Source organism: Anabrus simplex, chromosome 5 (assembly GCF_040414725.1).
Source record: "Anabrus simplex isolate iqAnaSimp1 chromosome 5, ASM4041472v1, whole genome shotgun sequence".
In the NCBI taxonomy this organism is placed as follows: domain Eukaryota; kingdom Metazoa; phylum Arthropoda; class Insecta; order Orthoptera; family Tettigoniidae; genus Anabrus; species Anabrus simplex.
The window spans coordinates 141374152-141518330 of NC_090269.1; the positions used below are offsets into that span (position 1 = coordinate 141374152).

At 38.5% G+C, this 144179-nt stretch overlaps 2 protein-coding genes and 1 long non-coding RNA gene across 3 annotated transcripts; 2 read left to right on the forward strand and 1 right to left on the reverse strand.

Moving 5' to 3' along the window:
• Nucleotides 1–5590: 5590 nt before the first annotated feature.
• On the reverse strand, nucleotides 5591–19050 carry LOC136874701 (uncharacterized). Its single transcript, XR_010860275.2, has 3 exons — nucleotides 18809–19050; nucleotides 7356–7417; nucleotides 5591–5908 (listed from the first exon to the last, which is right to left on the reverse strand). It is a non-coding gene; the product is annotated as an uncharacterized lncRNA (long non-coding RNA).
• A 288-nt stretch (nucleotides 19051–19338) lies between these two features.
• LOC136874411 (uncharacterized) lies at nucleotides 19339–118799 on the forward strand. Its single transcript, XM_068227787.1, has 7 exons — nucleotides 19339–19374; nucleotides 24385–24514; nucleotides 26492–26587; nucleotides 36689–36784; nucleotides 80802–80884; nucleotides 98537–98642; nucleotides 118647–118799. Exons 2-7 carry the CDS (start codon nucleotides 24449–24451, stop codon nucleotides 118797–118799), a joined length of 600 nt encoding a protein of 199 aa, XP_068083888.1. The 5' UTR covers nucleotides 19339–19374; nucleotides 24385–24448.
• On the forward strand, nucleotides 30786–32989 carry LOC136874700 (piggyBac transposable element-derived protein 4-like). The gene is made up of 2 exons (XM_067148350.2): nucleotides 30786–31006; nucleotides 31188–32989. The coding sequence occupies exon 2, from the start codon at nucleotides 31544–31546 to the stop codon at nucleotides 32987–32989; it is 1446 nt and encodes a 481-aa protein (XP_067004451.2). The 5' UTR covers nucleotides 30786–31006; nucleotides 31188–31543.
• Nucleotides 118800–144179: the final 25380 nt, after the last annotated feature.

The window sequence follows — 144179 nt, forward strand, 5'->3', positions numbered from 1 at the left end:
AATTGTTGATAAAACTGAGGTAATTGAAGGAATAGGTGACCATAAGGCTGTAATAATGGATGTAGGACTCGTACCAAAAATGCTAAATAAGAGGGTCACACAAGACAAGAAATTATACAGAAAAACTAAAATTGATGAATTTGGAACTTACCTTAAATCACAATTCAGTTGTTGGATAAGTGAAGGGAGTAACGTGGATACACTTTGGGCTAAATTTAAAGGAATCATTTGGGAAGGAGAGAAGAGATTTGTACCTGTTAAGAACCTCAGACACTGTTTATTATACAAGGGAAATAAGGAAATTAGAAAGAAAATGTAGAATAGTAAACAGGAAAATCAAAGAGGGTAGGGAGAATAGAGAAACTAGAAAACAGCTAATGAGGGAACTGAATAGAGTGAAAAAGGAAGCAAAAGAGAAATATATGAATGGCATACTTCAAGAGGGTAATGACCACAAAAGGAAATGGAAAAAGATGTATGCATATATTAGGAATCAAAAAAGAAAATGAATCCAAATTCCTACAATGGTGGGAGAAGTGGGTGAACACTATTCAACAGATACTGAGAAAGCAAATCTATTTAGTAGGGAATTCAGAGATTCAGTAGAAGATTGTCAGGAGTTGGAAACAGTAACAGAAGATAGAGAGGGAGAGACACATAGGGAAACAAGAAGCTTCTCATTCACAAATGAAGATATTTTCAGCGAAATCCAACTGCTTCAGCAAGGAAAAGCAGCAGGAAGTGATCAAATTACTGGGGAGGTATTAAAGACAATGGGGTGATACATAGTGCCTTATTTAAAATTTCTCTTTGACTATGTCATAAATAATAGTGTAATACCAAAAGAATGGAAGGAATCTATAATAATACCAATTTATAAAGGGAAGGGTGATAAAAGGAAACCAGAGAACTACAGAACAATCAGCCTGACCAGTATAGTTTGTAAAATACTGGATAGTTTAATAGCAAAGTATATCAGAGGGATATGTGATGATAAAAATTGGTTTACGAGGAGCCAGTATGGATTTAGAAAGAAATTTTCTTGTGAGGCACAACTAGTGGGATTTCAGCAGGACATATCAGATCAGTTGGATTCAGGAGGCCAGTTAGATTGCATAGCCATAGATCTTTCCAAAGCCTTTGATAGAGTGGAACATGGAATATTATTAAAGAAATTGGAGGGAATAGGATTGGACGTAAGGGTTACACGTTGGATAAGAACATTTCTAAATTCAAGGCTTCAGAAAGTCAAAGTAGGAAGTAATATACACAGGAAGAGAAAGTTTGGAAGGGAATTGCACAGGGTAGTATAATCGGACTGTTACCTTTCTTAATATACACAAATGATTTAGGGAACAATATAACATCAAAAATAAGATTGTATGCAGATGATATAATTGTTTATAAGGAAATAATAACATTGAGGATTGTTCAGAATTACAAAGGGACCTTGAAAGTATCCAACAGTGGGTTGAAGAAAATAGTATGAAGGTTAATGGAGGCAAATCAACTGTTACAACATTTACAAACAGGAGCTTCAAAACTGAATTTGAATATACTTTGGATGAGGTAGTTATCCCAAAAGATGGCAAGTACAAATACTTAGGTGTGAGATTTGAAAGTAATTTGCACTGGAAGGGTAATATTGATGACATTGTTGGGAAAGCAGACAGATCGATACATGTCATAATGAGGCTACTTTAAGGATGCAACAAAGAATTAAAAGAAAAAAGTTACTTAAGTATGGTTCGTCCATTATTGGAATATGCAAACAGTGTTTGGGATCCTCACCAAGAATACCTAATAAAAGAAATAGATAGTGTGCAGAGGAAAGCAGCAAGATTTGTAACAGGGGATTTCAGGAGAAAGAGTAGTGTATCAGAAATGTTAGAGGAACTAGGGTGAGAAACTTTAAGGAAGAGAAAGGAGAAAACTAGACTTATAGGATTATATAGAGCCTATACAGGAGAAGAAGCATGGGGAGAAATCCGTGAGAGGCTTCAGTTGGAAAATAATTATATTGGCAGAACTGACCACAAGTTTAAAATTAGAAGGAATTTTAGCAGAAGCGACTGGGGTAAATTTTCATTCATTGAGAAGTGTGTGAAGGAGTGGAACTGTTTACCAGGGGTAGTGTTTGATCCTTTTCCAAAATCTGTACATATATTCAAGAAGAGAATAAACAGCAACAGGGAAAATAAATGAAATATTAGAGGGAATTCGACCAGTGCAGGCTATTGTAAATAAAATGTGTGTCTAAAGAAAAAAATTAATTCCATCCCCTGGTCCACGGAGTTTGGACAGCCAAAGTAGGGGACTGCCTGTAGGGGTGAAGTACAGTGGGGACTTCGAGGGCCCTGGGACCACTACGGTAGCTGTGAAGGCCTTTCAGAAACTCTGAAAAGTGGTGGCAAAAGGAGGCTCTGGTTAAGACGCAGCAGGTCGTTATGCTACTTAGGTTCCAAAATGGGTAAAAAAAAGTAAATAAATTCAATGTAAATTTTAATCTTATACCAATTGCATAGTATTATTTGAAGTAATTCCACATACTGTATATGAGTTGACTATGTTTGTAAGTATAGGAGATATTATAAGTAGAATTTTGTAAACAATATAAATTTATTAAGGATGATCTGTTGTTTAATGGAAAAAAATTGAAGCATAAATTGTATGTTATTGTATTCTAGAAAAAAAAAAAATTCTTCTCTTGTTAATTTAAAATTTAGTGCTTGACAATAATGTATTTTAGTGTACCATCTGCCACCGAGGTAGACACCTCATTTGCAAGTAAAGAGATTTTGATGTGTCTTTACATAGTAACTTAATGTATAAAATGGTTCCATACCTTAGGCCTACTGTTGTTAAAGTCCAATTCTACCGTGACCCTGGAGGAGGTACGTTTGAAACTGCTCTGCGTCTTGTATAATATTGATGTGTGTGTTCTGCTGTTTGCTTCTCCTTCCGGAGAGGCAAGGCTGTGGAGAGGGGAGGAGGCATGTCGCTTATTGTTACGGCTTCGTCTTTAGAAGGGGTGAAGGGATTGGATGTACAAAATGGCGGAGGCTCGTTCTTATTCGTCCTTTTATTGTCTATGTTGTTTCTTTTGCCTAAAGTTTCAAGATTTGATAATATCCCTTCAAATATAGGGTTCCTATTGTCAATTGTATCATTCAGGTTATTGTCCCGATTACTTTTTTGTTCTAAATAAATATATAGATTTTCTAATGTATTTAGCAGAGCTCCTTTGTTTATTTTATGTAATATAGTTAAATACTGCTCTATAGTTGTGAACTGATGTCCGGTTGTACTCATGTGTTGGCCCATCGCGGAAAATATTTTATGCCTCTCAGCATTGACATGTTCTAAGTTTCTTACAGTAAACATAAGTTTTTCACATTGATGACATTTTAGTTTGTATACTCCTGATTCTGAATGTTTTTTCCTAGGGAATTAACACTATTGTAACTAAAGAATTTTTCTTTGTATTGTTACTGGTTGAATACGCCATCTTATAGTTATATTTTCTGAACAAATTCGTTACTGTATATAAGTTAGGGTTGTTGAACGTGAGCTTGGCGTATTTATCTTTCTTTTTTATTTTGGGTGTTAGATTAGTTTGTAACTTCTGTTTGAATTTTCTGATTAGTTTTTAACCATATTTAGTTCAAATCCATTGTATTGGGCTTGTTTACGGATAAAGAGCTGTTCGTTTTCACGTTCCGTGTTTGTAAGGGGTATATTAAATGCTCTATATATGTAACTGTAGTAACCTGACCTTTTTTGTGATTCTGGATGCAATGAGTAGTTCTTTATTGTAATGGGAGTCAAAGTGGGTTTTCTGTGTATCTTGAAGGCAAACTCTTGCCTTTTTCCGTGTTATATTTATGTCTAAAAATTTTATGGAACCTTCTTTTTCTTTTTCTACTGTAAACTTTATTCTAGAATCCAATGAAATGAAATGGCGCATGCCTTTTAGTGCCGGGAGTGTCCAAGGACAAGTTCGGCTCGCCAGTTGCTGGTCTTTTGAGTTGACACCCGTAGGCGACCTGCGCGTCGTGATGAGATGAAATGATGATGAAGACGACACATAAACTCAGCCCCCGTGCCAGCGGAATTAACCAATTTTGGTTAAAATTCCCGACCCTGCCGGGAATCGAATCCGGGACCCCTGTGACCAAAGGCCAGCACGCTAACCATTTAGGCATGGAGCCGGACTCTAGAATCCAATGTATTTAATTTATTAAGGATATGTTCACTGTTGTTCACTCTACGATCTATTACTGCAAAAGTGTCGTCTACAAAGCGTAACCATAAAATGAGACCCTCTATTTGTCCTATTATTTTGGTATTTTTTAGATAATCAAGATAAATATTGGCTAAAATGCCCGAAGCGGGAGCTTCCATAGGGAGGCCTTCGTATCTGTATATCTTCTTATTGTAAATGAAATAATTGTGTTTCATAATGAATTTGAGAATATTAATAAAATCCTCTATTTCTGGTAGGCTGAGTTGCTTGTGTTCTATTAGATTCTTCCTGATAATTTTTATTGTTTCATCCACTGGAATATTTGTATACATGTCCTCGATGTCAAAGGAGCATGTTACTTGATGAGGTGTTAATTTAAAGTTCTTGAGTACTTTGCAAAAATCTACAGAAATTTTTATTGGTGTTTTGTTGTAAAAAACGTAATGATTGGTTAGGAATGTATGTACGTATTGCGATGTTTTATAAGTAGGACTGCTGTGGAAGATTATTACTGGTCTTATGGGTATTCCTTCTTTATGAACTTGGGTAAGGTCATTGCAGTTGGAAGTCCGGGATTCATATTAATCAGTTTCTGGATACCTTGTTCATTTAAAACGGTTGCGTTTCTTAGTAATGTTTTTTACTTTTTCTGAGTATTAATTGCAGGGTCTCGATCTATTTCTGAGAAAGTGCTATTGCTGAAAAAGTTTCTGTTTTCCTGATATATTCCTCCTTATCTAAAACTACTATTTTCCCCCTTAACAGCTTTGGTAATTACTATTTCTTCTGGTTTTATTTTTTGTGATAAACTTAAAGTGGGTTTAATTCTGTTTTGGGAAACTTTTAAGCCTTTTACAAGGCATAGAATTTTCTTTTCTACCTCGTGTCTGACGTCATTTTGAACTTTGTTAGGGAGTTTTTGTATAGCCGCTTCAACTTCTGCAATGGTGGTTATTAGCTCTTCTTCTTTGTTATTTCCTATCCAATTGAAATTAGGGCCTTGACTTAGGGTTTTCTTTTCCTCCTCCGTGAGATTAACTTTAGAAATGTTCCTAACAGGAGAGGGGTATTCTTTGAATTCTGTTTCTGAATTTGAAGAGTAAGTCTTGCCTTTTTCTTTGTTTGTTTGTCTTGGCATTTTTTAACGATATTAATTTATTATTAAGGGTTTCTTGTTTTTTGTTTAAAATGATATCCATTTTTTCAACGGTGTATCTTTGAAACGAATCCCACTCCAAGGGCAAAAGTAGTATTGGACTTTGGAGATATGTCAAATACATTTTACCACTGAAAAATGCTTCCTTCCTATAGAGGTATTTTATTACGTTTCTTAGCCATATTCGATTAACTCTTTTTTGAATTTCATAGTGGTACCTAAAGGGTACATTTCTTTTAGGTTTTACTTTAAAATTTAAGAACTAGGTTATCTTTGAGACAATTTTTTAAGAAATCTATGTCCTTAGTTCACTTAGCTACTTTCACCTTTAGATTAAAATAGATGTTGGCTTGTTTATTTGCCTGGTTGTCCTAAGGATTGCAGCAACTTAATTTCTTTCTTCAGAGCTACCTCCTTTGGTGAATCGGGAGGTTTAGGTAACTTAGGAAGAGAATCACATGCAACATGATATTCTTCAATGCAGAGGTTGGAAGCTGCTTTTCATCCTGTAAAGTAAAATATGTTTGCATCAAACACAATTTTTTCTACTTTTATTAATCATTCTCCGTCAATAGTGTAGGCCTAAATCTCCATCTGTCTGAAAATTTAATGAGTGAAGAATATGTACAATTTAACATGAGCAATTCAGCACCTTGCGGAATGGAACTTTAAACATCAAACGTGAACATACTTTTGACCATGTGTTGGGGTTTAAGCGGATACTTACAGTCTATAATACTGTCAAATGATATGTCCCCTCAGAAAAGGTAACACAGAAAAATTACTCTTTGTAACTAGGTGCTGAAATTCTATTTACAGTGCAGTGGAATGTTCACTGTATGCCTACTGCATATTCCAGATCTGAAATTACTATAGCCTAACCCTTTCCGGGTCACGGCGCAATATATTGCGCCTCGCGGGAAGTGCCCCAGCAGTTACGGCGCAATATATTGCGTGTCGAACTTCCAAGCATCATATCTTCGCTTCTCTTTGACTTTCAGCAATGATTGAAGAATTTGTCGTATCTGCCATCTATCGGCTATATTACGGAAGCTTGCACTAATTTGTATTCTCTTTGGGAACGCTGTTAACTTAAATTTTTTATGTGAATGTCTACCGCACTTGCGAGTCAATGCGATCTGATAAACATGGCTGCTCGCAGGCAAGCGGAAGTTTTTGAAAAGTGATGAAAAAATGTTTGAAATATTAATGAATGATGAAAGTGAGGGTTCAGATTTGTGTGAAATTGACTTAGAAAGTGTTGAAGATATTGTGCCCGAAGTTTCAACTTGTGACGATGAAGATGTAAGTGACAATGATGAAGAATTATAACCAGCTACCGCGAAGAGGCAGAAACGAAATATATCAACTGATCATCGGGTCTGGGAAAAAGAAACGGGTATTAATAAATTTTTACCTACTGATTTCGGCTATAAGCCTGATCTTGCCGGAATCCAGGATCAATATTTGAATGAAAACTCTCCAGAACTAGACATTTTCAAAATAATTTTTCCGCATACCTTAGTGGAAAAAATAGTCATAGGAACGAACTTGTATCACTCGCAATATGTAGAGAATAATTAGGTCATTTCTCCCACATCCCGAGCGTCAAAATGGACCGATGTTACTGTCGAAGAAATGTATTTGTTTTAGCAATAAGTATTAATGGGTCATGTAAACAAACATACCTTGGAAGAATATTGGTTTGTGCTCAGCCCCGTGCTTTGAGGAATATCATACAAAAAAACTTTTAAGCAGGTAAATTGTGTGATATTGTTGTTTTTCATTTCATTCATCTGTATTTTATCCATTTTTGTGAATATAATGTCCAATGAGTGTGTTTTGCTATTTATAGAGAGATTTATTTGTGCCTGTAAAAACCTAAATTGTGGGGTATGTGAGCGTTTAGAAAACCCGACCTTGAAAGGGCTAAAAATAGCAAATAATACAAACCTCAACTGGTACTTGCCGTTGAATAACTCTACGTTCTTTCTTGGGTGGCTGAAGCAGATGATCTGGAAAATTGAAAATTTCAGGTACTGCATCATCATTTTTTAATTTATTTACTGGTGACAAAAGGTCCCATGAGCCTCTGGCTCATGATAGGGACAATACAGTACATACTATTTTAAGGCGAAACAATAATTACATTTCATATACAATAGCTTTTTCTGTAAAGTGACAAGTACATTTCAGGATAACTAAGACATTGCCTTTTATTTTTTACATGGTAGGATCATAGTTTTTCAGAAGTATATTCAGATATTGCGTGGATGTAATATATTAAATATGGGCAATATATATATTATTGTATTAAATAAAGCAAGTTATACAGAGATTATATTGAGATATCTGTAAAAGAGTAATATTCCATCAGTTTTTTCTTAAAACCTATAACCGATTTAGAGTTCTTTATAACAGGAGGCAACACATTGTATTCCCTAAACATTGATGATTCTATGCCTTTCACTCCATACTCTACTGAATTAGAGTGAGAGGGATATATCCTTAATGATCCTCTAGTTTCATATCCATGAATTTCACTAAAATGGGAGAAGTTAACAGTAGAATGGGTTAATTTCCTGTCTAGCTTATACATAAAGACTGCTGATGAAAATGCAATTTGTTTATGGAATGGCAGAATATTTGACTCTGTGAAAAAACTTCATGTGACGGTTTGAGGAAGGGGAATCCATACATGATTTTGATGGCTCTTTTTTGTAGCATTTCCAAATTATTAATGTAATCTTTCCTACACCTTCCCCAAATAAAGCTTGTGTATGTTAGATGTGGGTGGATCATTGCATAATATATACCCTTCAATTGTTGATGAGAAAAATTACTGTATCTTAATCTGTGCATTATTCCTATCAAAGGGGTAATTTTGCTGATTACATAATCAATATGACTTTTCCAGGAAAGTGTTGAGTCTAATATTATACCAAGATACTGTACCCGTAAAAATGTGTTCATATTTTTAAGGCGCTTGATATTAAATAAACGAGCATGATTCTTGATCTCGGTTGTGGCTTTATCATTGGAGCTGGTACAGAGAGAGGTATAGTTATCAAATTGAGAGATTATTTTGATAAATTGAGTTTATTGATCATCAAAAGCAAGTTCATATCACCTTCATACAGCAGCGTGGAAATGTCGTGGCTGGTTGGTACCTCCAAGCCCTGGGATGGTGCTGGACATCGACCACACCTGCTCGGATGAGGAGTTCTGGAACGTCTGGAGGTTCTGGAAGTGTCTCGACGTTCTGGAAGTCTCGACGTTCTGGAATATCTCGAAGATTGGCATGCGTTCCTGGGTTCGATTCGAGACGTAATTCACACCTGAATTTCCTGTACGGCACTCCGAACATTCAGGGCACTGTCTGAACAGATATGACCTTTTAATTATGATTACCGCAAAAACGTTCTAGAATAATCACTCGAAGAACAAGTACTGGTAGAAATGCAAGTTCATAAGGCAAGCTCACTGTAAGTCAGAATGTTCTAGAGGATTACTGTTACTGCAGTCCTAAATGCATAGTTCTGAAGGTTTAAAACATATTGGCAATGAACTGGATAAGTAGCACTCGGAAACTGTCCTGTTGCATTAATAAGCGAAGTGAATAGCCCTTAAAGAAAATAATATTTGAAAGAAAAAGTCTGACTTCATAAATTATGGATCACTCAAAATACTGGAAAGTTCTAGGCTTTCTGGAAATGCGATATGCGTATTCTGAATTGTCACAGTCTTTAAGAATCAAAACATAAGTCCCTGTGCAGCACTTGGAAAGCATTGCATATTTCACAATTAAACGTAATGTTGAATGTCCCCTAAGTTCAATGTTCCAGAAATCGATTCAAAAATATAAGTTCGAAAAAGTTCGAAACGTAAGTTCAATGCGATACACAACACGCGTGAAATTCAATCGTCGTCGAATAAGTAAGTCCTTATGTGGCACTTCAAAAAAAAAGTTCCAATGTACAGAAATAACAAAGTTCCAATGTGCCAAAATGTTGAAGTCCCAACACGACACTCGAAGAAAATAAAGTTCCAACGTGTCGAAATGTTAAAGTCCCAACACGACACTCGAAGAAAATAAAGTTCCGATGACAATGTTCCAGTACGTCACCTTAAGAAAATAATAAAGTCTTATCGCGACACTTGGCGAAAATAACTAAGTTCCAATGAGACGCTTCAGAAAAAAAACAAAGTTCTTATATGGCACTTTAAGAAAACATCAAAGTCCAATCACGACACACGAAAAAAACAAAGTCCCAATGTGGCAATATGACAAAGTTCCAATACGATGCTCTCAAAAGTAAAGTCCCATTCAGGCACTTCAAGAATATGATAAAGTCTTGATACAACACTTAGAGAAAATACCGAATTTGGATTTCGCAGACTGTCGACTAGAAGTTCGACACGCACAACACTTCTCTTGTCACCCGTGTCACAGAGACGGCGGAGTGACAGACACTGAATTAGTAGGTCGGGTGGGCCTCCTTTTATACACGTTCGCATGGAAGTGTCTAGAACTCGGGTACTATCTACCCTTATAACTTCTATAATACTCGGTGGATTTTCTTGAAATCTGAAGAGATGATGTCCATTGTAGAGGCTTTTAAGTTGGCAATGTCAAAATAGCGATAAATTAGCTCAAAATGTACTTTTGAGGACGAGCTGGATCATTACCATATATGGTAGCGGATAGCTGGCTTACGGCGGCCACGTCACTCGCTGGGTACGTCACTGCGTTCGGCGGGCTGCCTACCTTCCATCTCGCGCGAAGTTCAATAAACATACTTCGGACTTCTGTCGTAGCGGTGTTCCCGGTACATGTCTCCCCTCTTAGGGCAAAGAAAATTCGACGAGGATTTTCTTTAGGCTTCTCTCTCGAAGTATGTTTTTAAGCTAGAAGCATTGTATATTCCCTCGGCGGTTCCATCTAATTTATCCACTTTGTACGCGCCATTGGCGAGGTTTTCTCCAATTTTATAAGGTCCTATGAACAATGGGCAAAACTTTGCATCGACTCTTCTTTCCGGATGTGACACGGCTGGTTTGCGAATGAGTACAAGATCGCCGACCTGCATTGGTTGTCTAAAGGTACGATGTTGTTGTCTTCTCTCCCTAAGCTGAGCTGCATGTCTTAGCTTGCCTAAGGCATTTCCTATCCTTGTTTGTTGGTTAATGTCCACCTCAGGGGGAGCGTGTAACCATTGGTCCCATGGTCGGTCAGGTGTTATACCTCTGTGAAGTCTTAGTGGAATGTCCCGAGTCGATTCATGGGTCGTAGAGTTTATGATCTCCTGCATGATTGGAAGCACCTCTATCCATTTCCAATGTTGGGATCCGCAGTAGATTCGGCAAAACTTTGCAATTTCTCGCATCACCCTCTCGGCAGGATTGGCCTCTGGATGCCGTATTGAATTCATGATATGTCGTAATTTCATGTCTTCTATTGCTACCCGGAACTCGTCGGATGTGAATTGACTCCCGTGGTCAGTCAAGAGGAACTTAGGTTTCTCGATCTCTGGTATAATGTTTCTCTTGAGCCGCCTTAGGATATTAGCAGTGGTGGATCTTTGTATAGGCAAAAGCATCGTGTATTTTGAGAAAACATCAACTACCACAACGATGTGCCGATTGCCTCGAGTAGCCTTTGGTAAAGGGCCGTAGATATCTAAGGCTAACACCTCTCGCGGTTGCTCTGGGATGATTGGTCTAGGAATCTCTCGTAATAGCCGGTTGTTAGGCTTAATCCTCTGACATAAGTCGCAAGTTCTGATGACCTTGCGGACATCCCTTCTCATACATTCCCAAGTGAATTTCTCTTGAATAACGCTGGTGACTTTATCCGTGCCAGCATGTCCTGTAATAGAATGGCAGTGCCAAATTATTGCAGAGCGTAATTTAGGTGGGGCATATATCCTACTTTTAGTTTTTGCCCGATCTACATATTTGCATATGAGTCCCCCGTAGTAGCAAAATGACTTAGCTAGTTGACGAATGCGAGGGTATTCGTCATCGTCGGCAGGAATGGATCCCTTAAAGTATCTTATGAGCTCATGGGTTTTCCTATCCCTTCCTTGCATCTGGGGAAGGTAGCCAAGCTTCCTTAGAAATTCCTCATCATCATTATTCAGTACTTCAATAGGCTGGACCGCTATTTCTTCCACGGGATTGCGTCTTAAGGAGTCCGCGAGTGTGTTCTTTTTTCCAGGTCGGTGTACAACAGTAATATTAAACTGCTGAATGAACAGCGCCCACCTGGTCACTCTCTCACTTGTAAGGTCTGCTGACATTATGAATGTGAGGGCCTTATGGTCGGTGTAAGCTGTAACTGGGTATCCGAAAACAATCTTTCGCCAGTACTGTAACGAATAAACAATTGCTAATGCCTCCAATTCCGTCACGGTGTATGCCTTCTCATGAGGCTTGAGTTTCCTACTCATGAAGGAAATGAAGAATCTGGAGTTGGGATCAGCTGGGTCAACTTGATATAGTACTGCCCCAATTCCAATCGTACTAGCATCACACTCGATATTGAAAGACCATTCAAAGTTCGGATACGACAATTTGACACAATTGCTAAGCATTTCCTTGGTGGCTAGGAATGATAGTTCACAATCCTCTGTCCACTTCCATCGATTGTTCTTTCGCAACAACTGTTGCAACGCAGCTACCGTTTCCGTATACTTCGGGCAATGCTGGGAAAAGAACTGACATAGGCCCAAAAATTGTCGGACCTGCTTAATCCGAATTGGCTTTAGAAAGTTCAAGATACATTCAATTTTCGCTGGGTTGGGCTTGATGCCATCTCCACTAATCACGTGGCCAAGGAACAGAACTTCAGTTTTAAAAAACTGACTTTTCTTCACATTTATTTTGAAATTCTATGGCTTCTAGTTCCTGTAATACTTTCTGGACATCTTCTCGATGCTGCTCTAATGTTTCAGAGGCAATCAGGATGTCATCAACATAAATGGTGGTTATGGACTTCACCTCATCAGACAGTTGGCTTTCTAACGCCCTTATTAATACGGCTCCTGAATTTCGAATTCTAAATGGAAGCCGATTAAAGACGTACGTGATATTGTCAAAAATGAAGCCTGTAAATACTTTACTCTCATCGTCCAGCACGATGTGAAAGTAAGAGGAAGTCATATCCAAGAGAGTGAAGTATTTCTTCCCATAAAATTTCCGGATAATGTCTCTAGGTAAAGGTGGGTGATCGTACTCCATGACTAATCTCTCGTTTAAGGCCCTAGCATCCAAACATACCCGCAGACAATCGTTGGGTTTTCGAACTATAGCCAAAGGTTTAACGTAGGGTGTGACGCACTTTGATATTATCCCATCTTGCTCCATCTGTTGAATGAGTGCTCTCGCTTCGGCTCTATACTTTTCCGGTATAGGATAGGGACGTTTTTTATAAGTGGAAGTATCCTTGACATCTAAATGATATTTAAAATCTCGGATCTCTCCGGGTTTATCATTGAACACGTCTGGATAAGTTTCGAAGATTTCCTTGACTGAATCCGCAACGTCTTTGTTGGCCACTGGGTCTTCAATCACACTGATTACGGAGCTGACATAGTCTGGACCGTCGTCGTACATCTCATCTATCAGGGGTACATCTTTGACGGGTCCCACTTCTTCGGGATCACCCTCTTCATCTTCGACTGGTGCAGCATCGCTATTTCCACCATCGAATTCTTCTTGCGGGGTATCTATCCCTTGTATCCGACCGTCGTCTCCTTCGATCAGCTGTAATTCTACAGGGTCAACGTTATAAAATGTAATGACATTTGCTGTGTAATCGATCACTCCTCCATATTTGATGAGAAAATCCGATCCAAGGATAACATTGAATTTCATCTGAGAGATTACTAGAAAAACATGCTCAAATTGAACATGTCCCACGACGAATTCCATAAACGCTTGTAGTTTACATTTAATGCACTTATCTGGAACAATCTCTTTGATCCTAAGTTGGGAAACAGGCATCACAAGTACATCACGTCTCTCCTTTATGGCTTCTAATAGTCTGGCTGAAATAAGTGAGGCTTGAGCTCCTGAATCTACCAATGACATAACTTTAATATTGCCAACCCTAATGGTGATTACTGGCAAGCTACGTTGGATTCTTGGCCTAGACGGTGTCATGTCTTCATGGAGTAGTTCCGAGTCCTCTACGTGCCAATAATGTACCTGAGTTATGCAGAGCAGCTCTTCCCTCCTTCCATTTTCAGGCAATCTTCTTAAGAAAACATTGGAGTTTTTTTTGCACCCGTTGCGTTAGGGTTCGGGGCAGGCGTTTCGTTTTTCTTACCAGCGGCTTGCTGATACTCTAGCGAGGCGGCTCCTTCTTGATCCTCGCCCTTTCGCTGTTCTTTCAAGTACTCTTGAGTATCTCGCCATCGTCTATTCAGTTCATCTCGATAAGAAACCCTATCCTCTACTTGTTGGGCCTCTGTTGGCTTTTTCCATGTTAATCTATTTTGGTATGGCGCTTTCCCTCGGTCCGGCCGTCCTTTATACCCTCGATATCGGGTAGGTGTGTTTCGTGATATAGGCCGTTCCTCTGGTACTTCCGGATCTGGACGTCCTTGTGTCACAATGGCGACAGGACTGGTAGTCATTTCTTTAGTCTTACTCCCTTTCGGTAAACATTGAGCGTGGGCTGTATCCAATCTACGAAGTATCCCATCCATTTGTTCTAAAGATTGTATGTCAGCAGCTACCAAAATCTCCTGAACTTGGGCTGGGAATTGCAACGTGATTGCCTGGATAAGCTCTTGCTCAGGCAACGGTGGATCCAAAAATTGCATCTTCTTAAGTTGCCCGATGAAATAATCTGAATAACGGGATGTGTTTATAGAAGTATTGTACTTCTTAGCATACAACTGCAACTTAATTAAATGTTGCGCCTCTGAATTCCAAAAACGCTTCAATAGAGCTTCCTTGAATTCAGAATAAGTGTTAAAGCAATATTTAAAAGCGGAATACCATGATAGAGCGCGTCCCTCTAGTAACTTGGAAACGACACGAAGCTGTCGATCAGGACTGATTTTATTTTCTTGAAAATATTCTTCAATGTTGAGTAAAAATTCCCTAGCGGTGTATTCCTCCTTCCCAGAGAATTTAGCAGGTTTTTCATCGGTCATTCGGATGATAGTGGTAATGTTTGCGTTTTCATTAGTTTTTAATAGACTGGAAGAAAATAAGGGAGTATCCTTCAGTTCTAAATTAGAGACTTTACTACCAAGGGTTTCTATCTGTTCTTGTAGTTCTGTTTTAACATCCTTCACCTGTTGTTTAATAGTATCTTCTACTACCTTAACTTCATCTTGGAGATCCTTTTTTAATTCGGATACGTCTCGACATATACGCGTAACCTGAGTGTGTGTAGTATCTAATTGAGATGTAAATTTTTTATCAAACTCTCCCTGTTTACCCTTTATAAGACTGACTTCATTGTTTACTCTTTGAATGTCATTTTTAAGCGTATCTCTAAGGTTCTCCTGAATAGAGGCTATTTTAACCTGGGCTAAAGATAATTGTGAGTGTGATTCCTGTAACTGAGTTTTTAAGCCTTCCATCTCTTTAGCAATTGCCTGAGAAGTGGGGAGAATGGCTTTGAAGTTCATCTTTAAGAAGAGCTACAACTTGGGATTTAATTTCTTCTTTCATGACCTCCATGTTACTTTTCAATTGGTCATTGATTTCGGAAAATTTTTCATCTACCCTAGCGTTGGACTCTTTAAATTTTTGTTCAATGCGAGCACCAGTCTGAGTAAACCTTTGTTCTAGGTTGGCATTCGCTTCTACAAACTTCTTATCTATTTCAGCATTAATTTGAACTACGGATTCCCTAAATTGACGTTCAAGGTTGGAACTGGATTCATTAAGTTGACGTTCAAGATTAGAATTAGACTAATTTAACTGTTCTCTCAATGACTGTTCAAGATTGGAACTAGATTCATTAAGTTGTTCTTTGGTCTCAACAATCCTACGTTCAAGATTAGAGCTGGACTCACTAAGTCGGTGTTCTAAGTTTTCAGTTGCTACTTTCATACTGAGCCTAAGGGCTTCAATCGCTGCCATAATCTCCTCCATTTTATTAAAATATATAACTCTAGTACCAAGTACAGAAATAATGATTGACACACTTCAAAAAATATTTCTTTAAAGATGTTCAAAACTTGCATTCAGTCTAAAGTTCAAAGTCTTAAGTCCTAGTGCCAATGTTTCAACACAAATTAATTAAACCAAGTCTTTGCAAATCACCTCTACCAAATCACTTAAATTATGCACTTATATTTCAATCAAGTTAGTGTCCACTGAAATTTAAAACTCTCCTATTCTGATTGAATTTAATCACCATAGTTTGAGCTGTATGTAAGTCTTTCATGTTCAGCTCCAATGAAATCTGGCCCCACGTTGGGCGCCACGTATACTACCTCCTCTCTGTACCCGTAAAAATGTGTTCATATTTTTAAGGCGCTTGATATTAAATGAACGAGCATGATTCTTGATCTCGGTTGTGGCTTTATCATTGGAGCTGGTACAGAGAGAGGTATAGTTATCAAATTGAGAGATTATTTTGATAAATTGAGTTTATTGATCATCAAAAGCAAGTTCATATCACCTTCATACAGCAGCGTGGAAATGTCGTGGCTGGTTGGTACCTCCAAGCCCTGGGATGGTGCTGGACATCGACCACACCTGCTCGGATGAGGAGTTCTGGAACGTCTGGAGGTTCTGGAAGTGTCTCGACGTTCTGGAAGTCTCGACGTTCTGGAATATCTCGAAGATTGGCATGCGTTCCTGGGTTCGATTCGAGACGTAATTCACACCTGAATTTCCTGTACGGCACTCCGAACATTCAGGGCACTGTCTGAACAGATATGACCTTTTAATTATGATTACCGCAAAAACGTTCTAGAATAATCACTCGAAGAACAAGTACTGGTAGAAATGCAAGTTCATAAGGCAAGCTCACTGTAAGTCAGAATGTTCTAGAGGATTACTGTTACTGCAGTCCTAAATGCATAGTTCTGAAGGTTTAAAACATATTGGCAATGAACTGGATAAGTAGCACTCGGAAACTGTCCTGTTGCATTAATAAGCGAAGTGAATAGCCCTTAAAGAAAATAATATTTGAAAGAAAAAGTCTGACTTCATAAATTATGGATCACTCAAAATACTGGAAAGTTCTAGGCTTTCTGGAAATGCGATAAGCGTATTCTGAATTGTCACAGTCTTTAAGAATCAAAACATAAGTCCCTGTGCAGCACTTGGAAAGCATTGCATATTTCACAATTAAACGTAATGTTGAATGTCCCCTAAGTTCAATGTTCCAGAAATCGATTCAAAAATATAAGTTCGAATAAGTTCGAAACGTAAGTTCAATGCGATACACAACACGCGTGAAATTCAATCGTCGTCGAATAAGTAAGTCCTTATGTGGCACTTCAAAAAAAAAGTTCCAATGTATAGAAATAACAAAGTTCCAATGTGCCAAAATGTTGAAGTCCCAACACGACACTCGAAGAAAATAAAGTTCCAACGTGTCGAAATGTTAAAGTCCCAACACGACACTCGAAGAAAATAAAGTTCCGATGACAATGTTCCAGTACGTCACCTTAAGAAAATAATAAAGTCTTATCGCGACACTTGGCGAAAATAAATAAGTTCCAATGAGACGCTTCAGAAAAAAAACAAAGTTCTTATATGGCACTTTAAGAAAACATCAAAAGTCCAATCACGACACACGAAAAAAACAAAGTCCCAATGTGGCAATATGACAAAGTTCCAATACGATGCTCTCAAAAGTAAAGTCCCATTCAGGCACTTCAAGAATATGATAAAGTCTTGATACAACACTTAGAGAAAATACCGAACTTGGATTTCGCAGACTGTCGACTAGAAGTTCGACACGCACAACACTTCTCTTGTCACCCGTGTCACAGAGACGGCGGAGTGACAGACACTGAATTCGTAGGTCGGGTGGGCCTCCTTTTACACACGTTCGCATGGAAGTGTCTAGAACTCGGGTACTATCTACCCTTATAACTTCTATAATACTCGGTGGATTTTCTTGAAATCTGAAGAGATGATGTCCATTGTAGAGGCTTTTAAGTTGGCAATGTCAAAATAGCGATAAATTAGCTCAAAATGTACTTTTGAGGACGAGCTGGATCATTACCATATATGGTAGCGGATAGCTGGCTTATGGCGGCCACGTCACTCGCGTGGTACGTCACTGCGTTCGGCGGGCTGCCTACCTTCCATCTCGCGCGAAGTTCAATAAACATACTTCGGACTTCTGTCGTAGCGGTGTTCCCGGTACAATACTTAGCTGAGTTGATTCGCTCTATTACTTGGTCCTTTACGGTAACAGTGTTTTATGAAAGATTAAGTATTTTGTTTTAGTCACATTTATGATCATTTTTTGAGATAAAGCCCAGTACGATAACTTGTCCAAGTCACAATTTATATCTTCCATAATTTGCGTTTCACATAGTCCTTTGTAAGTTATTAAGATATGATTGGCAAATACTTTACATTTTCCCTTTAGTGTATGTCATTAATATAAATGAAGAATAGAATTGGACCTAGTACTGAGCCCTGCGGAACTCCTGTTTTTGTTTGATGCTTAGAACTTTCAGTATCGTTAATCATCACATATTGTGTTCAGTTTGATAAATAATTTTGGAACCATTTGTGTGCTAAACCCCTAATTCCTGCTAATTTTAACTTGTTCAGAAGTATTTTGTGGTCAACCAGGTCAAATGCATTTTTAAGATCTATGAGTAGCTCTGCTTCTAATTTATTTTCAGCTAAGGTCTTTTGAACATCTATTACTGTATCAAATACAGCATTATCAGTTACTCTATTTGGGAGAAACCCATATTGATTATTGGAAAAGTAATTAGTTTTACACAGAAATTTACCAATCTAATTTTTACTACCATTTCCATGAGTTTCCCAATTGCAGATAATATACTAATTGGTCTGTAATTGGATGGATCTGTGTTATCTGATTTAAAAATAGGTTTGTTTCTATCTGCACCATACATGTAGCTGGTCTCAGAAAAGTGGTCACTACGGATAAAACTGTATTTTGATGGGGTCCAGTCTTTCCTTCTCACAGCTAACCCACTTCTTTAATATTTCTGCACGTTTCCATGGAAATCTGCAATTGAAGTTATGATTTCTGTAACTAGGTCATTTCGACTATAACCTATAAAATGTAACGTACGATGCCAAAATATCATGTAAGATATTTCCATAAACATAGAATACTCAATGACAAGAGCCAAACCGGAAGAAAATAGTAATTATCGTTGAAAAATATCATATTTATAGCTTTGCAGTGAGGTAGTTATTAGACTGCTTACATGTGGAAAACAAGCTTTTGTGAGTTCACATCTGTTTTCTTCTGCTGCCTGTTAGTGCAACCGATAGTAATTATCGTTGAAAAATACCATATTTATAGCTTTGCAGTGAGGTGGTGCTTAGACGGCTGCCTGTTAGTGCAACCGTATGCTACACAAGAAATAGGCATCTTGATTGTATCACAAATTCGATGTACGGTCGGATATTACAAAAAAAAAAAAAAAAAAAAAAAAAAAAAAAAAAAAAAAAAAAACCATCAAACACAACACATCAGCTGACTTCCAGACTGTATCTTGTCAACTTTGCCGTACACGAGGGGGCATGACTAGCCATGGAACATGAATCAGTTTTCTGCGAGCACTACCACGACAGCCAGTTAAGTGCTGATTTAAGTTACCTGATGACAAATCTGTGCATGAATACCTTTCAGTTTTAAAAATGAAGGAAATCAATCGGATAGAATGGCCGGACTGACTGGCTTAAGTTTTCATATTTAAAAAAAAATATATATATATAGATGATTTACGATTACTGGACGTCTCAAAATATCAGATTTTCTTTCGAAGTGGTAGGCATGTTGTTTTCTTTTGTGTGATGCCTATTATGGATATCGCGATACGTCGTACAGTTTTATTCTGTTAATTTTATTACTTCTCCATGATTTTTCATTATGGAATTGTGGAATCTGTATTAATCTACACTGTGTCCCAAACCTCTACCATGTGTCGGTAAAGCTCAAGGCTCAATAATTTACTTTACCGATCCTCTAGATCTCAATAGTTAACTTCATTTTATACATCGTGTTCTTTCTTAATCTAGAATCAGGCCAAACTGTTTCAGAATTTACACAATTTGTGTTAGCTCTGCTTTTGCTTTGGTTAAGGACATAACTTGATTTCTTTTTGCAAATTGTTAGATTTTGCGTCGACCTATAGATATCTTTTGCCCCTAGCTTTTGCGTTACAAGTGCTGGTAAGTTGTAACAATGTAGGGCCTATATCTGATTTGCATATTTGCTTGTTATTTATCTCCTAATAGTGCGACTTTAGAGGGATACACTGAATAGTGATGTGTTTATTTATTATGCAGGTTACAAAGCATATTACAGTAGTAGTAATGTTTCAGATTTAATATTTTGAGATGTGTTCTGCTTAGGTTATCTATAAGATTATATCTGCACATCTGTAGAATTTGTTCTTATATCTGTGTTGTTTTGGAGATTCTTTTGTATCGTGTTAATACCCCACAACAACAATATTCAGTTTATGGCCAATACTTCATCCCAACATTTTCCGTAAGTGTGATATCAAAACAGCAGGCTACCTCTCCTTTATAAGATATTTTCTGAAAAATTGAGTGCATAAAAGAACTTTTTCAGGATTTGATTCTGGTTGTGGAACCATAAAATCATTAATATATTAACCTACACTGCATGGTGAGATGATTCTGTTATGTGATAAAATATCTCTGTAACTAACATTATATAATATAAAATTAACCTTCATGCATGATGAGACGCAGGAAGAACATCTGTGTAAGTAAGCAGGTAGGATTTATTGTTCTTAAGATTGGCAACACTTTGGCAGGAGGTAATATTTGAATGTCCTCTGCAGTTCGATTTTTGTACTAAAATCACATGTAATAATAGTGCAAAATTGAATTGTTGTGCTGCTAAGGAATGTCATACTGTTGCTGGTAAGTTTTCGGCTCATATTCAAATACACTAAAAAAGAGTGGTTTGGTATTTGGTGTAGATTTTCTAAACATTAATATGTGACCATTTCATCTCATTAGGCAGTCTGGTCATGTAGTCATGTGATAAAGGAGGGTTAGGCCTCCTGGACCCATTCATGGCATGTTATAAATGCATGGCGCTTCATATTATTAAACCATTTCTTATATGTCACAATTCAGAATGCATGGGTTTTCTGTCATTCAGATAATGCCCAACCAGGTATTCAAAATATCATGACATGGGCAACATTCTGCGAAGACTTAGCAGTTCCACTCTATCAAGTGGTGTTATATCAATCATGCCAAAACATGGACGGCAGAGTTTTGAAGTTGAAGGAGAGCTCATAAAGAAGAGAAAGAATGCCCCAGCAACAACCAGTCCATTGAGGTCATTTGGAACTGCTTAATTCACAAAGTCACTTGATAGCAATGCAAATTTCCCTCATGCAAGGGAAAAACACTGATTTTTGTGAAAAGTTTGATTTAGCATGGAGAACTCTTTCAAGGACTTTCACCTCAAGTAAGCAAAGTGAAGTGGGATTGAATCTTCAAAGCAAATGTTAATGTATTGCCGAGTGTTTGCCAATAGTGCACGATGGCACATATTAGTAACATTTGTGTTTTTGTGCTATAAGTCTGCCAAAACAATTTTAGAAAGTTTTAGAGTATTTTTCCCTTACTCTGGATTAGGTTATGGATGTCCAGAATTAACATAAGGAGAAGTTAAAAAAGAATCATGCAGCGTATGGTTTATGGGATAACCACTGATAGCCAGTGCAATTAAACTTGGTATCTGTAGTATCATCCTGCATATTGAAATAAAAAATCAACAAGTCAAATCTTACATCATATTATATGTGGGAGTAATTAAAGTATTCATTGTCAGTGTTTGGGACTAACCTGTCTGCCCTATTAATTTTACAGTAAAATATCACAACATGATTGACATTTTCCAATGTTGCCAGCTGAACGAATACTGCTACTGTCTGGAATCACTCCCAAAATTCAACACAGACAGGTTTCATTACCATTTGGGGAATAATAAATACTCCTAATCATGTAGACCGATTGTCTGACATAAAACACCCTTCAAGAGGCTCTGCTCAGCACCCATAGGTTGTGTAATTAGAACATGCAGAGACCAATAAAGGAAAGACTCTTGAATAATGTTCGGTAGCATTGTCAGAGTAAACCATTGGACTGTGATCAAGAAAAGGTGTCTAGTCTCTGGAATATTGTAATGATATTTAGGGATCAGATATGATTACTAATTAATCATTGATTGAAATTGGTGTCTGTAATTTAATGGATTTAAGTTGTTGTAAGTTGTAACCTAAGAGTTATTTGATTTTTTGGTGTTATGTTATGAAGTTCAATTAGTTTCAAATATGTATTTCATCTTGACATATTTTTCATGGTTTATATTTGCCCCACTATGCAGTCTGCCATTACTTATTTGCGGTCTGCATGCTGCTGCTATGTGGCGACTGAAAGCACAACTATCAAGAATCACGAGATTGGCAAATGTTTAACGCATCTGCCATTGAATATGACATGTGATAACTCCTAGTCAGGACGTGTAAATTTCTTTTAAAACAAATCATGTGGTAGTTCTAATTTTTACTTCGACCTAGTGCATGAGTACATGTGTCTCAGGAAGTATGATATTGAATACCTGAAGTCCTGACTTATGTAAGTGTTGAAATGACTTTAAACTAAATTGTGATTCTTTGGAATAGTGAATTTTCCTGGATGTGCTATAACTTTATTAGGTTTTCGAAATGGTTATCGTTCAAAATCTAAGTGTAAGATATTGCCATTATGACAAACAAAGTTTTGAGCAACAGCATAACCTTCTAACTTCTTGTAATTGTTACTAAATTATAAATCAAAATTGGGCTTCATTTAAGAATTCACTTAAACCTTGTAATTCTGTTATGCACATTGTAACTATTCAATCGCGGTTTCTCCGGTTAATTCAATTGTATATCTCATGTTGCATGACAGCTTTGTGTTTGTTTACTGTAATATCTCCATCTGAGTATTACCATTTTGGCAAAACTTCATTTAAAATTTAAAACTTTAGTCAGATGAAAATCTTATTTGGTATTATTAGGTACATGACTTATTTCTGTATTGTGATGGAAATCTAAAATGCTAATTGGGCCATCAGCTTGGCCATATTAAGGCCAAATACATGTAAATGATCACCTATTTTGGTGAACAATTCTTTGTTGTTTCTGAAGATTACCTCCTCCTTATTATTTCATTAATGTAACCACTCAGGAATAAGAATTACTCTGTGGTTTTGAACTTAGGTAATTTGAAGATTATTATTAATTGAATACCCCTTTGCTTTCTATGATCGTCCATGTAGTAATGTTTGCTAGTGTGTTCATGTCTTTGATGGCCTCTGCTTTTCCTTGTCAGAAGGGGGCATGGCCTTGATTTCTATTGCCGATCATTATTGTGAGATGTAGATTTTTGGAAATAATGACGATGGTATAGTATAAGGACTGAATGATGACTGACGGTGGTGTTCATCGCTGTTTTCTGATTTTCTTGTGATGTAACTTAATTTTCTATTTCATCTGCAACAATCTGTTCTTGAGATAAATACCAATTACTTAATTTTTAATTTATTATTTACACCGAGCTTGAGAGCTGCAGTTGCTTAAGTGCGGCCAGTATTCAGTATTCGGGAGATAGTAGATTCGAACCCCACTGTCGGCAGCCCCGAAAATGGTTTTCCGTGGTTTCCCATTTTCACACCAGGCAAATGCTGGGGCTGTACCTTACTTAAGGCCATGGCCGCTTCCTTCCCACTCCTAGCCCTTCTCTGGCCATCATCACCATAAGACCTATCTGTGTCGGTGTGACATAAAGCAACTAGCAAAAATAATTTTATTATTTACTTCCTTGGTGTGAAGTAGAGAGGAAAGTGAACCTTCAAAAAATTTAATACCCTCAGATTACCTCAGTTCATATGAAGCGCACTTTCTTAAGTTAATTAGATTTCAATTCTGCTATTCCCATGGGATGAATTTTCTTTTCCATCGATTTGGAAAGATATTCATTTTATCTTGAAGAAATTTTATTAAGTTTAATTCTTGAAGTTTCATATCAAGTAGTTAATTTACTGAAGGTCCTTCATACCTTCTAGTTATAATCTTTCACTTTATATCATTCTTTTAGTCACCTCATGATTGTAATCTCTATTTAGTTTAATTAAATAATTATTTTCCTTTAAACGAAGAGCTTTTATTTCATTCAGACTTGGTATTAGTTCCATTTATTTCTGGTAGCTACAGATCCACCGCCTCTTAGCATGCATTTGTGATTTTTTATACTTAAGCTCGACTGGTCCTAATTTTAAGGTAAGTTTTCTGTTTGTTGTGCTTGTATGTGCAAGTGTATTATTTTTTTTGTTTTAGTGTCACGTTAGATCTGTGTTTCGTATATTTTGTAATATCGGCCATAAATTTCATTATGTTTGCTGCTATTTAGTACTGATGAATGAACAGGCAACTTTTTAAATGAAAAATCTTGTCCCTATGATTTTATATCTATGTAAATCTGGATGTCCTATGGCTATAATCATGTCGTGAACACCATACAATACTGTAAGTTCTATGACCATCATCGCAATATTGGCAGTATTGTAAAACTAGATGTCATATGATTATGGTCACGATATTGGCAGTTTTGTGCATCTGTATGTTGTATAACTATAACCACGATATGAGTGGTCATGGAAAATTACAACCTAGTATGTTATTCAGTGGACTGTGACCTATACAGTGACAACAATAATAATGATATATATTTCTGGGTCATGTTTCAGTGCAGGGATATTGGAAGCAATTTACAACTTCAGCACCTTTGAAGTATTTCATTTGCAGTGCAAAATGGACCAGAAATTAGAGATCAAAGAGGAACCAGTGTGGCTTGAAGGGACAGCAAATACTTCACTTGTAGGTCTTATTCCAGATAACTTTATAGTGAGTAGAAGTAGTCAAACTTGTCAGTTCACTGTCAGTGCAGTACATCTCAAAGCAAACACCCTGATAAAGGCGAAGAATCAGCAAAAGGTTTTGGGGAAAAAGTGAGTTTATTAATTTTTATTTTACAATTTTGCTTTACATCGCACCGACACAGGTAGATCTTATGGCTGTGATTGGATAGGAAGAGCCTAGGAGTGGGAAGGAAGTGGCCATGACCATAATTATGATTTTGCCTGGTGAGAAAATAGGAAACCACAGAAAACCATCTTCAGGGCTGCTGACAATGGGGTCCGAACCCACTACCTCCCAGATGCAAGCTCACCACACTGCCAACTTGCCCAGTGAGGAATTTTAATTACCTGTCATTACTCCATCTTTTGAAACTTCTGGGTGTGTAACTTAGAGTTCACTGCTGGTAGAGCTATGGGTCTCCTCAATGACCACTGATATCCGGCTCCATGGCTATATGGTTAGCATTCTGGCCTTTGGTCAGAGGGGTCCCGGGTTCGATTCCCGGTAGGGTCGGGAATTTTAACCATCATTGGTTAATTTCGCCGGCTCGAGGGCTGGGTGTATGTGTCGTCTTCATCATCATTTCATACTCATCATGACGCGCAGGTCGCCTACGGGTGTCAAATCAAAAGACCTGCACCTGGCGAGCCGAACATGTCCTCGGACACTCCCGGCACTAAAAGCCATACGCCATTTCATTTCAATTACCACTGATTGTTACCTTTAGAGGGAGCATGTAGTTTAGGGTTTGGTTGTACCGTCAGTATCAAAATTACACAGCCAGTTTTTTGGTTTAGGTGTAGAGAGCTTTCCTGTTATCTAAAGGATCTGGGTTTGATTACTGGCCTGTTAGGCAGTTTTTTAACCCATATCAGAGATCTTGTTTGTCATCTAATCAGCCTATGTGAGAACAATTCAGGAGTTATCAGATGAGAAGATAGGGGGTCTGGTCTCAAAAACAAACTATATTAGCCTGAATTGCATCATCATACAATCTGCTAGCCTCAGGCTGATCAGCAGTTCACTTGGTTATTTGCAGCACCAGGTTATTTTCTTCATTTGATTAAAATCTCTGTTACTGACATTTAAGTCACTGTTTTTGACTATTAAGATTTGTTGGTGTATAGATTCATACAGACCAAGCAAGTTTCTACATGGATCGCATACCTGTTAGCTTGCTTTTGAGAGGCAGTGGGTTTGAACCCCTCTGTCAGCAGCCTTGGAGCTGGTTTTCTTTTGTTTCCCAATTCTGAACCTAATTTAAAGCTTCAGTCCCTTCGTGCCAGTCCCACTCCTCTCCTATATCATCATCACTATAATGAATGCCTGTGTTGATGTGATGTAAATCAAATAGTATACAAAAGCTTCTGTTGTCATGGCAGACTAATATGCAATAGCACTGGCTGGCTAGAAAAGGAAAGCAATGGGACAGTAACTCACTTCTCATTTCTCGAGTATGTCTCCTTGCTGACACCTGGACACTTTATGACAGTTGATTGTAGATGGTGAGCATCCAATCAATCTTATAGCTGAGGACATAACATACAACAGGTGAGATGGAAGAGACATGTTTCATGCTGAACTGTAATTTTTGGTGTAACATAAACTTGGTGGTCCAAATTTTTATGAATAATTTTGTTTAGGATAAATAGAATAATTATCAGTATACATTTCTACTGATGTCACTGTGACATTTTAAGGAGTTTTATGTGTGATATAATTACTCCACAATTAAAAGTATCTGTGAGCACTCAAGAAGAATGTTTGTCTTCTCCCGAACTGCACCCTGTATCTGTAGAATGTTTCCCTAAATATGTGTAAAATTATGAAATTAAATACTGACAGGTAAAGAATTATCACGCTCATTTGTTGGTGACTACATTAGTAGATATATTTAAAGAACATGCCTAATATATACTTCTTTTTTTACCACAGGAAAATTTTGAATTTGTATCAGAAATGATCTCTCTGAAACAAGAAACCAAATCAGAATTAACAGAGCCACAGCCAACACAGGGAAACACATTCAAGGTAAGGTACATAATTTGATAAGACAGTGTCTGATAATGGAAATAGTAAGAAAATGGTTGAAGAGATTGTGGCATGATTTACCCACAGCCAGCATTAATTGTGGCATACCTTTCATTTCTCATTGCATGTGGGAGTGATACATTTGAAACAACTCACCTGTTCTCATAGAGAATGTAATGTATACAGTAGAACCTCGATAATCCAAAATCGGTTAATTCAAAATCTCACTTAATTCGAAGCAGCTTTTGTTCCCCGAAACATGTTGTGTGGTTTTGCATGTTATTGAAATCGTTTAATTCAAAATATGGATAATTCGTAATTCAATGAAGAATGTTCGCCTGTTAGTGAAATTCAGACTTTTAATTCGAAAATGCCTTTACATTTTGAATAAACATAGTATTTTAAGAGTAATTTAAATTCAAAATTTCTCCTCGTCATGAAAGAACGCGTCTTCCAGAATGTGCAGGGGTAACTTTGCACACTTTCACCTACTTCGGTGTATCTACAGTGTACTTCGTATCTACTATGTTCGAGCGGAATCGTAATTATTTTTTATTTTCCGTTTTAAGGAACATTACAATATTACATAGCAGGCAGTGTGCGGAGAGGTAGAATTCGCGAACACTGGCGATGCCAATAGTTGGTGAAAAAGCATGCCTTATAGCCTATAATCAATTCGTATACACCAGTGCCGATGAAACTGCATTGTTTGTTTTATTTTTTTAAATGCTGAGGCCAAACAGACTTATGGTTTTAAAGGCGAGAATTGCCAGCCGGGAAATGTACTGTGTTGTTATGCAATACACACGGAAGTGAGAGACTTCCTTCTTCCATCATAGGAAAGTTCGAAAAGCCACGATGTTTTAAGGGTGTCGGGCACTTTCCTTGCCAGTACAAGGGACTAAAAATGCAAACAGTACAGTAATCCAAGAGATAAAGCATTTGCACAGGGAAGCCAGCATAATTTTCCCTCGTCTTTGAATCGTATTTTTCTTCCTTTCGTTGCGTGAGGTTATGTTTGCCAATGTTTTTGAATAATGTACATGCACCTTGTTGGATACATTTCTGAAATAGTGTTTTTCATGGCCTTTGAAAAGTTTAAACTGAGAATCAAGGTGATTGCATGCATTAATGAGTCTTAGAAGTGCAACGGCGAAAAATCGTACAAACATAGTCACTATACTGGTGTTGTAATGTGGACAGAGGCGAGAGACTTTCTCCCCTTATCGTAGGAAATTTCCATAAGCTGCGATGTTTTAAGGGCATCGGGTACTTTCCGCGCAAGCATAAGACATCTAAAATGCATCCAGTAAAGTAATCCAGTGAATAAAGCACTTGCACTGGGGAGCCAGTATAGATTTCTCCTTGTCTTTGAATCTTGTTTTCTTTCTTTTGATTTCATTGCGTGAGGTTTTGTTTGCCGGTGAGTTATCCAAGTGGATTATTTGAATACTGTAAATGCGCCTTATTGAATACATTTTGGAAATAGATTTTTCCATGGCATTTGAGAGCTTTAAACTGTGAAGCAAGGTTGGTTGCATGCAGTAATGGGTCTTGGAATATATTGTGATGCCGCAAGGATTGGCATTTCCGAAGTACATGTTGGCGGTTAATTCGAAATCACGTAATTTGAAGTCTGATTTTTGCATCCCAACAACTTTGAATTAACGAGATGTTACTGTATTCCTTATATCGACTTGTTATTATGATTCGATCACATGCTGATCTTGACTGCCATCTCTTGGCAGAAACTCAAACTGTGCCTCGTCAGCAGCAACCCTGTACCTGTGTGTTCTGAGAGCGAGTCATCGTCATTGTGCAGTCGTTGGTCCATATAACTGAGGTTATCGTAATTGCTGCCAAACAGCATTACGACTAAGTCTTGGCCACGTTAATAGACACTGGCTAAGGGCATATTTTAATGATTACTTTCACATAGCTAAGAAGTTGTAAGAGTGTGTAAAATGTTTGTTGTTAATGTGACTTCGCTGATGGATATTCAGCACAACTGTAAGAAATTCTTGTTTGCATACTAATATGCTTAATACTATGTGAGTATGTTAATCAAAATTATTAGCAATATGTTTTACATCGCATCGACATAGATAGGTCTTATGGCGATGGTGGGATAGGAAGGGAAGTGGGAAGGAAGCAGCTGTAGTCTTAATTAAGGTACAGCTCCGGTGTTTGCCTGGTGTGAAAATTGGAAACCATGGAAAAACATTTCAGGGCTGCCGACAGTGAGATTAGAACCCACTATCACTGAGCTCGAAACCTGCAGTCACTTAAGTGCGGCCAGTATCCAGTGCCTTAATTAAGGCCATGGCTGCTTCCTTCCCATTCCTAGGCCTTTCTTATCCCATCATCACCATAAGACCTATCTGTGTCGATGCGATGTAAAACAAATAGAAAAAAGAAGAGAACCCACTATCTCCTGAATGCAAGTTCACAGCTACACGAATCCTGCGCATGGCCAACTTGCTCAGTCCATTTTAAATTATTCAACTAGGAAGAAATTCTGGATGACATTCAGAAATACTTTGTATATTTTAACACTCAATACAAATAATTGTGTGATCTACGTTTTACCAGTTTTGAAATTTGAAATATTTATTTTACTAGTGATTCATTTAATAATTGTTTTTGGCAAAATTATTCATCATTGGAATTCAAAATTAATTTACGTTGGGTGCTTGAGTTGGAAATTACCGTTAACATGCTCCGTGGATGTCACATACATTTTATTAGTGCTTTGCTATTTAGTTTAAATTATTATTATGATTCCTAGGCCTGCATTGTGTTTACTTGCTGTGTTATTTTAATTTATGATGAATGGTATACTCTGATTTATGATGAATTAATACTTCTTCTCATAGTTATGATTTGATGTAAGATTTTATTATATATTTGGGGTAATTGCCATGCTTAGTTCAAGGTGAAATATTGTGTAGCATGAATTTCTGTTGCTTTCATTGTAATTGTTGCATAATGTTGGCTGGGATTCTTATCTCGTCTGTCTCTTATCTTATATTCTGCCCATTGTGAATTTTTGTCAAGTTGCATCAGTTCTTTTGTGTTGTTTATGTGTGTGACCAAGACTCCTGCATTGTACTGTCCATTATAATGTCAGTATTACTATTTGAATTATGATTAATTTTTTATATGAAGTGTGCTTTGGTGAATATCTTTTTCTTTGTGTATCAGCTTGCTAATTTTGTGATTTTCTGGGATGATTATTTGGGGAAAAGATACACACTCAAGCTTCATAATGATTGGTCAGTCCTGAAACCATATTCAGCCTAAGAAAGACCCAGTTAATGCTAAATACACTGTAGGGGAAAAATCTATTAAATAATATGCAATTGATCTTGTAAAATTAGTGGAAGATTGTCACATTTAACGTAATGAATTGGAACATGGTTTTAAAATGAGGCCTCCATTGAGGTAAAATGCATTATAATTCCCCGTGATTATTATAATTTTAAAATAATTTAATTTAATATTTTTAAATCTGTCTAATTATTTTATTTATCTTCAGCTTATTTATTATTTCACACATGCTATGGTATGAATTACTACTGCTGGTTTATCATGTAAAATAATTATATTTATTTTAAATTTTCATTCAAATAATTTATTTATTCTGGTCTTTCAATTTAAATCCCTTTGATCATTAAATTAGTATTACAAAGTTATTTCTGCGTGTCATTTGGTGAAAATAATTATGAAATTAAACCTCAGGGGTAGCAAACCGTTATTTATCCCACTTCTCTATTATTTCTTTGGGTGTGTGCTCCATTTTGTGTTCCATATGAAGAAGAAATTTTTGGTGTTCTTTAAAGGTAAGTATTCTCTCTGATCTTGTTCATGTTGGTGGCATGTTATTTATTTGTATGTGTCTCCCTTTCCTGTCCACACTAGATTGGTACTACTGCCCAGCCAGCAATTAAAGGGATGGCATAGCCCTCATGTTAGTGACACTGTATCGTGTTCATGGCAGTATATTTCAAGATTCAGAGTGTGATTGTTCATTTCATTGCACATGATTTAGAGGTCCTAGGGAAAATATACATTTTAAAAGATTGGCAGATTCCTTACCCAATTTTCATATTTTCTTCAGCAGTTCCAAGGTGACAACTCGTGCAGTTTCAAGGACTTCTACTACATATCATGTGGCAGCTTATATCATTTCTATTAACCCTCCGTCGGGCGCAGCTGGCCTGAGAGGCCAGGAAAACATGTTCTGGCATGCCCTCCCTCCACCTCACTCCCCAGCAGGCCACCCCTACGAATAGTTTCCTGACTCGTGGCAGTGCATAAGACACCATACCTCAGTTGACTGCCAGTCTCCATGCGGCACGCCTGTAACTTTCGCGGCTTGTGAGGCCGACTGCACCCGATTACGTCATAATTTTGAAGGTGAGTTTTTCAATATATTTTTATTGCAAGGGTTAACTTTACTCAAAATAAGCTTGTTCTGTGTGAAAATTCATCAATATCTTTAGAAATAAGTGCTATTCTGAACCTGGTCTCTCAGGCTGAGTGCGTCTGAAAACGTTATATCGATAACTAATTTAAGTATTTGTATCTTTATTTTCAGATTTCCTGCTGAAATGGCCCAAAAAATTTATGATGTCTCCAACCCCAAGGATGTTGCGGAAATACGAAGCATCCTCCTTGAGGATAATGGTGATGATCCTGCTTTAGTTGAGGATTTGGGTGAAGAAAGCGACATTGCTTCTGAGGACGAGGTTGAAGAACGTGAAGTGGACTCAGAAACTGAACAGGAAGAAGGAGGGACTAGTGGTGAGGAAGACGAAGGAGAAGAGGACATATCGGATGCCTTTTTTCTTGGAAGAGATAAACAGACAAAGTGGACCAAAAAGCCATCTCTGGCTGCTGTTCGTCGTGCACAACGTCACAACATCATTACACACCTTCCAGGTGTAAAAGGATATGCAAGAAATTGTAAAACCATATTACAATGTTGGGAATGTTTGTTCAATATCGATATTTTGGAATCGATTTGTCAAATATACCAACCAATATATTGACTCAGTCAAAGCCAAATTTGCCAGAGATAGAGATGCCAAGGAAACAGACCTCATAGAAATTCAGGCATTCATTGATCTATTGTACCTGGCTGGAGCTTACAGAGCGAACCGTCGGCGTCTGGAGGAACTATGGGGAACAGAAGGAGATGGGATTGAAAAATTTGGCCTCGTGATGAGTATAAAACGGTTCGAGTTCCTCATACGTTGTATTCATTTTGACGATCGTACCAGCCATTCACAATGGAAAGAATATGATCGATTTTGCCCAATCCGTGAACTGTTTGATTGTTTTGTTCACAACTGTCAAAAGAACTACATTCCGGGAGAAAATGTCACAATCGATGAGATGTTGCCAGGATTTTGTGGAAAGTGCGGTTTCAGACAATACATACAATCTAAACCCACCAAGTATGGGATAAAGATATTTCCCCTTGTTGATGCCAGAATGTTCTACACCTACAATATGGAAATTTATGCAGGAAGACAGCCTGAAGGGCCATATAAAGTAAGCAATAAGCCAAGTGACGTGGTCAAACGATTGGCTGAGCCTATTTTTGACACAGTGTGTAACATAACCTGTGACAATTGGTTTTCAGACATTGATCTGGTAAATTATTTGAAAGAGAAGAAGCTATCATATGTTGGGACAGTAAGAAAAAATAAAAAGCAGTTGCCACCCAGTTTTGTCAATGTCAGAGGGAGGGATCAATATAGCAGCTTGTTTGGATTTAACAATGGTAACACTTCGATTTCATACATACCAAAGAAAGGGAAAAATGTAATTCTCATTTCATCACTTTGTGAAACTGATGCCATTGATCAATCTACTGGAGTGCAGAAGAAACCGGAAGGGATTACATTCTACAATATAACCAAAGGTGGAGTTGACACAACTGACCAAATGTCTGCAACTTTCAATGTGAGCCGGAACACAAGACGCTGGCCGATGGTCATTTTCTTTGCCTGTCTGAACATAGCCTGCATAAATTCCCAAGTGATTTCGATTGGAAATGGACTAGAAGCACTAAGAAGGAGAATCTTCCTCAAAACTTTGTCTCATCAACTAGTCATTGTACATCTATCCCGGCGAAGTCTGAACACAAGTGGAATGCCTACTCAGCTGCAATTGCGCTTGAAAAGTTTTTTGCCCCAAAAAGAACGTGAAACATCTTCCTCCATACCTCCCAAAAGACGCAAGTGTGGTAAATGCATGGCTGAAACAGGATTCAGAAGGATGACAAATTACGAGTGTCATAATTGTCATGAACCGATTTGTCTAAGCCACGTAAAACCGCTGTGCCAGACCTGTTATTCAGCTGCTGATTCTGAAGGTTCATTCTTCTCCTGAACTGCACCCTTCGATTTTTAAAATCCTTTACATGTAGAAACTTTCCCTAAACATTACAGTAAAACCTCGTTAATTCGAAGTCGTTGGGACTCAAAAATCGGACTTCGAATTAAGTGATTTCGAATTAACCGCTAATTCGCAATTCAGAAGTACCAACCCTTGCCGCGTTACAAAATGTTCCAAGGCCCGTTTCAGTTAACCTTGCTTCACAGTTTATACCTTTCAAATGCCATGAAAAAAGAACTATTTCCAAAATGTATCCAAGAAGGTGCATTTACAGTATTCAAATAATGCACTCGGATATCTCACTAGTAAACATAACCTCACGCAACGAAAGAAAGAAAAAAAGCACGATTCAAAGACGAGGAGAAATCTATGCTGGCTCCCATGTGCAAGTTTTTTATTAATTGGATTACTATGCTGTATGCATTTTAGATGCCTTGTATTTACACAGAAAGTACCCGATGCCCTTAAAATCAAACTTACCTATGACTCTATCACTGCCTGCTCGATCTGCATCCGATGGCTGCTTAAACTGCCTGCTCATTCCATACTCAAACATGTAACACGCCTTACAAACAATCTGCCGCTAGATGGCAGCACCAAACGTACCCATTTACCGCGTGAATACAACTAGATAAGCATACCAGCAAAATTTAAAATCTGAAAGTAAGAGAAATGTTAAAGAATTTTACGTATAAAGTGGTGCTCTAGAGAGTTATAAATTCAGCACTTTTCGAGAAAGATGTTTCGACGAACAAGAAAACCTGGAAACTTTGTCTGTATGGTACTTCCCTACATTACTAAGTAGAGGTTTCACGACTTTGGCCACCACAGTTTCTGACACAAGTTCCTGGTGCTTATTGTTACTAAAACACTTTAAAAACTTACATTGGCACAAAGAAGGTAGAACATAGTTTTTCATAGTCTGGAGCAGACTTGCAGATTTCTTGCAGTACGGTAGAGCCGCCTCATAATTAGGTCAATAAATCGTTGCTAGGGCTAGTGCAGCTATCAATGGGGATGAATTAAATGAGGTAGAAACGTTATTCAAACACGTGCTGCATTATGTTTTTTCTTCGATTACACGCACTAAATAACCACACACTAATCCCTGGTAAGCAGTTTCCGAAGTGACACACACTGACTCAGGGGGCTCACGAAAATCTTCCAGTAAATCAAGTACATACTCAGGGAATAATAATAATAGACGGCCCATTAGGCGACTTGCATATCTTGAAGATGAAAGCCCTACCTAGGATGATTTATAATGCTGAAGATGCCACACACACCCCAGCCCCCGAGCCACTGGAATTAACCAATTAACTAAATAGGCGCTACTTCCGTAAATAATAATAGTAATAAAAAGAGCAGTATATTGACACGATTTTATACTGCTAGCAAAAGACTCGTAATGGAATCTTAATCTGCTTACCCTCCAGGGTTGGCTTTTACCTCGGACTCAGCGAAGGATCCCACCTCTACCGCCTCAAGGGCAGTGTCCTGGAGCTTCAGACTCTGGGTCGGGGGGATGGAACCGGGAAGGATGACCAGTACCTCGCCCAGGCGGCCTCACCTGCTATGCTGAACAGGGGCCTTGGAAGGGATAGACAAGGAAGGGTGAAGGAAGCTCCCGGCATTTGCCTGGAGAAGTGGGAAACCACGGAAAACCACTTCCAGGATGGCTGAGGTGGGAATTGAACCCACCTCTACTCAGTTGACCTCCCGAGGCTGAGTGGACCCCGTTCCAGCCCTCGTACCACTTTTCAAATTTCGTAGCAGAGTCGGGAATCGAACCCGGGCCTCGGGCGTTAGCAGCTAATCACACTAACCACTACACCACAGAGGTTGACAATGGAATCTATGACAGCATATTATTCTGTTTTGTACCTTCACATTAACAGTTTAGTGTCCCCAGATATTCTATTACTTAGTATGTAATACTTCAAACCTTACGCTTACCATTTTCTGCAATGGTGTTTGAAGAGCTCTTGTTAGACGTCTCTGTGCTTGAATCCCTTCTCTTAATCATCGCTGAAATTAGCGGTTGTTTATAAGCTGGATAATCAGGGAAAGGGCTGGGTACAGATCCTGTTTTTAATTTTCGCGTTTTGCTGGTCACTTTGAAATCGTCATTTACGAAATGTAGACTGCAAACCACGGAATAATCAGAAGGAATCCATTTACTTACCTTGCTGTTTCCTTCCCTGGATATAATACTTAACCACTTTCGACGCAATTGTGTACTTGAAGGTATATCATGGAATGAAATATCATGGCATTCTGGTTTCCCTTTCTTTGATTTGCAGAAAGGGATGCAGCAGTACACCATTTTCACTGAAAACAAGTACAGTCTATCCTATTTCCCCCTATTTCATTCTGACAGGTCTGGAGCCGGTTGGTGCTGCCGCCTGCTGTGGGTATTTGTAAACGGAGTGTTTCATTTAGTGCCATGTTAAAATGTTGTAATGAACAGGCAGTATAAGCAGCCATCGGATGCAGATCGAGCAGGCAGTGGACTCTATCCTTGTACGATTTCCCGCCATAACACTTCACTCGTACTTCAGAAACGTAAACACTTGCCGCGTCACAAAGTATTCTAAGACCCATTAATACATGCAATCACCTCGATTCACAGTTTAAACCTTTCAAATGCCATGGAAAAAACTATTTCCGAAATGTATCCAACAAGGTGCATTTACAATGTTCAAATAATGCAACTGGATAAATCACTGACAAACATAACCTCACGCAACGAAAGAAAAAATCGCACAATTCAAGGACGAGGATAAATTATGCCGGTTCCTCTGTGGAAATACATTATTTTTTTGGATTTCTGTACTGTTTACATTTTTAGATGCTTTGTACTGGCATGGAAAGTGCCCGACGCCCTTAAAACATTGTAGCTTATCGAACTTTCCTATGACGAGGGGATAAAGTATCTCACTTCCATGTGCATTGCAACGCACTATTATGACCCCCATCCCTCACACTGTACGATTTCCCGGCTGGCAATTTCTCCTTTAAAACCACAAGACCGTTTGGGGTCGCATGAAAATAAAGCAATGCAGTTTCACAGGTAATGACAATATTGTTCGGTGCCTACGAATTTATTATACAAGCCACGTTTTTCGTCAACTGTCGGCATCGCCAGTGTTCGCGGATTCTGTTTTCCCGCACACTGCATGTTGCGTGATATTACGGCGTTCCTTAAAAGGTTGAATACAAAAGAATTCGGATTTCATTCAACTTAGCAATCATGAAGCGCACTGTAGACCCACCGAAGTGAGTGTAAGTGCGGAAAGCTACCCCTCCACGTTCCGGAACGCGCGTTCTATTATGACGCGGATAAATTTCGAGTTGAAATTACTCTGTAACATCCTATTGTTTTTAAATGTAAAGGCAGTTTCGAATTAAAAGTCTGAATTTCGGTAATGGGGCCGACATTGTACTTTGAATTACGAACTATCCGTATTTCGAATTAAACAATTGAAATAACATGCAAAACTGTATATCATGTTTCCGGGAACGAGAGCTGCTTCGAATTAGGCGGGATTTTGAATTAACCGATTTCGAATTATTGAGGTTCTACTGTATTTAAATTTTGAAGTGAACTCAAATATTGTCATGGTCATTTGTTTGTGACTAGATTGAGACATTTGTATAAAGAGCATGCCTAATATGTGTTATTTTCCATAGGAAGATTTTGAACATGTATCAGAAATAACACCCCTGAAGCAAGAAACCAAATCAGAATTAACAGAGCCAGTGCCAACACAGGAAAATGCATTTGAGGTAATGTTTATAATTTGATAAGTCATTAACTAGTAATGGAAATGGTGAGGAATTGGCTGAACCGGTTTCAGTGGGTGTATATTCATTTCAGTGCATGCAATTTGAATGTCCTAAGGAAAAATATACTTTTTTTTTTTTTTGTAAGATTGCCAGTTGTCTTACATAATTTTCATATTTGGTCCCAAGATCTTGCATTAGGTATCATGTGGCAGATAGCATGTTTCCAAAGACTGCCACTACACATATCCTTCAGTAGCATGGATCATTGCTACTAATACTTTTGACTGTGTTAATATCCTTAAACGCAGAGTTTCTATGTGTTAATATTATTTTGTTATGTTACTGTTACTAATGGTATGTAGGATAATGTGAGAAAACTATTGAACATATTTCAACGAGAGACTCTTTATTCTAAAGCATTAAGTCTGATTATCTTCTGAAACATAATAATTTCTCTGGGATTGCTAGATTTTGCATACAATATTATAATTTACTTCCAAGATTTTCTACTGGGTACTACAAAGCACAGATAGGTGCTGGGATCTTTCTGGTCAGGAGTTCGATACCACCTCATCCTGAAGAACAGAGAAATCCGAGTTGATGGATAAAAAATTACCCTTTTTATCGTGGAGGGTCAAATACACCTCCCTCTGCTCTGTGATCTTCTTGGGGCAATAGATTTTCCACAGATAAATACATTAAGCCTAACTTATAGGTGTACAAGAGCGGAGGAATACTAGGAATGCTAATACTACGGCAAATGAAATTTGTTATAAAGCTAAAAAAAATTATCATGTAATGTCCAAATGAGAAACAATTCCTCAATGTTAAATGCAAATGTTTCGGGAGTTAGTAGGTTCGAATCCCACTATCGGCAGCCCTGAAGGTGGTTTTCCGTGGTTTCCCATTTTCACACCAGGCAAATGCTGGTGCTGTACCTTAATTAAGGCCACAGCCGCTTCCTTCCAACTCCTAGGTCCTTCCTATCCCATCGTCGCCATAAGACCTATCTTTGTCGGTGCGATGTAAAGCCCCTAGCAAAAAAGTAAATATGCAAATGTTACATACATAATGTAAGACAGACCCAAATACAGCATGAATTTTTGCAAAAATAATTAAAATTTATGTCGTATTGTTCCACATTTTCAATACTATGTTATGCAATGTTTAAATTACATTTCTAATATAGGAACTAGTTTTGGCCTTGGCTGTCCTTCATTAGCCTTAATACAAAACTGTACCAGCACATCCAATAACTAAAACAAATGTACAAATGCATACAAATGACATTAACCCATTCACTGCCAAACCCGTACATATACGTTATTGAATGGTGTGCCTCGTCTGCCAAACCCGTATATACATTTTGGTGCAACCAATCGCACAAATTAACAGCATATAGTGTCATGCTTTGAGATTCCTCATAAATAGTGATTTTGGAGAGCTATATTTTGATAGTGAAGATGGAGAATATATAGGGGGTGATAATGAACTACAAGAAAGTGTGCGACAAACTAGTAATGATGAATCTCATGCGGAAGTGTCATCTCCTCCTCAGATAAATTATATTTTTTCCACAAATGTTAGTGATTTTTATAATACCAATTCTTGGATCAACAATTTTATATTATATTTCAGTAATAATATCACCATGTGGAGTAGCCATGCTACCATTATGGAGCCAAGCTCTGCATTCGGCAGGCGAGTGGGTTCGAACTCCACCGCCGACTGTCATGAGTTTTTTTTTTTTTTTTTTTTTTTTTGTTTGTTTCCCTTTTGCACTCCTAAGCAAATGTTGGGACATCTTATTCATAAGCCACAGCTGATTCCTTCCAATTTCTTACACAATTTAATTCACCATCATTCATTTCATATTTATTCAGCAATCAATCACTACTGATCTGCATTTGGGGCAGTAGCCCAGGTTGGTTTCCCTTTTGCACTCCTAAGCAAATGTTGGGACATCCTATTCATAAGCCACAGCTGATTCCTTCCAATTTCTTACACAATTTAATTCAACATCATTCATTTCATATTTATTCAGCAATCAATCACTACTGATCTGCATTTAGGGCAGTAGCCCAGGTGGCAGATTCGCTATCTGTTGTTTTCCTAGCCTTTTCTTAAATGATTGCAGAGAAATTGGAAATTTATTGAACATCTCCCTTGGTAAGTTATTCCAATCCCTAACTCCCCTTCCTATAAAAGAATATTTACCCCAATTTTTCCTCTTGAATTCCAAATTTATCTTTATATTGTGATCTTTCCTACTTTTAAAGACGCCATTCAAACTTATTCGTCTACTGATGTCATTCCACGCCATCTCTCCACTGACAGCTTGGAATATACCACTTCAAGAAAGAATTAAATTCTTCCTTGATATAGGTTTTCTTACAACATTTGAGCACAACTTAGCTACTAATTGCCAAGTTCACATGCAGATAATACCTTAAAATTCTATAGGTATCTGTCAATACGGTAGGGTACAATAAATTAAACATCTCCCTTTCGATACAAAGGAGACGATTTTTACTTGAACAAAATCTAGAAAGCGCATTTTGAGTGGTTACCTATCTTTGTTCTAACACAAATACACACAAATAAGAACAGTGATCAAAATAATCAAGAAGCACAAAGTGGACAAACAAAACATCAAAACATTGTTTCGGAATTCAAATCCACATTAAGTAATGTTACATCAATTACAAGCGTAGGGAAGAACTTTAAAACAATCAAATGTAATCAAATCCCCTGTAAAATACAAATATATATACAGTGGACACCACTTATTATGACCACTGTGGGACGCAGATAATTTGATAACATTAACCGGCTGATAACAGTAGCCGAAAAATAAAAATTGATAGGTATTTATTCATAACCTACATGCACTACAATGAAACACTTACCGGTTCACAACACTGCAATATCGTTAACTGTTTTCAGGTATGTAAAATAGTCTCTAATCGCTGTTTGCTTCTGGTTGTCTCTCAAAAGTCCATTAATGTCTAGCGCCAGTTGTAGTTCAGCATTTGTTGGTTTTGGGGAGGTTTTGTCATCCTTTTCATCATCAGCATCGCTGTCTTCCACTCCGTGTTCTTCATCTCTCATATGTAATTCTGCGGAAGTAACTGCCTGACATATGTCGTCTTTTGTCTTTTTCGCATCAGTAATGATGCGCTCATCAATGTTCATTCATTCATGAAATTCATCTTCCATTAAGCCTGTTGGACAAATTTCAACATCCTCGTTTACTTCCGGTAATTCTCTAAAAAAATCCCCCATACTGGAAACAGTTCCTTATTGTATGTGCTGAGACATTATCCCATGACAAGGCTAGAAGATGCAGGGCATCAAGAAGGCTGGTTGTTTTTGGCAAGGGCATTGGCACTAGTTTTATGTGAGTCCTCTATGTTTTCTAAGATTCTTGTGCACATTCCATCGCCATAATACGCATTCATGGTGTGAATGATTCCTTGATCGCATGGTTGAGTTAATGAAGTCGTATTCACTGGTAAGAAAATCACATTGATGTTCTTGAGCTCACAATTCACAATGTGTGCTGCACAGTTGTGAACCAGCAAAACTATTTTACGGTCCAGCCTATTATCCCACTTCAGTAACCATTCCTTGAAAATCAGTGCAGTCATCCATGCATTACAGTTAGAACAATAATCCACTGGAAACTTACTCATGCCTTTAGAGCAACGTGGGTTCTTACTTTTACCAGTCACTAACATTCTTTTCTTTTCACCAGACATACTCGCATAACATAAAACTCTTACTCGTTCCTGGAGGTTTTACAGCCTTAGGACTTTCATATTTGAAGAAATAAGTGCATTCAGGCACAGCGCGATAAACCGAATTCATGATCAAAATAAACGGAAGATTTTCAATGCTTTAGTATTTGTCCATATGGGTCTTAATAAAAGTGATTATATAATACGATTGATAACATTATCTTGATTACTATAAACGGCGTCCGCTGTATACACTTTCCTTGGTATAGCACAAACAAATATAATGTGGCATGGCAGAGTCATCAGGAAAATCAGTTTGTGATAAAGTCACTGGTATGCCTGATAATCGAAGTGACAGCCCCTTGGCTGTCATGTAGAGATACATAAAAAAATCCTATCTAGGCCATTTCACCAGGAGAGAGAGTAAAATCATAATTAACCCTTCTGTGACTGGGTATATTCACGGAGGTCGCGCCTTGGAGGATCAGCTGTTTAGCATGTGGTATGGCTAAAAAGACGAAGGCGTTCGAGACATATTTTTAAATCTCCATTCAGAAACCTATAACTTAGTCTGTAATAAAGGTCTTCAGGATTCTTTTCTCAAAATCTTCAGAAAACAACCCTTTTTCTTATGGGATGTAACTGGAGGCAGTTCAAAGAAAATTAATATTTTAAAATAAAGAACAATTTATATATATATATACTAAAAATGTTTTTTAAAATGTTGAAATGAAATATCTGTAGCTTCTAAACTAAGCAGAATTTATGTATGGCAGATGTATTATTTAAGTTCCATACTTTATTTTCCATATTATCACAATCTTTTTTGGAGTTCGGATTGAAATTAATTCACAAAATATTGTTATTGTCAACTTGATCAGAAGTCTAAAAAACCAGCACGGCACTAAGCACACATTGTTTGCCTACATTTTGTAAATACAAAGCCAGAACCTCTGAATACTACCAATATGCAACTACAATATAACACACTGAAACTGACCCAATAATGTTTCAATATATTTCCAGTTGTTTTCCACACTTACAAAAATGTACTTACAAGTATGTTTCATAATGCACATACCATGGCATCCTTCTTGGCATTTGGTACATGCAGTTCTTCCACTATTCCTATAAAGTTCAAAGATTATTAATAATAATAATAATAATAATAATAATAATAATAATAATAATAATAATAATAATCTAATGACCTGAGGCAGCCAGTAACCTAGTGCACTGTTCTCAGTTATATTGTTTGTTTGTTTGCTTATTTATGGTATCCTTTCCAAGTTGATAATTATTTTGAGCATTCCTTTCCGTTTCGAGTGATACAGCCATCGCCTTTGTAAGTAATAAATGTTTCTCGTAAACATATGACAAGTTTCAGTTTGTAGGCAGAACTCAACAAAAACTCTGACAATGACTTGTTAGATGATGTATCAGATTTCGGGAAAGGAAATACCGTATGTTACGGGGTTACCTGTGGACCCAGAGGTGAAGGAATGTGCCCGGGTGAGCGGGTCTAACTACAAAGTCAAGAATGGAATTTAAAACTTTAACAAAGGTTATATTTTCTTTTCTTTTCTAGAATTTCAAAAACTCAATGAATAACAATATAACAGGTCCCATAGGCAAGTTAGAAATAAGTCAAGTAAAATACAAGGCAGTGAATTCTACAAGTCCTGGGCTTCAAGCCCCTCGTTTGCATTTCCTGAACTACACGCTCAATTTTACAAAGATCACCACTTTACTTAAGCGCAGAAATCCCCTAATATTTGGAACCCTTGCTCCAGCAATTACAATATTAGGGCTCCCAGAGGCACTTTTACAACACTTGAAAAGAGCTGACATGCTCTTAGTTTTTCAAGCCTATTCAAGGCAATATCAGACTTTACAATTACTTGCCATCAAGGCACAACTGACACAAATGAAATGGGGGTATCTCATACCCAGCCTACTGGGCCTTAGCAGTAAAAGAACAGGTTAAGTAAATGGCCCGAAACACTAAGTTGAATGGAGGCGTGTACTTGTACTCCTAAACATGCATTCTTAAAACCTAAAAGGCACTAGGCTGATGAAACAGGGGCTATTCCCAAATTATGGAGGTGACCCGTATAAGAAAGAAATTTAATACACTAAGGGAGAGAAAAAATCAATTACCAAAACATAGTCACCTCATACCAAAATGAAGGGGAGCTCGAGAGGGTGCATCACTCTCTATCCCCGAATTATGGTTACAGATTTTATGAAGTTTTTACGTAAGCTGGCAGAAAATTACATTTTTAGAAAAGTAGGTTACATGCTAAAAGTTTTGGTCCTTTCCCACAGGTTAAACTGCTGAGCTAGCGAGAAATAAAGATGTTAAACGGCCATTACCTTGCTGAAGAACTGCTGCCTGATGAAAGAGGCACCACCCGCCTCCTGCTTCACACACACACTCAGATGTTGATCAAATGGCCAAGAAACGTGAAAATCTGCTGTTTGTTAACCCTCTGGGAAAGTTTGAGACCTTTCATGAATAATCAAGCCACACCCTCTCACTTTTATCGGCTAGCTTAAAGTTACACACCAAAACGAAGGAGGAGCCTGTGATAGGCTGAAAATTAATTACAGAAATTAGGGATTGGCTGAATTCAAACCTGGTGGAAAGAAAAGTTGAATATTGCCAACCCACAAATGAATGAACATAATTTAGTAAAGAACAAACTTAAGAATACAAAATTTCTTCAAAAAGGGTTCCTTCACTTTGCACCAGGGTGCATGATCATAGTTTTTGTAGTGGCACCTGTTTTAGAAAGTCCAAACTTCTTGATAAATGGTAAACAAAACACACAGAATTTATACAGTACTAGAAACTTCACAATCACAAAATTAAGGAGGTGACATCTGAGGAAAAGTTTAAGTAGATCTAGTTCCAAGTTCTGTGTTTCTCCTGTAGAGGAGTTCTAATTGGCGCAAGATTTAAATGTGTGGCGTAGAGGTGTACCGCCCAGTACACCGTAAATCAGGAAAGTAACAAATGATAAAACTGAGAAGAGTGCTGAAAATCTGTTACTTACAGCCACATGTGGTTTATGTTGAAACAGCAACAGCAGACTGCACAGCTTGGCGATAAGGTTATACCATAATGTTTTTTCACGTACAAAGCACAGTTCTACTGCTGTTTTTCACAAATGAAGCATGGTTCTACCACAGCATTTTCAACATATGAAGCATGGTTCCACACAGTGTTTTCCACGTATGAAACAAGGTTTTACCACAGTGTTTTCAACATATGAAGCATGGTTCCACCACAATGTTTTCCACATGTGAAACATGGTTCCACCACAGTTGTTCCACATATGAAGCATGGTTCCACCACAGATTTTTCCACATATGAAGCATCGATCCACCATAGTGTTTTCCACATATGAAGCATGGTTCCACTAAAGTTTTTCTGCAGATAAAGCCTGGTTTCATCACAGTGTTTTTCACATATGAAGCATGGTTTCACCACTGAGCTTCTCACAAATGATGTATGGTTTCACTGCAGTGGTTTTTGCAGATGAAGCATAGTTCCACTGTGGCTGCATTAACTCCAAAAACAACCAAACCTGGGTTACTGAAAATCTGCATGTCTTGTATGAAATGCCACTTCTGTAAGAAAAATTCAATGTCTGGTGTGTCTTATCATATCAAAGGATCATTGGACCCCTCTTTTTTCTTTTTTTCTTTTTTACACGCAAATATGATTGTGTCATATGGAGAGGTTTTCTGCAGCAGTTTATGGCTTTAGTGCTACAGGATATGTGCTACTGCTGGTTCCTGGATGATGGTTCCACTTTCCATACTGTTAACAAGACTATGAAAATATTCCACAATATTTTAAGCGATTCAATAACACTACCCAGCATGATTTTTGCGGCAAAGCATCTGAAACGTGATTTTAACTAAATAAGGTCTCCTGATTTCAGAAATGTCATTAGTTCTATTTTATCACATCTAGTTTTCGTGTTATTTGCCATTTACTATCTGAAATTGTGTCATTGCGGCACAGTGCTGCTTTGTGATAACAGTGAATCGGCTGTCGTTAGAGTGGCCGTGGTTTGCTTAAAGGCTGTACTACTTCATAACAGAATCATTCTAGCTTCGATTTCTGTGGCACATTCCGTTTCACTAAAAGAAAATTATATCACAGTGCAAACTGTTTTAGATAAAATCAAATATCATGAGCACTGTTGGGATGAGTGTAGTGACTTGAGGGTTTGTGGTATTCTATTAGGACAACAAACAGGCTACACTAAATTCCCTTGTTATTTATGTGAATGGGACAGCAGAGCTAGGGACAAACACTGGTCTTCACCTTCCTGGCCCAAGAGACAAGTTTTGACACCAGGTGTGAAAAATGTTACAAATGCTGCCTTATTTGGCGCACAAAAAATTATTTTGCCACTGCTTCACATCAAACTGATAATCATGAAGCAGTTCGTTAAGGCCTTGGACAAAAGTAGCGCCTGTTTCAAGTATATTGCAAGCAAATTTCCACATTTATCTGATACAAAACTCAAGGAAGGCATTTTTAATGGACCACAGATTAGAAAACTTGTGAAAGACAGAAACTTTGAACAGACGATGAATGCTGTGGAACTTGCTGCATGGAATTCAATAAGAGACGTCATAACAAAGTTCCTAGGAAATGTAAAGAATGAACAATATGAAACAACAGTGAAAATGGTGTTGGATGATATGAAAGAGTTGGGGTGTAGAATGAGTCTGAAACTGCACTTCTTTCATTCTCATCTCTATCACTTTCCGGAAAATCTAGGGGCTCTTAGTGAAGAGATGGGAGAGGAACCAGGACATCAAGGAGGCAGAAAGAAGATACCAGGGCAGGTGGGACGAACCAATGATGGCTGACTACTGTTAGTGTTTGAAAAGAGAAGACAAAGTTGATGCAGTCAGACGCTGGGCAGCCAAGCGTTCATTCCCAGGTTACATCTAGAAATGTGTACCATACCCCTCCCTGGCTAATGATACAAGATGGAATACAAATAACACGATGGGAGATTTGAGGGCGTAGACTTCGATCAGGAGAGGCAGACAACAGCCTCGAACTGGATGGCGTTGATCAATAATAATTCATGACAAGGAAACGACTAACTACCAACAAATGAAAAATCGAATAAAATGAGGGTTTATTAAAATAAAAAATGTAAATGCAAGAAAATGAAGCCACCAAAGAAAATAAAACATTATAACATACGTGCTTTTGTCCTTCAGCTTAGTGGAAGCTAGTATCCTAAGCCTTCGAGCACAACATCCCATAAACATAGATATAAACAATACCTTACGACGTGCTCACTGCTTGATTGATAGTTTTACAACATATTGAAATATCTTCAATACAAAAAGATCCTCACGGATTTATTTTGGTCATTTCTTTCTGCGAAGTAGTTCACTTTATATTTATCAAACATTAATCAAGCCTCCATCATTATTACAGCATCAACAATGACCATCACAAGGATAAAAGATCACACAGCCTCTTGGAGTAGAGCAAAGAAAAGTTACATGAAGGCAATATAAGTATCGAGATGGCCGGGGATGGAGCATCTCAGTACCAAAGAGCACACAAAAGGCAAGGAAAATAAAGCAGGCGTGCGCATCACCCGAATTAAAATAGAACAAAAAATGGCGGCCAACAGAACGAGCAAAACGGTCATATAACAGACCAAGGTAAAATAATAAACACCGTACTCGAAGTGAAAACCAAGTACGCAGGAATTACTGAAAAGGAATGTAAATGCACTGACTGATACAACATCCTTATAGCCCCTTGCTCGCTCCCACACATACACACAAACATTCAGGCATTGTCGATATGGGGCAACAATAGGGTCAATAACCTCTTTTCAATACGGATTCCAAATGCATGTAGTATGACTCACCTGGCCATGAGTAAGCTCCCAAACGCGATGTAGTAATGTGCACACTGCAAATATTTTATAAGCAGGACGATATGGACCCACGGCCCATGTACGAGCCCACCAACACGCATTGGGTACGACTCATCTTCGTGCCGACACCCAGGGCACAGTTACTTTTGGTGGCTGTACCAGGTGGTACACCTCCATGCCACTAATTCAAACATTGCGCCAGTTGAAACTCCTCTACTGGAGAAAGCCTGAACTTTAACAACCACATTAATTCTAAGGTTTCTCAGAAGATGTCTTTACTGTATATTTTGAAGTGTTCTGAACTATGTCGGTTTCGATTTGTTTTTGTTTTCTCTGTAGTAAGAACTGTGAACATTCTCTTCTAGATGGCACTACTTAAGAACTACAATTGTGCACCCTAGTGCGAAGTGAAGGAACTTGTTTTTTTTGAAGAAATTTGCTATTCATAAGTTTGTTCTCTGTTGAATTTCTTTCAGTCATTGTTTGGGTTGGCAGTATAACCCTTCTCTTTCTGCCAGTTTTGAATTTGTCCAATGAGGAATTTCTGTAATTAATTTTCCACCAATAAGGTGTTTCTTCTTCGTCTGGTGTATTAGTTTTTGCCATTATCCAATAAAATTTTGTGGGCAGGTTGTAATCATTCATGAAACGTCTCGAATTTTCCGTGAGGGTATATAAACTGCTGATTTTCTTGTCTCGGGGCCACTTCAGTAACATCTCTCCTAGTGTTGATTATGTAGCAGGGGGCGGGAAGCACCTCTTTCTTCGGGCAGCAGTTCATCCATAAGGTAATGGCCATTTAATAACTTCATTTCTCGCTAGCTCAGCAGTTTAACCCTCGGGGCAGGTTCGAAAACTTTTCCCATGTAATCTATCTTTAAAATGTAATAGACACTTGGTAAAACTTCGTCTCTTTAACTATAAGTTGGGATAGAGAGTGCTAACCCTCTCGAGTTCCCACTCCTATTGTTTTGAGGTGACTTTTTTTTTCACAACCGTTTCTTCTTTTTTTTAAATGTAATAGAGTCTCCTTATACAAGTCACCTCTTTAGTATGGGATTAGCCCTTGTGTATACGGCCTAGTGCCAAATAGGTAAAAGTGTATTAGGAGTGCAAGTTACGCCTCCAGTAAAGTTGGAATTTTGGGCCCTGTAATTAACCTGTTTTTTTACTGAATAGGCCTCAGTAGGTTGGGTATCATTACCCCTGTTCTTATGTGCCCGGAGGGCAGCTTGAAGGTGGAGTTTGGTGTGGCCTTTGAATAGGCTTGAACTTTGAGAGCGGGTGCTCTTTCTTAAATTTGGTTTCTGTGTGCCTCGAGCAGGCTTAACTGGGTAATTGGGAGCAAGTGCTCCTTGGCATGATTAAGGTTTTCTGCCCCTTTGTTGAACTTTGTTCATAGGTAAAGTTGGGCTCATTGCTCAAGGATTGCGTGTCTGGGGGCTCGAAGCCCAAATCCATTAACAAATTGCAATTGTACATTCTTAATTTGTTGATATGCTACTGAGTACCTGTTATACTTATTATTTCTTGATCTTGAAAAGAAAATATAACCTTTGTTAAATTTTAAATTAACTTTAATTTCGTAGTTGAGACCTGTTCCAGCCAGCACCTTCTTTCACCTCTGCTGTTCCTTAGATACCTCGGAACAGTGGCAATAAAGAAGCATAATGTCATGCACATAATGACAATTCTCATAGAGACCCAGTTACCTCATCACCACCACCACAATAATGCCCTCAAGCACACATCCATTCATATCGCGGGGCATAGACATATATCAATCAGTCCCGATTACAAGGCACTTGGAATAGCCACAAGATAAACATAAAATAAGAGTGAAAACACAGCTCACATTACCTGCAGTTAAAGCTGATACATTAAAAATCTGAATATGAGTACAGGCAGAGTTTAAACCTTATAAAAACCCATCGATAATTCAAAAATGCTACTCCGATTAGAGGCGACTCCATCTTTCTTTCTTGTCCTTCAGGTCATAACAACAACAACAAAGGCTTCAAGTCAAGGAGATAAAAGTCAAAGACTCACGGAAGGAAGGACCATCCGTTTACAAAGCAGGGCCGCTGCCCTGTGCAGTACAGTTTGGGAAACAGTTAATAGTCAGTTAAGTGAAGTCAAACAAGAGCTAATACAAGCTCTTAGGAATCACAGAAAAACTCACATGTTATGAACATGCTAAACGAGCATGTTTCATCATCCCACAGCCCCGTTTTAAAATGTGTCTTCCCTTGGTGATCAGCCAAGAGACACATTTTAAAATGAGACTCAAACCTTATAACTAGAGTGAGCACACATCTAAACCTAAAGAATCTTACATCCTAACTACAACTAAAGGAAACACACAAGACAGATATAGTTACAAGCTATGTACACAACAATGTATCATGAAATTCAGTTAATCTCATTTTTAGTTTCAGTACTTTCTTGATTAACAATAACAGGCTGAATTAATCAGTCTCTCTTCCCCTTTTTTTCCTTCTTTTTACGCACTTTATTTAATGTCTCCACCAGCGATGGTCGGAATAGCTAAGCGAAAATGAGATTGGGAGTCCTCTCCTCTCCACAGAATCTGCATTCATTTCGTCTCATCTCCAATTCACGACATCCGATTATTATTTTTCCTTTCTGGTCTCTCTTTTTCATCAATATTATCCCTGAAAAAAGGGAATTTTAGAAGATTGCCAATTTTGCTACAAGCAAAAAGAACATGTACAAGTATTAAACATATTATGACAAATTAATGAAGTATTATTGGCTCCGTGGATGATAAACTTTCAACAAAGACACGTGATCCTTACTGAATTTTTTACTTTTCGGGTCCTGTAGTTCAACGGTGACATTTCCCAAGAATCTGACTATCTTTTTGGGGCCTAACCATTTATGACACAGTTTGGCGGTGACCTGGTTAGCTGCTGAACTGACAGGAAACTTTTTCGCCACCACTAAGTCTCCAATTTGCAGGGCGACCTCTTTTCTTCCCCGGTTGAACTTTTCAGCCACCCGGTCTCGTGCACGGTTCAAGTGGGCGACTGCTTCTTTCCATTTCTGTTCAATCTCTACGTTCCTTGATGGCTTGCTCAGATATTCGATATTCCATTTCAACTCCAACGGGTCAGCCAGATTTCTACCCATGAATAATTCTGCCGGGCTGTGGCGATGGGACTCGTGGACTGCACTGTTGAAAGCTAGAACAAAAAAATCAAGATTTTCATCCCAGGTCCGCTGATCAGCGCTATGGTAGGCACTCAGACAGGCCTTGAGATTGCGATGAAATCTCTCGACGTGCGAGGGTTTGGGATAGTGGGGGCTTAGAAAAACCTGATTCACTCCCCATCTGAAACACACATAGCGAAATTTATTGCTACTGAAGGTAGACGCATCGTCAGTTACTAACATTTTCGGGGGGCATAAACTCCGAAAATATGGTGTGATAGAAGGCGAACGGTGCTGCTCGAGTTAATTTTTCTAACCGGAAACAACCATACAAATTTAGAAAAGGCGTCAACTACCGATAGAATTCCGATGTTGCCATTTTTGGACTTTATCAGAGGACCGAAATAGTCTACAAATAACTTTTCACCCGGGTAGGATGCAACGTCAGCGGAATGAAGACCAGTTTGACAGGATTGCGCAGGTTTGCACCTTTGGCATATGTCGCAACTTTTCACATACTCCAGTACATTCTTTTTGAGGTTGGGCCAAAAGAAATCCCGAGAGATACGATTCAAGGTTTTAAATTGACCTAGATGAGCACCTAGGTAAGAGTCATGGTAGTAGTGTAACATCATGGATCGTAATGCGAGAGGAACGAAAACCTTGTCTTTGCCATTTTTACGGCTACGATGGACTAACAGCCCTCGTTTGACACCAAATGACTTGTCTCGAAGAGACGCATCAGCGACACCTTTCATCAGCTCCTGACATTCAATATCATTTTTTTGATGCTCGGAAATGTCCGTGAAAGCCCAAGGATAACTTTGCAAACTGTTGACACTTTCAACCAAATCGGATGGATAACAATCGTCTTCGGGGTCGACCTCACTTTCCGGCACCCCGTCGAACATGCGCGACAGACAGTCGGCCACAACATTTTCTTTTCCTCGAACGTGTACAATGGTGAATTTATAAGCTGACAAACGGAGCATCCACCTAGCTGTTCTACCGAGTCGTTTGACATTGGCGCTCATCCATGATAGCGCTTGATTGTCCGTATGGACGAAGAAATGGCGGTGTTCCAAATAAGACCGGAATTTTTCAACTCCCAAGACTACGGCTAGGCATTCTTTTTCATAAATAGAGTACCGCAATTCAGCTCCGTGCAACAACTTGCTGAAGAATGCAATGGGGACTAGCTTCCCATCCTCATCAGATTGATTTAATACGGCGGAAACTGCAAGTTCACTAGAGTCGCACTGTAGGAAAAAATCACAGGAGAAATTTGGACTACGAAGAACAGGGGCTCGACAGAGGGCATCTTTCAACTGATTGAAGGCATGGGCTTGGGGTTCGTCCCAGACGAAGCGACTATTTTTTCTTTTGAGAAGGTTTAAGGGAGCCGAAATTTGGGACAAATCCTTAATGAAACGGCTGTAGAAACCAAACATACCCAAGAATATTCTAACGCCACGAACATTCTTTGGGCGAGGAAATTCTCTGATACATTTGACTCGGTCAGGGTTCACAGCTATGCCGGACTCGGAGATGACATGACCAAGGAAATTCAAGCTCTTGGAGCAAAGAGACACCTTTCTGGGATTGATGGTAAAACTGTTCTTGCGCAAAGAGTGAGGACCTCACGCAGGTGAGCTAGGTGTTCGTCGAAGCTCGAGGAATAGATGAGAAGATCATCCAAAAAATTTAATACATAAGAAAATTTTAGATCTCCGAAGATCGAGTACATCACCCGACTGAGCGCTTGGCCACCAATTGAGATACCCATTGGCACTTTATTAAATTTGAACAGCCCGAAAGGAGTGGCGAAGGCGGTGCAAGGACGACTTTTGGGGTCTATGGGGATTTGATAGTACGCCGAATTGAAGTCAAAAACAGTGAAGAACTTTGCGCCATGAAAATGTTGAAACGCGCTTGCAATGCTAGGCAACGGAAAACTGTCAAAAACGATGTTCTTATTGATTTTTCGATAGTCTACCACGAACCTAAATCGACCATCCTTTTTGGGGACAAGGAAGGCGGGGGCTACTATAGGGTGATTTTGAGGGACTGATGACCTTCTTTTCCAACAGCTCGTTTACATATTCGCGCATAGCGCACAGTTTAGTGGGTGAACAGCTAAACAGAGGGGACCTAACAGGGGTGTCGTTTTTGAGTTCGATTGAATAGGAAAAATTCTTGGCACAACCCAGATCGCCAGTCAGCACATCGGAAAATTCTTCTAACAGACCGTTCAACATCAAGGTTTGGTTTTCAGTCAATTCACATGAGGCGTTGCGCAGTGGAGATTCCATGAGGGCGCAAGCAGGGCCACGCTGGAAGGGGGTTTCAAAGGGGTAACTCACATCAGACTTGAACTGAAAGGCAAAGGTACGACTGATGAAAATAATGGACAAACCAGTTGCCAACATGAAGTCGGATCCTAAAATGACCGGGACAGACAGATCGGGAACAATATTGAACATCCAGTCCCATGACAACCCATGAATTTTGATATGACACTTGACACGACCCATGGCACACACCTGACAGCCATCAGCAGACATGAACTTTCCCAGGTTCTCACAGGCTGGCAGATACGTCAAATTGAGGGAAGATACAAGGGATTGGCTGATGAACGAAACACACGACCCAGTATCCAACAAGGCATAAATTATTCGCGAACCTATCAAAATCTTGGCCCAGGGTGGAGATGAGGGGAGACCCCAGATTCTTTTATTCACACCAATATCAGGCGCCAACGGCGGGCCATCACGCCAGCGTGCCTTCAGTTTCCCTGCTCAGGATTGCATCGCAGACACGCGCGCTGAGTAACACCAGTAAGACCACAATTTAAACATTTGAGAGGAGTCTTCGACCAGCAGTACTTCGAAATATGTCCCAGTTTACCACAATTCCAGCATTTTCTAGCAGTTGCGTTGCTTACGGTAGTTGGATTAGAGGGTTGAGTGGCGTTGACATAGCGCCGAGGTGGGAATGCAAGGTCGGACTTTCGATCGGAACTGCCACAGGGCCGAGATGAAGAGGGGGTGGACCAAAGGAAACCGATTTGACGGATACACGACAGGCAACATCGGGAAAGAACAATCGGAAGGTGTAGGAGGTGGATGATAGAGCTTGTTCGGTGACTTACTGTCGATTCGAACTCACGGCCTAAATTTATAATGTCTTTGACACAGTCTACTTGGGACCTCTGTATATATAATTTGTAGTCAGGGGCCAGATTTCGATAAAATTGGTCAAAGATCTCATATTCCGGTGCCTTAACGCTTAAACGATTGAATAGGGTTAGAATACCTGTGGCGTAATCGTGGATACCTTCTCCCACTCCTTGAGTCCTTCTAAAAATTTCCTGTTTCAAACAATAATCCATGTCTGTTAAACCAAATCGCTGCTTAATGCGGACGACAAAATCATCCCAGGACCGAATATTGACTTTCACCAATCTAAACCATCTCAACCCCGGCCCTTCTAACAATCCGGGGATGACGGGTACGAATAGATCGAGGGGTAGCGAGCTGCACTCCGCGATATCTTCCACCCGCTCTAAGAATTCAATCACGCTAGAACTATTGCCTTCCCCCAAAAAATTTAATTTCCATTTACGGACTACATCAAACACAGGATTTACATTTGCATTGGCGTTCGGATAAGAAGCAGGTCTGGAAATAGGGGAAACGGGCTCCTCACGGTTCAGGTCAAGAGCACGATTACGACACTCCATAACATTGCAACGATCAGGACACCTAGCACTATCATTATCAGAAGCTAGTGAAGCATTAAGCTCATCAGTATCCTCCCCGTTATTTCTCACAGCGTCGGGCATTTCTGTAGGCAAAACCTCGGTATGTGGACTCATCTCAATTGTTTTCTGACTCTCCATTATCAACACAGTGCTATTCAACTCAAACACAAAGCATACATGCCGATTGGCACAACAATACAGATAAATAGAAAATATGACTCAAAATTAAGGTCAGAATAATAGTGGCTTCACAAGATAAAATAAGCATAAATCACCATCTCCAGTTCCATCTCGTCCGAGTCTATTACAGAGGAGACGTCCTGATCAAAACCACGCTCTGCTACCATTTGTACCATACCCCTACCTCGCTAATGATACAAGACGGAATACAAATTAGTCGATGGGAGATTCGAGGGCATGGACTCCGATCAGGGGAGGCAGATAACAGCCTCGAACTGGATGGCGTTGATCAATAATAATTCATGACAAGGAAACGACTAACTGCCAACAATGAAAATTCGAATACAATAAAACGAGGGTTTATTAAAATAAAAAATGTAAATGCAAGAAAATGAAGCCACCAAAGAAAATAAAACATTATAACATACGTGCTTTTGTCCTTCAGCTTAGTGGAAGCTAGTATCGTAAGCCTTCGAGCACAACATCCCATAAACATAGAGATAAACAATACCTTACGACGTGCTCACTGCTTGATCGATATTTTCACAACATATTGAAACATCTTCAATAGGAAAAGATCCTCACGGATTTATTTTGGTCATTTCTTTCTGCGAAGTAGTTCACTTTATATTTACCAAACATTAATCAAGCCTCCATCATTATTACAGCATCAACAATGACCATCACAAGGATAAAAGATCACACAACCTCTTGGAGTAGAGCAAAGAAAAGTTACATGAAGGCAATATAAGTATCGAGATGGCCGGGGGTGGAGCATCTCAGTACCAAAGAGCACACAAAAGGCAAGGAAAATAAAGCGGGCGTGCGCATCACCCGAATTAAAATAGAACAAAAAATGGCGGCCAACAGAACGAGCAAAACGGTCATATAACAGACCAAGATAAAATAATAAACACCGTCCTCGAAGTGAAAACCAAGTACGCGGGAATTACTGAAGAGGAATGTAAATGCACTGACCGATACAACATCCTTTTAGCCCCTCGCTCGCTCCCACACATACACATAAACATTCAGACATTGTCGGTATCGGTCAACAATAGGGTCAATAACCTCTTTTCAAAACAGATTCCAAACACATGTAGTATGACTCACCTGGCCATAAGTAAGCTCCCAAACACAACGTAGTAATGTGCACACTGCAAATATTTTATAAGCAGGACGATATGGACCCACGGCCCATGTACGAGCCCACCAACACACGCTTTGGGTACGACTCATCTTCGTGCCATCACCCAGGGCATAGTTACTTTTGGTGGCAATAAAGAAGCATAATGTCGTGCACATAATGACAATTCTCGTAGAGACCCAGTTACCTCGTCACCACCACCACAGTTATGCCCTCAAGCACACATCCATTCATATCGCGGGGCAAAGACGTATATCAATCCGTCCCGATTACAAGGCACTTGGAATAGCCACAAGATAAACATAAGAGTGAAAACACAGCTCACATTACCTGCAGTTAAAGCTGATACATTAAAAATCTGAATATGAGTACAGGCAGAGTTTAAATATTATAAAAACTCATCGATAATTCAAAAATGGTACTCCGATTAGAGGTGTCTCCATCTTTCTTTCTTGTCCTTCAGGTCATAACAACAACAAAGACATCAAGTCAAGGAGATAAAAGTCAAAGGCTCGCGGAAGGGAGGACCATCCGTTTACAAAGCAGGGGCGCTGCCCTGTGCGGTACAGTTTGGGAAACAGTTAATAGTCAGTTATGTGAAGTCAAACAAGAGCTAATACAAGCTCTTAGGAATCACAGAAAAACTCACATGTTATGAACATGCTAAACGAGCATGTTTCAACTGTTAAAGTTTATTTTGTTCACATTTATGAATTCATAAAGATACTGAATAAAAGTTACATTGTTTGCTTGTAAATCACATTTAATTGTCAAAATAAGTTGCTTTCATTGCCTCAGAGTTTTTTGTTTATGTGTTTATGTGTAAATCATTATTGTATTACAATAAATGCTAAATATTTCATTGTAATTTTATACTCAATAATTATTCATTGTGTATAATCATTCAAGACAATATTCAACTATTTCAATATATATATAATACGGTACCAAAAATTATAAATATTTCCGAAATTATCAACATTTTTCAGTACTTTTTATATGCAATATTCAGGCCTATCTCTTATTTTTATATACCTATTGCGAGAAAACGTGATGTGATACACATAAATGGACAACGGATTCATGTTCAGCGGCCCAAAATTAGTTAAGATCATCTATCACACCTCTTGTCACAGAAAAAAGTTTGATAATGCTGGGTTGTGTAATCTTGAGAGATTTGTGCACCTATTCCTCCCATTCATCTCTAAATACTCTTTTTTGTGGTTATTTTAAAGAAAGATTGTAAAATGAAAACCTGCATTCGCTACATGAATTCAAACAAAGTATTTTTCAGTATATTGCAAAAATAATTCAGCAAATCTGAGAAAAGTGTTCTAAAATGTGTAGGTGTATAGAGTTGTGTCTGCAAGATGATGGTGGTCATTTTGATATTTGTTTTTTTACTGGATCTGTGGAAAAGTATTGTGTGGGAAAGAATGTACTTTTGTATTTATGCATTCTTTGTTATCAACATTTCCAGAATTTCCAGCAAAGCTTAAAATGCAGTCAGTAGGTTTTTAATGAGGCATAACTTTCAAAAGAGAAATTTTGATGATAGAAATTCAGTTACTGTGCTATAAGTTTTATAGCATTATAATGGATTTGAAATAGTACAGATCCTATGTGGAATACTTTGTAGAGGGGAGATGTGTTCACTGCTACAGTCAGGGACCCACCCGCTAGCCCCCAGAAATTAATTTACTTTTATAATCTAATGTAATTTAGCACACACCATTCTCCATTGTTTGAGCATACAGTGGCATTTCCATTGGCTGAGATAGAATTGGATATGATGTCGTTCCTAGCAGTCAGATGAACTGTATACCATTACCAGCCTGTGCACCGTAAAACTACAACTAACTGCAATCTGTAACAAAACAATGCACAATGCAGAAGAACAATATTTTTATTGATCTTAAGTTAATGTAGATGAGGATAGAGAATGCTCGCAGCCTTTATTAATTCGTGCACCTTCGTGTCAGTGGAGTAATTTTTCTTGAAGAGGACTTCTGCCAGGTATCCTACGAAGTGAGCTTTTCCCTGCCAAGTCCTGAAGTGGAGTACGATCTGAGTTTATAACCCCAGACCGCCTTTGCTTGATCGCAGTCCAATAGTTTTGTCAGTAACCAGACCTAACCGATCCAGAGCAATGATTTTTTCACTAGCTGGACCTAACCAATCCAGACCAATGATTTTGTCACTAGCCGGACCTGTCCAATGCAGAGGAATGGTTTTGTCACTAGCCGGACCTAACCAGTACACTAGCCCGAATGAAAAATTAATTTGTCTTTTCACCACTATCGAACGTAGATTGTACTTCTATTGCCGTGTGGAATGCTAGAGGCCTAATGGGCGCTTTGTAACCCTCATCAGGAGGCTTACAGCACCAGACTTGATCACAGTCCAATGTTTTTTTCACTAGCCAGACCTAACCATTCCAGACCAATGGTTTTGTCCTAACCGGACTTCACCAATCTAGATCAATGCGTTTTGTCACTAGGCGGGATTATAAATTAATTCAATTTTCCACCACTGTCGACATACAATGCTCTGTGGAATGTTGGTGGCCTAGTAGCCACTTCACAGCCCTAACCTGGGGGGCTTATACTCCGAGACCTCCTCTGCCCCCTTTTGTACCATTAGTTTGTAAGTTCAAAAGTAGTGCTGCTGCAGCTAACAATCTACCATGAAGTTGTTAAGTATATGATTTGGCAGCTTTGTGCACCCCACTATTACGTTGATGGTGATAAGTCTGTGAGAAATGAACAAAGGACAGTGCAATTGCACCTAGATGTCTGCATTGAAAAAGTGGCGCAGTAACTGAACTTACGCTGCATTGACTTTATGATTACCCTGTACTGCACTCTTAATTTGAAATCAAAGAAAGACTAAGTTTCTCATTAGATCCATCGGTTGAATGTGTTCAGCCTACAGGAATCACATTTTAAGGTAGTTCTGCACAATTTTGAGACATGTTCTTTCTCAAACACTGAAGGCATGAAAAGTTACCCTGTCTTAAAATTATCTGATTTGCTGAAGAGGGGTTTACACTGATGTGAGATTTATCAAAAAATATATTGTATAATTTAGAATTATAATGAAGAACTGCAGCCATTGAAGGAAAATTAAACTTCACTGTAAATTTCAATTTTCTTTATATCTTTTGACTTGTCAGAACTAGTCTTTTTTATATGCCTGAGTTTGTTATCTTTTTACCACACCACTACTCTACCAGGCTCATAACACATCTACAGACAAACCTGAGTCTACCATAAGGAACAACATTGGTGTATATTTCTTTGAAGTTATTGTTAGACTCCCCAATGCACCAAGTTGGGTTTCATATGTGTCAAGTAATGATTGAAAATCAAGACTGCTACAGGAAATCATCGTTATTGATAATTCTCAGGTATACACCTCTACCTATTGTAACTATAACTTTGCACTTTGTGGCTAGACCAGCATAAAACCAATGCAGGGCATGTGCATATCTGGAGTGTTACAGACAGGGAGAGATTTGCTTGAAATAAGTATGATGAATTCATAGATAGCTGATGAATTTATTAACAACAAAAACAGTCCAAATTTCATATCACTTCTGTACAGGAGATGTACTGGCCATGCTTTCTCTTTGCCCTGGGCTGGCAAACTTTGTTGTGGTCCGGCTGCTGTTCTTGTTCGACGCTGGGATGCCTACTGATGGAGGTCTAGATGGTCTGGATGATCTGGAAGTTCTAGAAATTCTGGATGGTCTAGATGTTCTAGAAATTAACGTGATGTGAGCGTTGGTCGAGCATATATACTCTGCACTTGTGCCCTGGACATGTTTGAGTTATACAAACAGCTTCTGCACAGATGAAAATGATTATAGAAATGGCTTCAGAATGATTTGCAACACTTATAGATTCTGCACTCAAAGAATTAATTAATTCGTTAATTTCATTCAACAGAATGTTAATAAAAACTGACCCGTATTTTGAGATTAACCCCTTGAAAGAAATTGAATGCGGTAGAATGTCACTAACATTGAACACTCAGATCGACACTGCTTCTGGAAATATTAGTAGACTGAGTCGTATGTCAAATAGAATCAAACTCGTAATACAGAATAGCCACTCAGGAAATGGTATAATTGTATAATATTGCACTGTCGAATGTCACTGGAATCAACTTAGGAAGTAATACTTATAACGCGATACTTGGCAAAACAAAGTGTTATCACTTGGTGATTGTTCATATATTTACACGATATATTATAAATTTGAAGGTAATCACTTCAGTTAATTAGCAACAAAAATATTCATCCTGTGAAATTAGTCTTGTTCACTTTAGTTAATCACAAATAATACCGTAAAACAAATGGAATTGAGTTTGTCTACAGGCTGTCCTTGGTTTGACTGCATGAATATTGAATACTTCAAAGAATACTGAATATACTGTTCATAGTCAAGAACCTACGGAATGTTTAGGAAATATGTGAGGAATAATCTCCACTTCGCGAAAATACAAGTTAGTGAAGCATTCAGAGTACTATCTCAATCGTCTGTCACTTAAGAAATCCTAAGTTCAACTATAGTATTATGCTTTGTCAAAATATTTCAATCACTCTATGAAGACATAGGTTTCAATGCACTGTTCGAAGTCTATCATTTGAAGAAATATTAATTTGAAATGTAAGCACTCGTTTATTTAATGAAATATTTCAATCAATTTGAAACATAAGCATTGGGTAAAAAATAATACAAGTCCCAAAAACACATAACTTTAATTAAGGAAATGATTAGTGAGTTGGAAATGAACCCAAGTTAAATTACACTGTTCAAGTTCACATTGAAAAATTTTATCACTCGCGAATTAACAACACTGAAAATTTATATTTCTTGTTTATGTCACCATAGATTTAAAGCTTTCTAAGTACGATGAACTTCATCAAACACTTGATATTTATTGAAACTGTAGTTTTTGCAGCAAATAATGCCACCAGCCGACCGTCTGGACTCGACTGTGGTACTTGACTGACTTTGGCCTGTTAACTGGTCCTCCTTTTATACAAGAATCGTGGGAATTTAAGTCATTGTTTTATGTTGAATATCTCCCTTGATTCTGGCTGGATTCTCTTCAGACTTGGTGAAAATGGGGACATAAAATTTGTTAACACGATGATATTATGCTCTTAGTTTTACCTTAACCCAAAAATGTTCTTAACAATAGAACGTTTGAAATGTTCTACTGGTTGACGTAATCCAGCTCTGACAAGATAAGTTGGGATGTGATATCATATGTTCCACATCGCACTCTGCCTGCTGCTGCAGCCATCTGTGAGCTAGCGCACGGCGCATAGTTCAAGGTCAATTGGTGGGGACTCTGACATGGACCAGAGTTCCTGGTACACAGTAAAGAATCTTTACCAAAATGTGGTTAAAGTTTCAGTATTGCCTCAGAATAATTGTTACCTCTGTTCACAAATCCGTCAGCAATATTGCTGTTTTTTTGAGTTTGGCATGGATAAAAAATTCATATTTATCGGCATTATTTTACACTTCATCCTACTTAGTCTGATTCCATATACTGTATGTTTAGCCTGAGAGAGTTCCATTGTTTTTTCTAGTTAGTCAGGATTTTCTTTGCCCAGTATCTTGAATGGGATGGGAAATTGTCCCACTTAAATTTATTTTCACCTTATATCTGAAAACGAAGCAGTTCTCAAAATTGTTGTCCTCCGTTGCTTCTAGTATGAAATGACAGGAGTTGTATTGCATGACTTGGTCATCTGTCTGTAAATGCTGCAAAATCTCACTGATATTCTTTAACACCATAGTTTATAAGTTTCATGATCCATGTTGATCTCCTAATTTCAGTAACACTGTGCACAAAATCTTATCCTATCTCGTAAGGAGTAGTACCATTTTCAGCTACATGCGTAAAGTGACTTGAAAATTAAATTAACCAATAATATGACATACAAAATTTAAAAATATTTTGTTAACATCCTTGGTATAGTCTCTGTTGATTAAATTGAGAAAAATATCCACATTTTGCTATCATTTAAACTTCTTGGAATATATCTTTTGAATTATGAATACACTTTGAAAAAAATTTAAATGCTCTGATTGTCTTGTCTGTAATCTCACTGTTTTTTCAAAATTATAGTCAATAAATAAGTATGGCACATTTATAACTTAAAATTAACACAAATTCTTGTTTACAGTAAAAGTCGTCATTGAATTACGCAATGAAGTATGACACATGGTCAGTCAATCTTATGTTGAAAAATCTGTTGTTGACATCAATGACACTTGGTTGTTATATTGAAGAAAAATGTTGGTGGGGTCTTATGAGAGAAAGAGTTTCCTTACATCAGAATGGAAACCAAGTGAAATTGTGATATCAGTGTGTTTGATCCAAAAGTTCCAGGCAATATTGACAGAAAAGGAAATGGCTCCTGCAACAAGAAAAAAGTTATATAGTATTTTAGATGGAAACTAACTGCAAAACAGAAAAATCTTGCTATATGTGTTAAGATTCATACACTCCCTCCACCCATGATGACATTATAACTATAGCTCTATGTGCAGACTCTCGCCAGTCATGCGATGTTTGCTTTGCAGCTCATCAGAGTGGGCTGGGTGCAGGAAGAGGCAGAGTCAAGTTTGAAAGCATTAGAGGGGGGAAGGCAGTAGATGTATGTATACGTTTACTAGCATGTTTAGCAATTGCTTTAGAGTATTCTGGGAATAAAGTGTTTGTCTGATTCAAATAAGACATTACGGTTCTTTGTGGCTTGTTCATATTAAAGTCTGGATCGAACTGGCTATCTAAAAAAATGAAGAACTCTTCCATAGCACTAAGTAAAGAGCCTTTTTTTTAAATCTCAATGATTTGAAGGTCCTGTTCTGTAACTGAAAAATAGTGTTTACTATCAGATACTTGTTGGCCCATGGCGGAATATCTAATATGTCTTACTGCATTTACATGCTCTCGGTACCGGACATTAAAATCTCTCCCCATATGACCAATATAACTAGCTAGACAGTGTCTACATTTCAACCTGTACACCTCTGTGTTATTGAATCTGTTATACTTTTTGACCTACCAGAATTCTTCAAGTTGGAAAAATTACTAATGATCATATTTCTTAAAAAGTTTAGTGACCTGATATATTGAACCATTTTGTCCATGGTCGAAATAAACTGATTTGATAATAATTATGGAAATTACATGAGACCACCAAGAATGTCACCTTGGGTGGCATTTTTAGAGTGTCAGAGTAGTTGAGAGGGCGCACCTTTTGTGAGAATGTAGTGTCAGACACGGCCCGAAGCTTCTAGATGCTCGTAAAGAGTTATTATCCCCAAGCAAGCCTTTTGAAAAGAGCGTGGGATGCCTGCATCTACGTGAGATATCCCGCGGAATTTCATAGTGGAGGGAAATGAATTTTTATTTAATATCTCCACCCACATAGGGAATTTGCAACTTTGCATTGAAAAACTGCTAGTAGAATATTTCACTGGAAATTTTGATATATTGCATGACACTAATGGCATCATGATTGAAGAATAAATAAGTGCGCGTCAGGCCGTGGGAGAGTTTTCACCTTCGCGTGCAAGTGTGGAGAGACCACACGCACTGAGCTCTGTCGCGTGGGTGCCTGATTATTTATAAATCCAGTGATAGTGAACTTGAGCTTCATTCTGCTGGGTACATCGCCGCTGAGAAGCTGTTACTCGCACGACGATCTTGTGCGGAGCAGATCACCATTGTCTTCGACCAGTGCAGTCAGAACCTGTTGTCTACAGGAATTGTAAGTAACAACTAGCTATGAATTTGGTAACAACGTAGTTCAGTGAATATTTACTTGATTGTCTGAAAGAACATTTCTCGGCTAATAATTTTACTCAAGTAAAGTCACATAGCATAATCTGAGGCTCACATCGTTTTAAAATGATGTTAAATGCTAGTGTAAGCTCCAAGGTCTCACGTAAATTCAGTTCATTTGGTACCAATATCGGTCCTGCATAAAGTATATTTGCTCCATAGAAGTACGTGTGTTTGAGAAAGGCGGTGCTATGAATAAAACAGTCCCAGGTTAAATGAACATTGGGGGAAGATATAGGCATGAACATCAAAACACATTGTAATGTGACTTCCCATGCAGTACTCTTACGTCACGAGTCTACCGGATGCTGTAAATTCATCGGGGACGAAGCGGAGACCTCAAGCAGAGCCACAGGACATCCTTTACTACGTCGAGGTACGAACGTGGGGACAGCTACATGAGGAGGCAGCAAGCAAGTCATCTGAAAGAGCTGGAAGAAATCAACCAACAACCAGTATGACACCCGTCAGTGGTTTACGAGTGTTCTTGCCGGTCACCTATGTCAACATGAAGGCTTAAGCTACCAATGCCCGATTGGAGAACTGTTCGGAAGATGTCACAGGACCAAGGTTAGATCTTTCCATTCTCAACATGCATCAGCCAGTAAAAATTCAGGGTCGTAATAGACTAATTTTGGCCTTCCGCCAATAGGTACATAATGAGGTGTCTGCAGGCACTAAAAGGAAGAATTTTTGCCCAGGTCTCGAACTGAGTAATGTAGGTAACTTTGCATGTAATTTGTCTTATAGTGTTTCATTTTATGTCAGATTTATGTAGTGGTATGTTTCCCAATAGGGAATCTGAGGTCGTGTAGTATCATATAAATGAGACTTAAGCCGTCACAAGGAAGTTCCTTCTTGCTAGGACAAGCCAGTAGGGAATAGTTAAATGCATGTAGCATGATATATGGTAGTGTCTCAATCGGGCGATAACGAAAGAACAAGGTCTTCTATAAGCCTCAATGGTCTTGGACTATCTATGGAATGGAGCGGGTCAAGAACCAAGGAACCCTTAAGAAAGGAGAATTATGTAATTATCCCAGAGCATAGAGATAATGCCCATAAGGAGTATGATGTGTAATGAATTCAGTTGCAATTTAATTATTTGTGCCAATGAGAGCACGACTCTGAAGTGTGATAGCGGGCCAAGTATGTTTGTGTGTAAAAATGCGAGGGGGGTTGGATGCAAACCCCACAGGGTCCATAACATGTGAAAGGTCACATGGTAATTCGTTGAAGAGAAGGCACCGCAGAGGAGAATGAGTGGGCGAGGACAGATTCTTGCCTTGGTCTGTTTACAACTGTCAGGCTACGAAATATGGCTTTAAACATGGCTGCTCCAGTCATACTAACTCGAGACCGTCTGGGGGCTAGAATCTCGGTCACAGTGACGTCACCATGGGGTTGACGGCTGGGAAAGAATGTTGGTTTCTGGGAAGGGAGAGCGAATGAGTGTGTCCTGTTAGGTATGCCGCAGGAAAGAAAGATTTTCTACATAACAATGTGTGTCATTGACAGATATACATAGCATATTGTTTTAAGATTGCACCTTGTTATTTATGTGTTTCTTAGGATATGATGAATCATGTGTCACAAGTTTTAGGGAGTAGTCTCGTGTTCGAGTCCAGGATGGTAGAAGGAGTAGTGCATGTATAATGTAGTTTATATTCATTCTGAGTACCGTGGCATAAATTTACTGTAAAGAAGGTTTACTTTGTTTATGTGTAATTAGGTTACGACTGTGAAAGTCTAACGGTTCCGTTTTCATTTTCTTTCTTGAGGGAGTTATTAAGCTAGCTGGTAGAGGAGCCTTGGGAAAATTGCCTAGAAACTTATCCACCAGGACATGTAATCTAGCAGGATGCCTCTCACGTGAAGAAATCCAGCATTATGTATGATGACAACGTCCTTTGTATTATATGTGACAGATCATGTGTAAATTCCAGATTTCCTACTTTATTGTAATAAATGAGATGTTTATCCGAATTGGCAGCTCAATATTAGTTTTTGTGTCGTTGACATTAGGTTTTCCTTTAGAGTTTCATTTCTCTCCATTATTTTAAGTTTATATCTTGCCCCTTTTTTCCTTACCTGTTACTCTGAAGAATTCTCAATGCCGGAGTTGATGGAGAGAATAACCCATTCAAGGTAAGCTATGTGCCATTATGATTCTCTTGTTCTGGATGTATTGTTCACTATGGTCTCCCTGGTCAAATTTCAACATTGGCTTGACGTTGACGAGGGGACTATAGGGCACATAGTAATTGGTGCAGGCCAACTGTGGGGCTCGACATTTCCGTAAACGGGGCTCACACAGCCATAGTTTTATGTTGCCGACAGAACCTGGAACCCAGTATCTCCGTAGAGATGGGTTACATAAGTTTTGAACCCTGTCAGGCATAAATGTTAATGCATACCGAGGCGATAGCTCAAAAGTTGTGTAGTAGAGCAAACCTTGTCGAGCGCTGTTACGAAGTATAGAGCTGCATTAGAGAGTCAGGCAGTACAGAGGAACCAAATTTGGTATTAGATCTGTACAGTGGTGTCAAGCCTCGTTAAAGGTGGTGAACATTCGTTGAATGGCAGGAACAATGAAATGATTTTCTACGTGAGGAGGCAGTAATACATGTCCCTTCAGAACTTGCTGATGAACGAGGTTATGACATTAGTAGGTAGGTTGTGTGTCGGATTATTGGTTGTGCGGATGGCTTGGATCACTGTTGGGGAAGTGATATTTCACTGTGACTAACTTTCGTCTTGTGTTTGTTGTCTATTTGTTGTTTGCCCGTTATAGGTCCGGTTATTTTGTTTGGCTAAATTTAAGTGCTATGGCTGTCCATGTTTTCCAAAATTTATCGTGTGATTATTTGTGATTGCTAGAGAGGTGTGATTTTTTATATATTGCTGTTATTCGTGCCTGGTTGATGTGGAAACCAAAATTTTTATGCTGATGGGAAAGAGTGTTATTGTTAGGTTATAAATACACTAACTGACAGAGCAAATGCAACACCAAGAAGGAGTGGTCAGAACTTTATGCCAATTGCAGGGTAGACTGACGTCACTGGGGTATGCTCATGATGTGAAATGCGCCGCTGTGCTGCGCACGTAGTGAACGATAAATGGGACACGGCGTTGGCGAATGGCCCACTTCGTACCGTGATTTCTCAGCCGACAGTCATTGTAGAACGTGTTGTCGTGTGCCACAGGACACGTGTATAGCTAAGAATGCCAGGCCGCCGTCAACGCAGGCATTTCCAGCAGACAGACGACTTTACGAGGGGTACGGTGATCGGGCTGAGAAGGGCAGGTTGGTCGCTTCGTCAAATCGCAGCCGATACCCATAGGGATGTGTCCACGGTGCAGCGCCTGTGGCGAAGATGGTTGGCGCAGGGACATGTGGCACGTGCGAGGGGTCCAGGCGCAGCTCGAGTGACGTCAGCACGCGAGGATCGGCGCATCCGCCGCCAAGCGGTGGCAGCCCCGCACGCCACGTCAACCGCCATTCTTCAGCATGTGCAAGACACCCTGGCTGTTCCAATATCGACCAGAACAATTTCCCGTCGATTGGTTGAAGGAGGCCTGCACTCCCGGCGCCCGCTCAGAAGACTACCATTGACTCCACAGCATAGACGTGCACGCCTGGCATGGTGCCGGGCTAGAGCGACTTGGATGAGGGAATGGCGGAACGTCGTGTTCTCGGATGAGTCACGCTTCTTTTCTGTCAGTGATAGTCACCGCAGACGAGTGTGGCGTTGGCGTGGAGAAAGGTCAAATCCGGCAGTAACTGTGGAGCGCCCTACCGCTAGACAACGCGGCATCATGGTTTGGGGCGCTATTGCGTATGATTCCACGTCACCTCTAGTGCGTATTCAAGGCACGTTAAATGCCCACCGCTACGTGCAGCATGTGCTGCGGCCGGTGGCACTTCCGTACCTTCAGGGGCTGCCCAATGCTCTGTTTCAGCAGGATAATGCCCGCCCACACACTGCTCGCATCTCCCAACAGGCTCTACGAGGTGTACAGATGCTTCCGTGGCCAGCGTACTCTCCGGATCCCTCACCAATCGAACACGTGTGGGATCTCATTGGACGCCGTTTGCAAACTCTGCCCCAGCCTCGTACGGACGACCAACTGTGGCAAATGGTTGACAGAGAATGGAGAACCATCCCTCAGGACACCATCCGCACTCTTATTGACTCTGTACCTCGACGTGTTTCTGCGTGCATCGCCGCTCGCGGTGGTCCTACATCCTACTGAGTCGATGCCGTGCGCATTGTGTAACCTGCATATCGGTTTGAAATAAACATCAATTATTCGTCCGTGTCGTCTTTGTTTTGTCCCCAACTTTCATTCCTTTCGAATCACTCCTTCTTGGTGTTGCATTTGCTCTGTCAGTCAGTGTATATGAATTTGATTATGAAATTTTAACAATTAGACCTGTGATATGCACCGAACAGTTCTCCGCAGGGCTTTATGATCAGTGATTATAATGTCGGTCGATATTGAGGAGGTGCTAAGGCACCTGAGTGAGCGTTTCAATGAACAGTTTAAGGAACAATCTAGGGAGCTTAATGAACAATTTAGAGAACAGTTTGGAGAGTTAAGAGAGGAGTTAGGTGTTATTATTTGACACGTAGCAAATGGCGTAAACAAACATAGTTTTGCGATACAGCTATCCCAGAACAATGAATGTTTAACCGTAAAGTTGACAGAAAATTTTGGGGAAAGTGAGGAACGTTTAACCAGTAAATTCACAGAACAACTTGCGGAGAGTGAAGGACGTATGAAGGCAACATTAGCTGACACTGAGGACAAGTTAACACATAAACTGAGCTGTTAGCAAACACGGAGACACGCATGTCGCAACAGATAACTGAGCTAAGAGAACACACTAGCGTTCGTTTAGAGCAATTGGCCTCTGAGAATGAAGTGACTAGGGAAACTCTAGCTGAGTTAGAAAATAAGATTGTGGGTGTACGTGTATGCTGTGTTACTACCACCGAAGAGTTACGGAAACAGTTCGAGGCATCGCATAATACCACAGACGAACACATTACTGAAATCAAGGGCAGTATAGGGGAAATGGAGCAAAGTTTGGAAGAAAGGAAGGTTAAGACAACGAAGGAGTTGGATACTGTCGCTGAGAATTTGATGGCAGTTGTAGTTGGGATGACCAAAACGCATGAGGATTTGGGAATGATAGAGCAGAAGTTAGAGAGACAGATAGAGGACAAGACACAAGAGACAACCGATAAATGGGAGAGGACCACAGAGAAAAATAAGACTAAGATAGCAGGACTTGAACTGGGTCTCCAACAGACCAGGAAAGAGGTCAAGGCTGAAGTAATGGGGCTAGAAAGCCGCAGGAAACAAACTCATAAAGTAGTGGAAAGGCGCATGCTGGGATTAGAACAATATATAGCAAGAATTAGAGACAAGTTGGAACATTTAGAATTTCTGGACGAAGGCGAGGTAAAGAAGAGGAAAACGAGCTTTGTACATAATCAATCAGAGAGTAAATATGAACAAGACATATTAAATGAGAGCCAAGGAAGTGAACCCGTGTTATTAGCAGAGATTTCAACTCCAAGCTGCGAGAAGGAAATAGGACAATGTTCAGTAATCTTAACACGATCCCAGTATAAGGATGGATGCTATCACCGGAGGACAGGCCTAAGAAATTCGAGGCAAATGGAGAGATAATGCCCCGATCATTTCTTAGAGACTTAGAGACCTACATGGATGAATGTCACATACCGCCGGAGAGATGACTACGAACAGCTGAGAAATTTTTAGGTGGAACAGCAGGAGTATGGGCTCGCGCATTCAAGTATATGTTTCAGACATATGAGGAGTTCAAGCAAGCCTTCCTCAATAAGTATTGGAACCAAGGCCACCAATTAACCTTGAGAATGGAATTGTACGCGAGAAAATATGCAGGTTCGACTCCCACGAGGCTAAGCGATTATTTTTCTTCACAGTTCATACGATTACAGGAGTTAGACAACCCTCCCACAGAGGAGGAGGTAATTATAACTATCATTAAGCAATTGCCAATAGAAGTGCAAAGGACTTTAATCGCGGCGAATGTCAAAACAGCCGTGGAATTAGAAGAGGCCCTAAGACAATGGGACCAAACGTCCGCGTCGCACCAGCCTAGAATTCGGACAGTAGAAGCAATACATCATGTGGTTACAAAGACAGGGGAACATATGGCACGAAGAAGCGAAATGGAGTGCCAGAACTCAGGCACGCAAACGTCGCCACGGATGGGAGAAGAACGAGGGACTCCGGCATATCGATAGGAGTCGAATTGGCGGACTTAGAGATGGAACACACAACGTGACGACGTAGAGAGGTGAGGAAGAAGGGAAAGAACGAATAAATATTTTGACCAAATGCACGATAATTGGCAGTATTGGAATAGAGAAAGTAGTTATCCCGGCCCAGGAAGAAATTACACTCGGTGGAATGAGGGAAGAGAGAGTAGTACCAGGCCACATGGAGATAATATGCGATCACATGACAACTGTAGAGACAATTGATCCTTTTATACTAGAGAGAGAGAGAGGAACAAAACCAACCTGCACAAGGGGAATGGAAGGAAGCCGTTAGAGCGCACACTGAAGCTAACTCTCAAGGAGTGATGAATGCAACATGTCCAGAATGTGCTAACACCTCACGACCCCACAGCTTGAACCTAAATGCGGATATATACGCTGAGGACCTAGGGGGTTGTAAAAAGAAAATACCTAAACAATGGTAGGGATGATGTCCGGACGTCTGGAAAAATGAAGATGATGACGTAAACTGTTCATATTTTACTCATTACTTGTAATTTTAGGAAGGAATAATGTTGGGAAATTGACTTATTTTAAAGATCGTACTTACTATTTGATACAAGAGGCATGTTCCATCCAGCATAAGGCACCTACAGCCAAATCCAAGTTAGCGTATCATGAGGGAAGTCTCCAAATACTGTAGAATATATTGTCCTAGAGAACACTATAAATGGATCAGTGTAGTACCCATTATTATGGAATGCCAACTCAACGGAGCATGAATCTACCGGCATAGTGCCATCACTGATTCATAACAATCAACTTTCAAATCGCCCATGGCAGAATACAATTCCATGCCCTCAGGATCCGCAACACTCACAAGAAATTTGCATATGTAACGTGGCAGAACGTCTGAAAATTCAAGCGGAGAAGCGACTCAGGAGAACCCGACATAAGCAAATTCACCGTCTGTTACAATTGAACGAGCTGGTATTAGTGAAGACTCCAACAGTCTCTAATCCCACAGAAAGATATTATCACAAATTTGCAGGGTTATATACGGGACCCCATCGCGTAATTCATAGTTACAATAATTCGTATAACGACCAAGATGGGGCGATTACGAAGATTTTTAACTCCTCCAATCTTAAGCCTTACTTTAGATCAGGCCAGTACCATTTGGGCAACGAGCAGGAAGTAGAAGAAGAGATCAAAGAAGAGGACTCAGGTGACAACGAAGAAGAGGATCCTATCCTACCCGCAGAAGATGCACCCGATGATGACGATGGACAGCAGGAAACAGAAGAAGACAGCATTGGTGAGGAAGAGATAAACATGGCGATCGCGAAATATGGCCCATCGAATCTGGAGGAAGGTCGCGAAGAAAGAGACTGCCCAGGATGCGAAAGCAATCAGCGAAAGTTTTTAGCAATATTGGATGCTTATTAGGAAATTAGGAAGCAAAGAGAAGGGGTCTTATCTAGGATCACAGAAAGTCACACTCCAGGGCATTTTGTACAAGAACAGTAAAGTAGTAAGGGTATTGCGGTGGTCTTATAGTTTTAAAAAATAAAATTTTTGGCAAAATTTTATTTTGCCGTTCACCGAGGGCTATGGACCATTCTGTTCATGTTCAAAGTAAGCTGATTTTATAATATTATGGAAATTACATGAGACCACCAAGAATGTCGCCTTGGGTGGCATTTTTAGAGTGTCAGAGTAGTTGAGAGGGCGCACTTTTTGTGAGAATGTAGTGTCAGATGCGGCCCGAAGCTTCTAGATGCTCGTAAAGAGTTATTATCCCCAAGCAAGCCTCTTGAAAAGAGCGTGGGACGCCTGCATGTACGTGAGATATCCCGCGGAATTTCATAGTGTAGGGAATGAATTTTTTTAAATATCTCCACCCACATAGGGAATTTGCAAATTTGCATTGAAAAAATGCTAGTAGAATATTTCGCTGGAAAGTTTGATATATTGCATGACACTAATGGCATTATGATTGAAGAATAAATAAGTGCGCGTCAGGCCGTGGGAGAGTTTTCACCTTCGCGTGCAAGCGTGGAGAGACCACACGCACTGAGCTCTTCGCGTGGGTGCCTGATTATTTATAAATCCAATGATAGTGAACGCGAGCTTCATTCTGCTGGGTACATCGCCGCTGAGAAGCTGTTACTCGCATGACGATCCTGTGCGGAGCAGATCGCCATTGTCTTCGACCAGTGCAGTCAGAACCTGTTGTCTACAGGAATTGTAAGTAACAACTAGCTATGAATTTGGTAACAACGTAGTTCAGTGAATATTTACTTGATTGTCTGAAAGAACATCCCTCGGCTAATAATTTTACTCAAGTAAAGTCACATAGCATAATCTGAGGCTCATATTGTTTTAAAATGATGTTAATTTCTAGTGTAAGCACCAAGGTCTGACGTAAATTCAATTCGTTTGGTACCAATATCGGTCCTGCATAAAGCATATTTGCTCCATAGAAGTATGTGTGTTTGAGAAAGGCAGTGCTATGAATAAAACAGTCCCAGGTTAAATGAACATTGGGGGGAAGATATAGGCTTGAACATCAAAACACATTGTAATGTGATTTTCCATGTAGTACTCTTACGTCACGAGTCTACCGGATGCTGTAAATTCATCGGGGACGAAGCGGTGACCTCAAGCAGAGCCACAGGACATCCTTTACTACGTCGAGGTACGAACGTGGGGACAGCTACATGAGGAGGCAGCAAACAAGTCATCTGAACGAGCTGGAAGAAATCAACCAGTATGACACCCATCAGCGGTTTACGAGTGTTCTTGCCGGTCACCTATGTCAACATGATGGCTTAAGCTACCAATGCCCGATTGGAGAACTGTTCGGAAGATGTCACAGGACCAAGGTTAGATCTTTCCATTCTCAGAACGCATCAGCTAGTAAAAATTCAGGGTCGTAATAGACGAATTTTGGCCTTCCGCCAACAGGTACATAATGAGGTGTCTGCAGGCACTAAAAGGAAGAATTTTTTCCCGGGTCTCGAACTCAGTAATGTAGGTAACTTTGCATGTAATTTGTCTTATAGTGTTTCATTTTATGTCAGATTTATGTAGTGGTATGTTTTGCGAACTCTTATGTTACATTACTCTGATTAACTGGGATGCTGGTTTATGTTTGACCTTCTGAGTAATTCTGTTGATGAATATGAGACTTAAGCCATCACAAGGAAGTTCCTTCTTGCCAGGACAAGCCAGTAGGGAATAGTTAAATATATGTTGCATGATATATGGTAGTGTCTCAATCGGGAGATAATGAAAGAACAAGGTCTCCTATAAGCCTCAATAGTCTTGTACTATGTATGGAATGGAGTAGGTTAGGAACCAAGGAACCCTTAAGAAAGGAGGATTATGTAATTATCCCAGAGCATAGAGATAATGCCCATAAGGAGTATGATGTGTAATGAATTCAGTCGCAATTTAATTATTTGTGCCACTGAGAGCACAACTGTGAAATGTGATAGCGGGCCAAGTATATTTGTGTGTAAAAATGCGAGGGGGTTTGGATGCGAACCCTACAGAGTCCATAACATGTGAAAGGTCACATGGTAATTAGTTGATGATAAGGCACCGCAGAGGAGAATGAGTGGGCGAGGACAGATTCTTGGCTTGGTCTCTTTACAACTGTCAGGCTATGAAATATGGCTTTAAACATGGCCACTCCATTCATAATAACCCAAGACCATCTGGGGGCTAGAATTTCGGTCCAGTGACGTCACCATGGGGTTGACGGCTGGGAAAGAATGTTGGTTTCTGGGAAGGGAGAGCGAATGAGTGTGTCCTGTTAGGTATGCCGCAGGAAAGAAAGATTTTCTACATAACAATGTGTGTCATTGACAGATATACATAACATATTGTTTTAAGATTGCACCTTGTTATTTATGTGTTTCTTAGGATGTGATGAATCATGTGTCACAAGGTTTAGGGAGTAGTCTCGTGTTCGAGTCCAGGATGGTAGAAGGAGTAGTGCATGTATAATGTAGTTTATATTCATTCTGAGTACCGTGGCATAAATTTACTGTAAAGAAGGGTTACTTTGTTTATGTGTAATTAGGTTACGACTGTGAAAGTCTAACGGTTCCGTTTTCTTTTTCTTTCTTGAGGGAGTTATTAAGCTAGCTGGTGCAGGAGCCTTGGGAAAAATGCCTAGAAACTCATCCACCAGGACATGTAATCTAGCAGGATGCCTCTCACGTGAAGAAATCCAGCATTATGGATGATGACAACGTCCTTTTTATTATATGCGACAGATCATTTGTAAATTCTAGATTTCCTACTTTATTGTAATAAATGAGATGTTTATCCGAATTGGCAGCTCAATATTAGTTTTTGTGTCATTGACATTAGGTTTTCCTTTAGAGTTTCATTTCTCTCCATTACTTTAAGTTTATGTCTTGCCCCCTTTTCTTTCCTTACCCGTTACCCTGAAGAATTCTCAATGCCAGAGTTGATGGAGAGAATAACCCATTCAAGGTACGCTATGTGCCATTATGATTCACTTGTTCTGGATGTATTGTTCACTATGGTCTCCCTGGTCAGATTTCAGCATTGGTTTAACGTTGACGAGGGAACTGTAGGGCGCAATATGTTATGGCTATTGAAAGTAAAGTTCGTAAATACTCTTACGTTTTATTACTCTGATTAACAGGGATGCTGGTTTATGTTTGACCTTCTGAGTAATTCTGTTGATGAATATATTATTGAAGCTGTTATCTTTGGCTGTTGAAAAGATGACCACTAGCTCTTTATTTAAATTTGTTCTAGATAGCACAACATTAAAAGCCCTATGCACCATACTGAGATGTAGGGTGGACAGAATCCTGCCTGATGGTGTTACCCATATGGGTGGTTTATAAATGTTGTATGTCAGGTGATCATTGACCTGTGTAACTGTTAATTCAAAAGAATCAAAGAGATGTTTGACTCTGATTTCATCATAAATTTAATAAAGGGGCCTATTTTATTGAGCTCATCTAATATTGCTTGACTGTTGGTATGTCTCTCATCTCTAATAGCATAAACATCATCAACAAACCTAGACCAAAAAAAGATGTTTTTTAAATTAGTTATATGACTATGTTCTAAATGGTTAAGATAATTTTAAACATAATGCTGGAAAATTCAAAAAAGCTTCAACAATAGCACAATATGGATGGTTTTCTTAATCTAAATCTACAGAGACTATACCAAAGTTGATATTGTAAAGAATGTTCACAATTTTTAATATATATTTTGTATGTCATATTGTTGTTTATATGTGTTATGTTTAGTTTTTAAGTCACTTTACATATGTAACTGAAGACGGTGCTGCTTATGAGATAGGGTAATATTTTGTGTAGAGTATTATGTAGTGTTTATTAGGTGGATTCCTAATAAAAGTCCTTTTCTACTGGTTTCTTAACATGTTAAACAATGGAAATGTTTTACTTAATCGCCAGGTCGTTTTAACGCTTTAGTTCTTAGCAGAATATAAATTATACTGGTCCAGCTATTCAATACTTTAGTAGATCATTTTCATTTTAAACTGTCATATTATACACTAGACCTTATTTTGATTTACTTGGGCCATCTTCAGCTAGAAAGTGCAAATATTTACAAAATGTTGAGTGACATGTGAATAAGTATAGTGATGTGAATTTGATTGTTTACAAAATTTTGCCATTAGATTGGCATGATAAAATATTAACACACATTAAACATTGCAAAGAGATAAAATATATGGAAATGAGTATAGTGAAATGAATCTTGGGAATATCTTTTGTTATTGAATATATCTTGAAGTTTGTTGCACTTCATTAGACTGTACATATTTTAACAGTTGTTATGCAAATGATACTTATGATAATATGGATATTAAAAACAAACATGTCAGTGTTGAAAGGCATCACTAGTTGAATGTTGATTTTATAACTAGAAATCTTTCTCCTATGTAGAAAATGTTTAAATTCATGCTGTTGATGCAGAAGCAAAATATGTTATATGTGTTATAAGAAACTATGATGAAAATACAAAATGGAAGATGAGTGGAGCATGCAGTCAGGAAACTAAAAGGGAAGTAGAAATGAAAGAAGTTTGAAACTTACCGTCTGTCTTCTAGCTAACGTTACAGTGGTGATCAAGTGAAGTGGTTGTATGACTTAGTGCATGTTATTTGCTGGTGAGGAGAAATGGAGTTGGAGGGGTGTATAAGTTGGCTGGCTGAGAGTTTGCGGCTTGTTTTGTGCATGCTGGGGGAAGTAATTAAAATATTCTCGAAGTGCACAACATATTTATCTGCGACACTGGCCTCCATTAAATGGCAAATTATAATAATTCAAGCTTCAAGAACAATCTTGGTTCCGATTCAAGTAAACAAAGGGATATCAGATTCTGTTTCACTTCTCTGGGGAGTAATGCATGGATCTCCAATATTGTTGACACAGTACAATTTCTGCACTGTTCAGGTCTAAAGTGAATTGAATGAGCATGAGGTTTCTGGTTAGTAGAGATACATTCCAGCGAATGGCCTGGTACTTATCACAGTTTTTTGATATGCAAAAAGGCAAAGATGAAAATTCAGTATGGATCTCCAAAAATGTCAGCAGATAAGTTTGCAACTTCATTTTAAAAAAATTAGGAGGGAGGACTTGATCCTTTTTCATCTCTTGCCTGAATTAACTCAGAACACAGCACATTTTACACGTTGCAACCTCGAGTTATTTGGATATCAAATCTCACACTGTCACAGAGACCCAAGTTTAGTCTGACGCTGTAGTTCCATTGTTCAACACAAAGCGGTATCATCTGATGATTCCCTGTGTGTAATGATAAAAGTGTATGGCCTGGCCTGGTGCAGGTCTTTTCAGTTTATGCCCAATGGGCAACCTTCACATCTGGGATTAGAATATAGATCCCTTGTCAAAAGGCTAGCATGCTGGAGATTTAGCCACCTAGCTGGGCACTGTCTGCTAAAACGACAGTTGTTTCTTACAATAATTGAGGGGATGGGTGCAAGTACCACTTAAGTCGACTTAAGTCATTTTTTCGGCGAATGCATTATTATAATCCCCAATATGTTCTTCATTTATCCTCCAAATATTATTTCATTATGTGACCACTAGATGGCAGGAGTTTGCATTATGTACAGCTGTGTAGCAAATCGTTCTTCCGGCGAACTGCTGGGCCGACTAATTTGCTTCGACGTGACAGTATCGCACATGCGCGGGAATCAGTGAGTGTTGTTTTGTGACTGTTGCATGTGGTTTTGATAGTTTTCTTCTGTAAAGATGTGTGATCTGGAGGCAGATGAGTTAAATGAATGAATAATGCAGAAGAAAGGAAAGAAGAGATTACTACAACAAGACTCTTGGAAATACATGCAGAACAAAGCCAAGAGGAACTGTGGTGACAGCCACTTCCATCGTGAATTTTATCTTACTGTTAATGGAATTTAGGTGTTCCAAAAATTAATTTAATGTTTCCCTTCCATGTGGATGATACATTTTCGGTCTGGCCATGTCAGGAGACATAGCACGAGCTGTGAAGATCAAGGAGCCTAACAGGGATAGTACCAACCAGTACTACAGTAAAAAGAAGAAAGTATTCCTTCCTTACGTAGCAGGTATAACTCGCAGAATGGAGTGCATTCTTAGGGAGGACAATATAATTCCAGTTTTCATCATGGATCGGAAGCTCAAATCCCTGTTTCGACCATTCAGAGAAAAACCACATCTTGAAACACTGGGCGTGTATGAAGTTCCATGTGGTTATGGTTGATCATATATTGGCATGACAAAAAGGCTTGTCAGCACCAGGATAAAAGAACACTTTAGGTCGGTAAAGAATGTCGCTCTTTCATCCTCCATGGAGAATGTCATAAGCCAGTCTGCCATAGCAGAACATTTCTACAATACAGACCATGAAATCCTCTTTGACCAGGCAAAAGTCATCACACCTGTAAAAGACTTCAATGCTCGACTGGTAAGAGAAGCCATAGAGATAGAGCTGTGCCCAAATAACATCAACAGGGAAGACGGCTTCAAGTTATCAAATACATGGAGACTTGTACTGCAGATATACATCCATAACACCACCATGGAACAGCGGGACACACTCACAAAACCATCGACAGAGGGCGGTGAGCACGATGATCCTTGAGTCCAATTAGTGGGGTAGGCCTTCGATAGTACGGTCATGACTTCCATGTTTCTTTGAATTTCTTTGCTCACTGTCGGAAGCAGAACATAACATGCCCTGATGAAGGCCAATGCAATTTGGCTGAAAGTTTGGCGTCATGAAATAAATATAGTAGCTTTAATCCAGTATTCATTTATTTATTTACATCAGGTACATATAGTTATTGTTCATAAGCATGAAATGGAAGCTGAGCACAAAAAGGAGGGGAATGACAAAGACACACCTGATGAAAGGGGGCAGGATGAATTGCCAAGATTTTATATTGTTAAAAATGGAGAGAAATGGTGAAACGAAATGCTTAACCTCATTATTAGCATCAGTAGATACAATATTACATTTACCAGGAGTAGGAGATGCTAAATTATGGAATATTTGCTAATAATTTTAGGGCATAAATATATAGGTGTAAGCTTGTTTTTGTGTTAAAGTCTACATAAATAACTAATAAACCAGGTGATCTATGAAGGAACATACACATGTAACTATTTCATTACGAAACTCCATGAACACTATGGGTGATATCAGTCCCCCATGTGACCATATTTGTGTTCTCAAAATGCTCGCACCTGCTGTAGGGTAAAATTCAAACTCTCAGGATTCATACATTCTAAATGTGGTCCCTGATATTGAACTTGTCTGCCTTGTACCATATATTGGGTGATGTAAAAACTGTTTTCAGTGCATATAATCTCCGCACGATGATGTTTTTAAATTCCTAGAACCTTATTTTAGTACAACTTAACCTAATACAATAGGCAACCTTAAGTGAAAGACTTTTGTCCGAGTAAATAATTGTAACTAATTTAGATCTATTCATATCTTAAGAACATTGAAGTGGCAAAATTTAATCTTTCGGGATTTGATTGGTCTTCAATGTAAATTTGTCTGGTTCATTCTAATAACTTCTTTCTATTGTTGAGGGTTGCATCATTTTCATAAGGGTCATCCCATTGTTTTGGTGAGATGACGAGATTAGATAAGATTGGATTTAGGTTTCTGTATCTCTTGTCAGTTGGTCTGTGATTGTCTTTATGCTCTGTTGATGAAGTTCAGATCATTGTTTGAGAGTGAAACAGCCAGGTGATATCTTAGCTAGTCTTGACGTGGTTTCTCTGTTTACGAGAGTACCAATTGATGGTGATATGTCTCTCATTAATGACAGTTTTACTGAAGACAGACAGATGGTATGGCCACGTGAAGACCTCTTTCTCCTGTTATGGCTGATTTCTTCATGGAGAACTTTGAAGAGAAAGCTTTGTCGTTGGCACCTTGCAAACCAAAAATCTGGTGAAGATATGTGGATGATATGTTCGTTGTTTGGTCATTTTCTGGATCACTTAACTGCCGACACCCTTCCATTTTTTCACCATGGAAATGGAATCTGACAGCAAAATACCATTTTTAGATGTTCTCATCACCAAGAAAAAAATGGATCCTTAGGGTATAGCATTTATTGTAAGCCTACACATACCAATAGATATCTCCACGCAGATTCTCATCATCACCCTGCCCAGGAATATGGTATCATTACCACTCCAACTACTAGGGCTAGGAAGATTTGTGAAGTGTCTGCTCTACAAGAGGAAATGAACACCTTGAGAACCACTTTTGAAGGCAACGGTTACAGCAAAGCTTTGTTCTCTATGGTCCTGAAACTGACTCATAATTGGACATCTCTAAAGTACAAAGATGTAAAAGGAACAGCTTACCTAACTTAGATATGTAACACAACAGATCGTATTGCCAAAATCTTACGTATGTATAATATATGAACTGTATTTGGAACTTCCATTAAAATTAGGCAACTCCTACGACCAACTAAGCGCAGTTTGCCTAAATTGCAACAACCTTGTATCCACAGATTTACCTCTATTTGTGGCAAGGTATATATTGGGTAGCCTTCAAGAATGATATGTACTTGTATTAAAGAACATAACAGGTATATCAGACTCAGCCAACCTGATAAATCAGCTGTTGCTGATCATGTCTTAACACCTGGTCATGACGTTATGTTCCAAGGAGTGGATGTTCTTGCCTGTATGAAACAATATCACCCCAGAATAATCAGTAAGATGGTTGAAATATGTAAACACACAGATAATTTGAGCTGTGATACAGGTTACAACCTCAGTGAATCATGGCTATCTATTGTCAGAACCATCAGGAAATGATGCTTTACTGTTGCCACTCGTCGTCCTAGCATGGGGGCTAAAATGGTGTCCCTATTACGTCTTAGGGCACCATTTTAAGTTCTTTGTTGCTTCCCCTTCATAACCTTTGATGTGTCATATTCCATTTTTCTTGTTTTCTTCTGATGAAGAAATGCAAGGTTCTGTTGAAACATGTTGAATAGTGATTATATAGTTCATTATGTGGTATAAACCCAAAATATATAGCGTGAATAATTGAAAAGATGTCTATCAGGAACTGGAATTTATTTACAAGATATATTTATTTACTCTCAGAATTTTCTTCTATGAACAATTATTCATAATTTCAAAGTGGTATGTTTAAAGATTTTAATTTGGTTGTACTATTGTACCAATTATTTAGGAAAGTGTTATAATGAATTTTAATCGGATCGTTTCCAAACTTGAACGGTATAACATTTTAAAGGAATCTGAAACATGCTACTATGGTTATTTGTTCTCATTGTTTTCAATTAACCTTGGTTTATGAGGTATCCTCAATTAATTAATACTTATGAAACTTAATTTTCACTCAGTTCATTTTTAGGAATTGCCTTTCATTGCAATTAATTTGAAGATATTTTTTACTTCAATATATTTTGTGTGTTTAATCATTTTGTGTTATGTTATCCTTGTTTACCTATGATCCACTCGTCTGTTGGACCTTATGTCCTTGGTTCAGCCTAAAGTACATCGCTTTCTGTCCCTTTCCTATGTGGTAACCTTCCCTCAGCAGTTGGTGTTTTTTGCACTGATTTGGTTATGGAGCTTTTCATGGTGGCAGCAATTGTCGACATTAGCTGTTGGTAGGAGTGCTCGATTGTTGTTGTGCCACAGTAATGTTTTTCAAGTCAGCCCTGCAATATAAAATAACTTTTTTCTCCATCATTTTTATAAAAAATCTAACTTATAAAAGTCTTTATTCTACTCTAAATTTGTTTTCAGTACTATAACGTGAAAGTGGGGAAATTATTAAATCGTGTAGGAAAATCAGTTCTGTTTGATAAACAAGGAAGAATATATTGAGTTTTTTTCTTTTAATAGCAAGTACCACTGTCAGTTCTTAGGTTTAACAATAGAATGACTGAAGTGTGAGCCTGAGTCCTCACAATACAGTCATTATCAGTAGCATTATTTATGCATAGTCATCAAAAGTAAACGGATTTCACCTAAATTACATTTCAAAATACTGAATTGTGGCTCAAAATAAGTACATGGCCATGGTGTGCTAAAAGACACTATAGCAATCTATAATGTTGTGTCTTACCGAGCGAGTTAGCTATTGATTTTGGGTCACATAGGTGTGAAAGTGCATTTGGGAGGTGGTGGTTGCAACTCCATCATCGACAGCCATGACGATGGTTTTTCCATGGTTTCCATCATTGGTTTTTTGGATTCAAGATAATTATATATTTACTATTCAAAAATAACATTTTTGTCAGCTGTCTGTATGTATTTTAATTTTTGCTGTCATTGCTCAATTTATCTTGCAATTTTGTCATTATTTCTTGTTTATAGAATGCTACAGATATTAAGCATGAAATATACATAGAAGACCATACAATTGATCAAATGTACCCATGCTTCAAAGAAGAAAACGGGTAAGTACAGTTTAATTTAATACTCCTAAGACTACATAACTTGGAATGTGTTTACCTATTCATATAATTGTAAGATGATCATTGATTTAAAATATTTCTTGATAACAGATCTTTGATATACATTCCGTAAATTGTGTTTAAGATTTAACGCTTCAGGATTACAAGTCAACATGGGGCCGAAGCAGTAAAGTTATTTGTAAAATTGAATAAAGTTCTGTCTGAAATTAAAAGAAAACTACATATAAGTAAAGGGAAATGGAAGATGAAATAATATATGATTTAAATTGTGTTACTTCCTTGTTTTTGGCCTGATGTACAGTAAAGGAATCATTTCTGCTAGGTAAATGTCTATCTGAATTCAAAACAAGTACCGGTAGTTGCTACATTGCACGGGGAGTGTAGAGGGGAAGTGGGAGGGCATGTTCTGGGCAGAAGAATGACCTCAGTGTCACCGAGCATGCGACAGGTTAAACTTTCATGTTTCTTTCTAACTTTCGCTTTCGCCTCATACAAGATGTTATGCTTCTCATAAAGATAGTTTTTATTAGTCATTGGATTGTTCCTCTCGTTCTGATAAATGTAAATTTCATCATATATATATATTCAGTAAATGGCTTTTATTTATAGTTTTCAAGGTTTTATGGTCATTGCTTATGTTTGTAAACATGTGATTGAAGTCTGTCATGTGATCACTCATGGCAGGTATCTGTTGTATTTCTTGGACCTCGTATGTTCCTGATATCTTGTAACAAATTTTCCTCCAGTTTGTCCAATATACGTAATTAAACAACTCACATTTCAATTTGTATACACCCAAAGTTTGAAATTAATTATTATTATTAATGATATGGGTGTTATAAAATAATGTACAGTTCATGTTGTTGGTCTCAAAAGTGATTCTTAAATTATGTCTTGAATAAATTCGTAATCCTGTATACTTTACTGTTATTTTATGTGAATACAGCAAATTCCTTATTCTCTTCTTTTTTCTTTTATTAATGTAGTCACGGGATTATTTTTTACTTTATTTATAATACTGTGTACAGACTCTCTATTATTGCCATTATTACAGTATATATTATATGGTATTAATTTCCTCTTTTAGATCCAGTGCTGAAAGAGGAATATTAAATGATCTGGAAATCACACTAAAGAAACCGGCTCTTTTATGAGCTCCCAGGAGCAAAGAATCATTATTGATCTTGGTAACTGTGTGTGTTGGTTTCCTAAAATTATTAAATGGTAGGTTTCCATTATTTCTAGTAACTTTCAAGTCTAAATAATTTGAAGTGTAACCTACTTCAGAATCGTGTGTGAATTTAACATATGGATCAGGAGAGTTAATATGGTTTAAAACGGTCTGACTCTTAATTATTCTTTCATCTAATATTTCAAAGGTGTCATCCACAAATCTGGACCAGTGGTACAATCCGTCAAATTGATCAATAATTTTAGTTTAACAACAAAATCCACCGACAAAAAGGTCTTCCGATGGGTGCCCCAGCATCCAGTATCTTAGCTTAAATTTACATCTACCTCATGGAAAAAGTAAAATTACTAAAGTTGCCACAAATAATAAAAACCTGTCATGTGATATTGTAGGAAACCAACACAGAGCGTTAATAAAATCAAAAATGATTCTATGCATCCGGGAGCTCATAAAAGAGCTGGTTTCTTTAGTATGATTTATAGAGTATTTAATATTTCTCTTTCAGCTTTGGATCTAAAAAGGAAAATTAATACCATATGCTATATAGCATATAATAATGGCTATAGTAAAGAATGTGTAGACAGGATTATCAATATAATATAAACGTGTGACTGCTTTAGTAGAAGAATGATAAGAAGAAGAGGATAAGAAATTTGCCGTGTTCACATATAATAACAGTAAACTATGTAAGATTACGAATTTATTCAAGAGACATAATTTAAGAATCACTTTTAGGACCAACAGCACGATCTTTAAATTATTTTATAACACCCATATCATTATTAATAATAATAATAAATTTCAAAATTCGGGTGTACACAAATTGAAATGTGCGAGTTGTTTAATTACGTATATCGGAAAAACTGGAGGAAACTTTGTTACAAGATACCAAGAACCTACCGGCGCTAATAATACAACAGATACTTGCCATGAGAGATCACATGACAGACTTCAATTACATGTTTACAAACATAAACAATGAACTTAATATCTTGAAACCTATAAATAAAGGCTAATTACTGAACATTTACAAGGAAATTTACATTTACCTCAGCAGAAGTGAGTACTTTTCTGTGCACGAGACCAATAACAAAGAAGTAACACTTCAAACAATATATTATATTATTTCATCTTCCATTTCTCTTTACTAGTACTTAGTTTTTCTTTTAATTTCAGACAGAACATTATTCAGTTCCACAAATAACTTTGCTACTTCAGCCCCGACTTGAAATTCTGAAGTGTTCAATCTAAAGTACAATACAGTTGAGCCTGACTTATACGTATATCAAGGGGAAGAGAAAAAACTACTTGTAACTCAGAATTACTTAGAGATCAGACTTACGCAATACATCACATATTTACTGAAAAACCAATGGAATGTGTAAATCCTTGCAAATAAAAAATACATTAAGACAGAAAATATTATTTTGAACTTGTTCCAGCCTTAAAGAAATCAGATAGTTTGGCTTGTTTCACTTTTCTTGCATTAAGAGTATAAGCCTCCTTTTGCAAACTTGGGAACAAATTCAAAGCATTTTCACCACAACTTTCCGCACTGATGCAAAGCCTACACACATCGATTGCACTTAACACTTCACTCAGTTCGGATGTTTCAAAATTCAAGTCGTTATTTCCATCTCCAATGTCACTATTGCTTGTAGCTGGTCCATCACCACTGCGTTGTTGGCATATATCAGCAATAATCTCTTCATCTCGTAGTTCTCCACACAAGGACAGATTATCATCGAAATGCACAAAAGTATCGAATTCTATACCTTCCGGTAGCGTTAGCTCATTAGAGGCAGCCTCTTCTAGTAAAACTCCAGCTTTGCGGAAACAGTTGCTAATTATGAAGCATGGCATGTGCTTCCACGCAGCTGGAATAAAGTCCATGAGAAGTTCATTTCCTGCATCACTCAGTGTTATTAAATGTTGGATCAGCATTTTTCTATAATGCTCTTTGAAATTTGCAATGATGCCCAGATCAAGTGGTTGTAGAACACTGGTACAGTTAGGAGGGAAATATTCCACTTGGACATTCTCCAAAACGATTTGAGGTTGATGTGCTGCACGTCAATCCATAAGAAGAAGGATCTTTTGTTTCATTTTAATGTCCAGTTTTTTCAGCCACTGTTCCATTAGAAGCATAGTCATCCAATAATTTATGTTGGATTCATATTCAATAGGTTTTGTTTTAGCACCCTTAAACCACCTTGGATTATTCGATTTTTATTATCACAAGTGGAGGAAGTTTGTCAAATCCATCTGCATTGGTGGCAAGAAGTACTGTTACTGAATTTTACTTTTCTTCCCTCCATGGCATGATTCACCTTTTTCAGCTAATGTTTTATTAGGAAGGAGATTGTAGAATAGGCTGATCTCACCACAATTGTAGATGTTTGGAGGCTGATAATCGCTTACGATACCCAGCAGAACCTCTTTTTTCCAGTGTTGCACCGTGACGTTCTCCACAGCTTTTGAGTCACCGCAAATTGTTCTCCCTGTGATTCCATGATGATCTTTAAATCCTTGCAGCCACCCTGATGAAGCCTTGCAATCAGCAGTGATACTCATCACTTTAGCTAAATCTGTTGCCTTTGCCTTCAGTATGTCGCCACTAATTGGTAGAGCTGCAGCTTGCTTTTGTTGGAACCATGTGAAAAGTGCTTTCTCCAAATCTACGTACCTTCCTTCCTGTTGACGGCTGTGCTTTGCTGATATTGAACCCAGTTTTAAGAACTCATGCAAAATATCGTTTCTTTTACTCATGACTGTACATAGCGTGGTATAAGCAATCCCTAGGCCTGAAGCAATTTCAGATTTTGTTTTGTGTGGATTAGCGTCCACTTCTCGCATAACTTTTCCTTTTTCTGTTTTCCATGGCTATTCAAAAGTAACTGAATGACAAAACTATTGTTCAAAAGTAAACACGAGATACCAGCACCATGGACATTTTACTTCTCCGTTGTTCCCATGAAAGAAATTCTTATATTCAAACAAATTTACTGTACAGTATTTTCTTTAGTTTCCGCACCGAAACCGTGCACATTGCTTGTAATGTATCTTAATCTCTGGCGGCATTGTGAAGGTCAAAAATGACGAAGGTAGAGGAGGAGCGAAGGGTAGTCGCTTGGTTGGCCTTTGTTAAGCCGCCAGTAAGTAAGGGTCTACAATGTCACCCGGCGAAACTTTTTGTGTTCTGTTTCATCACCGAAACCCGACCGCTCTACTTTCGCGTACGTCGACAAAGAGGAAAATTCGTAAATACATTTGTTTCTTTAAAAAAGCACGTGCTCATTGCAGTTATGCAAAACTCAGCTATATTTCACTGACACTTAATATGTATAACAGCAAATTACGTATAAATGGATTACATATAGATAAGGTTTAATTAACACATTTCTACATTACATTTTGCTGCAACCTAAAGGAAATTATGTACAAATATGAATTACGTGGAACAGAGTTACGTATAAAGCAGGTTCAACTATACAAAGAATGTATATCAAAGTTCTTAAGGATCTTTTATCAAGAAAATTTTAAATCGAATTATTTTATTCACAACAATGTTCATCATATGGTTTTATGAATACAACTGTTACTTCTCACTAACTTTATCATCAAGAGTTTAATGAACAATTCAACAAATTTTATTGACTATATGACTTGCAACTTTAACGAAGTTTGCTAATACAGTAATATATTTTGAATGTCCTTGCATATAAAAGTGTTTTTAATTTGTCTTTAAAATTTAATAATGTAATTTTTGTATTCTGATATATTGTTATAATTTATTCTAGAAGATGATGTCCGTTAGGTGAAGAAACATGTACTAGATGAAATAAATTATATATGTATCGAATAGGTAGACCACTTAAATAGAATATTTAAGTTACCATGTAATCGGGAATACCACCTACCACCACTAAATTTGAGGCAGCAAAATATGGTAACAAGTAAAAATTCAAATAACTTGCATACCTATTTAATTTTCTTCAAATATACCACAAATATAAATTCAAACATCTTACAATTAATAAAATCATCACAAAAATTATAAATAAAATCTGTCCAGTACTCAGATCATTCACAATTCACCGTCGTCATATGAAGTTTCACCCTAGGAACTTTCATCACTGGCATCTTTCCACAAATAGTGGATTACCATCCACTGAATTTGAAATTACACCTTTCTTTCTTAGAGCTTTTGGACACTAGATCGTTGGGAATGCATGCCCAAGTGGTCTTGATCCAGCTGCATATTAGTCCCACTTCAGGCCTCTTCACTCGTCCGGTTGGTGATAACGCGTGGTCACCATCAGACATCCATTTGGTGTACAACTGTTTCAGTGCAGTTTTGAAAGGCCGGTACACGCACACATACATCCGCTGTAGAATAGGAGTGAGTCCTCTGGGAATTATCGAAGGATCAGTTTTTCCTTTCCTCATCATATCTTTTACGGCATCAGTTGCATGTAGTCGGTAACTGTCCAACACAAGCATGTTTTGTTTTTGTAACAAAGCTCCTGGGCAACGTTGCCAAATGCACTTCACGCAGTCCTGAACTAACACACTGTTCATCCAGCCTGACTCATTTCGTTCCAACAATAACTCTGGGCAGCAAGTTTCCTTTCAGAAGTGTTTTCCTTTTCGGAACCACATATGGAGGGAGTTTGGTTCCACGCGCTAATACTCACAACATTACCGTGCATCGTTTCTTTTCGTTGCCACATGTTCAGATGGTTACACTTTTAGAACCCTTTGTATCCACTGTATTTTCCGTCATTTAAAATAGACAGGTGTGTGGTCAGCATTCCCAATTTGCGAGAGCAAATAAGAATTTTGCATCCTCAAATGAATAATGAGACACTGAAGGGCTGTTAATTTTTCTTTATACACCGCAGGGAGATGTTATGAATTAGACGTACGTCTCTGAACGAACAATCCCTTTCTCCGATAAAAGTTTTTGGATCCATCCGCGGCTTGCAGTAAAACCCTGTGTTTTGAGTTCTTTTGAGATCTCTAGTGTTTTTAATTGACAAATTTCACTAGAAACTCCATATCCTAACTCACTTTTCTCTCTCACAAATTTGTGGAGTCGTTCTTCAATTTCCGGAAACAGTGCACCCCACCCATGGAATGCTCTGCGATTGCCGTTACTTTTTAGAAGTTTTTCCTTCTTCTTCCACCAATCACGAATACACAATTCTTCAAAATCGTACCTTCTGCCAATGGCACGATTTACGCATATTTCAGCTTCGCTTATAACTTTAAGTTTCTCCTGCACAATAAATGACTGCAGATGCCGTTTTGAATCCAACGCTTACTATCAAGACAGCACTTCAGGAGACAGATACGGAACTTGAATGTGAGTGAGGTAGACTTCCGTAACCAACAGTCTCGACTTTCACGAATTATGATATCTCTCAAGATCAACTATTCGCGCACCCAGCATGTCAGCAACACTTGTGAAACAAATGATGATCGAGCATCTGTAGCAGCGGCTTTCATATTTACCCATATTCTTTGATTTACCATATTTCATTACCTTACATTTTGCTTTTACATGCCACTGTAACCATATTGAGAAAAATCAATCTTGTTTTCTAGAATGCAACTAAAACACAATACGACGTGAATGCCCGTTTACGTGTGGTATATTGAGTATGGTAACTGTACTCAAATCCATTTCAATACTCTGTGTAAATGTAGAAAATATGTATGATAATGAACAGCTTGAATACAATCCACAGCCAAGATTTAGTACCAATATTTTGGGGAAAAACTGTGGGTGGTATTTGGAATTAAACGATATTTTTAAATATTCGCTGCTTGATTTAGTCAATATGGGTTTTTATCTAAAATGAAGCTGTTAAAGCTTGTTACATGAATCGTAGAGTGGCAGGCTCTCGGTTTCAAACCCGGCAGAACTACTTGTATACTTGTAGGGTGGAAGACAGAGATCTGATCAAAACCTAGGGTTGTACAACATCAGCATGTAAATTATATTTGGTGACACATTTAGTGTTTACCCAGCATAAAAGTTGAGATTGTCCCTTGGCAGGCTCCACAAAATTTGTGTAAATTTGGTGACAAATACATATTTTGGATAGAATCAATCCAGCTCAGTTAAATAATATGGAGAATTTATTGTGTTTGTTGACAGTGGCAATATTAAAATGGATAGAAACAGAAAATTAATGAAACAACACAATGAAGTGATTATAGCCTGCCTAAACCAAATGGAAGAATTTAATTGAAATATGAAAATACTTCGTCAAGGAAACTTTGAGTGATATGGAACTAAATCTAGACTAAGTAAATCTGTACATCAGGAGAACTGAAGCAGAGATCTTTAGAATTGCAGAACTGGCAAATAAACATCCTTAGGATATGGTGAGGAAAATTGGCCGGCATTCGATATCAAAATGAATGAAGGGATAATTGAAACTTGTCAACAATTTTCAGCTGATATTGTGATAAAATATGTTAGATGGCAAGATTAAAACAACTTTATGCAGAGATGAAGTATAACAAGAGGTTGAAATCCTGGGCATCTATGTCATGCAACTAGTAATCATATGTATATCAATCATAACCTGACACCTCTAAGAAAGCAAGTTTCTAAACAGGCAGTGATGGATAATTCAGATGTTATCAAATTATGCAGAAATAAGGATAAGGCAGTTTATGATCTAAAATATGTGGATAGTTTAAATAATATCATGTAATAAAACTGAATGCAAGCACAGATACCTGTTCAATCTATTACTAGAATGTGAGGGGTCTGCACACTAACAAGGAACCCTCACAGGTGCAAGGTCCTGAACAGCCTAAGGGAATGAATGCGTTCGAAGCCCCATCTATCATCTGCGCTGAATGCACAGTATTGGCAGCTAATGACAAGAGGGGAAGGAACTGTAGGTATCCAAAAGTGAACAGAGGATGTGGTTATGAGACCCAGTTAAACAGCATATTCAACATGTACATTACAACAGTGCTATACTGCTTGTAGCACTGATATAAATTATTGCAACGGCAACCATAAACAAAGCAAACATTGCCTTATAGCTACAGCAACAGTTGTGGATATTGACATTCCATCAGAAAGGATTGCAAGATATTTTGCACAGTGAGAAGGACTATTAGTGTTTTTATAAATTGAATCAGTAGAATATTCTTGACTAAGTGGGCACTGCGTGTGGAGATTGCACTGATGACGATACGGGTAAAAGTGATATAGAAACAGATATCCAGGCATGTAGTTCATTGTCCATGTTGGAGCCACAACCCCTGCTCCAGGGAGGTTCTCTGCTTACAACGATTCTTTCGCACGTCACGGACCTAGCAAGGCATGAGTGAATGTTTACATCTCAGCAAAGAAGAGTGGGAAAATGGGCTAACCAGAACTAAAAGTGTTGTATGAACACTGCGTTGGGCTCATAGCTGGTGAAATTAACTTGTTATTGCTTGACTCCTGGTATGTCTATAAAAATCATACTGTGTTAGAGAAAATCATTGCTCCTGGAAAGTGTGTGACATTGTAATTCATACATCAAGAACCATGGGACAAATTAAGCCTTTGGATGTCTGTTTTTTTCTTGTGCCTACACAGCATACTATCACATTATCTGCAGCTATGCCATAAAGTATAGCCAGTTTCACAATAAACTGAACAACAGACTGGTTCTCATTTGGTTGCATGCCATCACTTTTTATTAGTTCTCATTACCATGTTACATCAACATGCATTCTGTAAGAACGAATACCTAGCTAATCATCCTGAATGATTTATAATTCCCAAGGCATTTGCCTTTGACCTTTGTGGTGGTAACTTTTGTGATCACTTTGATGGATGATTTTTTCATTTGGTACTAATAGTTCAAGTAAAACATTTGTTTTGACATTTTGTGAAGTGAAACAGATGCATTCCATGGAAGGTTGATCTCTGCACTGCCTGGACACTCACTTTCTGTCACCCTCCTTTGCACATAGTACATCATTAGCAGCTAATATTATTTCCTGTCTCAATTGTTACTACAGCGCTTCCAAATGCCCCATACTAGACATCGCACCTGCAACTTCACATTCGCGACGGTTCCTTGTAAGACATGAACTCTATTTTAATATTTTCAGTAATGGATGTTTGATCATTTTTACTTTGATCTGGCTGTATAATTCAGTGCAAATTTCAAAATTATTTGATAATATTTAGGTGTGTTTATGAATGATAGAAATGGGAAGCTGGGGTGGTACATCAGTTGCGTTAAAGAATGATTTTATGTGTGACGAAACTAATTTAGAGTTGAAATATTATGGAGCTGTCGGTGTTGTATTATTAATGCTTAATAAAGTTTCCTCCATTTTCAACGTTTTCCCACCAAATTTCCATTCAGTTTTGTAAAATTACAATATTCTTTTCAATAGCATTATAATTATGGATGATTTTTGTATTACACACACAAATAAATAACACAAGAGCATAATACATGCACAACTTAGAAAAAAACAGTTCACGTTCAAAACCACAAAGAGCGTTGTAGTAGAATTGTCCATCTTAATGATATATACACATTTTATAACAATTATTCTAACCATTTTCGGTAAGCAGTTGGTTAATATGAAAACACACACACAGTACTCAAACTACCATACAACATACAAATACATGTGTTATAAGAGAATGCAATTGCTGGGCTGACTGGCTGGCTTTCTGACCCCAACTTGGTAAGTTCAATCTCAGTTCAGTCTGGTGGTATTTGAAGGTGCTTAAATACGTCTATGTTGTGTCAGTAGATATACTGGCACGGAAAGAACACTTGTAAGATAAAGTTCCGGCACTTCAGTGTCTCCAGAAACCTTAAAAGAGTAGTTAGTGGGACGTGAAGCCAATAACCTTATTATAAGAGAATGCAGTTAGTGACATTTGATCTCTTTACATTTGTCCTTGACATGTTCACTAGCCATCACTCTTCACAAAAGATGGAAAGATTATTTCAGTAACAAACAGCTGTAACATTTTACGCAATTATATTATGTCAACCTTGTCCGTTTTGACTTATTTTGGTTTTTGTTGTTTCGCTTTTGTTTTCCGAGTTCTGCTTTCTTGTTTCTTTGTGTAGAATTTTCTACTGCTACTTCATACAACCCCTGTATAGTTTCTCTACTCCTTTGAAGATGTTCGCCTACCGATTGAACAGAAAAAAAATTCAAGAAGACTCCATGGTTTTCTTTTATTATTGTTGCCCTTATAGATTTCCTGAGAAGTTATTCTAGAGATATTGGGCATTGCACATAAATTATCAATGGGTATCACCGTGAAGTGCAGGCTACATTTCATGTGGCAGACATTTTATCCACAGCAATGACTTCGTTCCATTGTTAAATATTATGAGGCCTTTTGTCAAATGTATGGCTTCATCATAGTCAGAAGACAAAAACAGAACCACATTCTTGTATTTCTTGAGTACATAAGAAACAATGGTCGCTCCTTGTTTGAAACCAAACAAGCTTGATCCGTTTGGCTTGTTTTTAATACATACTAATTCATCGAAAAGTTATTTCTGATATGTTTTTCATGTGGCTATGTACAACAGCATTTTCTTTTGGAGCTGAAAACCCAGGCACATATCTGGAAATCAGTTATCTGCAGTAATTTTTTTTCCGTTCCACACATAAGTTCTACCAGCCTTCTGACTGCAACTGTTTGTTTTTTGCTGATTTTATAAACACCTTTGGGTTGTTTTCCGGAACAGATTTGTAGATTATGAGAGTAGAGGACTTTGCATCAACAAAAAGTATATATGCTTAGGTTGTATTTGTTTGGTTTAGAAGGAATGTGTTGGGTAAAACTGCATCTTTCTCCGAAGGCTTCTAATTTCTCATTAATTGTGACATTCTGCCCAAGAGTGTAGCTCTCCTGAACTACTGCAAGGCAATCGATTTTCCTTCTGTCTTTCCTGTTCACCTGGACATCGAACTTAATGCGCCTGATTAGTAATATGAAATATAGTAACGGCATCACAACTCTGAATTTCTCAACTTCATCTTTTCCCCACAATTCCTCTAGTCCTTGCTTTCTGCTTCTTGGTGCACCTCGAGATGGAGTAACTCAATATAAGCTCTTATTTCTACCTTGTCTCTCAACTTGCTGCCGGGCTGAGTGGCTCAGACGATTAAGGCACTGGCCTTCTAACCCCAACTTAGCAGGTTTTGAAGGTGCTCAAATACGACAGCCCCGTGTTGGTAGATTTACTGGCACGTAAAAGAACTCCTGCGGGACTAAATTCCGGCAGCTCGGCGTCTCCGAAGACCTTAAAAAGTAGTTAGTGGGATGTAAAACAAAGAACATTATTATTATTATCTCAACTTGCTGTCCATTTCTGTGTTGAAATTGTTTTGGACATCTGCTATGAACTGATAAGTATATTGAACTACATTGACCAGCATATCTTTGGTCTCTCAACAGCTCCACGAATTCTGTCATCTTTGTGTTTCTTACTTCACCAATGAGTCCAGGTAGCTTAATGTGTTATGGCATCTTCGACATATGTGGGAAGAACACTGCAACCTTCTCCACTTCATTACACAACATTTTCCTATGAAATATTCACTGAGCTAATATACAGAACAAGTCATCCACATCCATCTCACTCTGAGTCATTTTCTGTTTCCTCAACAATAACATCATCTCCTTCAGATTCATCATCGCTATTACAGTCATTATTACATTGCCGTCACTTTCATGTAGGATTGAACAAACTAATTAAGCGTCATTTGTGTTTTGGATTTTTACTGCCACTTAAACATGTACTTAAAGATTTCACGCCGAGTTCCGGTCGGTCGCATTGTATTCCACAGGTACAAAGACCAGAATAATAGGGATCGTGTGGACAGAATGGGCGGAATATCCAGTGGCGAAAAGCAGCTACTGAAAAGTGTGGGCCAATGGAGCGTATCGTTTAGAAAATATGATGTGGTGAATAAGTCACATATCTCAGAGATCTGGCCCAACCAACGGATGGTTAATTAAGGTCCTGGATGGTACCTTTCCAATCCAGACCCTTTCCCATCCATGCATCATCAAATATCTAAACCATTAACAGAAACTAAATAAGTCATTGCCATTGCCTTGACGGAGAACGGATTTATCGCCTACGGAGATGTGCAGGGTCTCTCGTTTTCTGACAGCAACCTTAGGTCTGATATTTTAGATAATCCTACCTCTCGTTGTGTATACATTATTGATCCCACTATTAAATATTAGACATTTAGAGGCCAGCCTGAGGATGTCAATGTGGCCAAGAATAGAGTGAATCCAAGCATAGGTAGAGCTCCTAAATACTGTGTATTTTATGTTGTACAGCAGAAAGTAACATGCTAACTCCTAACTATATCAAAACCAGGTGGGTTTTCATGCTTAAAGGAAGTGTAAATATTGAAAAGCGGTAAGTTTGTAATTTGATACATGTTGAAAGAAGTGAAGGATCTACCTCCTAGTCGCCATGGGCTTGTGCATGGAATGTAGGAAAGAGGTGGGGAAGGAAACCAAAGTACAGTGCAAAACGTGTAAAAACTGGTACCCGGTGAAGTGTTTCAACGTCGATGGAAGGAATGATGAAATTTGTGAAACAGGCACAGGATTAGAGGGATATAGATTCAGTAGAAGTGTGTCACACTGAGTTTGATGACATCAGCCTTTTGAAGAAACAGTAGGGTGATATACCTCAATGTTTACCCTATATTGAACTTTTAATGCTGGAGAATATCAAACTGTGTGCCAAAGTAAAGTCCGGAGAACCATGTTGTAGAGGTAGAGTAGTATTCCAGAAGGAACACCCTTGAAATTCAGAGTCTTTTTGAGCGCCCAAAGCTAAACGTACTAGAAACTGTAAAGCAGATTGGGAGAGCTCTGGATGTTGAATTCAAGTATGAGATGATTAACGTGTGCCACCGACTTCCTAAACAACCCAACCAAGCGATAGTGGTGAAATTCGTGCTACACTTCGGCAAGGTTCCTATGGGAGTCAACATCTTTATCAAGGAGAAACTTACCAGAAGTTGCCGGGTGAAGAGTTACTGCTCTACAAATCATATTGGACTCCCTGGAGACTCCATTGTGTATGTTAACAAAAGCCTGGTTCCGGAGAAGAAGAAGCTTCTAGCTGCTGCCCATCAGGAGAGGATAGACAGAACGCTTTCCTATGGGTAAGAAATGGAACTATTAAAATGCGGAAAAGTCAGGATTCACCAGGAGTGATTATTAATTTTCTTGAGGAGCTTGGTAAACTGTAGAGGATGATTTAAAATGTACTATATAAATATTTACTATCAGAATGTATGAGGAATGGGAACCAAGTTAGACTTGTATAACGAAAGGTTATTATCTAATAATATAGATATTTGTATAATAGGTGAAACCTGGCTTGATGATACTGTATATGACAGTGAAGTCTGTAGCACTGGATACCCAGTGTACAGACAAGGCAGAGGTAACAGCAGGAGAGGGGGCAGGGTTCTCATAACAGTGAAGGAAAGCAATAAGTTCCTCAAGCCGATGGCATTGCACATAACGCGGAGGCCTTGCAGTTAAAATTAGAACTACAGGGAAATCTATGTTTTGTTTGTGTTGTCTATATACCCCTGTCTCTAATCTTCAGTAATTCCAGGAAATACTAGAGTGGCTGGAAGCCTACTATTAAATTTACAGTAATAACATGATCATAGCAAGTGACTTTAATATTCCTATAATAACAAGTACAGACCTCAGTCCCTATGATGGTAACAGTAATGTCAGATGATAGAAAATGTGAACCTTTTTGAACCAACATCCCATAACACTTAGCGAAATTGCAATGGAAAAACCCTTGACTTAATTCTTGCCAATTATACGAAATTAGAAGTTTCCAGGGACACATTCCCTCTCTTACCGGAAGATAACCACCACCCTTCATTAAAATTAAATTCATCACTTAAAAGTGCTCAAGAGAATTTCAGGCTAAAATCTGAAGCAAGATTTAATGTTACGAAAGCTAAATTTGAGGAGCTATTCACGGAATTAAGGGACGCTGACTGGAATGAGCTATACAATAGCATGGAAATAAGTTTGGCAGTATATACTTTTTACAGTCAACTGTACATGGCATTGTGGAGAAACGCCAGAGTCTGTCACACGGGCTTAATAAATATCCCTCATGGTTTGCAAGAGTAATTATTAGAGACTTAAAACAGAAAGATTTCCATAGAGAACGTAAGGCATCTCCCAATATGGTGATATGAAAATTATACAACTCGGAAGCAAAATTAAGGTAGATATTAAGGTAGCTTATAGGAAATATAAAATCACTGCCAAGACACCATTATACGTGATTGTAAAAAAATTGGTCTTATGTAATAAGTGGAAAATGTAACTTAGGAACTTGTAATAATATGTGGTGAATCAGTTGTGGATGGGTTTGCTGGGTATTTCAGGTCGCTCTACTCTCAACATACTGCCCTCTATGACTATCCCACAGATAATACTAGTGACTCAGAACCTGTACACATCGATGACGTAACGATGAAAACATTGACAGAGCATTGAGAAAACCAAAGAACATCTGCTGGTCCGGATCAGATACCTCCATATATCGTAAAGGGATATGCAGAACTTCTTAGGAAGCCATTATATTTTCCTGATAATCTTGCTATTAAAACACAAACATTTCCTGATATTTGGAAAAGTGTTGGGTTTGCCCCTTTCTAAGATCAGGTAATCGGCTGTTAATTAAAAATTATCGACCATTGTGTATCCTACCAGTTTTAGCAAAAGATTTTGAGTTTCTTCTTCATGATAGGATTGTTTTAAACATTGGACCTGCCATGTTGAATGGCTCAGACGGTTGAGGCGCTGGCCTTCTGATCCCAACTGGCAGGTTCGATCCTGGCTCAGTCCGGTGATATTTGAAGGTGCTCATATACGTCAGCCTCGTCTTGGTAGATTTACTGGCACGTTAAAGAACTCCCGTGGGACTAAATTCCGGCACCTCGGCGTCTACGAAAACCGTAAAAGTAGTTAGTGGGACGTAAGGCAAATAATATTATTATTAAACATTGAGCCACTAATAACTGACCTGCAACATGGATTTGTATCTCGCAGATCTACAGATACAAATCTGATCAATCTGTGTCAGGGTATATTGTAACAATTAGATAATTCTGGACAAATGGACGTTGTTTTCACAGGTTATGAAAAGGCATTTGACAGCATGGATCATGATATATTGTTAAGTAAATTGAGTAGATTTGGATTCTCATGAGATATGCTCAAATTTTTATTACTTTTGTATTTAACAGGAAATCATATGTTCAATACCTTGGAAATTCGTCTGTAGAATACAATGTATATTCGGGAATCATTCAGGGTTTGAACCTGGGCCCAGTTACTTCCGTGATTTTCATAAATGATTTGCCCAAACCTGTAAAAAATTTGAACTGTCCCCTTTATGCAGATGACTTTGGAATATTCAGACTGGTTTGCTCATCATAAGACTGCCCCTTGCTACAAAAAGGCTTTGATCATATTTTAATGTGGAGCCATATGAACAAATTAAATTGTAATGCCTCGAAATGTGTAAACATTTTGTTTACCCCAAAAACGAATAAGGATATATTTCAGTACAAGCTGAGTCCAACCGCCCTGCAGGAATTTGACCAAGTCAGTGACCTTGCCATCCTGCTTGACAAGGGTCTTACTTTCACTGCTGATGTAAACAAGGTGACATGAGAGGACTACTAGCCATTGGGATTTATGATATGGAACACTCAACTGTTCAGGAAGATGAATTCCATCATAGGACTCTATAATGCGTTTGTACAAACAAAACGGGAATACGTTAACGTTGTATGGAATCCAAGGTTCAATAAATATATTAAGTTAATCGAAAGAGTGAAAGAAGTTTTGCAAGATTCCTTCATCACGAAATATATGGCTTGTACCCATTTATGGTCTCATACAAAACATTATTAATCAGTTTCGGAATGACCAGGCTTGAAAATCAGAGAAAAATAAACAATGCTAAGTACCTGCATGAATGATTAAACCTTAAAATAGATAATATGAATTTACTGTCTCTATTGAATTTCTGCATACCTCGCTTTCACTAAAGAAAATACAACATGTTTAGGACTGTAAGAGCTCTTATGAAGACCTACACTCTTTCATCACTGTATAGGTTATGTAACAACTGTAATGAAGCTGTTAGCGTAGACAATAACTTGGACTTTGACATGTCAAAATCTAAGTTCATAAAACATTTTGCAGGTACACTACGGAAACACTAAGAATTGCCTCACACTGAAAGATGTCAGACAGCTGTGTATACAGAATAATTTAGTTATTAAGAAGCTTACTTTTATTATTAAGATCTAAGACTTGTAGCAATGTACGTTAATGAATAATTTATGTATTAAGTAATGTTCTTAGTAATTGAAATCTGAGATGTGTATCCATGTAATTTAATTAAAAATTTAGTTATTAATAATTGCAATTTTAGTTATTGAGATCTATAACTTGTGTCAATGTAATTTAATAAGTACACTAAAGATTTTTAGGTGTACTGTAATTGGATGTACTATCCTGTTGTAAATGTCAATTAAGTAAATAGTAATGGGTTTAATAGCTGTGGGGAAATCCTGAATTTTTTAACTTTCTTGAAGGATTTGGACTTTAAAAATATTTTACAGACACCTTCAGATGGTGCTGAAATAATGTATATCCATATTCAGTAAAATGCTGGCTGTATTTAGTTGATTTCATCATGACAAAGAGAGAAACAGAATTCAAAATAAATGATTATACTTTGTTTACTAACTAATTGCATCTCCTTCTGTACAATTGGAAACCAGCAAATATTTCTGGAAGATTCGTACCTTTAAAAATTCCTACTATTTTGTACAATCCAATTGCTTTTCATTTCAAAGAGATACATGGTTGGTCAGAAAGGGACTTTTAAAATTTAAGTTACTTCAAAGCCATAATTTAAGTCTTCATTAACTTGATATTTTATACAATGTTCTGGAATTAGCAACACAGGCTTTTACTGCATTTTACACTAAGGAAATGCCATGCTTATGAATGCGGTAAACACAAGTTTACACTGAATTTTCCTTTGCTGTATAAAGTATTCACTTCATTACAGATAATTAACATGAAACAATTCGAACAAAATATAGTTAATTATTGCTAAACTGTTATCACCTAGCGAGTTCAAATGCAAAAGTTGAGTAAATGACCCCTTTTGTGATTAGCAACATATATATATACTTGGTTGGAGAGCTTACGCATTAAAGAGATTTGCATTGAAATATATGATAAATGTATTGTACCAATATTTATCACCCTTCTAAAGGTGTAATTGTATTCTGGTTGTCTGAAACTGTAATTATTCTTATGTGTATTTCAGTGTGAAGCCTGTTGCAGTATTGACCAGTCCCACCGGAAAAAGGACGCACCGGTGTACTGCGTGCAGTATGATGTTCTGTAAAGAATTTGATCTGAAGAAGCATATGGTATATCACTCACAATTAAGGCCGTTCGCGTGTAATATATGCAATAGAACATATTGCCAGAAGCAAAGCCTGAAGCACCATATGTATATTCACTGCGGCGACAGGCCGTACCATTGTAAGGAATGCAATAGTACGTTTACTCGAGCAGATCGTCTTCGAATCCACATGGAACTGCATAGTGGACAAAGGCCGTACCAATGTAAGGATTGCAAAAGTACGTTTACGCAACGAAGCAATCTACGGAAGCACATGATAATTCATACAACAGAAAAACCGTTTCCTTGTAAGGAATGCAATAGATCGTTTTATCGACGTAGTAATTTGCGAAACCATATGATGGTTCATAAAGAGGTTAGGCCTTTCATGTGTAAAGAATGCAATAAAACGTTTGGTTTTCTAAGTCGTCTCCGTACCCACATGGTAATTCATACTCGTAACAGGCCGTACCTTTGTAAAGAGTGCAGTAGTACATTTACACAACGAAGTAGTCTCCAAAGACATATGCAGCTTCATTCTTAACGAAAGGCAATTACGTTTTGAAAGATGTGGTACATTCACACGGTGAAGTTATGTCCGAACCCTCATGGTAAGTCACATTCCTTAAAGGACAGGGAGTCGTTTTGTGTACTTTGAACTTTTGCTCGTCCCAGTTTTTTCCGAACACTTGTCAAACTCTCTTCATATACCTCAATGCCTAAGTGGTTAGGGTGCTGATAATTTTTTCTAGGGGTGCTGGATTCGATAACGGAACAGTTCGGGAATTTAAGGCATCATTCGTCAATTCCGCTGGATCGCGTGCTGGGTGTGTTTGCCATCCTCACCACAGAATTAACCATAGAAATTGCCGCATACATAGAGGCGGGCAGCTGAAAATACCACGGGGTTCTATGTAGGTAAATTTATTCACCATAAATAATAAGTATACATTAAATAATTTATAACGAACCGCACAGCCTTGTTCGTCTACCACTCACTGCGAGCGACACCCAGTGCATACAAATGCCGAAAACCTAGCCAAAAGTTCTTAAAGTCAATTTTAAATAAGGGTCTTTTAAGACCCAAAAAGTTTATTAGCAGCAGCAGTAGTAATGAGCCTTTAGAATGTTGGAAAGAAGCATGTGACTTTCTAAGAGTCAGTTCTAGCGGAACATGTCAGAAGGCTCCAAATAGTTTTATCTTCGACGGCGCTGAATGTTCGTGCCTGTACGTTACTTCGACTGATTTTATCATACAAAGACCTTTTGTAAGGAAGAATACTTAGCAAAAAATTCATTAAATTGAATTATTGTTTATATTATTTATACAATTACAGTAGCCTACCGTTGTCGGTAATGAAGGTTTCATAATGCAAATGTTATAAATCCCACAAGATCCTGCCATAAATTCAATATTCCCTGCTTCCGATATACTTTTCGTAAATTAAACAAAAATGTTCCCATTCTTGCGCTTTTTCAAATTTTAATTTTTGTTTGGTAAAACTGCAATTTACCTTATTCGAGATATTACATGCTTTTACGTTAGACTTTGTTTAGTTTAGAACTATATACATTAAATTTTATGTATATACTTTATGTATATTATCGTTGTTATGATTATTATCATATTCTTTTATTTTAATAAAATGGTTTTTGATGACTTTTATAATTATTAGTTTTTAAAATAAGTAAATGAAAATAATTAAATGAATGGATTGAAACATTTATACTATAGGTTATCAATCCAAATACTTTAAAAATCAATGCGTATTTTTTCCAGAAAGTTGAAACAAACGGGACATAAATGTCTCTCAGTAGATGAGACACATTTCGTCTTATTAAAGACAACGCTTACGCCGAAAAAATTGTTCTGTTAGAACTGATCGAGATTTATTTGTCCAATATATATATATATATATATATATATATATATATATATATATATATATATATATTTTGTACCGGTAACGGCGGTACAGACTAAGTCCCCGTTATGAAAATCTTAAACTTACGTGCTATGCTCCAGAACGCTTACGAAGAACTGACTAGGCAGCGAGCAAGAGCTGCGCGCGTGTGACGTAGTGAGCGGGTGACGCCACAGCACGCCTCGCTGCGCTACAAAGCCTGGACTGATGGAGAATGTTCTACAAGTTTCGGATCAAATATAAATACGTGCTGCTTCGCTCAGCAGAGCAGTGAATGCGAGCGTATGTCGCGGCATGTTATAGTGAGCAGCAGTGCGCTGCAGAATGTGATACCAGTTTATGGCCGGGATTTCTATAAGCACATTAGACTGTAATATTCGCACCGTCAGTTCGCGGGTGTGGTAATCGAGCGTGAAGCCGCTGCTAAGTTTCAAGTTCGTGGACTTTAATATAGTCACGTTGAATGTGGACTTATTCAGATTTCCTTATATTGTGACAACCTTTTACTCCGATAGGACGTGAGGTGAATTGTGTATCGTCTGGACATTATTTATTGACTGTTACTCTATACGAGTGCCCAAGACCCGCAAATATCTTCGAGTGTTCGAAATTGAAATTTGATGGACTTAAAACTGATTGCTCCTTGCCGAGGACTCGATACTTTAAGTTATAAACTATATTTAATCCAAATTTAAATTACCAATCCGTAAATTGTGTCGACATTTTTGAACTGTGCAGGTGTGAACAGCGCATCTCTATTTTAATGAACAGTGCATTTCTACTCTGATGAACAGTGTATTTCAATTCTGGGCACATTTAGTTTATGAACAGTCAAACCAAGGACTGTCAGTACACAGTTAATTTCGTCTTTTGGTTTCAACACGTGAACGAGTTTGATTCACGAGCGGAACATCTTTATTTCATTTAAATTGAACAGTGCTTCAATGAACTTACTTCACGTTATCATAGGTGCAACAAACTTTCAGTAGCTTTAAACTGGACAATCAGTTCCGAGTGGACTTTACTTTGTGAATGTTTCTTTCACTTGACATGTGATAAAGTTAAGTGACATTTCACCGAGACATTTTGTGTTTGGACTTTGTCAAAAGCATTTATAAACACTCTATCATCTGTGCAGAAGCAGCCGTTGCACTAACTCGCCCCAGAGCTGAACGATGTTCATTTATGTTCACCATTTACAAGGACTACCTCGACGCCATGGATCTTCAAAGCACCGAATAGATCTTCTAGAACTTCCATCGGGGGACGAATGGTGGTTCGTCACTATGGAATGTGGAGCTGCCGGAATCCAAGGACATCGCCAGCCATAGGTCAAGGAACGTTTTCTACTGTATATGCTGTACAGAGGTGATATTAATTTAAATTTTTTAATAAACTCTGAAACACAAGTTTTTAGGATTTCTTTTAAGCAAAACCCTCTCCCTCTGTATGCACTTCAGCGACTGGTACACGCCCTGCGTCTCATCTCTACCAAAGTACCAAATTTACTGTTACAATATATATTGTTTTACTCTGAGTGACAAATCCAAGACTGAGGTTGGGAAGTCATTCAAAAAATTCAGGACAAAATTATACAATGTAACAGAATTAGTGACAGATTCTTCACAACAAATATATAAGGGCTTGACGTCGATAATTTCACCAAAGTTTCCTATTAGTCATCTGCAAGTGTTCAAATCACAGGGCGCCCTTTTTCAGAATCTGCGACCTTAATAATCCTTACCTACCAATTTTATTAATATTACATTATAAAATGTTACGTCCGCCATTATGTTTCTCAAAACATTGTCAGATTCGAATTGTGCAACCTACTAACCATTATATATGGATGAATGAAAACTACTACATGTTTCGGACCTTCGGCAATGTTTGCATCATTTGGGACCACTGTGCGACACTTGGAATAAACCATGTACATAGTGAAGAATTACGATTAAAATGAGATTATTACCGAACTCGATAGCTGCATTCGCTTAAGTGCGGCCAGTATCCAGTTTTCGGCAGATAGTAGGTTCGAACCTCACTGTCGGCAGCCCTGAAGATGGTTTTCCGTGGTTTCCCACTTTCACACCAGGCACATTAAACAAATTAAGGCTGTACCTTAATTAAGGCCACGGCCGCTTCTATCCCACTCCTAGACCTTTCCTGTCCCATCGTCGCCATAAAACCTATCTATGTCGGTGCGACGTAAAGCAGCTAGAAAAAACGAGATTACGGAATAAGGTAGTTGTGAAAGAATATAAAAGTTCATAAAGCACTACCAAATCATACTTACCAAAACAGTCACTTACCTTGATTCTGAACCCAACTAATATTTCACAAAAAATAAACGGATGCTCTGCGAAACGCGATATGGTCGTCGGATATGCACGAAATGTATGTTAGTGATTGCATAAATGTCACCAAACTCAGAAATGTGTCTGAATAAAATGACCCATTTCAGGGAAACTCCATTTAATTAATAAATTAGAGAGTGGTTCCTGGGTCGGGGATTACCTCTATTCTATAATTAAACCGATTTAAACCTGAACATTTCACTTGCTGGGTGAAGGTTCCTTTTACTTCGAGACTAACTTTAGTTCACTAGTCTTACTGGACCAGGAAATGGACTAAAGTTTCCAAGTCGAGGATTAAGTTGAAGCTTCATTTCAGACACGCGAAAGAGGCAGGTTCAAGTTTATATGGCAACTTACTTGTCTTGTTGTGCTAACTTGTGAAATGAGGTGAAAATCGATTATTCTGATTAACTGAACTACTTGCATACTACTGTAAAGGCCTTATGATTCAACAGCAACAAATCGGTCGTTTATTTCAAGTTCATATGGCAACTTACTTGGAAAAATGTGCTGTTTGCATTACAATTTTACGCAAATGGTACACTGCGTCGTGTAACTGGTGTTCTAGAGGTTTGTGAATCGTCTGTTTGTCGTTACGTTCAGCAAGTAGTCGCGGTAATTTGTAGACGACTGAGCAGAATACATACAGTAGCCTACTAATTAATATGCAGTTGCTACGAAAGAAAACCTTTACAGATAATACAGTTTTCCAGGTGTACTATGTTGCATATCCCAATCATTTGTGCTTCAACAGATGACAAAGAGGAATATTGAAACAGGAAAGGCTACATTTCCATAAACGTTCTTGCTGTTAGTAGTGCAGTTTCCGCATGCATGGAAGCCAGTTGGAAAGTAATCGAACATGATTCTAGAATACTTCTCAACTCTTCGCTGTATTGAAAGTTCCAAGTAAAATTTTTTTCGTGGTATTTTAATTTGAGACAGCGGGCACCGATGTAATGTAATTTAATTAATAATTTAGTTATTAAGGATTGTACTTTTCGTTATTGATATCTAAAACTTGTGTCAATGTAATTTGATAAGGACATTAACATTTTTTAGGTTTATTGTAATTGAGTTTACTATCCAGAGTGTTGTAAAAGGCGTGGTGTCAAGTGTAGAAAGTATTTCTGGCCTGTGAAAAAATCGGTTTAGATGTATCAATACAAAAATACCCACCGATCCTCTCCTGCATGTTGTTGTGTAATATTGTGGCCTTCGCAGTTCTTTATTATTAATGCTTCAGGAGAGGTCAGTGGAAATGTGGTGCCATCGGTGAGCAGTTGAAACATCAGGAAGAAGATGAGGGGAAACCTGGGGCTCGGCAAGGAGTAAACGAATACGAGAATGACCTCCAAGAAAGTGTCGACACGGGATGACGTAGTGCGAAGGCACTGTACATGAAAGGGAGTAATTATGGTGTTTACATGTAACAGAGTGAACCTGTTTAGAATATGACCTTATTTAACTTTAAATCAGATATGTTAATCTCCGACTATGAAAAGGTGAAATATAGTTGAATCTCTGGATTATCTCAATTGTCCATTGTTGTCTGACAAAATCATTCTACAAAAACACCGTCGGGTCACAATGCTATCGGCAGCTGCAGTAATAATTGTTCTGTTAGTGCTTGTTGTCTTGTCCTTATCTCCTTCAAATAAGCTAGTTCTTCAGCCACTACCCGTCATATTTCTCCTTTATGATTTTCATTCTGATTCCATGGTAAACTTGGGCATAGCTGACAATTCTTTCTGTTGATTTCGTGGTGGCCTTCTTCTCAGAGCTGATTTTTTTGATTTTCGTGTTCGTATGGTTTTCGATATATTATTGCATTATTATTCTCAATAATACTATGAATAGATGTACCAAATGCTGAAATAAAGAACGAAATAAGTTTCATTTCTGTGAATTCTTTCCTTAACCATAACGTGTTAATTCCACACCCCAGCATACAGACGTTTATTACTGTAGTTTAGAAAAGGGGAAAGAAAGAGATAATTAAAGCTGTGCCGTTCCTGAACGCTCAAAAGGGTTCGTTACACAAGCAGTTATTACAAATATAGAGGATTTTTTTGAAATTATGCTGCATTACTAAGGCTCAATAATCTCTGAGCACCTAATTAACAGTATCTATTTTGTGCATTTAACAAACAGACCTAGTAATGGAGGTCGTCGTCTTATCGCGGGGTTGTGTCGAAAGGTTTGAAAGAACGCGACAGTAGAGATATGTTAGAAGCTAGTGGAGATATTGAAAATTCTAGTAGTTGTTCAGAATTGTATCCTGATGAATGCCGTAGTGATAACCATTCCATGCACCATGAATATCATGAACAAATATGATGTGAATACCGACGGACAGGGCTGCACATAAATAATTCTAGTCATAGCTGGAGTCACGATATTCGTTTTGATGAATTGGAAATATGCGAAAACAGTGCTGGTTTAAATCACGATTTACATTCTAGGAGTTCAGAAAAAAGTATTTTTTTGAATTACTCGTGGTATACATTTTTTATTATCTAGTAACAAAGCAGAGGAATATTCAGGCTGAATATTTACAGAGAAAAATTGGCACTGCTAGATTACATGGCGAAATAGGACATGTAGGTGTTCTAATTTATATGGGTTTGGTTGTTTTACCTAAAATTGACGATTACGGTACTTCCTTGAGAACCTTTTATGTTTCCGGTATGAGCACGGCAGACGGAAGAATCCAGAGAAATTGTCATGTATGCTGCGCGCTCCAAGTAGTGCCAAAGTGAAATAGCGACGGCTTTCAACGTCATACATTCAACTTCAGCCGTTTGTAGTGTGTTACATTTCATAGATTATATCCAATAAATTATATGTATAAATTTTGCTGTATGTGTGTGCAGCATACTTTGCACAAACCATACAAAATACACAAAGGGCGTATCGCATTTCAAATAAGATTTATTATAAAATGGGCGTGCAGTTCAGCTTGCATCCGGGAGATAGTGTGCTCGAATCCCACTGTCGGCAGCTCCGAAGATGGTTTTCCGTAGTTTCCCATTTTCACACCAGGCAAATGCTGGGGCTGTATGTTAAATAAGGCCACGACCGTTTCCTTCCCATTCCCAGGCCTTTCCTATCCCATCGTCATCATTAAACCTATCTGTGTCGGTGCGACATAAAGTAAATGTCAATAATAAAAAGTATTATAAAATTCACAGTTCTTGTGAGTATCATTGCTCAAACCAGTGATATTTGAAGGTGCTCGAATACGCCTACTTTGTGTCAGTAGATTTACGAGGCCGTATATGATATCATGCTGGGTAAATTTCCGGCACCTCAGCGTCTCCGGAAACCTTGAACAAGTAATTTGTAGGACAAAACCCAATAATATTACTTACTGTTAAGTGGTATCCTACACAGCGAAGTTCAAGGGCATATTAAAAATTAATATATAGCGAATAACGATAATGGGAGAGGCTTGCTCTCCAACGTCACACCTATAATGTTTCAAAACTCCTGGTAACCTCGTCCCCCACCCCTGCCAACTACACGGAGCAATATGAGGACTACTACCGCGTGATTTTGCTGCGTGGTTCAAAGCATATAGCTTCTGGATTGCATTCGGGATATAGTGAGTTCGAATCCCACTGTCGACAACTATGATAGGTGGCTTTCTGTGATTCTCATTTGCACATCAGGCAAATGCTGGAGCTGCTGTGCCTTAATTAAGGCTACTGCCACTTCCTTCGCAGTCCTAGGCTTGTCATATCCCAGCGTAGTCGTAAGAGGTATCTGAGTGGGTGTGACAAAGCAAATGAAAAGATATGGTGATACTAAAACCTTCGTTCAAGAAATGTAAATTTATCATTCATGGAAGTATGAGATTTATGATCATTAGTACAAGAATAGCTTTCCTCTTTCTAAGCAATCAAATCAAACGTTTTACCCTACAACTTCTTATTCTGATTATTATTAAAAGGGCATATTTTAGTACACCATTGTCCACTTCAAAACTCTTTCTACGTGGCTGTAGAATACTCATCTTTCGTAATTATAAACATTATTTATTATTATTACTATTAATATTGTTATAATTATTATTTTCCGCTTCTGTGATGTAGTGGTTAGCATGATTAGTGGCCATCCCCGAGGCCCGAGATGGATTCCCGGCTCTGTCACGACATTTGTAAAATGGTACGAGGGCTGGAACGGGATTCACTCAGCCTCTGGAGGTCAACTGAGTGGATGGGGTTAGATTTCCACCTCAGCCGTCCTGGAAGTGGTTTTCCGTGGTTTTCCACTTATCATCTAGGAAAATGCCATGATAGTATCTTAGGCCACGGCCACTTACTTTCCTCTTCCTTCTATATCCGTTCTAATCTTCCCATCCCCGTACAAGACCCTTGTTCAGCATATTAGGAGAGGCAGCCAGGGTGGGGTACTGGTCCTTCTCCCTAGTTTATTCCCCCGACACAAGGTGTCATGCCCCAGGACACTGCCCTTGAGGCAGTAGAGGTGGGAACCGTCACTGAGTCCAACGGAAAAAGTAACACTAGAGGGTAAACAGATTAAGATTCTTCTTATTTTTCTTCTTCTTATTATTATTATTATTGTTACCGTATTTTTGTGGTAGGTAGAGGAGAAAGAAGGTGCGGGGATGAACAGGTCTCAAGCTACGGAATTAAAGTTAATTTAAAATTTAACAAGGTTATATTTTCTTTCCAAAATTCAGAAAAAAACACGAATGGCAGGTACAGAGTAGCAAGGTAACCAATTATAAGTACAGTATTCACAAGATTTGGGCTTCGAGCCCCTAACTCACAATTCTTGGGCAATTAGCCCAACTTTACCCCAAAACAAGTTTCAACAGAGGGGCCGAAAACCCCATTCATGCCCGGAGCACTTGCTCCAACTTAACACAGAAAGGCCTCCTTGAGGCGCGCAGAAAACAAAATTTTCAAGAAAGAGCAACTTGCTCTCAAAATTTAAGCCTGTCAAAGGCCACACCTAATTCCACCTTCAAGTTGTCCTCTAAGGACATAGACACAGGGGCAAAATACCCAACCTACTGAGGCCTATTAAGTGAGAAAAAGGTTAATTACATGACCTCAAAAATAACCAATTGAGAGGAGGCGACCTGCACTCCTAATACATTTGTTTAAAACCTACTTGGCACTAGGCCATTAATGCAAGGGCTAATCCCATACTAAAGAGGTGACTTTAGAAAGGAACAATTTACATTACGTTAAAGAAGAATAGGTTGAGAAAAAATAAGTTCACCTCAAAACACTATGAGTGGGAGCTCGAGAGGGTTAAGCACTCTCTATCCCGATATGCAGTTTAAAAGATAGAATAGATACTAAGTGTCTTTACATTTTAAGGAAGGTTACATTATGGAAAAACTTCGGACCCGCCCCGAGAGTTAAACTGCTGAGCTAGCAAGGAAAGAAGTTATTAATCGGCCATTACCTTGTTGACTGCTGCCGAAGAAAGGCGCTTCCCGCCCCCTGCTATGTACTTTACACACTAAAAGATGGAACAGAAGTGGCGCAGAGACCCAAAAATCAGCAGTTTATATACTCTCGCGGAAAGTTCGAGGCGTTTTTGGAATGAGAACACCCTCCCACCAAAACTTTATTGGCTAACCGAGAAAACCCCTACACAATCGGAAGAAGAAACACATAATTGGTGGAAAATTAATTGAAGAAATTCGGGATTGGCTAAATACAAAACAAGGGAAAGAGAGGGGTATACAGCCAATTTAAACAATAACAGAAAGAAATTTAACAAGAAACAAACTTTTGAAATAAAAATTTCTCCAAAAAACAGTTCTTTCACATCGCACTAGGGTGCACCATTGTAGTTTTTCAGTAGTGTCCTCTAGAAGAGAAAGTTCACACTTCTTACTACAGGTAAAACAAAAATACATCAAAAGTGACACAGTTCAAAAACTCCAAAATTTCCAAGTAGTGACATCTTCTGAGGAACTTGAAAATTAATACCGTAGATAAAGTTCAGACTTCCTCCAGCAGAGGAGTTTCAACTGGCGCAAATTTTAAATTAGCGGCGTGGAGATGTACCGCCCGGTACAATTATTATTATTATTATTATTATTATTATTATTATTATTATTATTATTATTATTATTATTATTGCTACGGAGATTCCGTGGCTCACATAAGATCAGGAAGCGCCAGAGTTAAATGGCTGGACAACGAATTACTTAGGGCAACTTTTAATATAACAAATTTGGAAATTTTACTCCTTTCGTTCATTTTTTGGACACTACAAAGGAGGCTTTCCACGAAATATACCATAGTATAACCTCGGTTTTTTTTTGGTGCGAGAAAATTCCACCAGACCACTTATCGGTTGGCCTCATAATAAAGTATTCATACACAGTGGCCTCGTTGTGGGATTATCCATTGCTTTACAATATGTCTGATAACAGTTCCAAAAGGGAACCAAAACTGAAAAATAGATACCCTAAGAATAACACCTAGTAAATAAGGGCAGCAATGCACATACTACTTGGCCTTAAGAGTTAAAAGAAAATGTTGCATATACCCGGCCATAAAAAACGTTTGAAAAATGTAGTCACCCAATACAAGGGTGGGAAACAACAGAGGGTCATCTTGCTTCGGTCCCTTACATTTCATATTTCCCGACAGGGTGAGAAACAGAGTCCGCAGACTTCGCGGAAAATCCTGCATTAAACCATCAGATTACAAAATTACATTAAATGAAAAACGGGCGAAACCTTCCCCTCAAGCTACCCGCAGGCACTCTCACATGTCTAGGTAAATTCTACCATAACTGTGGTCGCTGATCTCCTGCAAGCAGCCCGTGACCCTAGTCCTCCGTTTTACTCCCAAGCACTAAAGCAATGCAGACAAGACGGCCCTAAATGCCCTGCATTTATACTGCCATAAGGGGAAGCTTCCAGAACACTTCGCTGATTGGCTGAATTCCTGTACAATCTCCCGGATTTAATTGGCTAGGGAACATATTTAGCAGCATCTGATAGGTTGATTACAATCTAGGAGGAACTAGCTGAAGTGTTGACAACTTTGGTACATTAAAAAATTCCTTCGAAAAAGATTTACCAATTCCAAAATTAATTATTACTCTATGAAGTAGTTAGATTTTACTCTGAGAGGGTGCGCTAGCAAACGACATAGATGACCTGGAGAAGACGTGCAGTTTAAATAGCCGGGGAAGGTGTACCCTTGGTACCACCACAACCCCTAATATTTTACAGTGGAATGAACAGCTTTGAAAACTTGAATTACATCAGCACATTCATTTTGAGAAATAAATTGGTAATTTGGTGTATATATAGTTTAAGTGTCCATTATTATTTGTTTGTTTTATATTCTTGAAGAATTGTTTTGATCACAGCACTGAAGTAGTCGCAAGACCGGGCTGTAGAGCCCAGGATTGATGGCATGAGCGGCCGCTGCTTCCGACGTCTGGATGGGACGCTCGGACCCCTTGGGTACCCTGAAATACCATCCTTCCAATACAGTGACGCCTGAAGCCGAAGTGAGGAGAGTCCAATACCAAGTAATAATGTCCCACCCAAGGACAGAGTGGGACGTGGAGTACTGCATCTCAGCATCTTCCCATGATGACAGGCGCAAAGGGGCTAAATTCTGGCGTCTTAATCAGAACGAGGGGGCCCATACCACGCACCGGCATCTCCCACCATTTATTTCACATGGCCTCGGGTGTAAAGTTGGGCGCTATAACATTATAAATTTATGGCGATAGTAACAGTCATCCAAAGGTGCTACAATATAGAGTACAGCGAGGCAGACGGCTTTAGAGGAGGAGCAACATGGAGTTTCTAGTTCAGTTCGGAGGCAAGGGCGGCTTATGGCAGAATATGTCGATATTAAAGAAAGGAAGGTTTTTACAAATTAATGTTTGCCAGAAAACCAGAGTTAAAATTTAGGGTACAACTTAATCATATGGGTAAGTACATGTTTATTTACATAATTTCTGATGGACAAAAGAGCAGAAGTGCTCCTGATTTTAATTTCCTATAACACTTAAAATATATATCCTAAGGAAAGAAATATATTTAATTCGGCAATTTAATCACGTGGTGGCATTTAATAAACAGGCTTTATTTGAGACAGGTGAACACGAAAATCACTTTGAGTCTCCGGGTTACTCACCAGATGGGTGACAGGAGTGAGAAAATCCAAAATACATTAACATATGGTCCATGAAATCTGGGTCAAACTTGCCCGCGGGGACAGAACTTTTAACCATGTAATGATTTACAAATTTTAAATTGGTGGGTTTTCGTCCAAGATAATACCACGTATTTATTCTCTAGTGAGAGGCCTTGAGATTATTCCTAGCTCTTCTCCATAGATCTCGGATATTCTCAGGATCTATTGACTTCGGAAATAGCTCGTTGATCGACCACAAATTTGATAATGGTGTGTTTGCGACGAGCTTAAACATAAGAACGGCCGAGTTAAAAGCTAAAGATAACCAATGCCAAATGTATCCCAACGAGGTGGAAGGCAATAAGGGCTGATCGAAGATTTCGATTAACCCGCTCAGTGAGAGACGGCTGTTGATACTAGGCCGAAGTAGTGAGGTGTGAAGTAAAGCGATCGATACAGAACTTACGAAATAGATTGGATGTGAAAGCCTCAGCGTTACCCAAAAAATATACTGACATAGTCCAAATTGTGCGAATATATTATTGAGACAAGAAATAGTAGATTGTGCTGTGGCGAGACCAGCAGGAAACAGCCTTAAAATCGCGTAAAACTATCCGCACACAAAAGAATTAAATTATTACTGTTCCCTTTTGATTGCGGGAAGGGTCCCACATAATCAATAGGCAATTGCTCCATTGGCTGAGAGGCTTGATACGATGACAACAGCCTTACTTTGGTAGATAACATGGGCTTGCTCATCAAACATTTTTTACATGCATTAACTATTTCTTAAATTCCCCCGTGCATGGCCTTCCAGATGAACAGCTCCCTTATTGTCTCTCTGGTTTTAAAGATGACCAGATTCCCCCCAAATTGGGCCTCATGGCAATATTTAGAGAACATAGGTACATGAATTGATGGAACAACAATTTTCATCTTTTGGTCGTGCCTTGATGACCAACGCAGGACCCCGTTCCTCAGTACAACATTTCCCCACGAGAATGGGTTTCAACGACTGGGGCCAGCACCGGATGTTCACGTTGGTATTTCGCTTTATCATGGTATAACATACGAGCATCTGTGAGAATGGCACTTACACCAGAAGGTGCGGGGAGAGAAGGCGCAGAGCCTTCCTCAGAATCAGAAGAACTTAAAGGGTCACTAGAAACCGTTCTGCTCAACCAATCTGCGACCACATTTTCCGATCCCGGAATGTGCCGCATGTCAAACTGGAGTGTTGAAATTCTAATTGCCCAGCGAGCAATTCGCCCGGTATGACGGGACATAGCAAGCACCCAATTTAAGTCTGATTATCGGCCTTTAGTTCAATCTTGACATGTCTGATTATCGGCCTTTAGTTCAATCTTGACATGCTCCAGATAAAGACGGAATTCTTCTGAGGCAAACAGTGCAGCGAGTCCCCCTAGTTCATATATGGAATGTGTTGCCTCTTGAGGTGACAAACTACGAGACACATAGGCGATAGGCCACCTTCCGTGTTCACACTACTGTAGAAGAACTGCAGCTACAGTGGATGAAGACGCGTCGGTCTGTGCAAAGAACTTCCTGGAAAAATCCGACATAGCCAAGACAGGGGCGTTGCAGAGGGCTAATTTGAGGTCCTCGAAAGCTGCTTCTTGAGAAAGATCCCATTCTAATTTGACACCTTTCCTGCGGAGAAGATTCAGGCGTGCCGCCCGCGTAGCGAAGTTTGGGTTATATTTTATGAAGAAGTTTACCATACCGATGAATCTAGCAACACCATTAACTTCTTTTGGACTCCTGAAATTACGGATAGCTTGTGTTCTAAAATGATCACCGAAACTCCGCCAGTGGAACCATTATGCCCTAAGACATTGATGATTTAGCAAAATATATTTTTGACAGTTTAACCGTCAAGCGTGCGTTAAGAAGGCGTTTTAGTGCTTCTCTAGATGAGCTATGTGTTGTTCAAAAGCCCCTGAGAAAACATCATCATGCAAATACCGGTAATGGTAAATACATTCAAATTTAATGTCAGAGAAGACCCTATCTAGCAATCTAGTGAGAATCGATGCTCCCGTGGGGAGCACGAAGGGCACGTGGTTGTAATCGTACATATTCCAGTCGGTAGCGAAAGCAGTCAGATGTTTTGATTCTTCCGCAAGAGGCGTCCGATTATAGGCTTGATTGAGGTTTACGATGGTGAAAAATTTAGCCTTTCGAAACCAAGACTAGCATGAATGCAAGTCGGGAAGGGGTACTGACTGGAGAAGAATCCTACGGTTCAACGCCCTGTAATCAACTACTGGCCGGAAGCCGCCTTGTGATTATAGCACAAGAAAAATAGGTGATGGATATGCCGAAGTAGAGTGGCAAATGATACCATCGCTCAACGCCCTGTCGATAATTTCCTTGAGGGCTTTCATATTAGGTGGAGACAACTTATAAGGAGGAAATCGTTCGGGGATCGAAACCGTAACCTGTGTTTTATATTCGGGTAAGTCAGTCACACTTAGATTTTCCGAAAATACGTCGGCAAATGACGGACATAATTTACGAATGCTAGTAGGCTGATCCTCAACTAGATGCCTAAAGGCTAATGTCATCTCACTCCGAGGAGGCGAAATAAGCGGACATGATGCAGAATTACACGTCAAAACGGGCATATGGAAATTACCAACAAACTTGAAAGTTCATAATTTCCTTAGAAGGCCAATCACAAGACCTGGATGAGACACGAAATCTGCCCCTGATATCACGGGGCACAAATTTTTAGCAACAAATAACTTAAATTTCCAGGTAAATATAGGAATACGAATTTTTGCATGGATGAATCCTAAAATATTTAAAGGGAAGGGTTGGCCGAAACATGTTTTACAATGGAAGAATCATATTCAGGAAATTTACAACAGTACTTCAACTTAGAATACTATTCTTCTGAAATGATGGATGCATTAATTGCGGAATCTAAGAGGGCAATTACAAGTTCGTTGTTTATTAAAATTTTGAGGAATGGCACAAATCCTGGAGCAAGAGAAGCAATTTTCAAGAATTTTAGGTCTTCAAAGAAAGCTTTAGACGGCCTCTCTTCCTCAGTACATGAAATAGATTCATCAGAGTTAAACTGGGATGAACCCGGTGACACGGACCGGGAAGAGGACTCAGCCGAGCACTGTAGTCAAATTCTGTTACTATTATTACCAGAGGTAGAATAAAAATGTATACTATTCGATGAGTTACAATTCTTTACCAAGTGTGTGAACGAACAACATTTAAAACAGCCGGAAGCGGCAGATCGATTTTTAGAACATTTGGTATTTAATAGGGGCCACTTACTCCTTAAATGGTCCGCATACTTATAAGCGTACCTTACCATTTACGGAGAGTGAACGTTTTACGTCATTACAGGGACGGCTAATGCCAGTTGTGGATGACACTAAAGTTGTCGTCCAGTGATGTCCCATACCTGCTCTATTGGGGGCAGATCCGGAATCGAGCAAGCCAAGTCAATATGTCGACACCCTGTAGAGCACGTTGGATTACAACAGAGGCATGAGGGCGTAAATTATCCCGTTGGAAAACACACCCGGGAATGCTGTTCATGAATGTCAGCGCAACGGGTCGTTTCACCAGACTGACGTACACACCTGAAGTCAGGTACGCGCGATAACCACGATAGTGCTCCTGCTGTCATAGGAAATGGCTTAGCAGACCAGAACTCCCGGTGTAGGTCCCGTGTATCGTCGCCGCAGACAGGTGAAATGCAGGCACTCACCTGGCCTCATTCTAAACAACACGCGGCCGTAACAGGCACCAAGGCAGAACCGGCTTTCATCGGAAAACACAAGGGACATCCACTCCATCATCCAATGAGCTCTCGCTTCACAGCACTGAAGTCGCAGACGGCGGTGGTTTGGCGTAAGTGGAATGCACGCCAAAGGGTGTCTAGTTCGGAGCTGTCCTTCAAGTAACCGATTTCGAACAGTTTGCTGCGTTATTGTGGCTCCAAAAGTCGCTCGAATTGCTGCCGCAGACGCAGTCCGCTGTGCCACAGCCATACGCCGAATAAGGCGATCCTCCCCCATCGTTGTGCTACGGTGACGTCCGGAGCCCTGTCTTCTTGCGAGCTTACCTTCTCGTGACCCTGCTGCAAGCAAGCATGCACAGTGGAGACATTCCTACCAATTCGTTCTGCTATACCGCGGAAGGAAATTCCACCTTCACGTAGCCCTAATATACGGCCTCGTAAGGCATTCTTGACCCGTTCACAATCACTCCGTAAAATCATACAAGTAACTAACACTCCCGCACAGTACAGCCCGTATTTAAAGCAAACCTCATGTGCAACGTCATGAAACCCCTACTAGCGCCACGCCAATATGATTTGTGGGAATTTGAATCAACTTCATTTTCGGATACATAAACACGGCTACCTATGTTCGTAAATCTAGCACTACCCCTTCTTAGTGTTTATTCCGCCTGTGTAGTACTTAGCGAAGCCCGGAATATTTTTCGATTATAGCATGCCTATAAAGGTACAATCCTCCTTAATCATCCAGGTTTTGGACACGATCATGCTATCCGTAAGATCTCATATTCTTCAACACTCTAAGAAGGGTAGAGTTTAATTCACTTGTAATACTAAGCATTAAGTGTGCTGTCTATCTCTAATATTTACTTCGTAGTGAGCTTCAGAAAAGAGAAAGGCAAGACTATGTTTATTAATTTGAGATTTCCATCTGTGTGCCTTTTGATACAAAGGTAGCTATCATGAAGTAGGGCGAATACTTTCCTTGAGAGTGATGATTATGAGGATGATGTTAAGTTCATCATCGTTATTGAGTCCAAACGTAAAAGGTTCATTAGAAAGAATATATAGGTTATATTATAGGTTAATCAGACTCATGACGAATGTTCGGTGTTAATTCTCTTCGTGAAAATCCAAGCAACGTTTCAATCAAATCAGGTTGTGATTTAAATTCAAACTTGAAAGAAGACTCAAGGACGCATTTATGACGGATGTTGTTAATGTAAAAGAGAAACCGCAATTATTATTACTGAACTCTCATTATCAAGCTGTTCAATCAACGCAGTTTCAATGTGTTCATGAATATTGTCTATCGAATAAGTGTCTGACAGGAAAGTTAGCACATTAACATCGTATTAAAACTTGTTAACGGATTTTATTGCAGCTATCAAACGATACTAGTCCAATATTACGAAGATGATGACCGAGTTCCATCGGTGGATTAAATTTGGCAGTTGTTACAGGTCCTTTTCCGCGTACGATAAACGTTTTTGCATCGTTGGCCATCAGTTGCTCACTGATGATTTTTTTATTTGATTTGTTGATTCTGTTTCATATAGGACCATTAGACATAATCGACCACACATGTGTGTATTCAACCTTTGTACGTACATCAAATTTTGATCTGATTTTTAATATGCTCTATTGGTGGAAAAATATCTAGTTCCCTCCATGGGAACTTAGAATTTTAATTTGGAATTGCTAGGCGAGCATTCATTAATTTCATTGTGGAGTATGCAGTTATCAGACTGTGCCTCTTAAATAGGCTTCTGATAAGTTCACCTGCATACACCCCAGCGTCAGTGGGTAGGGTCTGACACATCCCACTCTGACGAGTCTAGTGTCAGACCTAAGACGAAAAGCTGGTTAATAGAGCAAACGCCGGAAAAACCCTACATCAAATTTTGATCTGATTTTCGTGCATTTATAGTAAATAAATTGCTGCACTGTTCATCTTTCTCTTCCTCGCATTTGTTTCGTGTACTCTACGTTACATATTCTGATCTTGACCAACGTCTTAATTCAGTCAAAATGAATATTATTAAGTGTGAGTGACAGTGTGTCTCATCACCTGCCTAGTCCTGTTACAACGAATAAAAGTCGTTATGGAGCAAGGATTCCCTCTAAGATTCGATGTAACGTCGCTGACCCATCGGCATAAAGTAAGACAAATATTTTTTTAATACTCAGTAGATTTTGAAGTGGCATGCGCTCCTACAGTATTTAAACTTTTCAAAATAACTCTATTAACTGCTACATATGGTTCTGCACCTTCTTTTGTGCAGGATTTGGTTATTGTGAGTTTGAGCTCTTCTCACTTTTTATGCATGTGAGCAAATACAATCTCCAGAACTGTGCAGCAATTAGATCGCTCCTTTTGCTACTGACGCTACTGGACGTAATTGGAGGAGAGCAGAATCTGTGACCTATAATAAGAGCCGCAACTATCGAGGTTAGGTTTGCCCACATATGTAAAGTCATGACGTTGTTATTACCATGCGTCATAACCTCGCCTAGGGATCAAAACTCTCAGGTCATTGACCTTGCCTGCACCAAGAAATGCTGTCCGAGCAAAGTTCAACCTTTCCGCCAGAAGCAAGAAAAATGCTGATTTAACACCCACTGTGCTAGAAAATACACAGCGCCTACTACTGACTTGGAATCGAAAGGAAAATATGGTGGAAAACACAGAAGTTGCGGAGAGATTTTGCTATTAGATTATTAATATGTAATAGCGAGAATAATCTTAATGTTTTAGATCCAAGGCACTGTATGAACTCTGCCAAACCTTACGTCGTGCAAAATGTGAATAGCAGCATTAGAATCCTTCGGGTGTAAAAGATGATATACTGCTGTTTTGCGTGTACAAGAGGGAAACTACTTAAGAACTAAGCAAATTCCAGATAGAGTCCAATTTATATACGGTATCGTTACAAATTGCAGAGTATGCAGTTGCATAGAGACAGATACATGCGCGATACTGAACCGCATGATGGCCCTGACTGTGTTCTAGATAGATGTCGGTACCAACTGTACAATTGTAAGAGATGATATCCCGAAAATTTAGAAAAAATATTTGCTCTAGATGTGAATGTAAACGCATATGATGAAAATTATTCACTGACCTGCGAATTCAAATTTTCCGATCATTGCATCTATGCTGATTTTGGAACTGAAGTCAGTTTTCTCCAATGACATCAGGTTATTGTGCAAATTCAGAATTAAAACTTTGATAAATTTGCAGCACGCGCACATGCAAGATTACTATTATCACATGTAAATAATGCTTCATTCTTATTATTTTCACACATCTGAACACTCCTATCTTACACTAGTATACTTACGAAAATGATATAAAAATATGTAGTGTATTGTATTAAAAGACCTGTAGAGAAACACAGCCAAATGGACCAAACTTTACCACGCATTAAGCCTCAAAACGAACTGAGAATGGTAAGTCTACGGTTTCAATTTTATAATGCCCTACCTCAGTATAAGAAACGTCTTCGCCTTGCTTTTCGTGCGTGAGTAGTAGTTAGACCTTGTCTCTTTGGTAACCAGCAGTAATATGCCAGCATGTTTGTTCCATTTCCCTTGATATCTGCGTTCTATTTCGTGTAGATACTGTTGGAATCTTACTCCTTGCTCTTCAATCAGCATTCCTAGGTTCTCAGGGAAATAGTCCAGATGTGAATGTAACATGTGCACTTTCAAGCTCATTTTGCAGCCTAAATCTTGGAAAGAAACAAGCAGTCTATCCACAATTTGTTTGTAGTCTGAATCCTTTGTGTTTCCAAGAAAGTTTTGACCACATTCCGGAATGCTGTCCATGCCAATCGCTCTGCAGTGCACATAACGTCTTCAAAATTAGCATCAGAAAGTTTTCTCATATCTGGACCTGTGAAAATACCCTTCTTGATTTTGGAATTACTGATGCCTGAGAATCGATGACACAGGTACTGAAAGCATTCACCTTCATTGTTTAGGGCCTTAACGAATTGCTTCATAAGCTCTAGTTTGATATGAAGCGGAGGTACCAGTATTTCGCTCTTGTGAACAAGAGTTTCTTGTTTTATATTGTTCGGACCTACAATCTATTGTCCACGTGGCCTTTCTTTTTGAGTCCAGTGATGTAACCTTCCTCGACTGTCCCACTCACACACCTAAGAGAACACCTATCACTTTGAAATCACCACACACTTGCCACTTGTGTTCCTGGTACTCCAGTTTACACAAAGGCATTTCGAGATTTCCATATGTTTCTCGCATAATAACTGAATGAGCAAGGGGAATGCATGCAACTTTGTTTTCATTGTGAAGAAGGACGCACTTCAAACTACGCTTAGAGGCGTCGATGAAAAGCCTTCAGTCAATAGAGTCATACCGTGGTGCTCCTAGTTTTACGATATAAACTCCGGAATATTGTTGTAGTAAACCAAGGCTCCCTCTTCAGAAAAGAAGGGTGTAAACTCTTGTTCGCGACGTCTGTACCAATAGTATGTCGTCCCTGGTGCCAACATGTTCCTTTCACGAAGTCTAGTCCCAAGGAACTCAGCAGATTCCTTTGTAAGGCCAAGCAGTCGAGTGAAGTCATTTAATGCACTTTGCTTAAACAGTCTCGGTTCTTTTCCAACATATTCAGGGGCGAAATCACAGTCAGAGTTAGTGCCTGCCATTTTTGCGTCAGATTCAGAAGAGGGATAATCATGTAAATGTTCTGGACGCTGTGTTACTGGTGTATAAGGGACATGAGGAACGGGTAAAATTGCAGATCGAATATTACTTGGATCCACAATGTTACCTGTGTTGCTGCTGTTAAATCCCTTCACATTCACAGAACAGAAGTAGCAGTGGGTACTGTGGTCTAGGCGTTCTCGCCACACCATTGGAACACCGAATGGCAACGCAGTTCACTGTTCGTTCACCCATTGCCGTAACTGCACTATACAGTTTCTACATGTCTTATGTGGTGTTCACGACTTGTCTTGATCTCCAAGTTTCAAGCCAAAGTAGGCATAGAAGGCCTTTCTCACTAACACGGCTATATTGCACCGCTGTCTCATCGGCACGAAACTTCCACATACATAGCAGAATGTATCTGGATTGTCCTTGCAGCCACGTCGTGGCATGTTGATAGAAGTAAGTTCAATAAAAATATTAACACAGAACGTCACTCACATACAGAACGCGTATGAGGACAAAACCTCTTTTCACTAGCAAGCGAAACACAACTCAGACTGTCGCGGACGAAGCACAACGAGAGAATGACGCCACTCAGCCAAAACCACGTGTTGCCGGCTCTATACACTGAGCGTGATAATACAGGACTACGAGATGGCTGGAGGACGTCGAAGTAATAAAATAAATTAATAAAGGTATATGGAAATCTGAATTAAAGCAGCACTCTTCCTAACAACGTAAGAAGTGCATTAATGCACGTGATGTAATAAAACGAAATATAGGATTTTCGAGAAAATGCGACGTGATGGGGAAAAATTTAACAACGGATCCTGATTCAAGATGCAGAAGTCATCCTAGAAAGTAAGACAGGATGGCGGGAATGAAACCATCGCAGGACAGTGTTATGAATATAACACGTATCCCTTAAGACTGAAAAAAGAAGGAACACATTAATTTGTCTTCGATGAAGATGAAAACCATTCTCGTTACTTTTCGATTAACGACTTGCCTCGATTAGTTCCTTCTCAGAGAAATCATCAACAAGTCGATGTAGATAATTTCAAATAATAAATAGACCTAAGGTTACCTTCTGACTTATTCTACGATGTGTGTTTTAATTTTACTGGATTTGGTATCTGCATTTTATTTCTTTAAGTTCAATGTTTAATTTAATATTTTAATATTATAAAAAATTCGTTAGTGTGTTATAAACCTGTATATTATTAACTGAAGACGCTACATAAAAGGGATCTTCAGCCTCAGTGGCATACAAATTATCAATAAATTCAATTCAATTTTCTCTAGGCATGAATCTTACAAAAATTAAAACACTTTCCTTTGATATTTACAGGAAGGCTGCTCACACAATTAGCACAGTTCACCGCATTTCTCTATACCGGGAGATGCAGAAGAAGGCAGCTTTTAATAGCATGATTTTCAGAGCACGTATTTTTCCTTTAACTTGTAAGAATTTCAAGAATGAAATCAACACCATTTATACAATAGCTGAAAGTAATGGATTCAATAAAGCTTTCGTGACCAAAATTCTTAATCTTCTTGGAAAAAGGAACTCCCCTAAAGAATAGTTTACCCCATTTACTTGGAATAATTATAACACCTACAGTATAAAATTCCTAGCATTTTAAAAAGGATAACTTGAAAATAGCTTTCAAGTAACTCACACCAATTCTAAAATAGATCTTCATTCCCATACCGTCAACGATAACAGCAAATTTAAAAACTCTTTGGTATACAAATTAAAGCGCCAGTCTTGTTTTTCAACGTACGTAGGACAAACAGTTCGTAGTTTCAATATGAGATACATCGAACCACTTAACGCCTCGAAGTATACCGCCACTCGGCCATGAGCGTACATTGTCAAGACCTAATACATAAATACAAAAAAAATGACCAGGATTTAGAGATTTTATATTCTGAACATAAAGGTCCCATACTCAATATACTTGAGAATATATGTCATGATATTGACCAATACAACAATGACTCAACAACTTAAATGATCAAAGAGAAGAAAAAATTTCCGCTGGAAATCTTTGTCCAACTCATCTGTCAACAGTTTGTTAATAAAAACGAGTTTCACTGTCGACATTCCAGAACCAGATCCACCTTTCCCTCAATACCCCCCTACCTACCTTACGAATCCCCTTTCCTCCTTCCGCTTTCCCGCCCTACATCATCAGCTCAGACCTGCTGTCAGCTACACACAAGTTCAGTGTCAATAGAGACATCAGACCGACAAGGTCGTACCACTCGAGACGACAGCCTTCTAACGAGTAAGTTGACTGAGCCTTTTCTTATCAGGTGATATTTTTTGTTTGTTGATTCATCTACTCATATCATTTTTCCCATTGCAGATGATGGGCTTTCATTATCCCCTTATTAACGGTCTCACTACGCTGCGCAACACAGCTTTCCACTTTTAAAAGGATTAGCATGTTTTATGTCACTCAAACGAGGTTTTAGAAGAGAAGATTTTTTATCTAAACATGTTTTAATATGTTAATCATGATCATCGTATATTAATTCTTCAAATTTCATTTGTTGCATAAATGTAGTATATGAACTTCTACTGAAGATGGCCTTTAGATAGGCTGAAACATGTATAGATATTATCGCAACTAATACAGATGGCTTCTGTATTTAAAAGGATGATAATACAAGACTTTTAATTGTAAAGTGATAACCGTTAATACGGAATGAGACTTAAAATATTTAAGTCGGCTAATAACAGCGCAATGGGGAAAATTTTGGGAATATACAACTAGTATCTGACGCGTAAAACTGACTAGTAGCAAAATCAAACCTTAGGAATGTGACGTATATGTGGCGATGTAGTTGAAATAAAATTACTTATATCACTGATTACTCATATATATAGCACCCGCTCACTTCCTGAGTCCCAGACTAGCATTTATCTCAGGGGTGATCAGTTCGAAAACGATAAAAAAATGTATATAAAGAAAATCAAAAAAATATATATCGGCGCATCAAATGAACACAGGGATGAACGGGGCATGCAAATTTAAGGTTACGGGGGACGACTCATTCATGGATACAAAATTTTGACTCCACAATAGGACTGGGAAGTGACAACTTAAATTCCATGGGCATACTGGACTAACTACAATGAAAAGATATGGAAACTGTTTCCTATTGAAATTGCAATGAGGAGCAATTTATTCACTTATTTTGCATACTACACATTATGACAATTTTACATTGGGACACTTTCATCCTGAAAAATAAATGACATAATACTTGGATTTTACCTCACTACTCTGGTAGTGTAAAACATCTGGTGAATTCGCCCCAATTGGTTACTGGGGATCGAATTCACATCCGTATGATTGGACGTTTCACCGCTGGAGATCTTCTTTCGGAGACGAAGACACGACAGTAACTTTTTACTGTCGTCTCCTCGTTCCGTTTGGACATGAGACACTTCCGGTATGTACATTCTGGTGAGCCGGACACCCACCGTGGAAAATGTTATCGCCTCGAAAAAAACGAGAATTTATAATACGGACAAACTCTAGCCTATTATTTCCAGATTCACAAACACACCAGGTTGAGTTCATTAACTCAAAGCCTATTTCAATATTTACACTTGTCAATACGACAAGAAGTACGGAAAGGTTCATTACTATGCTCTGACCCTGAAGACATGTGCCGTCCGTGGGTTATTTACGTATCTACCGCTAACAATCTCCCCGTGAAAACCCAACATCTGGTTCGGAGCAGTTCGACACAGGATGACTGTCCCTATCATATCCTCCTATGATTATTAAATAATATCATTACCATTCTTTATCTGATCATTATCATATTCTTTGACTACCATCAATTAATTTTATTATTATCATTAATTTCAATTATAATCCTGTATTTGATTATTATCATTTGTCATCCGGGATGATTATATGCCAACCCTTGCCGACGTTTCAAACGAAGGGTCGTTCTTCCTCCTAATTTATCCGCACAATATAATGATCAGCTTCCTCATAAATATTTTTATTATTATTATTATTATTATTATTATTATTATTATTATGATTATTATTATTATTATATTCGTAACAATGAATCATCGCCCATTAAATATCTTAATTTCCTTTCATCATAATTATTATTCTCAAATTACTATTGCAAGTTCTTTACCTTCTGCTCCTTCAACTTTTCATTATTATTATTATTATTATTATTATTATTAACATTATTATTAATAGTAGAAATCGTGATTATCGTAACCCGTAATCATCCTTGCTATAATACTTCAACTCGCTCTCATTATTTTCTTCAAAAAAATAAAATTAAAAAAGTATCTTCATTGGTTATTCTTCTTCTCCTTCTTCAAATATTTTATTTATCATTATTATTAGTTAAAAGTCTCAAATTTTTCATTTCAACTCCCAACATCATTATTATAAAAAAAGTAAATTCTTCAAACAAAAAAAGTAGCTTAGTTTTTTATTTATTATTATTATTAATTTAAAAAAATTAATTTCGCCTGTTACACGGTAGTTCACTCTTAATATGTTTAACGCATAACCCCTTTTACAATTCCGATTTATCCTGGCACTAAGCACTTGATTTAAGACAAGATTCACTTGGAGTATGATTATTGTTATTATTATTATTATTAAAAATGGAAAGATGATATTTTAATTTCCACTCTTTAGAATTTAGTCACATATGTTAAATCCCGTTATGAACCACTAAGATCTGCTTTATATTGGTCGGGACAACACGGTATCCGGGACCGTACCTTCAATTTCGTACTGCCTTTAATTTTATATGGGGACACATGTCCTCCCAAGACACATTTCACAACCTATGGCACATCGCGGCTGGGCAAATACCTCCAATGCCGGCGATTGCTAAACTATTCCTTCCAATTTGAAGTCCATTTCCTTTCATCGGAACTCTTCAAACATTTAATTCATAAATTAATCCTCGGTGCGTGGATTCTACCACTAATAACACCAGCATCTGTATTTTATATCATCTTAGGCCTTGAGATTCATCTATTTCATCATTACAAACAATACGGCTCAATTTATTTCACGCCGGATATTCGTCCCTCATGACTTCCAACTCTAAATATGGGCTCAAATCATTCTAGGCTTTTAACATATCGTGACCATTCTACTTCACGTGCCTATATCGCTTTTAAACAAATTTTTAATGGTTAAAATAAAGTCCAAAAACGTAAAATCAAAATTTTACGTAAAATCAAACTGATTACGCGAATGAAGCCATCTCCACATTGATTATTATTTTTGCACTGGCTAACTCACGAGGCACTGTCGTTATTATTATTATACTTTAACTCGCAAACGCACAAATATTATTATTAATTTACTTTCCTTTGTCAACTCACAAACATGATTATTATTAGTATTTTAATGACCTTCCGTACGCAACACAAATCTTACATACTCTGGCTCTTTCATAATCTGGCTGTCTAATAGAAATTATTCCTAATTAAAATACAAATGATCACCGCAGTGATTGAAAATCAAATAAATGGGTTAGCACAAAAAAGGAATTTAACACTTGAAATGAACTTAAGTCAAAGTATTACAAACAGCATGCATTAATTGAAGGAAATATATCCCATATTTACATTATATACAACAAACAAATACTCAAATTAATTAATCTAACACATTATTACGTTAATATAAATTAGTTCGTCCGTCTAACAAAAAAATTTAAATTCATGGACTCGGGAGGCGGACCATGTTAAGTAACCATAATTAATTTACACTGAACCCCGTTTAGTCGCGATAACATCCCCCAAATATCAAAATTGTGTACTCATTCCTATGTAGAATTCCATTGTCTCGTAGCGGATGAGATATAGGCCTTACGGCCCCATGGTGATCTACTCGTCCATCATGTCGCACAATACAAATTTAACACAATAAAACACTTCTGGGTGACTACCCATGATTAATACCTTATTACACTATTTTACACAAGAATACTAATAACAAAAAGCACTTATAGGTGCTCCTAGACCCCTGACACTCGCACAATATACTCTTCATATACGCCCGAAACACACGTCGTGACACATTACGACGAAATGTCGTTCATTTGAACCGGCGCGTATCGCGTCTTCAACCGGCATTTCCTGGTTTATTTCTAAGCCGTCTTGATAATCGCCTAGCTCCTATAATTCCCTGCTCGGATAGTTATTCACCGTCTATCTTGAGGTGTTTACTTCAGGCTCCGCACACTGCCTTCCAAAGGTACTATCGGCGTTCCGTTAATTATTTATTATTCAATCACATGACATTTATTAAATTCAACATACAGTTGTACTGATTAGTTACACTCGGTACTATGGATAATTTCACTGTTCGTATTCATTCTCCTAATAATTCACGCACTTTCAGCTGTAACTGACTTCGAATGCGTCCCGAGGTACTGACTTACAGAGTCAACGTGTCAGAGTCTCAACTACTTCATACGACTGACACGACTGGTGACCGGTCACAACTGGTGACTTCAAACGACTGGGTGATGTGAGGTTCCACTACTGGACTTTTATGGACGATATGGTTTCCCGCCGGGGTCATCCGCGGTCAGCTCCTGGAGAGGGGGGTTGGTTATCCTAAATCGGCATATGCAGGTGGATTTGGATCTCTTGCTTTATCCTACTTAATACACTGGCGATACACATTCATGTGTCGTATTCTGAACTCATACCGTTCGGTGATCATGGAAATATCACTTAATTACTGTCCTCCACCTTTCGCGCGCTAACTCGGCGTCCCTGATGGCGTGCTCATCTCGACCAATGGCGAGATAGCGTGGGTCATTTCCACGAATTCATTACTTGAATTTATTACGATTACAATTAATCAACATGGGAACGATATCACAAAAATCCCCTCTATTCAATTATATGGTTGGAATAATTTAATTATTGTTATCGGAGAAGCTAACTGGAGTTCACTCTGAGTTTTTCTTATGTTGGTTTATCTGCGGGCCTATGATAAATTTTCTCATTGGTCAACACCGCTTCGGTTAGTTTGAAATCTCTCCCTTGAAACGTGACAACACCAAATGCCTCGGGCGTGGGAAAACTGGTACGTCACATTCTCGGTACTGGTGATACATCTGCTCGCCCTTGGTCCGAAATATATACTCTTTCACTTCCTCGTAGTAATTATTCTGTTGTTGTGAGCTCTAGATTTAATCCTCTTAGCTTCTGGCCAAGAAACATTCTCCCCCTAATGACAAGCTTACTGTGGCGACGGACAGTCGCGATATGTCTAGCGTATGTTGAAATCCTACCGTCCACACAAAACTGACACTGTATTTAATTTAATATTCCTATATATCTGTATTTCTCATATCAAAATCAAATCATGAAACTAGGGCCTATCTCATCAGGGTACTATATGACTTCAGGTGACATGCAGAAATATATACACGGTTATTTACGTTCAATCCGCGAAGCGGTATCAATACGACTGATCTACAACAATTACATCAACATCACAACAATTCCAACTCACTCGTAACAGACTTCACAATATCAACAACACATCACTCGCTCTCTCATCTGGAGCTGTTATTTTAAAACAACCGCCTAACTAAAGGAAACTGAACACATATAAATTACATGATAGCTCATAGTTAATTCGTCTCTACGGTAACAACACTACAACCTCTTGAACTACTCTTACCACTCACTCAATTCAGTTGCGCTACATCACAACTCCACCACTTACAACCCTCTCTCGCTCCTACGGACTGAAAATATTTGATATATATAATGGATAAGTCCAGTTGCTTACAACATAGTATTAGTATAAGATAACTGAAAGATTCTAAAATTTATATCCAGAAGCCCTTGGTAATTTCTGTACGTGTTGTATAATTATCATTACGGCTCATTACCTATGGATACTGTACCCGTAAAAATGTGTTCATATCTTTAAGGCGCTTGATATTAAATGAACGAGCATGATTCTTAATCCCGGTTGTGGCTTTATCATTGGAGCTGGTACAGAGAGAGGTATAGTTATCAAATTGAGAGATTATTTTGATAAATTGAGTTTATTGATCATCAAAAGCAAGTTCATATCACCTTCATACAGCAGCGTGGAAATGTCGTGGCTGGTTGGTACCTCCAAGCCCTGGGATGGTGCTGGACGTCGACCACACCTGCTCGGATGAGGAGTTCTGGAACGTCTGGAGGTTCTGGAAGTGTCTCGACGTTCTGGAAGTCTCGACGTTCTGGAATGTCCCGATGTTCTGGAATGTCTCGAAGATTGGTACGCGTTCCTGGGTTCGATTCGAGACGTAATTCACACCTGAAGTTCCTGTACGGCATTCCACACATTCAGGGCACTGTCTGAACAGATATGACCTTTTAATTATTATTACCGCAAAAACGTTCTAGAATAATCACTCGAAGAACAAGTACTGGTAGAAATGCAAGTTCATAAGGCAAGCTCACTGTAAGTCAGGATGTTCTAGAGGATTACTGTTACTGCAGTCCTAAATGCATAGTTCTGAAGGTTTAAAACATATTGGCAATGAGCTGAATAAGTAGCATTCGGAAACTGTCCTGTTGCATTAATAAGCGAAATGAATAGCCATTAAAGAAAATAATATTTGAAAGAAAAGTCTGACTTCATAAATTATGGATCACTCAAAATACTGGAAAGTTCTAGGCTTTCTGGAAATGCGATATGCGTATTCCGAATTGTCACAGTCTTTAAGAATCAAAACATAAGTCCCTGTGTAGCACTTGGAAAGCATTGCATATTTCACAATTAAACGTAATGTTGAATGTCCCCTAAGTTCAATGTTCCAGAAATTGATTCAAAAATATAAGTTCGCGTAAGTTCAACGCGATACACAACACACGTGAAAATTCAATCGTCGTCGAATAAGTAAGTCCTTATGTGGCACTTAAGAAAAAAACAAAGTTCCAATGTGTAGAAATAACAAAGTTCCAATGTGCCGAAATGTTAAAGTCCCAACACGACACTCGAAGAAAATAAAGTTCCAACGTGTCGAAATGTCAAAGTACCAACACGACACTCGAAGAAAATAAAGTTTCGATGACAATGTTCCAGTATGTCACCTTGAGAAATGATAAAGTCTTATCGCGACACTTGGCGAAAATAACTAAGTTCCAATGAGACGCTTCAGAAAAAAAACAAAGTTATTATATGGCACTTTAAGAAAATATCAAAGTCCAATCACGACACACGAAAAAACAAAGTCCCAATGTGTCAATATGACTAAGTTCCAATACGATGCTCTCAAAGGTAAAGTCCCATTCAGGCACTTCAAGAATATGATAAAGTCTTGATACAACACTTAGAGAAAATACCGAACTTGTATTTCGCAGATTGTCGACTAGAAGTTCGACACGCACAACACTTCTCTTGTCACCCGTGTCACAGAGACGGCGGAGTGACAGACACTGAATTCGTAGGTCGGGTGGGCCTCCTTTTATACACGTTCGCATGGAAGTGTCTAGAACTCGGGTACTGTCTACCCTTATAACTTCTATAATACTCGGCGGATTTTCTTGAAATCTGAAGAGATGATGTCCATTGTAGAGGCTTTTAAGTTGGCAATGTCAAAATAGCGATAAATTAGCTCAAAATGTACTTTTGAGGACGAGCTGGATCATTACCATATATGGTAGCGGAGAGCTGGCTTACGGCGGCCACGTCACTCGCTGGGTACGTCACTGCGTTCGGCGGGCTGCCTACCTTCCATCTCGCGCGAAGTTCAACAAACATACTTCGAACTTCTCTCGTAGCGGTGTTCCCGGTACAATACCTAGAAACACCTGCAATACTATAAAGATGCCCTTGGTACAACACGATTCCAGAGTTGACACATACGACTAAACATTTCCCGAGCACTTGGGAGATATAAAATATTACTTAAAACTGAAAAGCATGACGTAATCTAAATCAGCAGCTCTCGAAATAAAACACACAACTAGAAGTTTCCGGTAAAATATTGAACATATGAAATATTATTTAAAGTGGTAGGGCATAACCACTATAATACACCCGATTAAAGCGAAGTACAATATCTAACCTGTAACATATGGAAAATTGTTTTCGTCTACTGTATACACACATATAATATGTGTCAAGTAGAACAAGATTTAAAGATAACTTACCAGCTATTCACATGTACAAGACAAAAGTAAAATTCGAAGAGTCTATTTACGCAGGAAAGTGCATATAATATTTATCCAAGAATCTCACTTATGCCTTCCAATAATTTGTCAGGATATCAAAATCAAGGGGGAAAATATTATTGTCCTATGGTGATGCAGACAGTCTTTTCCATAGTATGAAAACAGAAGTTGTCTATGAATATGTGAAATGCATTCTTGATAATTTAGTACAAGCTACTGCATTATCCCAAAAAATATTTTATAACTTCCCATAAATAAATGAAAGGATGTTAGGATAATTGAACGATGTGTTGAGAGGAAATATCGCTGAACAGTGTTAACAGAAAACAATACGGGGTCAAGAAACGTGTAGTAAAAATATAAATACGTTACAGGACTGAAGATAATAACTCGTTAAGTACGAACAACATTCTCATGCTATGAATTTAGTCAGAAGTGATAAAAATGAAACGAATACAGTAGAAATAAAATAACATTGATCTTGTATGATAATCAAATAATGGTGTGGACACGTTACCATGGGGGAGTATAAAAAACGAATTGGATGAATTTGTATCTGTATTAATAAAACAGAGGGGATGAAGTAAATTGTGAATGGAATGAATTAGAAGACTGGAATATTTCTACACCGTCAGTAAATTTGAGTGAGTTAAAATGAAACAAGCTGTACATCACGAGGGCAGAAATTACGGTAACTCGTGACAACATAGTCAGTTTCATCGACCGATATGTGAAGACATTTCTACGAGTTGAAATTAAACTACAGGGTCCACCTAGACTGAGAATGATATAAAATGATTTTGCTTAACGTAGTGGTGGACATGAGAAATCTAAGTAGTTTAGAATGTTTCAGATCAATTAAGAGTTAGCTGATATACATGATAGTTACTGACAACGAGATTGGAAACCACGCTATAAGTCTAAGTAGAACTGAGGTCTGAGTTCTGATGCTAAACGTGAGCTTCTTGTAATGTATAACCTGTCCACACTGCTAATGATGGAAGTGCGTGATCTCTCTTGTAGTGTTACATGCAACCGAAAGCAACTGAAATGACATAAATAAAATAATGATGAATTATTTCCTACAACTCTCTCCTGCCTTAACAGCATCGAGTCCATACAATACTATTTTCATCGTTTAATATTCGGGAGTGTAATTCGGGCATGACTTATACACGACTTATTGCGCTCAATTGCAGAGCACTATGAGTCATTAAATTGACGAACGTTTCCTACTTATGACGGTGATATCATGGATGTCACCTGTTTGCCTGATTCTTAACCGAACGGCAACAAATTGGTGTCATTTAAAGTTTTCTACTGCACCCTTCTGAAGATACTTACCGGCTAACTGGACTTCACAGCTGCACGAGATACTCACCTACTCCGCTTGACGTTTCTGTGTGACAGTTCATCGAGATTCGAAAAAGAAATTAAATTTATAAATGAAACAGATAAGTAATCTAATGTAAACTTTAATGGACCAGTTTAAGTTAACAGTGCACAATTGCTAACAAGAAAACGAAAGAAAATGCTTATCCATCCGGAGACCTAAAACTCAAGAAATCAATTAAATTCTGTTCATATACTTTACTCTGGACTTGCATTGTTCCAGTATATCCATCTGCTACCTTACTAAATGAATTATAAAATCCCGTAAGCTTCATTAATTTCATCTGACATCCACACCTGTTCAATACTTGGGAAGTAAATTTGAGTGCTACTGCAAAGAAATAAAAAAAGTTAAATGCCTGACTACCATTAAATTATTGCAGTATGGAAATTCAAAGATTGACATCACTTATGGCTGAAGGTCTAAAGAAAATAACTGAGGACCCCTATACTTCATTACAACTACCTTAGCGCAATTATTCATTTGAAGACATTCATAGGGTGACTTTACCAGGTGATATGAATATTACGTTCAATAATAACAGCTTCAAAACTTAGCATTCCAATTCTCTGTTTAATTAACATGTTTGAGACTTGCACGACTTCCCAGATATCATCCTAACAGGCTGTTATCTAGCTTCTGAATTTTAACTGAAAATTACAACCCGACATTCTACACTTTAACATGCCTGGACTTCTCTCTGTGGATTCAAACATTTGCCTGGAGAATAGCGTCACACTGTTAACTTTTGTTTACAAATTTAAAAATGAAGTTATTAAATGCTCCTAGCTGAAATTTTCAGGTTAATGTTTATCATTCATAGATTTCTAAAGTATGAATTAGCTTTTCCCTAAGTACTGTAGATTAATATGATTAAATTGATTTTACACTTTAAATACATTATTTACATAATTAGATCTGATTTATGTCCACAATAACAGAAATACCTCCTACATTCCGATATGTGGATTTCCTACTACAAATACACAAGCATTAAAAATCTGTCTCACAAAGTTAGATTAAAATACTAGGTTTATTTAACGAGACATGATGTACTATTTTGAGCTGGTGTAACAAGATATCTTTTTTTCCTTACACACTAGATCTATCCTGGATCATAGACAACAGCTTAATTCTATACCATACAATTTATATGGTAAAATTTATAACACTTTATTATTCACACTATGCTATAAATGACACACTGTCCAGTTCTACCAACCTCCTTCAGACTTGGTTACTCATGAAAAGTAACTGTAGACATCCAATTACCCTCACAGAAAACTCCTAACGTGTGTACTAATTATTAACAATGGGCATTACATTACACTGTTCATAAACCAAATTTCTCCCTTGACCTCTCAGCAGAATCTTTATTGGGTTAAATTTACCTGATGCAACTTTTGTTTACACAACATAATACAAAGTTTGTACCTTGCATTGGAGCTACTGTTTGTCAACGAGCACTCTAACGAATGTCTATTCTACGATACATCTCTACCATCAATATTTACCAATAATTTACTGGAAAATACAGTCCTAGATAGTTTTGCTTCCACGGTCTAGCTGACTTAGAAAATAAATCTCAGCCTATCACACAGTCTATCTGTGCTTGGTGCACAGTCACTTATTTAGATATCAATCTGTTCATAAATTCATGGTTTATCAGCACACCAGTAGCCTCAAATATGATGGGTTAATAAATTCTATGCCTCACCCTGATGAGACAAATGTTCAATAGTGTTTATCCAAAATATTTATTACAAGTTTCATCAGTACCTGTTATCTTCATCGAGCAAAGTGACACGGGTTCCACTGTTGAAACTTTGTAAGTGAGCTCCTCTAGGCAAATTTCCCCTACATCATAAAATTTCTACTCGTAACTTGGTAGGCGGTCCATTTCCTACTACTCGGGTATTTGAGGGAAATTCAAAGATAGCTTCCTTGAAACTGAAACATGTACAAATATGTCTCTTACATTAGCAAATAGTCTGGAATGTAGTTGAGAAATTTACATATTGACATTACACTGCTTTAATCCTCTCCCAGCAGCTGAGCTACTGTATATTAATTTTCACATAGACAGTTTTTGGCACATCGCAGTTAAAACTATCTTTGGTCGCCACCCCACATCTATTAATGTCTGCTCAAAGCCACGACTTATGGTACAATCGCTGATTTCATAAAGAGATAAATTTTCTAGAAGCCCATAAAGTATTCCACAATGTTACAGGATTTTTGATGCAATTAGCTATATAGACATTCAATTCATCACTTATTGCGCCGAAATGTTACTTGAGATGAGGCGACACATGTACACTCTCTCTGCTTGGCCTGTATATTGCTTGATAGGGGGATTTTATAATTTTGATGATGATGATGATGATGCTTGTTTAAAGGGGTCTAACATCGAAGGTCATCGGCCCCATTTTATAATTTTGGAGTGGATATTGGAGTGCGAGTTGAACCGACCCTTCACAGAATAAATATCAGCCTTAATCAGAGAGCGCAATATCTTTCTATTTAAAATGTCATTTAGCTTGTGTACTAGCTCAAGAATGATATTGGAAATAATTTTAAGCTTAACAATGTGTGTGCAGATCTGAACTTAGGCGATATTTCCTCACTCTTATGTACCACGCGAATACCTCTACGCGAAATGAGGATTTATTTCATGTAACTAGTTCGACAATTAGTCGATCTTCAGTCACTATTAGTTGGGAACATGTGTAGGATGTGTGCAACACATTCAATTTCTTAGTAAAATGAAAGTTTCGCTGGGAGTGTTGTGGGTTGTATTTCTACCGTTATGTATGAGTACACGGGAATAACCTAATTCATCATCTCAGACGGTTCTTGGGTATCACACGGAAATATGTTACCACAAGATATATTTAATCATTTCAAACCTACCCATGTTTATATTAACTGAGGCTTTCTTCTTGAGCTTCCTCAACATAAGAAAAATGAAGATTTCTGACACAACTCAGCTCTACATTAATAAATCACCTTTCAGGAAGGTTTTATATGATATGTTAACCTATTATTTCAAGCCAACTGTTATGTTTTACTGCAACAAGTTATTTACATTGCCTTCAAAAATACCCCACATATATCACGTAAATATATCGTATGCAGTTTATTTGGCCGGTGAAAAAATTCACTTCTATAGTTTCTCAAGTTCTGGTGATATCATAAAACCCACTCATTTGTTTTCATTTCTTTCCTGGGCCATTTATCATTTTATTTTACCTCTTATTCGCAGTTTTATTGGGGAAAATAACACCGACTGAAGACAATAATTCCACCTGAATAACTGTTAGCGTCACACTCTTTCATTTGTCTACATGAATGTTGTTCTTCCCTACAATGATTACGGTTCAAGACCTCCTCATTAATTTGGTTAACCAAATTTATGATAATAATAATAATAATAATAATAATAATAATAATAATAATAATAATAATAAAAATAATAATAATAATAATAATGGTGTGTGGCCTCAGAAAAGGCCTGATGCAGGTCTTCGAGTTGACAACGTATAGACGACCTGCGCGGCGCGTCTGTGAGGATGGGACACTATCTGCAATGGATTCTAATGCTGAAGACGGCACGCACACACACACATCTAGTCGCAAGCCTTGGGAAATAGCCAATGAAGGTTAAAATACCAGACTATGCCGGGACACTCTGAACCAATGGCAGGCACGCTAACCATTGCTTAACGGAGCTAGACACCTAACCTACGGGATGTTCTGCTATGTAATATGGAGTTCCCTCAATTTGATGTTTGATTGCTCATGTCATTTGTTATTTTAATAATATGCCCTATTAATAATGTAACCTAAGTGTCCTTGGTGTTGACTTCCAGGTTTACATTTAAATCTGTTCTGTGTGTACTGATTATTACTTCATGCTTCTTGCAACTGTTTTAAGTTATGCGGCCCCATTCCATTGTCTTTAATGATATTTTTTATTTTGCCATGAATTTGTTCACTGCGAATATGTTGACTATTCTCAAATCTTCTATGGCTCAAACAGCAGCGTGTCGCCCCCGCTGGGTTCCGTGGTTCAAATCCCGGTTACCCCATTTGAGATTTGTGCCGGACAAAGTGGTGGTGGTACAGGCTTTTCTCCGGGCACTCCGGATTTCTCTGTCATCTTTCATTCCAGCAACTCTCTCCACTATAATTTTCATTTCCTCTGCCAATCGTTTACTATTGTCGCAGAGAGGTGCGACAGGCTTCGGCAGATGGAACAATTCCTATCCTCGCCGCAAGATCGGGTCCTCAATCCATCCTTGACACGGTCATTGACTGGAAAACAGGTTGTAGGTTTTCATTCATGACTATTTTCAAGGAGGCGGATGAGAGATAAACTGATCTTGATGTCCTGACTTTGTTATCTACTGAATACAATTAATTACTGGACTACTTTAATTATTTCAAGTTCCTGCCACTTATTTAAAGTCTCACTACAACATCGAAGATCTTCAGTGACGAGGGATGAGACAAGGCAAGGATTAGCAAGGTAGCGGCCATGGCTTCAATTAAGGCACTAGTACAACTTTTGTCTGGTGTGCAAATCGTAAATCACTGAAAAAACAATTTCCAGAGCTATCGACGGGAAGATTCGAACCCACTTTCTCCCGAATGCAAGCTCACAACGGCACAACCATAACCGCATGCACAAGTCACTCGGTCAAGTTTATTTGGTGCAGTGAACTTCAGATCGATTTTATTTATTTTGTCACCTATTTATTTCTGATTTATTACGCAGGAAATTTGGTTGATTTTAAGTGGTTTTATTGTTATTCTCCCCTACAATAATCTCTGGTATGTACGTATGTCCAACCGTTGTCCCGTTCCTCTACGGTGTTGGGTATGAAGTAGAGGGTATTTACGCTAGGATGTCCTTTAGGACGTCAAACTCATCACAGGTGTTAATGAGATGAAAAGAATGATGCATGATAGTAGGAAGGGAGAGTGTGAAACCCGGTAACGGCACATGGCCTACTCCTGTCGAAGAGCATCAAGAGGTCAAATGGCATACCACCGGTTCTCCGACCCCAACTAACATACAAAAGGTAAAAATAATTTCGACCAACAGGACTGAAACCGCCTAACCTAGGTTTCAGAACATAAAGACTTCATGCCTGATCGGTCATGGCCACGGGGCAGGCTATCAACCACAACTGATCTAAATTTTTGACAATCCCGCAAATGACATGTTCCCTATCAGCTGTTTAGCTTGTATTTTCTTAAATAATTTCAAGGAATTTGGAAATGTATGTAGTGGTTCCCAACTAATTATTCTAATAATTGATAATTAGATAATCTGAAAAATTTAATTTATATTATCCACATACTTTACTTTGAAATACTGAGTTAGTGTTTTCTATCCAATACCGGTAACACAAAAACTTACTTCAATTAAACTACTACATACAGTTTAATTAGGTAATAAGGTCATGTTTTGCAATGGTATAACCCACATTTAATTTCTTAATTAAATTGTTTTTTCCCGAAACGGATCCACTTATTCAGAGAGATGTGTGTGCATGTTGGTTTAATAATTAATGTAGATTTCGAGTGCAAATGACCGCTTGATCACGTTTCCCTAGGAGTATCCTTTAAATAATCCAGAATTATTAGTTGGGAATGGTAACAAGGTAAGTGATTGTGCTTTTGATCAGTTTGAATTGGTTATTTCATGAATTGTATCCCAAATACCTTATGACGTGACCTCGACTTAAGAATTATATTTAACATGAATTATGATGTATTACACTTCGAGACAAAACATGACGGCCTCAGTTCCTGGAAGGGAGCTGGAAGCCAGCAGTCTATCACATCCTGCACCCTGCTAAATTAATGCGTTCTAAGTGAGGTTGCCAAACCACCTTCTTCAACCTTTACCCCTTCTTCCTGTCGAGTGCAGTAGACGATTTGGCAACTCTGGCTGAAGTAGACGTAGTAAATCCTGACGGACACCGGTCTGCCCCTGGAGAGCATTGGTGTGGGGGAGGTCATCATGTTTTGTCCCCAAATATACAAATATCATCCCAGTGAGTGCTACCTGAATGTAGTTACATAAGCTTTAAGTTACAATTCTGTGGTCCATTATGTATTGTTTTACCTATACGTCCAATTTATGGCGAAGTTTGCCTTGCAGCTGACCTGGTGAAGGTCGCACCAGTTGACACCAGCACTTATGTAAGCATGACGCAAGCCTACAGTGAATTTGCCGAGTATTTGCCCATTGCAATTTTCAAACTGTTTCGGCATTCCTAATGTATAAAATAGCATGGAGTTCGGAAATTACTTCGTTGTGTAAACGTAGCATGTCATTCCTATTTGTAGAACGGCTTTTCTTTGTGCCAACTATCATGTGTCTTCCGGCATTACTTCAGAATGGAGGACACTGCACGTTTGGAGACAACATCGAAGAGTAAAAGTAACGTTGCATTGATTACATCTGTAAGGCCTGTGTCCACTGTGAGATGTATGTCAACGCAGTCCAGATCGCCGGGAAAAACGCCATATTTCATTCACTCTGATACGGCTTTACTCCAGTATGACGAAACATGTCCTGCTGCAATTGACATCGAACACGAAATGTTCTACTCAGGGAGGTGAGAAGAGTAATGGAGTGGCCCCTCACCACTGCTAGCCTGTGTAGAAAGTGGGCCAACTTCACAGGATGGAGAAGCCCGTGGTGAACGCCCATTCGGCACAACCATGCACCACCGAATGAGGAAGAATGCGGTTCAAACTGTTTTCTTCCTATTGAAACACAAGGAACCTAATGATAATATACTACATTATACAAAAAATTGTAACATAAAACTATACTTTAGATCAAACTAAAGCCATTCACAGACCACATATTGACAAGAACTAGCATTGCAATAACAAACTCTTTTGATTTCAAGTCGTGAAATAAAGTTTTCATAGCTGCCGTTTTCTTTTTTGTCATTCTAGCATCCCTCCTTTGTAAATTTTTAGTGATCATTCTCATATGTCTCAATGAAACCTTCATTTTCCTAATTATCAATTTTAATTTCTCTTCTTTCTTTTGACACTGTGCATGTTCAAAGTTTTCTCTATTGTCCTCGTCTGGGGTTGAAAATCCTAAATCAACGAGAATATTATTAGTTAAAATGGGGACTACCAAACTACAATAGGAGTATACTGTGTTAAAACTCTTCATGTAGTAAAATAGGAAATGGTCTCACTTTTGGCACTCATTAAGATGTAAAAGGGACGCCATTGTAGCCCCGTGCTAGAATCAACGAATAGCAACAGTAATGCATCAATTTCTAATGGTTCTGATAATAGGTAGCCATGAATCACTGAAGTCGTAGCCTGTATAGCGTTTGAAATTATCTGTGTGTATAAGTATTTCAACCATCTCTCTGATGATAATAGGGAAATGTTGTTTTACATGGCTAAGAACATCCCCTTCTTGGAACATGACAGAGTGACCAAGTGTAAAGGCATGATAAGCAACAGCTGATTTATCAGGCTGGTTGAGTCTGATGCACCAGGTATGTTCTTGCTGGTGTCAACTGGTGCGACCTTCACCAGGTCAGCTCCAAGGCAAACTTCGCCATAAATTGGACGTATAGGTAAAACAATACATAATGGACCACAGAATTGTAACTTAAAGCTTATGTAACTACATTCAGCTAGCACTCACTGGGATGATATTTGTATATTTGGGGACAAAACGTGAGTAAAGCCGTATCAGAGTGAATGAAATAAGGCGTTTTTTCCGGCGATCTGGACTGCGTTGACATACATCTCACAGTGGACACAGGCCTTACAGATGTAATCAATGTTCATGAAATCTTACATAGCAACCATGTACGAACTGTTTTTGGAACATCAATTAAGATTAGGCAACTCCTGCGACCGACTAAGGATAGTTTGCCTAAATGGCAACAACATGGTATCTACAGAGTTCCCTGTCCTAATGGCAAGGTTTATTCTGGGCAGACTTCCAGAACAGTAGGTACTTGCATCAAAGGAAGGTAAGCAGTTCCTTTTACAACTTTTTTCTTCAAAACAGACGTCCAATTATGTGTCGATTTCAGAACCGTAGAAATCGAAGCTTTGGTGCAAACGTTGCTTTAACAGGTGGTTCTCAAAAGGTTAATTTCCTCCTGGAGCTGACATAGGTATCATGCAAGATCTGTTTTTGGAACATCAATTAAAATTAGGCAACTCCCGCGACCAACTAAGTACAGTTTACCTAAATTTCAACAACCTGGTATCCACAGAATTCTTCGTACTTGTGGCAAGGTTTATATTGGGCAGACTTCGAGAACGATATGTACTCGCATCAAAGAACATACCAGGTGTATCAGACTCGACCGACCTGATAAATTACATGTTGCTGATCATGCCTTAACACCTGATCATGATGTCTTGGTCCAGGAAGTGGGCGTTTTGCCGGTATAAAACAATATTACACTAGAATCAGCAGGGAGGCGGTTGAAATACGTATACACCCAGATAATTTCAATCGCGATACAGGCTACATCCTCAATTATTCATGGCTACCTATTATCAGAACCATTACAAAATTATGCTTTACTGTTTTCATTTGTTGTCTCTAGCATGGGGCTAAAATGGAGCCCTTTTACATCTTAGGGCACAATTTATGTAACTTGTTGCTTTCTCCTAAAAACCTTTGATGCGTCATGTATTATATCTCTGATTTCACCTGATCAATGACGGCAAGGTTCCTTTTGAAACACGTCGAGTGTGTTTTTTAGTTCATTACACGGCATAAACCCAAAATATACATCAGTAATAGTTACATGGACCATTATAGTCTAAATGATATAATAATAATAATAATAATAATAATAATAATAATAATAATAATAATAATTATTATTATTATTATTATTATTATTAAGGCACTGGTGGCTGTAAGTAGATTGAGCAGGCAGGGAATACGTTCTGGAAGGCATTATCTCTCAGTCTCGGCCCGGATAATTATGTATTGTTCACTTGTTCCGGGTTAAAGTTCTCTGCAAAAGTAACTGTATGAACACCGGGTATCGAATTCTTCCTATTAAATACCTTCGTCCACAGGGATAGTGGGTCTAGGTTCTTAGCGAATCTACATGAATTCATAATTTAAAACAATGATGTTCTCTCTAAGAAGAAAGAACAAACATGCGTGATAGTACCAGCCTACGAGAAAAGAAACATACTGAAGAAAAGCAACACTGCGTTTACTCTTCCTGTCACCTCTATAGTTTCAACTATACACACGAAGTCCTCTGATAAACAACGGTTCTATTAGGAAACTTGTCGAAGGTAATTTACTGGGTGAATACAAACCTATGACTAGCAACTAGCTCACACCGCTCACCAGCCGGCCGTGTTGCCGAAAAATATGGCTGCCTCTTTCAAGGAGTGGTCCCGTTTAGCCTGGCTAAGGGTCACACCATAACCCTTCTCACCTCCCTGGTACTACTGCATTTGTTACACCGTTATGGTCTTGCTTCAGTATAACTTACCATGTGGTGCCGGAGGCTTACCCTACAATTCAACACCTTAATACATTCACTGCAGTGATGGCGTTTTTCGCGTGTGAATATTCATGTGGTACTCCAGTCTATAACGTTGAGCAAACGCCTTATTGCATTCTGAACACCGAAAGGCCCTTACACCAGTGTGACTTAGCATATGTCTTCGGAGCTCTGTTCGCCGAATAAAAGCTCTACCGCACAAATCACATATGCATGGCCGGTCCCCACTATGAATTACCATGTGTCTTCGAAGACTAATTCTATCATAGAACATCTTGCCACATGCACTACACCCGTAATCCTTACTTCCAGCATGAATTGCCATATGTTTTAAAAACCTATTTCTATACCGAAACGCTTTATCGCACTTATTACAAAAGTAAGGCCTACCGTCAGTATGAATAAGTTTATGACGTTGAAGAGCACTTTTAGCAGTAAATGTTTTATTGCATACATTACATTTATACGGCCTCTCGCCAGTATGGATAAGTATATGACGTCGGAGTGTGTCTCGACGAGTAAAGGTACTATTGCATTCATCGCACTGGTACGACTTTTCTCCAAAGTGTCTGGTTGATACGACATTCTTCGCACTGAAAAAAAATCCGATTTGAATGCAAAAAACACTATCCAGAAAAGGTGCGCAGATAATACAATTACATCAGACCGTACTCCAGAAAAAACTGTTGTTTATTGATCGAACTGACATATGTCAGTAGCAAAGGCAGCATGTTAGTGTAGCTCTGCAAAAACTACAATATTTCAATGCGTTTTGGGGAAATATGACATGCGAAAGTGCAGTGTAAAGGGTATTACAAGTGCAAGTGCAAACTGAAGTGTGGTGAGTAAAAAAAGATGGATGGTTTCAAAAGTTGCAGGGATATAGTTATAGTTATTCCTGAGTGTATTAAGTCAGTTAATTTGTTATAAAGTATATTGCGTGTTTTAAGAGTGACAAGTGCTAGGTGTCAGTTTATAACAGTGCTTTTAACTGTGCTTAATCGTGTGTATCACTTAGTATAAGGGAATTCTTTAAAATACGTAAATGCAGAATAGGTAACTGCCATCACAACAATGCAAGTTTCGAAGTGATATATTTAAAAAAATATATACCGAGTGCTGTGTCATGAAAGTGGCATAGTTAATACTAACATAAATAGAAACATCTCAAGCAGTGTTAGTTATGGAAAAAAACGTGTAGGTATTATGTAATTGAAACCGTTAAATATCTCACGTATGCCACGTCGACAGGCCGCCATTTTATTCCGGTTTACGATAATCGAGAACAAGCAAGATTTTCTCGCTAAGAGGAATTCTCAGAAGTCAAGAGACTAAAAGTCAAAGAACAGAGGAACAGAGAGCTAAAGCATAGAAGACATGCCTGCTACGCATAATAATAAACAATCCTTAACTTCTTCTATGAACAGTGAGGAAACGTGTGGCTACTGCAACAAGGTATTTGCCACATAGTACGACAAGGAGTGTGTAAAACTCACTAATGCCGAGTTTGAAATCATGAAACGCACTAAATGTAGACTCTCATGGATCTGTGATATATGCTAATCGGAAATCTCAGAACCAAATAGGGAAAATAGCATCTTAAACCAGCTAACAAAGAAGCTTGAAGCCATAATGACATTTCTGTCCAAAGATATGACCAAGGCCATCGAAGAAACAGTAGTGAATGTTCTGGAACGTAAAACAAGGCCAAGAACTACTACCTGGGGACACAAAAAAGTAGCTGCCAAATCCTCCTCCATCTGAAACAGCACAAATTATGACAAAGACAGGCTCAACAAAATTAGAAAGTCAGCAAACACCAACATCAGAAGACCATCAGGAATGGAAAGGAGAACAGGAAGGGTAAGGACAATCATCAGAGGACGCTACTCGAAAGACAGTACAGAAGGTCGTAACACGGCCGTCAGGTGATGCAGTTCCTAAGATACAGAGCCAGACACATGAAGGAAGGAAGAACCACCGGATGTCCTTATAGAAGACTCTATTGAAGAAACGGAAACAATAGACGCAACAGGGACCCAGGTGCCATCGAGAATTAGAAGAGAACAACACTTCAACCAAGCAAGAGAGAAAACGAGTACCTAGGAAAGACATGATATCATCGGGACAAAGCAAAAAAACAGGTGAACTTCAAGAAGCAGAAAAAATGGCATGGAAAACTAAGAGATAATGCCAGCAAGGAACTCATAAAAGAATACATTAAAACGAACGGAATACAGGGAAACATAGAGTGCGAGGGGCTTCGAACAAAGGGGATAAGTAAGTCCTTCAAAGTCGGCATACCATTCAAGAATCGAGCCGATTTTGAACGATCCTACTTTTGGCCTGAACGGGTTATCGTTAGACGATTTCGTTTTCGTGCCAAACACAACAGAATGCTCAGTGCTATCTAATCCAGAATCACTACAAGAATTGAACGTACTTATGGAATGTGGAAGGACTATCGAGCTTGGCGACAACAATCTCAGATGAAATGTTCTTGCAATACCATATTATAATTATGACACAGACGTTTCTAAAGACAGAATACAACCTGAGAGACCGATATTCACTAAATGTTTTTGCAGAACAGGGACAATTAGGAAGACCAAGTGGTGGCATAGCGCGCTACTTGGATAAGAGTTTAGCTCCATTTAGGACACCTCACAAAACAAGAAACTTATTAGTACAGACTCAAATGTGTTGGATAATCGCTGTCTACTTCCAACCTGAATATACTGCCAGGGAGATAATAGATGAACTTGGATCTGCACTCTGCAAAATCAACAAAAATAGCACCGTTATCGTGGCTGGTGATATGAACTGTCGAATAGACACACCTACTTCAAAAACTGCAAGCGTCTTGGAATATATGGAGGAAGAGGGATTCTCTTTAATAAATCAGTAAGAAAATAAAACATACATATGTCATAATTGATCAAGCACAATTGATTTAGTTTTTACAAATATGAAAAACATCAAGTCAGTGACTCAAAAGATAAGAAACACGGAGGACAGAAAGCATCTACTGGTCGAAACAAGAATCAAACTGTGAAAGGAAGCGCAACAAGAAGCACCGATCACCAGGAGGTTAAGGCGAAAGCTATCAAAGGGAAAAGTGGCCCTGAGTAGAAACAACAAATATCTGAGCACATTCGGCGAGGACACCTTAAGAGTGGAGCAGCTGGTATAGAGCAGGTAATAAGAAGTGCGGCATCGCCGGTCCTTCCTACAGCGAGAAAGGCAAAGCCTTGGTTCAATGAAGCATGTTATGCGGCTCGGCGTAAGGCTCTGTATGCTTTACACATAGCAAGGAGTGAACCATCGTTGATAAACTGCATGAAGTATGCGGAACTACGAAGAATATATGAACGCCTAGTGAGGGAAGTAAAGAAAGAACATCACCAAAGAGAAGAAAGTGAACTGATACGTGAAGCAGAACAGAACCCATATAACCCGCTAAATGCACGGCAACCAACATTTCCTAGAAG

Bases quoted from the DNA above. Each gene is read 5' to 3' on its own strand.
- LOC136874700 (XM_067148350.2), top strand. From the start codon at position 31,544: ATGCAAGAAATTGTAAAACCATATTACAATGTTGGGAATGTTTGTTCA.
- LOC136874411 (XM_068227787.1), top strand. From the start codon at position 24,449: ATGGACCAGAAATTAGAGATCAAAGAGGAACCAGTGTGGCTTGAAGGG. The intron at 24,515-26,491 runs GTAGGTCTTATT...TTTTTACCACAG, and splicing joins GGACAGCAAATACTTCACTT to GAAAATTTTGAATTTGTATC. The intron at 26,588-36,688 runs GTAAGGTACATA...TATTTTCCATAG, and splicing joins CACAGGGAAACACATTCAAG to GAAGATTTTGAACATGTATC.